General features: G+C 37.1%; 8 protein-coding genes across 10 annotated transcripts; 5 read left to right on the plus strand and 3 right to left on the minus strand.

Annotated features, from left to right (window-relative positions):
• Positions 1-7,701: 7,701 nt before the first annotated feature.
• On the plus strand, positions 7,702-11,660 carry LOC142614592 (putative serine/threonine-protein kinase At1g01540). The gene is made up of 7 exons (XM_075787147.1): positions 7,702-8,585; positions 9,910-10,014; positions 10,100-10,222; positions 10,303-10,473; positions 10,589-10,718; positions 10,824-11,033; positions 11,164-11,660. Exons 1-7 carry the CDS (start codon positions 8,026-8,028, stop codon positions 11,323-11,325), a joined length of 1,461 nt encoding a protein of 486 aa, XP_075643262.1. The 5' UTR covers positions 7,702-8,025; the 3' UTR covers positions 11,326-11,660.
• Positions 11,661-23,078: 11,418 nt separating this feature from the next.
• LOC142616359 (uncharacterized) lies at positions 23,079-24,300 on the plus strand. Its single transcript, XM_075789232.1, has 2 exons — positions 23,079-23,510; positions 23,593-24,300. Exons 1-2 carry the CDS (start codon positions 23,079-23,081, stop codon positions 24,298-24,300), a joined length of 1,140 nt encoding a protein of 379 aa, XP_075645347.1.
• Positions 24,301-24,713: 413 nt separating this feature from the next.
• LOC142616360 (uncharacterized) lies at positions 24,714-26,544 on the minus strand. Its single transcript, XM_075789233.1, has 3 exons — positions 26,403-26,544; positions 25,393-25,730; positions 24,714-24,734 (listed from the first exon to the last, which is right to left on the minus strand). The coding sequence occupies exons 1-3, from the start codon at positions 26,542-26,544 to the stop codon at positions 24,714-24,716; spliced, it is 501 nt and encodes a 166-aa protein (XP_075645348.1).
• Positions 26,545-39,555: 13,011 nt separating this feature from the next.
• LOC142616362 (uncharacterized) lies at positions 39,556-40,251 on the plus strand. Its single transcript, XM_075789234.1, has 2 exons — positions 39,556-39,898; positions 40,007-40,251. The coding sequence occupies exons 1-2, from the start codon at positions 39,556-39,558 to the stop codon at positions 40,249-40,251; spliced, it is 588 nt and encodes a 195-aa protein (XP_075645349.1).
• A 12,811-nt stretch (positions 40,252-53,062) lies between these two features.
• Positions 53,063-55,652, plus strand: LOC142615612 (protein BPS1, chloroplastic). 3 transcript variants are annotated; one of them, XM_075788349.1, is made up of 3 exons: positions 53,063-53,245; positions 53,311-53,483; positions 54,363-55,652. In XM_075788349.1, exon 3 carries the CDS (start codon positions 54,376-54,378, stop codon positions 55,432-55,434), a length of 1,059 nt encoding a protein of 352 aa, XP_075644464.1. In that variant the 5' UTR covers positions 53,063-53,245; positions 53,311-53,483; positions 54,363-54,375; the 3' UTR covers positions 55,435-55,652. The 3 variants fall into 3 exon arrangements, with proteins under 3 accessions (XP_075644464.1, XP_075644463.1, XP_075644465.1); XM_075788348.1 differs by having other exon boundaries at positions 53,068-53,245; positions 53,311-53,464; XM_075788350.1 differs by lacking the exon at positions 53,311-53,483 and having other exon boundaries at positions 53,068-53,245.
• Positions 55,653-75,129: 19,477 nt separating this feature from the next.
• Positions 75,130-85,074, plus strand: LOC142615528 (mitogen-activated protein kinase homolog MMK2). Its single transcript, XM_075788264.1, has 6 exons — positions 75,130-75,665; positions 79,382-79,511; positions 81,138-81,275; positions 82,255-82,587; positions 83,521-83,704; positions 84,276-85,074. Exons 1-6 carry the CDS (start codon positions 75,505-75,507, stop codon positions 84,446-84,448), a joined length of 1,119 nt encoding a protein of 372 aa, XP_075644379.1. The 5' UTR covers positions 75,130-75,504; the 3' UTR covers positions 84,449-85,074.
• A 7,214-nt stretch (positions 85,075-92,288) lies between these two features.
• On the minus strand, positions 92,289-93,963 carry LOC142615257 (putative UDP-rhamnose:rhamnosyltransferase 1). The gene has a single exon (XM_075787991.1). The coding sequence runs from the start codon at positions 93,886-93,888 to the stop codon at positions 92,467-92,469; it is 1,422 nt and encodes a 473-aa protein (XP_075644106.1). The 5' UTR covers positions 93,889-93,963; the 3' UTR covers positions 92,289-92,466.
• A 31,341-nt stretch (positions 93,964-125,304) lies between these two features.
• On the minus strand, positions 125,305-131,271 carry LOC142615730 (putative polygalacturonase). Its single transcript, XM_075788523.1, has 6 exons — positions 131,166-131,271; positions 130,414-130,752; positions 127,965-128,085; positions 127,662-127,836; positions 126,915-126,985; positions 125,305-126,219 (listed from the first exon to the last, which is right to left on the minus strand). Exons 1-6 carry the CDS (start codon positions 131,196-131,198, stop codon positions 125,510-125,512), a joined length of 1,449 nt encoding a protein of 482 aa, XP_075644638.1. The 5' UTR covers positions 131,199-131,271; the 3' UTR covers positions 125,305-125,509.
• Between the last annotated feature and the right edge of the window lie 12,908 nt (positions 131,272-144,179).

A 144,179-nucleotide genomic window follows, 5' to 3' on the forward strand; every position in this document is an offset into this window, starting at 1 on the left:
TGTCATATTCATAACAGTACCAAGAAAGACTGTTAGATAGAATATTTTTAAGTGACTCAAATAGCACATATCTTAATAGACTTATTGTTTATGAGTATGGAAAGTCATACTCATAACAAGGTATTGCGTCAATTTCATAAGAACTTATTTTGATAGTGTTGTTGACTGAACGTAGAAGTGATATTTTTTGTTAACTAATAAAATATCTAGACCTCGTACATAGATACAAATAAAATACAAATCATAAATTTACACGATTTAAAGGCAATTACCATAAGGTCATCCTTATGTGGGTACTGTAAAAATATAGACTAAAATTTAGATACAATTCTTTTTAAGTATTGTATTTTAAAATTTTTAATTAAATTTAAAATACATGATTATAGATGATTTTTTATTACTATGTCAATATATTAATTAGTTTTTAGTGTAGATGGTGACAAACTTTGCCTAAATATTAGTACAAATAGATCTAGGCTAGAAAACCATTTTATAAAAAGAGAGGTTTTTTTTTTTTTTTTTGAGAATCAATATGAAACAATTTCATTAAGCCGAAACCAAACCAGAAACAACAAACTCATAGATATCCGGAGGAACATGCTCCATCTAGACTAACAAAGGTAAAGACCCTCTTGTTCTCTTAGCTAAGGTATGAGCTACACTATTACCCTGCCGCATTGTATGAGAAAAAGAGAAAGTTCTAAGCGAACTCACAATAGACAAAAAGTCTTTAACAAACTGACCAATAGACGGGTGGCCACCATCAGCTGCCTTCAACGCGTTGCACACCACCTCCGAGTCACCTTCAAACACAGATGACATATACCCACCACTGCAAATTGAGCTGCCCTTCTTGCAGCCAGGGCCTCCAAGACCTCCACAGAATTTGGGTAAGGAATTTTCTCAGATAACGCCGCAACCACCTCGCCATTTGAATTCCGAATAACAACTCCAATTCCTGCCTCTCTAGACTCTGCAAAGACTGCCCCATCAAAGTTTGTCTTGTAAATCTCCCCCCATCGGAGGTCTCCATTTGGTTTTTCCAGGTATAGTTTTCGGTTTGATCATCGGAAATTTCTTCTGATACTCAGCGAGATAGTTGCTGGCTGTGTCGAACACCTTCTCAATAGGCAAACACTCTTCCTTAAGTCTGATCTTGTTCCTACGGTGCCAGATAAACCAAGCCACAGTAGCAAATAATTCCAATCTTCTTGGTTGCTACCCCACTAGCTGGATTAGCTCACAGACATCACGTATTCATGGGAAGTCAGCACTGATCCAACTAAATACAGGTGCCCAAATATACCACAGCCTATCACATCCCCAAATGGCATGAAAGGTCAACTCTTGCCCCGCTATACAGAGGCTTCACTTTGCACTATCTATAATTTTCCTTTTCCTCAGATTCTCCTTGGAAGGTAGCGCTTCAGAACATACCCTCTAGAGAAAAGTTTTGATTTTATTAGGTACTCGAAGCTTCCATATGCGATTCCAGAAAGTCTTTTGGTTCGAGGTGTCTGAACTTGCTGCATCCATACTTCTTTCATCCTCACACAGCAATTTGTACCCGGTTATAACTGATTACTCACCACTTCGACAGTGTGGCCAGATTATACTATCTGCTTGACTTGACCAACAGAGAGGGATAGCTTTTATTCTTTGTGCTTCAAACCATAGGAAATGCTGGTCAATTAAACCATGGTCCCATGTTCTTGTGTCAAGCCTAATCAAACAGTCCACAGTGGCTCCTTCTAAGACAGGTATACGCGAAGATAACACCTTGGCTGACTCCTTACCTGGCAACCAACTATCATCATAAATTTTTATGCTTCTTCCTTTTCCCAACCACCACCTCATTCCCAAGGAAACCACCTTTCTAGCCTTTAAGATACTCTGCCATGCAAAAGAACCAGTAGCTGCCGACCCTACAAAAACTGACCTTCTAGGAAAATATTTCGCTTTGAAAACTTGGTAAAACAAAGAGTTTTGGTCCTTCAATAACCTCCATACCTGCCTTGCTAGCATTGTATCATTGAATTTTGCCAATTCCTTGAAGCCCATCCCGCCTTCCGTTTTAGGCTTACAAAGAACATCCCATCTCTTCCAATGGACTTTCCTTTGTTCGCCTTTCTGCTCCCAGTAAAATTTCCAGATCAGTGCCTCAATCTCATCACACAACCCCACTGGCAGCTTGAAGCAACTTAGAGCGAAGGTGGGAATTGCTTGTACCATGGCCTTAAGAAAAATCTCCCTACCTGCTTGGGACAATAACTTCTCCTTCCACCCCTGAAGTTTACTCCAAACCCTCTCCTTGATGTAATTGAAGCTTGCTTTCTTGTTCTTCCCCATTACCGCTGGTAAGCCAAGGTACTTCTCATATTCTTTAACTTCTTGCACCCCAAGGAAAGTTGAAAGATTAGCTTTTGTTTCTTCACTTACAGCCTTGCTGAAAAAAATGGAGGTCTTTTCCCGATTAAGTTTTTGGCTTGAAGCTTGTTCATAAAACACTAAAAGGTTCTGAATCACCTGCAGATCAGACCTGGATGCTCTACAGAAAAGCAAGCTATCGTTCGCAAGAAATAAATGAGAGATCCTAGGACCCCGTTTACATAAGGAAAAGCCCCTTATTTGATCATTAGCCGCTGCCTGTTGTAACATCCTATTTAGGCCTTCCGAGCATAGAAGAAAAAGATAAGGTGACAATGGATCACCCTGTCTACTCCCTCTAGAATGCTTGATATCTCCCTTAGGCTCCCCATTCACCAAGATTGAGTACGACACTGTGCTAATACACTCCAATACTAAGGCGACCCATTTTTCACAAAATCCCATTTTCTCCATAATCCTCGCCAAATACTCCCACTCCACACGATCATAAGCCTTACTCATATCCAACTTCATGGCCATGAACCCTATCTTCTTAGACTTTTGAGCCTTCATGTGGTGTAATGTCTCGAAAGCAACTAAGATATTATCTGTAATAGCTTTAATGGACTGAAATGCACTTTGAGATTCAGATATCACATAATGTAAAATTTTCTTAAGTCTATTTGCTAGATAGAGAATATTACAAAGTGCAATAGGACGATAGTTTGAAACTCTCACTGGGATTTTTACCTTAGGAATGAGGGTGATAAAAGTCTGGTTAATGGAGGGTGGGATTGAACTTGTGTTGAGACAAAACAACACTGCCTCTGCCACTTCCTCCCCAATAGTCGGCCAAATTTTTTGAAAAAACAATGGGGGCATTCCATCAGGCCTCGGCGCTTTCAAAGGGTCCATTTGATGCAAAGCCATATCAACTTCATCCCTCCTAAAAGGTGCAATCAGTTCCTGGTTCATCTCATGTGTGACAGCCACGTTGGTGGCTTCAAGTGCTGCTTCAATCAAGTTTGGCGAAGAAGAGGTGAACAAGGATTGGTAGTGCTCCACCAATATGTTGATAATCTCACTCTCATCCACACACTTTTCACCCAAAGAGTTTTCCAATGCATCTATTTTGTTTCGTTGAAACCTGTGTGTAGCTCTGCTATGGAAGTAATGGGTGTTGCTGTCACCTTCATGCAGCTATAGTTCTCGGGACTGTTGCTTCCACATTTTTTCCTTTTTAGATAATAAGTCATTGATCTCCCTTTTCAGCCTCAAAACCCGATTCATAGACCCTCCTGTCGTGGCAGCATCTTCAGCCTTTTGCAATAGACATTTCTTCTCCTTCAATAGCCGTGTAATATTCCCAATAGCTACGCAGCTCCATCACCTGAGATGAGTCTGGCAATTAGTAATCTTCCCTTCAACCCGAGCCATTGCATGACCAATTTCATTGTGACGCCAAGCTGACTCTACAGTGTCCATACACCCATCCTCTTCCAACCACATGTATTCAAACCGCCACGGTTTTTGTCGACGTGAAGGTATTCCATTGAGGTAGATGAAAATCGGCTTGTTATCCGAAGAACTACACTTTAAGTGAACTACCTTGGTTGCAGGAAACTTGTCAAGCCAATCCATAGTGGCAACCGCTCTATCCAACTTTCCCATATGGTAAATCCATCGGGTGTCCATTACACCATGTGAACTTTCCTCCCTCAAAACCAAGGTCTCTAAAGCCACACTCATCCAACACGACTCTAAACTCTTGCTTCTGTCCACTCGATCTTAATCGTCCCCCGAGTTTCTCATGGCTTCTAACAATCTCATTAAAATCCCCAACACAAAGCCAGGGTATGGAATTTCGAGTTTTTAACCTGCGTAGACATGACCACGAAAGATGATGGTTGCTTGTATTCGGCTCCCCATAAAACCTCGTAAACCTCCATTTATCTTCCTTGCCTTTGTTTAAAATACCATCTATGTGATTTGGAGAAAAGATGCCCAAGGAGAAGTCGACATCCTTTCTCTAAAAAATAGCAATACCTCCCCCTCTTGTTTCTTGACCAACCTCTATCATACCACCAAAATTCAATCTAATCCGAATATCTTCTAGCCTTGCCTTATCCAGCCATGTTTCGGTTAAAAACACAACTGAGGGATCTTGTGCCCAGATTAAATCCCCAAGCTCCTGTTGTGTCGGAAGGTTCCCAAGCTCCCAATAGTTCTAACATAGGACATTCATTGATTATGGCGGGGCTGGGAACCAGCCTCCACCATTTGACCCTCTTCCTTCCTGTCATGAAAAATCTGTCTTTTTTTAGTTGGTAATTCATAGCAGTCCACATCCATGTGAGATCGTTTAGAGGAATAACAGACCTCATCCGAAGAACCCCCTGATTTCTTGTTAACAATTCTATCAGTCTGCTTCCAAGGTTTTGGAGCAAAGCCCCCCTTGCCTTTTTTGCTAGGTTTTTTAATTAGGAAGTCAGATAACAATTCATCTTTAGCCTCAGTGTGAGGGGCACATGGTTTATTAAGCTCCCTATTAATCTTCAAAAACTAGCTGTCAAATAACACTCCCAGATTTTTCGGGTTTATAACATTTGAAAAGGAAGGAGTTGATGTGGGGGTGTGTTGCTGTGGAGTTGAGATAAAATTATGAGTATGGGCTAGGCTTGGATAAGTAGTTGGGTCTGTGTTTGAGGTTGGGCTAGTTGAAGAGTTCGGTTTTGATGTTGGGCCTAATAAAGAGTTTGGTTCTAACTGAGATGTCATACCTGATGGAGATGACCTGTGAGCTCGTTAGGCCTGCTTGGCCTTAGAGTAGTAATCATATGATGTTGGTTGGTCATGTAGATGTAACACTATGCCAATAGTATTGATAGTAGGAGCCCACAGCTCCACTACACTCTGATCTTGACAGGGAGTACTAATAGCAGGGGCGCACAGCTCCACTACACTCTAATCTAGACAGAGAGGTTCCACTACTCCTTGTCCTTGGGTAGAGGGGTGTGAGGGGGGATGAGGTTGAGCATGTGTCAGACAAGGTGGGCCGGGGTTTGTCTTGGGTCGTCAGATGCTAGGTTGGACATCGAGGTAGGTGGAAACCCAAAATTTGCCTCTGATTTCGATGAGGGACGATCTAGTTTCTCATAAACTCCGGTCAGGTTATGGTCATTCTCTGGTCTAAGCCATGATCCAGATGCCTTAAAGTTAGAGCCAAAGGGGTTTGGTAGGAAAAAGGTATTTCTCTTACAATCTTTTTCCTCGTGCCCAATAATCCCACAATTGTAACAAATCTCTGGTAGTTTCTCATACTTTAGGCTGATCCATAAGTCATTCAGATTTGGGCGAGGGAGGAAGACCCCGAGTAGGAGGGGTTGGGCGATGTCAATGTCGATCCTCAATCTGGAGGAGCGTTTCCATTTAGGGCCCCCATCTCCAGTGAAATCTACCTCAATAACTTCACCAGCCAAAGCTCCAATGTTTATCAGGTTAACTTTAGAAAGCCATAGCGCAGGAAGACCATGTACTTAGAGCCAGAATGAGGATTAGGAGAAATCTACTTCTTGCCACGATAGACTGGGACTCCATTTTTTAAGAATAAGATGCCCTCCTCTTATAGACCAGGGGCATCTGTTGTAGGCTTTATGAGTATCTGACTTGTGTTGGAAATGAAATAGGAAGATGTCACAATGCAGCTTTTTAACTTCCAATGGGTAGACTGGTCTCCAGGCTTTGGTGACTATGTCTTTGATGATACTTAAACTAAGGGTTTTGGATGAAATGATCTTTCCCAAGAGGGTTGACTCGGCTTGGATGTCACTGGTTTGGTTTGGAGGGAGCTCAAGTCTAATGTCTTGAAAGGAACAGAGCTTTGTACGATTGGCAAGATCTGAGACATCCATGAAGGGGTAGGGGTTAGATGTGATGTGGATGGCAGAATGGGATTTGGGTTAGGGATGAGGAGTTGCTGGGTGTTGAAGGGGACATGTAGCAAAAAAGGAAGGGTTACTAGGATAGGTAGGTATCAGGAGGTAATGAGTAGGGGATAGGTGTGATGGGGGGTGGGTTGTGGGGCAAGTGGGAGTCGGAGGAGAGGCTAGGTGGACGACAGAGACTAGCTTTGGGTTAGGGGTGCTACAGAGAGCACATAGAGAGGTGAACGCATACTAAAAGGAAGGGAAGGCCTGAGATAGGGAGAACACCAAGTATACGAGGGATCAAGCTAGAGCTTGATAATATCTATACAGAAAACCATAGAATTGAAGGCCAACAATAGGAAGCAAAAAGACTATCCAACAAAATTCAAATATATGGATGCTAATGATTATTCTTTATTATTAAACAATGACATCAATTGATTTTTTTGTTATAAGTGAGATTTAAGCTTAAGGTGACATTTGGTTTGGGGAATCTATATTACCCATTGGCATCAAGATTCTTGGAAATGTAATGCTTGAGAATCTAAAAGCTTGTAAATGTAATTATTCTTATGTTTAGTTTGGTTAGGGATTTAATAAGATTTCAGTGATATGAAATTTTCATATTTGATTTATTCTTAGGAATCTTATAGGAGTTATTTATTATCTGAAAATACCATTAGATTTATAAACCCAAATATCAAATTATTTTATTGGTATCTTTGTATAAATAAATATGAGTTATGTTAACAGGTACTCTTAGAACAATGATTAATAATTTATTTTAGAGAAGTTTTGATACCACTTTTATAGGAAATATAAAAAATCGGCAAAACATTAAAATGGTTTGTTAAACAAGTCAAACCATTAATTATATTGGCAAAACATTTCCCAATAATTATTTTTTTTCTTTTCTCATAAAAACTTTTTAAAAATAGTATTAACAATTACCTTAAGGACATTCGTTAACATTTTCTAATAAATATTAAAAAAATAACATTAACTATAAATCAAGTGAAATCTAATAAAACAATGGTCTAACATTTTGTATAATACAAAATTAATAATTTAAAAATCCTGTTCTTCATTGTATATAATATCACGATATCATGCCTTATCAATAAAATAATTTATTTTTTATAAAAAAAAAATTCAATCCCAAATTAAAAATATAACTAAAGTAAATATCATATATATATATATATAAATATGAATGTGGATATCTACCTTTTTAAAAAGAAGTACATCTTCCTACCAAAGTAGGTTGAGCTCTGTAATTTGCTATCAAACAGGTTTATGTCTAGATATCTTTTAACATTCCCGATAATCTTAAAGTCTACAATATATTAATTATTATACTATATAATTCTTTATTTAATGCTAAAAACTTTATAAATTGTGTGGGGCCAGAAGGTATTTTTCAATAAACAAACAGAAGTAGCAGCAGCATCTTTTACAGCTACTACAGCAAGATACAGACAGATAATTTATTATACACTCTCTACCACCAAACTCAAGTATCACTTCCATTTCATACCCTTCCCTCTCTCTCTCTCTCTCTCTCTCTCTCTCTCTCTTCTTATCTTCAGACCATACCACACCAATGTCTCCAAACCCATAACCTTTTCAGTCATTCTCTTCAGATTCATTCACACATACATTAAAAAACACACACACACACACACACACATAAACAGAAAACAAACCAAAGAAAGAGAGAGAGAAAGAAAAAATGTCTGTATACGATGCAGCATTTGTGGACACAGAACTATCAAAACCGACCTCAATCTTCGGCCTGAGACTATGGGTAGTCATAGGAATCTTAGTCGGTGTACTCATCGTCTTAGCTCTCTTCATGCTCTCTCTCTGCATCACCTCTCGCCGCCACCGCCACCGCCGCCGCCGCCACCAACACACCAAACCCACTTCCACCGTCGACCCAACCGCCACAACAACTCCGCCAATCTCCAAAGAAATCCAGGAAATCGTGGCCCACCCAGCTCCGCCATCCGAGATCCAAATCGAGATCGGGAAGCAGGAGCACCGGGTCGTCGTGGTGTCGAGCGGCGAGACTGAAACGACGGCGTCTTCGTTGGGGAACAGTGGGAGCATGGTGGGGCCCGAGGTTTCGCACTTGGGTTGGGGAAGATGGTACACACTGAGAGAGCTTGAGGCTGCAACCAATGGGTTGCGTGAAGAGAACGTTATTGGTGAAGGTGGCTATGGGATTGTGTATTCTGGACTTTTGAATGACGGTACTAGAATCGCCGTTAAAAACCTCTTGAATAACAGGTACCAGAGTCGCCGTTAATATCTACTCTGCAATACATATTGATTGCTCTCTCTCTCTCTCTCTCCCCCTCTTTTTTAATCTCTTATTTTAAAAGTTGAACTAATTAGATCCCAACTGTCAAAACTGTCTTAATACACATTTGATAGAGTTTCATCTATATTAACTTACTTGTTGTAATACATATTTCCATATATAGAGTGACAAAATTTAGTTGTTGTAATTATTTTATTTTGAATGATGACACCAGAGTGGCCGTTAAATGAATACAGGTCCACTTTTTTTTTTCCCTATGATGTGTTTATGTTTTTGTATTCATTATTACTAATATGATTACAATAATAGAAGATACGTGTTACTGTAATATGTGTTTTTTTTTTTAAAATTTTTTTTATCTGTTATAGTTTGTATTTACTGTTTTGGATTCTTGAAATGAAGAAACTTTATTTAGGTGAAAATAATAGTTGTGTTAGGTGCAGTTAAGGCTTCTAACTTCAGAGGGTGTTTGTAGATCATAATTTTCTTCGCCCCTAATTGCTAGGGGTAAAAAAGGGAAAGATGAATTCACTTAACTCCATCTGAAAATTGCGTTGGTAAGAGTTTAGTGCCAGACTGCCAGTTTTATTTTTGGATTTTTTTTTTTCTCTACTTTCTCTTTGGTCTTTTATAATTGAAAATTGTGTATTGAATTTTAATTCCTTTTCTTGTGTTCTCTCAACAACCAAAAAAATTTATTTTCTGTTGGTTGGGGTTATGTGGTAGTCCATTGTTTTCTTGTCTTCCGGTTTTATTCTTCTTTTTATTTTTGGGTCATTCTATAGTACACTTTTTTTTTGTTTTTTTTTTATTTTTTTATGTATCTCCTAATCTTAACAGTTCATCTATTATTATAAAATATATATTAAATAAGGCAACATCCTAATTGCTATGTTAAGTTTTATACCAAGTTAACTATTGTATATATGCTACATTTAAAAAAAAAAAAAAAGTGTGTACTATAGATTTCTCCTTTTATTTTTACTTATTTTGGGGTGCAATATTCTTTTCTTGAGTGAGTGAGAATTCGGCTTTAAAGAGGCATGCTTTGGAGAAATAAAGTGTAGTCTTCCTTTATAATCCCTTGTGCACATGGTCAAGCATGAATAACTGATGTTGGCATGAAAGTCTCTACCTTTATTAAGTAAAATTGGACCTTTTCTCCTGATTCCTCCTTGCTTTAAAGCATCTTATGATTGGCTACGAGCGTACTCAATTATCTTTCATGTTGTTCCTTGCCTTTTACATGTATGTATAATGCATTAGCTTATTAAACTGGTTGATAATCAGGGGTCAAGCTGAGAAGGAATTTAAAGTGGAGGTGGAAGCAATTGGGCGGGTGCGACACAAAAATCTTGTCAGATTACTTGGATACTGTGCTGAGGGTGCATACAGGTATTGCTAATTGTCTGCCTAATTAACCTCAACATTGTACTTTCTGAATGAGAGCTTAAAGGTGTAATCTCATTTTGTTTCTTAGGATGCTTGTGTACGAGTATGTTGACAATGGCAATCTGGACCAATGGCTGCATGGGGATGTTGGGGAAGTCAGCCCTCTAACATGGGAGATCCGTTTGAACATTATATTAGGAACAGCAAAAGGGTACAGTGCAATCTTTTACATTAATTTGTTTTCGTTTGAGGTGGCCAATTAAACTCATGCAGTAATTTTTACTTTTGCAGATTGGCCTATCTTCATGAGGGTCTTGAACCAAAGGTTGTCCATCGAGATGTAAAAGCTAGCAACATACTAATCGATCGCCAGTGGAACCCTAAGGTATCTGATTTTGGGCTTGCTAAGCTCTTGTGTTCTGAGAGGAGTTATGTGACAACTCGCGTGATGGGGACTTTTGGGTAAGTTCATTTCTTTGTTTTAATACAATACATGTATTTCTTTTTGTCAGTTGGTAATTGTTCATTGGATTTGTTTTTAAGTTGTAAAATAACTCTTATTTGTTGGTTTCTGTAGTTACGTTGCACCCGAGTATGCTTGCACGGGAATGCTGAACGAGAAGAGTGACGTTTACAGCTTTGGAATACTTATCATGGAGATAATTTCTGGGAGAAGCCCTGTTGATTATAGTCGACCACAAGGAGAGGTTAGTCTTGTATTGTTATTTGGAGGATATTTCTTTGCAGCCTTCCTTTCTTATCTTACCTTCTATTTCTGAGTGTAACAAGTTGAAAATGACTAAAAATGGCAGGTACATTTGGTAGAATGGTTGAAAACCATGGTTGGAAACCGAAAATCTGAGGAAGTAGTTGATCCCAAGCTGCCAGAGATGCCTGCTTCAAAGGCACTTAAACGTGTTCTGCTGGTTGCTCTTCGATGTGTTGACCCCGATGCAACAAAGCGGCCAAAAATTGGACATGTGATCCACATGCTTGAAGCAGATGACTTACTATTTAGAGAAGTATAGGTTTTTTTTGTTTTCTTTTGTTTTTGTTTTTTGTTTTCTTTTGTTTTCTTTTGTGTGTGTTGTGTTGTGGTTTTTCTATTATTGATCCAATTTATAAATCTACATTTCTATCAATACTATGCAGGAACGCAAGATTGGGACAGATTCTTCCCGTTCACATCATGATTTTCAACCAGAGAATAATGCCGTTTCAAAATTAGACCATAGACAATTGGGTGAAGGGACTTCTGATACAAGTGAAGGTGATAGTGATAGGAATCATCATCAGCCAACTAGGTGGAGATAACACCATTTGAGGGTTGTGAGTAACAATTAAGAGTTCTAGTTTTTGAAGCTTCTTCTTCTTTTCTTATTAGTTCCCCAATTTTTTTTTATCTGTGCCTTCAATTCCAAGTTAACAATAATCTGCATATATTTAATGAGTGGTTACATATTTTTCTGCCCTGCCTCAAATTGGGATGCATTTGTATCATACAAATTAAAAAGCATTTATTTATCATTCTTATAGGAAATATAATTCATTGATATTTCTGTCTGTAAAACAAGATATGGCTAGCCATTACATCAAATATGTATTCTTTTAGTGTTAACATTATAAAAATCAGTTATGTTTATCTCCAACTTTCAGTTTTCGTTGGATATTGCCGAAAACAAACATTGTAACAAAATAATTTTTAAATGTGTGAATAGTACCGTAGGACTCATTTTTAATGAAAAAGTTGTTGAAATCAGAGATTTGTGAGTTTCGTGAACAGTGCATGGGATCCATTGAACAACACTAAAACGCGTTCTCAATGGGAAAAAAAAAAAAAAAAACTGAAACGCAGGTGGACTGTGTTTCAGCAGTATCCAAATGGATACCAACTCTGCCAAGACATGTTTGGGTTTCCCGGCTTGTCATCATTGCTGCCAGCCCAAATCAATTGAGATGGTTTTGGATGGTAGACCCACTTACCAGCTAGATCACATCACATCAGTGCCAACTTCAGAATCGGATGGTTCTGTGAAATGGACCCAATACCAGCTAATTCGGTTGAAGCTACTATGATTTGCAGCTTCTTATTCACATGGCTTTTTTTGTCCTGGTTCGACCAGCAAGCTGGGCAGCAAAGGTCTAGACTAGGACTGGGGTCATGGTTTTGCTTTTGTTTTTAGCTGATTCAAAGATGAAACCAGTACAACTGTCAGTTCTCAAGGTTTTCACAACCACAAACAAACAAAGCAGGGAAGTGACACAAAAAGACGCTACCATAAAAACAGTTACGTAAAGCCCATTTGCTTATGTTTACGGGTTTGGGTAAATCTTTGGGTAATTTTTGGCATTTTTGGCATTTTTTCAATTTTTGGCAATTTTTTTTTTATACTTTTTTTGACATTTTTTTTCCTTTTTTTAAGTGAAAAAAAAAAAAAAACTTAAGAAGGTGGTGCTTGTTAACATTTTCCTTTTACATGAACTCCCATCTTAAATGATCAATACAGACAGTCAAGCATATTGACAAAAAATATAAACTGAGTTTTTAACATTTTATTAGAATATTGTTCTGAGCTCCCAATTCAACCATGGGTTATTCTTGTTCAGAGCGTACATACAAATTTGAGTCTCTCTCAAGTCTCAACCACCAGTCCCAACTTCCAACTATTTTGTCTTCAAAATTGCCCAGGAAAAAAATATTCTGCAACGTCAGGACTGCATCATCTGACCTGTCCTTTACAAATTGAACTGTGCTAGGTTGAGTTCGGTTTAGGTTTTTGAAATTGGGTTATTTAAAAAAAGTATAGTTTTTGGTAAAAACTGTTAAAAAGTGCTTGTTGAAAAAATTGAGTGTTTGACTAGCACTTATAAAAGTGACAGTTTGAGAGGTAAATTACCAAAAAAGACAATGTATATATAAGAGAGTTTATTTCATATTTAAACCAGTTACTTTATATACTTACTAAAAAAAAAACTAAATAATAATAATAATAATAATAATATATTATTGGTATTATTTTAATAATGTTTGTGTTTAGTTCTTTTTAATGTCATAATTATTTGTTATTACCATTAATGACTTCTTATCAATATTAATTAAATCTAAATAATTTTCATCATCATGAAGCTCAAAATGAAAATGTAAAAAGATGATAAATTACATACCAATAATTCAAGTTTAAATTGCACTACATAAAAATGTAAAAAATTGTACTACATGACATTATAAAAAGAAGAAGACAAATACTAATTATTATCCCCCAAATGGAATTAGAAATGGAATCACGAAAAACCACAATCTCATGGTCTATTAAAGATCATGAGTTTTGCTCTAGTTGCTGCAACATCCCTAAACATTCTATCAAGTTGTTGTAGATTTTGTAGACCTTTATGTTGAAATTTTGAAGCTTCAGGTACTTCCTACAAAATGTAGTTGTTATTTCACTCATATTACAATAATATACATAACTATCTTCAACTAACTACATATTAATAAAATACTTAACTCACCTCCAACTTCATGTCCCACCAATCATCACTAGCATCAATCGTTCCCTACACTGCATCTCAACCTAAACCTATGTCAAGACCCTTCAATTTTTCCCACACTCTCCAATTTTTCCCATAATGCTCTTGCTTTTTTTTGCTTCAGAGTTGGAAGTGGTGTTTTTACCCTTCTATAGAGTTAAGCAACCATAAAAAAATGCAAAAAATAGAATCCATAATAATAAACTCTTCTGCCACAAAGGACAAGCATTTTACAAACCATGACAACGAATCAAACACTGAATAATTGACACAATTACTCCAGAAGCACCAACCCACCATAGCATGAGATTGATTCCAAAAAAAAAAAAATTGATGATTTGGTGTGAAACAATTGGTTTAAGGCTGAAGCATTAAAATAGAAAGGTCAGTTTCTTTTGAAGAGACAAAGGTCAGTTTCAATGATGATACCCACTGGACCAAAAAGGTCAGTTTCAATGTTTGATGAAAGAATTTTGTTTTACTATAGTTTGATGAAAGAATTTTGCTAAACTATAGTATTGGGGATGTAAAACGCAATATCAGTTTTTGCAAAGAGCCGATTATCTGAGAGTCTGCATAAAAATGGGTGATAATATTACAGACATTAGTAAACTCAGGTGATTAGAATCCAGCCATTCACTTAAGTACACTCCAATGGAAACAATAATCAAAAGTATGCCCTAAGAGCTCTTATAGGGGAACCTAGCCACCCAAGACAAAAATAATAAATAAAAAATGTATAAGGCACAACAAAGATAAGCCTTCCTAGAAAATATAGTATGCCCTTTACAATCAATCACATAAATAGTTCCCACTTTTTTTTAGCAAAAAGGAATGGGGCCACAAATGGTAACTAACATGCACAAACAAATCAAATTAGAGGCAATATTTAAGGCATGTAAACAAGTCAAGCAGAAACATGAAGCTATTTCTGGTTGAACTTGGTTCCAGTTTGACCAATCCCAACTTCATGAGCAAACCAATTTCTTTATTAGTCACAACAATTTCAAGAACTTAGAGAAATCATTACAACATTATGAGGTACCATGGCTCTAATAACTGGCTTCTCTTTATCATAAGCAATCGTGCATCAACATTCTGATTTACCTCCAACTTCTCCCACTCTAAGGCAGTATGTCAAACTACATGATCTTACCAGGTTTCCTTACATTTATGAATGTAAATATATATGATAATAAGTATGAACTTGGAAGCAACCATGAAGAAGAAAACTTCTGAATGGACACAAGAATGTTTTCTAATGAATGTTCAGAAAACATAGGAACTATTTCTCTTCACAAAACTCTCTCTTTCTCTTTCTCATGCTATTGCTATTGCTATTGCTATGTCTTTTTTTAGTGTTTCTACACAACCATACGGCTTCAATAATAAACTCTCCTGCCAAACAACAAGCATTTTACAAACCATGACAATGAATCAAACACATACAAGACAACAAAATTGCTTTAAAAAGTCAAACCTGAAACAAAAACTAAAATACCCAATTCCAAAGAAGACCCAAATCATGCTTAAACTTAAAAAATCAAATCTCAATCCAAAGTGACTTGAACAGAGAAAGGGGGGTTGGACGATATTTTTTGTCATAAATTAAAAGGTGACTTGAACATGGAAATATATAGAGCATGTAAAGATAGAGCATATATCCACAAAAGAAAAAAAAAAATACAAAGCACGTACCCACAAATTTTTTTAGTACCCAAAAGAGAACAAATAGATCATTAGCAAGAACAAATAAAGCATGCACAAATCTGAAATTTTTTCAACAAATATTTCAGAATCTTTGGTGGTACTTGGTGGTTTTTGGTAGTAGATCAGTGGTTCTTGGTGTTTTGTTGATCAAAAACTCTACCTTCAAAATGTTTTTCTCAGATCAGATATAGACATAAATAAATTTTTTTAAATATACAGAGGAGGAGGAGAAGAAGAAGAAGAAGAAGAAGAAGAAGAAGAAGAAGAAGAAAGAAGAAGAAGAGGAAGAAGATCGTTGACGGATGAGGCAAGAGAGACTTTTACCTGCAGTAGCACAGAGAGGATTGTAGCAACACGAATAGGCTTGTTTTGTAGCAGAGCAGAGAGATGAGAGGAATCTAGTGTGAGGTGAGCTCTAGAGAGGTGTTATCCTTTGATTTATCAAAGGGTAAAATTGGGTTTTCAATAAAATGTTTGGGCAATTTGGTAATTGAACACAGCCTCCAACGGTAATATTTATGAAATGCGCACTGGCTTTTGCCAAAGGCTCTGAAAAGCTATCTTGTGTTAAAGTGGACTTCCTTCACATTTCGAAATATAGCTTTGTAGAAAAAACAGCTTTTAATACCTAACCAAACACATATATTATTTTTTTGGTTTCAAAAAGCGCTTTTTGCTAGAGGAAAGTGCAAACAAACCGGCAGCTAATTTTTAGTTTAGCACTGCAGGCATGCATGCTCACTTGATAATGTCTCAAAAAAAAAAAAAAAAAAAAGGGTTCCATATTCACCATCTATGATACTTTCTCAATCGACGGAAAGGTGCATTTTTCATGAAATTTATGTGTAAAATAAAAACAGAATGCTTTACAACACTCTACATAAAACCCAGCTTTTATTGATTGATTACAATGAACTGAGATAATAGATACAAACTCTGTAAACCAAAATATATACAATCACAAAGACACTAAAATAGGTGTTAATGAACTAAACTGATACGGTGCTGTTTCGATGAAGTAACTATTAAATGAATAGTGAAACGGTGTCGTATTTAGGAGGTTGGTGAGTTCTTCATTCTTTTTCAGCAATATGTATTAAGAGAGAGGATTTTGTATATAAATTAATTACTTCTTAATTCTTTTTGATATGCTCATTTTACCATTCAACTAAACTCTGGCCAAGAATAGTTATTTTACGATGCTTCTCAAATTTTTTGAGACATAATGATTCAGCCTCTATAGCTTTTAAACGCATTAGGTCTTGTTGAGGCTCAACCTTCTTGCAAAATTTAAAAGCTTTATGAACACATTCTCCAAAGATATATATGGGCATTTGAATCTTTGACTTCTTCCCTTCATGCCTCAGCTTACATGCTTCAACCCTTTTTTCAAGGCAAGTAGATAAGCTTTTCACTCACGGCATCAAGTTTGAAAGGCTTAGAAAGCATAATTGGAAGTAAAGATGTAGGGCTCGTTTAGTTTAGAAATAGCTCATTTTCATATCCCAATTTTAACTCAAATCCAAAACTAATAACTCTTAACTCAAATCTAACCTTCACTCAAAAGCTACAAAACACTTTTTTGGTTTAAACACTCAGTCATATATCTCATTCTAATAACTCAGCTTTTTGCCAAAACTGTGGAGCCCACCCACTGACACTACCCAGTGGGTCTACCGTTGCTACCCGCGTTCGATTGGTTCTGTAATTTTCTTTAAAATTTGTGTTTGGCTGAGTGCAAGTAATACTGGATCCAGTTTGGGTTAGGTAGGCAGCTTCCTAGGACTCTTTTGCCAGTTGCATCAATCTCTACTCTTATGATACCATATGTCTCTCTCTCTCCGTGTTTTTTATTATTATTTTTTCATTCTTGACACGTAACATAAAATTTCTAGTAGCATTTGTTGATTTATTTATAAACAATAGCAGATTCAGTTCCCTTTTTCTTTGCTCTCTTGTTCTTTATGTAAGACCGGTGTTGGCATTTGGGATATGATGAGTTCCCATTTGAGGTGGGAAACAATATGAAGGAAGGAGTTCTAAATATTTCAATGTGTGACATGACTTGATTTTGCAATTGCCAAACATTTACCATTATTTACCGATGGGTTAGGAATTGAATGTGAGACTCTGGTTGTTAACCAAGAAAAAGAGTTACAACAGTATGCTGAGATGGTTTTTTTGTTTTTGTTCTAGGAGGCTAGCAGCCTCTGTTTTGAAGTTATCAAGCTCTGATTTAGGAGGCTAGCAGCCTCTGTTTTGGTGGATTTGGATTGCTTTATTAATGTTGACTTGACTTTCTCCTGTGCTAATTGGGCTCCACTTTTGTTCACCTGCCATTAATTTTTTCTATCGTGTCCATTGCTTATTCATGCTGAGTCTCAAGCTGCAATGCAGCCCGTTCGGTATGATTGTATAGAATGTTTCAAGTATTCTTGTATTGATGATTGATATAGAGGCAGGTTCCTACCAATGTTAGAAACAAGTAATTATTACTCCAGTACCAGTGGGCATTTGTGTGACTTAGACCATTGCACCCTTAGGATGTCCCTAAAACTTTATACTTTTGGTAGGAGGTTTTATGGCTGTTGCTATTGATCACTAGTAAGTACCATATCCAGTATTAGTAAAAAATTTATTATGTGCATTAAGTCACCAATTTGTTGAAATGCTATTTAAGTGCTTTATTTGATTGTACAGGGTGATGATAGTTATTCAAATACCAACACTTGTATGCGTGGCACAACAACAACACCTATTGTTATAGGGAAATGAGAGAGAGGTAGCAACATGTTTTATAATAAATAAATAAATAAGCAACGTGTATTATTAAAAAAAAAATGCTACAACATAGAGCAATCTAATTCTTCTCAAATTCTTCATCTAATTTATCTAATCCTAATATATATAAAAATTAGCAACGTGTATTATAAATAAATAAAAATAAATTTGAATTCAGTTCTTTTTTCATACATATACACAAACATGTAGCATGATTTTTACTTTCAATTTACTTTTGATTATATAATTGCAATTTATTTAGCTATAATTTTTTTAATAAAATTATACGTTTTATGAGTTTATACTCACGAGACTTAAACTTCAAGTTTTAGTGTCTTCTCTCATGCTTTCAAAGACAAAAATTAAGTTCTCATATGAGTCTCTCTACTTCAAAATTTTAAATATTTAGTAATTTAGTTTGTTCTTAATTATTGAATTGAGGTTTCCACTTAAATATTATTTCAATTGTTACTTTCGATAGTTTTTAATTATTAAATTCAAGTTTTACTCTTTTTTTTTTTTTTTTTTTTTGAGAAGGAAGACATCAAACTTTATTAATAAAAATTTGCCATGGTCGGTGAGAAAAACAGAACTCAGGTGTGGAGGAACATTCTCAATCCACACTGAAAAACCTTTAACATGTCTAGCATGTTTAGCTAGGTATTTATACCATCTTCCATTCAATATATATATATATATATATATATATATATATATATATATTATGATACCTTAAGTCTCACACAATATATATCCATTAAATAACTTAAAAGTATAATATTTATTTATTTATTTATTTATTTATTTTTTTAAATTAATAAAAAATTATTTACATATGAATTTTGATTAAACCGTACATGTCACGGGCATAATGCTAGTATTAAATAATTTTAATTAACATAAAAAATTGTCAAATTAGCATTAAAAAAATAAAAATTAGAAAAAAAACTAAGACAAAATTAATTCCTCATTTAAAACAAAAACAAAAACAAGCACTCTTTAATTCATTTTCTTTTCTTCCATTTTCCGGGTAACCAAACTCAATACACCCTCCTTGTAAAACCACAAACAACTTAGAAAAACAAAACTACGTCCAAATTTGTGTATTGAAAGTTGAAACTCAAAACTAAACATCACCAACATGAAACTGGTCAGTGGCGGCTTTGGGAATGTTTCTCAGGGTGTTCCTAGGTGGGCTTGCTCTGTTACATTTTTTTTTAAAAAGATTTTAGTTCAATTTTTTTTAGCTTTTTCTTTTTGCTTGAAAGCAATGTTATGAATACCGTTTTGGACCCTGTTTTGGTTTGTTTAGTAGAACGGAATATTTTGGTACTGATCTATTATGACATACTGTTTCAGGGTTTCTAAAAAAAAAATTAAAAATAATATATATTTATATTTTCTTATGCAACATAAAATTATTGATCCAAATAAGTAAACCTTAAATAAAACAAATCATTTAGTTTTTTTTTAATACTCAAATCATTTAGTTATTACATGACAATTACTGTTTTAGAATATTAAAACATAAATATGTAATTAAATAATGAAAAACAACAACCAAAAATAGTATTGTATATATGTATATCATATTGGGAAGAGGCAAGACTCAATAAATAAGTTTGAAATCAAACTCTTTTGTCAGTTTTTTGAGTTTTGTCATTTCCAAAGCTTTGTCATGTGGGTGGGGTCAGCAAACTAAAAGTCTAAAAGGCAAGCTTAAAAAAAAACTTGACAAAGTAAAAACTAGAGTAAAAAACGAAAGAAAAGGCAGACTAGCAGAGCGTCTGAGACGAAGCAAAGAAGAAGAAAAGGAATAAGAAGAAGAAGGAGCGACCTCGACGATGGCTGGATTTGTTTTTTAGGCGTTTGATGCAGGTAATGACATGCTGTGCTGACGAATTTGTCAGTTTAGAGATTTTTTTTTCTTCTAAAAACTGGTATTGATTTCGGCCAAAATTGACCAAAATTTGTCGGAATGGCTGAAATGATCTGAAACTAGCCGAAATTGGACCCGAGGTGGAACGAGTGGTATTAGCATTCCGATTTGCATCTTGGTACGAGATATTCTAGCCGTTCCGGCTGGAACGGAACAGATTTAATAACAAATTAACAATGCTTGAAAGTAGAACAAATAATCCACCAAAATTTAATTTTATTTGCATAACAAATTTTTGAGGGTGTTCCTAATTTTTTTTAAGGGTAAATAAATAAAAAATTTAAATTATTATATATATAAATTTTTTTTTTTAGGTCAAGGTGGTCCGCCACTAAAACTGGCCTGAACGTGGCGCTGCCACTGAAATTGATCTCTTTTGTCTTCACTAACCCTAACAGTACTACTGCACTAGCAGTGGCAATGGACTCCAACCCCAATAGCAGCACATCTATGTCGACTTAATGAGACTCCTCAATGGCAATGACTTTTGCAGTTCTTGTTGGGTGTTTGGGTCATGTAATGGCTGATCGGTGGCAAATGGGGCTGCATTATGACAAAGGTTTGGGTTTCTACAGTGGTTAGGTTGCAGCGGTGGCAAGGTAGAGAGGGACAGTACAGGTGGTTGAAGCTTGCCCTACCGTTTGGTTTCCAAAAAATTGTGAGAAAATGAAAAAAGAAAAAGAAAAAATGGCCCTAACTAATACAAATCGCTAGTCCCAGTGGGAATTTCTGTTGAACTTTGTACTCATGATTATGTAGCATAGAGGAGTGAGTTATTATTATTATTATTTTTTGGCTATTTCTGATCTGAACATTTACTTGATTTGTGGTCAATATGATTTAAGGTTTTTTGGGACCTGCTTTTGGGTTCCTCTCTTTTAGTTTGGTTTTCTGTATTTCCAAGAGAGAGAGAGAAGAAAAGATGTTTCCAGTTGTATTGATGTTTCTTTTCAATGTTTGTATGGTGTTTGGCTGCCGAGAAAAGAAAAGAAGTATGATTCTTATAGATTTTTTTTATTCATTTTGTAAGGACCTAAAAACTCACAAACCCGCTAAGTATCCTACTGCTGGTTCCTTGATCAAAGGTCCGAATACAATATATTTGGTAGAGAGGGTCCAACAACAAAAGTCCCCCTTCCATATCTTCCAGCCCCTATTTATATCATTCGTTCCTATTATCTCAGCCTTACACCTTGCCATCTATCAAGCTTTTCCCCCCGACACCTGTCTGTCGGTAACAGAACAAAGCTCTAACTCTGCGTTACACACTGTTCAGGTCATATCTACATTAATGCAACGGACAAAGCTGGTATTTTCTAATTAATGCGGCCAGAAAGGTTGGTGCCAGACACTTAATGCAATCTTCTAGGTTATCCTGCCACATTCAGATATTTGCAATATGTCCCTTATGTCATCAGTGTCCATGCCACCTCATCTTCGGGTATTGTCAGGTGAAGTTCCTTATTCCTTTATATTCTCTTGCTTGCTACGTGTCAGCCTTCCCTTCCTCGGGTCCTCGGCACTTCACAACAGCCCCTTTAACACTTGAGTTATTAACCATAAATTAATAACCAAGTTTTAACTTCGCATACACGCTTCTTACCTGTCCCTTTGTTTTCACACGTACAGACGTCTTTTCACTGCCCCATGACCCGCGTCTGGCGCCTCGTATCCCACGATGGAGCATTTATGGAGTCTGGCGTTTCTTTTCCCGCGCACGTTCTACGGCTGGATGGGTAATGTACGGCTCAGATTTCGCTTTCAGTTATGAGCGGGAAAGTTACCGCCCTTATTTTTACCCCATTACTTCTACTTTCTCACCCCTATAAAAGCAACCCTTCAAGCTGGATGCAGTTCATTTTGGCATTTTGAAGTATTAAAAGAAGAGTGAGCTCCCGATGACCAATTTTAAGCGATCTTCAGAGGTGTGTTCATTTTCCTTTTGCTTCTTTCTACTTGCTTGCTTTTCTCCTTTTGTCACGGGGATTAATGGGTAGGTACGCTAAGCTAGTTAACACAGACGAGGCAAAGGCTGCCTTTAAAAACCGATATAGGATCCCCGATGACGTAGACATCATGTATTGTGAGGAAGAAGAGATTCCACTCGTATCTCGCCCACCTGAATCCGTTTTGATTCCCATGATTGCGTTTATCGAAGGGGGCATGGAAATTCCTATGGGTAGAGTAATCAGGGATTTTTTAATAAACTATAGGCTTACCCCCTCACAGTGTTCCCCAAACGTCCTTAGAATTTTAGGATGCGTAGACGCACTTAACCGAAGGATGGGGACCAATTTGACATGGCAAGATGTAAATTGGGTGTACAACTGCCAAAAAGGGGATAGGACTAAATATTATATGAAATGTAGATTCCCCTCCGTTAGGCTGATCTCTTGCTTACCCGATTCAAGTAAAGGGATGGATAAAGATTACCTTATCATCTCGGGCAATTGGCATGACGGCTTACACTGCCCTACCCGAGAAGGGATGCCAGGTAGTGTTCCCGAGGACTGACCTAGTACTTAGGAATGACCAAATTCTTTTTATGTGTTTTGTTCTGCTTAACTTATTCATTCTAACAATTTCATTCCTTATTGCAAACGATTTCCATACCGCTCCGAACTTATCTGCTATAAACCGTGCTGATCTAAACAGGATTCTTTGGTCAGAAATATTTGTACACCGGGACGGACAACTCCGAGCAGCCCACATCATCCTCGGGTACACACCATCCACCAAACGTTTCCAAAGCCCGAAGAACGTAATCAGAGCAAGGGATCTACGATTAGCTCAAATTGACGTTGCGGCTTCTGGATTCCTATTGCCCGCTCCTCCACCTGCAGGAACTCAAGACGCACAGCTTCCTGCCCCACTTGCCGCCCAATTACTTTATCCTCCTTTGGACCAAGCTGCTAACCTTGTCGCCGAGGAAAAAGCTGCCACGCCCAAGCCACATCCTCCCGAGGTGACAGAGAAGGATTTTGAAGTGTTCTACCGCCCAGACTCTCCTTCCAGTTCCAACCCGTCAACCAGCGTAATGGGTTTTCAAGAGAAAGAGCCCGACCTGTTGGCCTTACTGTAAGCGCACGCAGGCGACTCTTCACTGGCGATGCCGATCCCTCCTTGTCCAGTTACCCCGGCTGTTACTCGTGCACCTTCCTCGGAGGTGGCGGACAAAAAACGAAAAAGAGGCCAAAGTAGCAAAAATGTGATAGAAATCGAAGAAGGGGAGAGTCTTGACCCTTCTGCTAAAGATACAAGGGCTGGGAAAGCCCTTTCCAAAAAAGCTGCTCCTACTGGTTCGTCGAAGGACCCCAGTAGTGAGTCTACAAGGAAGGCGTCAGCCTGGCGACCCAACTTCACCCTCAGCTCGGGTAACCCTGTTTTGGATGATGCCAACTTGAGGGATCCGAAGAAGGGAAGTTCGAGCCTGGTGGCCGAATGTTTAGAGAAGGCTCTATGCCTTCCTGAAGACATGGCTGAGTTGCGGTCATTCTGCAAGAGAGAAGTCTTCCCGTCTTTGAAACAGGATTTAGCCAAGGTATTTCCTAAATCTTTGCACATTCTGTTTATGAGCTTAACTGTTTGTTATGACTAACTCTGTTAGTTCAAATATATCATAGGCGGTTCAGGCTTCTTTTATGGCTGAAGAGTGGGTAGACCATTCGCTGGATCTAGCCCGAAAAGCTGAGCATAATGCCGAGGCGGCAGTGAGGGCACAAAAAGAAGCCGAGTTAAATTTAAAAGAAACCCTCACTCACTTGTCTGAGGTAGAAAAAGCCCAAAAAAACGCTAAGGCTGCCCTGCAAAGCTATGAATCGCAAGCAAAACTTGCTCTTGAGGCCCAAAAGCAGGCTCAAAGTAGGCTTGCTCTCACTGTTGTTGAGCTTAAGCAAGTGCAAGGGTTGCTTGCCACCAAGGAACAGGAGCAGGCCACAGCTGAACAAGTAGCATACGATGCTGGAATGAAAAAGGTCTCGGATAGCTTGACCGCCCAACTCAAAGGGGTTGCTAGGGCGTTTTGTTTGGAGGTATGGGGTCATGCTTTGGACGCTGCCGGGGTAGCTGCCGATGAGGAACTCCGGGCTCCAGACAGTGTTTACTACCCCGCGGCATTGCGACTAGCTCCTACTCCCCTCATGCCACCAAGTGAACCAGCTGTGCCCATTCCTGCTCCTGACCCCTCTGATGCGCCCACCACGAAAAACCCTTCTCCCACAGCTCAGCCTGTGGAAGAAGTAATTGAGGGTGATTTGGTTGAAGAGCCAACAAAAAAGAAGAAAAAAGATAAAGAACCAGAGAAAAGAAAAGACAAGCAGCCTGTTGCTTAGTCATTTTATTGTTGTTGTCTTCTTCTTTTTTTTTTTTTTTTTTTTACGGGTGTAAGGGGCTATATGATTGCTCCATTTTTGTAACGAATATTTTCTAAGAAACTAATATTAGCCTTTCTCTCTTTTTTTTATTTTTTATTTTTTTTTATATGCAACTCTTATTTCCATGTGTTGCCATTCAACTGTCACTTTGTACGCATTCAGATAGAAGCTTACACGAATTAAACATCATAATATCACTTCAAAGTTGTTCATTATTATACTTGTGATTTTAAGAAACACAAAAGGTTTAACCTGGGCACCATAATTTCACGACTTAACCTTTTATGACGTTTGAGAGACAAGGCATGAAACAAGATTAACTTTACACACCTAAGGTTTGTTTATATACATTAGCCTTTATCTTGTTAGATTTATGATTCTTGAGTTATGGTCTGAGGAACCAGAGAAGAACCAAAATCAGTTTAACACTTATATTTTTGCAAGTGGTTAACTTTTCTTAGACTTGTGGCCCGAGGAGCCGAACAAGAGCTAAAGTCAGTTTAACACTTGTATTTCTGTAAGTGATTAATTTCTCTTAGACTTGTGGCCCGAGGAGCCCAACAAGGGCTAAGGTCAGTTTAACACTTGTGTTTTTTGCAAGTGATTACCTTTTCTTAGACTTGTGGCCCGAGGAGCCGAACAAGAATTAAGGTCAGTTTAACACTTGTGTTTTTGCAAGTGATTACTTTCTCTTAGACTTGTGGCCCGAGGAGCCGAACAAGAGCTAAGGTCAGTTTAACATTTGTATTTCTGTAAGTGATTAATTTCTCTTAGACTTGTGGCCCGAGGAGCCGAACAAGAGCTAAGATCAGTTTAACACTTGTGTTTTTGCAAGTGATTACTTTCTCTTAGACTTGTGGCCCGAGGAGCTGAACAAGAGCTAAGGTCAGTTTAACACTTGTGTTTTTGCAAGTGATTATTTTCTCTTAGACTTGTGGCCCGAGGAGCCGAACAAGAGCTAAGATTGATACGAATGGAAACCAAGCACCCACATCTTTAGCACAAAAGGAGGTTCTTTTCTTAATAATAATAACGTCGTAAGTTATTTACATTCCAAGGGCGAGGAATCACCCTCCCATCCAGATCTTCTAAACGATAAGCCCCTATACCTGCTAATGAGGTAATTTTATATGGCCCCTCCCAATTAGGACCCAACTTTCCCCAAGCAGGATTTCTTGCTACCCCAACTACTTTTCTCAGTACCAAATCACCTGGTACCAAGGGCCTGGACCTAACTCCCTTGTCGTATGTCTGCTTGAGCTTCTGCTGATAGCTGCCCATCTTCACACTGACTATTTCTCTTCTTTCCTCAATAGTATTCAAACAATCATACATCCTATCATGATTGCTCGATTCGTCATACTGGTCGGACTTCAGGGTGGGAAAACCTGATTCTAATGGTATTATAGCTTCCATTCCATACGTCATTGAAAAGGGAGTCTCGCCTGTCGATCTTCGGGGTGTAGTGCGATAAGCCCATAATACATGAGGCAATTCCTCTACCCAGCATCCTTTAGCGTCATCCAATCGTTTCTTCAACCCCGCCAAGATAACTTTGTTCGTCGCTTCAGCCTGACCATTTCCTTGGGGGTAAGCCGGTGTTGAATATCCATTTCTTATTCCCATTCTTGCACAATACCGTCGGTAAGCTTTGCTATCAAATTGAAGCCCATTATCAAAAATCAAGGTATGAGGGATTCCGAAGCGAGTTATGATATTTTTCCAGATGAATTTCCTTGCATCCACATCCCTAATGTTGGCTAATGGCTCGGCTTCAACCCATTTCGTGAAGTAATCCATGCCGACAATGAGCCATCTCCTATTACCTACTGCCTGAGGAAAAGGTCCGACGATATCTAAACCCCACTTAGCGAAGGGCCATGGGCTGGACAACGGATTTAAGTTACCTCCTGGTTTATGTATGTTTGGCGCAAATCTTGGACATTGATCACATTTCTTGGCATACTCTTGAGAGGTTCTCTGCATGCTCGGCCACCAATACCCTTAGGTCATGGCTCTATGAGCTAATGATCTTCCTCCAGTATGGCTCCCACACACACCTTCATGCAATTCTTCCAGCAAAGGTTCCACGGCTTCAGGATGTACGCAAAGCAGATACGGCCCTACATAGGAACGCCTATAAAGCTTCTGCTCCTCTGACAGCCAGTAACGGGGAGCACTTCTTCGTACCTTCTCGGCCATTGTTCTATCTTTAGGCAATACACCTTGCTGCAAGAAAGCTATGATTGGGTCCATCCAGCTTGGGCCCACATGAATATTGTGAACCCGTACCGTCGAGCTGCTTGTCAAGGTTGAGGTCAATAAATCCTCCACTATGACCATACATGGCAGTTTTGAGCCCAGTGACGTGGCTAACATGGCTAACGAATCAGCATAAGCGTTCTGTCCCCTTGGGACTTATTGAACTTGAAAAATCTCAAACAAACTTAACACCCCTTTAACTCTTTTGAGATAGCCCTTCATTCACTCATCTTTTGCCTCGAACGCTCCGTTAACTTGCCCTACCACTAGTCTGGAATCACAATATAATTTTACTATCCTTCCTCCCAAGTGTTTAGCCATTTGGGCGCCTATCAAGAGAGCTTCATACTCAGCCTTATTATTTGTGGCTGAGAATCCCAGTCTTAATGATTTTTCAATGACTAATTTTTCGGGAGAAATTAACACGATCCCAACCCCGGCTCCCTTTCGATTTGACACCCCATCCGTATAAACGTCCCAAGGAGTGACATGTTCCAGTGTAATGGTTGTCACTATCACCATGGTATCCCCTTGCTTAATCAGACCTTCTATGAATTCGGCCACAAAATCGACAAGAATTTGCCCTTTAATTGCAGTCCGAGGCATGTATTTGACATCATAAGCGCCAAGCTTGGTTCCCTATTTGGCTATACGCCCCGTGTAGTCTGACTTCCTCATAATGGCCTGCAAGGGCAACTGGGTGAGTATTATTACAGTGTGAGCTTGAAAATAATGGGGCAACTTCCTTGTTGCATGCACCACAGCCAGAAGCGCTTTTTCTAAAAGTAGGTATCGTTGTTCCACTTCCTGTAAGGACTTGCTGACGTAGTATATTGGCTTTTGGACCCCATCATCATTTTGTATCAAGACAAGACTTACAGCGTGATTTGTGACGGCTAAATAAGCATACAACACTTCTTCCTTTTCTGGTCTTGATAATATTGGTGGTTTAGCCAAGTATTGCTTTAAATCCTCAAAAGCCACATTACATTCATCAGTCCACCGGAAATCTTTCCACCTATGCAAAAAACGATAAAAGGGGCGGCACCTATCTGCGGACCGGGATATGAACCTATTCAAGGCAGCAACCATACCGGCTAGCTTCTGCACTTCTTTTGGATTCCGAGGAGGATGCAAACCCAAGATGACCTTGATTTGATCGGGATTAACCTCAATCCCCTGATGAGTTATCATGTACCCCAGAAACTTTCCCGAGCCCACTCCAAAAGAACACTTCGATGCATTCAAGCGTAACTTATGCTTTCTTAACACCGAGAAGGTCTCATGCAAATCCTTCAAATGGTCTTCCGTCCTTTTACTTTTAATTATCATGTCATCGATATAAGCTTCCATATTTCATCCCAGCTGCGCATCAAACATTCTGGTCACCATTCGTTGGTAAGTGGATCCTGCATTCTTTAGACCAAAGGGCATCACTCGGTAGTGGTAGTTGCCATTAGGGGCACGAAAATCCGTCTTCTCCTGATCATTCAATGACAAAGGGATCTGATGATACCCTTGGAATGCATCCAAGAAGCTCATTCGGGGGTGCCCCACAGTTGCATCCACCAATTGATCGATTCTGGGTATAGGGAAGGGGTCCTTGGGGCATGCCTTATTCAAATCTATAAAATCGATACAAACTCTCCATTTGCCATTTTTCTTTTTTACCACGACAGTATTGGCCAACCATTCCGGATAAAAAATCTCCTTGATCGCCCCAGCTTGCTTTAGCTTACTAACCTCCTCTTTAACTACCTTCACATGTTCTTGAGATGTACGCCGAGGAGGCTGCTTTCGGGGTGTAACATGGGGATTAACATTCAAATGGTGGCAAATAACTTCTGGATTAATTCCCGGTACGTCATAGGTCGTCCATGCAAAAACATCAATGTTATCTTGTAAAAATTGAACCAGCTCCTCCCTTTCCGGTTTCAACAACTTAGATCCTACTTGAAAATATTTTTCTTCATCTTCCCCTATAAACACTTTGTCTATCTGCTCGGCAGTGCCTCCCTCCTCGGCTTCACCGACTTCCCGAGCAATCTCCTTTGATTGCTATGAGGTCTCCAACACCTCCCCCGCCACTGAACCTTGACCTGTTCGAATAGTGGCAGACGTGAGACATTGCCTAGCTACCATTTGGCTGCCACGTAGTACTCCCACACTTCCTCGTATAGGGTATTTCACCATTACGTGTAAAGTAAATGAAACAACCTCCATTGCATGAAGCCAAGGCCTGGCCAAAATGGCTGTGTACGGGGAGTATGCCATAACAACTATGAAGTTCACCTGTACTTCGGAACCCTCCACCTGCACAAGTAACTTAATCATTCCTCGTGGGATTACTTGCTTCCCATTAAAACCGACCAACGGATGATCATACTTTTCCAAATCTTCATCTTTCAACTTCAAACCAATAAACAGATCAGGATACATGATTTCTGCACCACTTCCATCATCCACCAAGACTCGCCTTACATCATATCCCCCAATACGAACCGTTACCACCAAAGCGTCATCGTGGGGTTGATATGTGCCCTCTTTGTCCTTATCGGAAAACCCCAATACCGGCGTCGCCGAGAACTTCATTCTTTTATCGGCTTGATTACTTTCCTCCATGACCTCATTCCCACAGCTGTTTTGAACAGTCATGACCCGAGAAAATTTCCCAAACTCTCCTTTCGGCTGCGCCAAGATGACGTTAATAGTGCCTAGCGATGGCTGAGGGGCCGGACCCCAATATTTCCGAGTGCCTTGCTGTCCCCCTTTCCCGTCCGGTTTAACCAATAAATGATTGATCTTTCCGGCCTTAATCAGTTGATTCAGATGGTCGCGCAATGTCCAGCAATCCTCCGTGGTGTGTCCCTTATCCTGGTGGTAATGGCAGTGGAGGTTTTGATTTCTCGTGGATGCATCTCCACTCATTTTGTTGGGTGGCCTAAAATATGGTTCGTGCCGAATTTTCTCCAGTATGTGATGCACGGGTTCCTTAAATAATGAATTAATTAGAGGAGTCTCGGCAGTCCTCGGGTGGCTTGGAAAGTCTCGTTTAGGCCGAATACCTTGAAACCCCCTTACCCGAGGATCCTTCCTCTCCAGATACCCTTTCATTTTTCCTTTGCTTTGCACCTGATCTTCTTCTACCCGCTTATACTTATCTATCCGGTCCATGAGCTGACGTATATCTATCGCGGCCTTCATTGTCAAGGACTTCCTTAACCCATGCTCCGTGGGAAGGCCCACCTTGAAAGTTCTCACGACTACATTCTCCACATCCCCATCAATTTCATTATACATTTCCCAATATCGGTCGGAATAGGTTTTGAGTGTTTCGCCTTCCCTCATAGACATAGACAGTAGAGCATCCAAGGGTTTAGGAATCCTAGTACAAGTTATGAACCTTGCTCCAAATGCCCTAGTCAATTCCTCAAAAGACCTCATAGAACCTTCTTCCAAAGCATCAAACCACCTCATAGCCACGGGCCCCAAACTGGAGGGAAAAACTCTGCACATCAGTGCCTCATTATTCGAGTAAACGGCCATCTTCTGACTAAAATGACTAACGTGCTCTACAGGGTCAGTCCTCCCGTTATACATAGTAAAGATGGGTTGAGAGAACCTACGAGGTAGCTTTGCCCTATTTATCCTTGCCATAAAAGGAGATTTGGCGATTTGCCTCAGGACTTTACCCATTGCATCACTCCCGTCATCATGATATATCCCATCAGTATCAGGCATCCTTATCTCCTTCTGTTGCTTTGCCCTAACGCCCAAAGATACACTGACACGGGTCACACTTCGAGTAGGCTCAAATACTGGGGGATCAGTTCCTCCAAGGTTTGCTTCCGAACTATCACTGGAAGAGCTAGCATTACCCCTACGTCTCCGTTTCCTACTATCCACGCGCTTGCGTAAGTAAGCTATCTCAGATTGCATCTGTTGCAATACATCGTCGCGAGACATATGCCCCTCAGTTGGTGATCGTCGCTCAGCCCCCTGACCGCCATCATGTGCTTCCACCACCCCTGACGTATGTCTCTTCCCTTTGTCACGCTGGAGACTTACAGCTACGTCCTTGCTTCGTGAACTTACTGATTCCTCCCCTTCTAGGTACGCCTCAGCCATCTATTTCTATATTACGTTGTTGTTCCCACAGACGGCGCCAATTGTAAGGACCTAAAAACTCACAAACCCGCTAAGTATCCTACTGCTGGTTCCTTGATCAAAGGTCTGAATACAATATATTTGGTAGAGAGGGTCCAACAACAAAAGTCCCTCTTCCATATCTTCCAGCCCCTATTTATATCATTCGTTCTTATTATCTCAGTTTTACACCTTGCCATCTATCAAGCTTTTCCCCCCGACACCTGTCTGTCGGTAACAGAACAAATCTCTAACTCTGCGTTACACACTGTTCAGGTCATATCTACATTAATGCAACGGACAAAGCTGGTATTTTCTAATTAATGCGGCCAGAAAGGTTGGTGCCAGACATTTAATGCAATCTTCTAGGTTATCCTACCACATTCAGATATTTGTAATATGTCCCTTATGTCATCAGTGTCCATGCTACCTCATTTTCGGGTATTGTCAGGTGAAGTTCCTTATTCCTTTATATTCTCTTGCTTGCTACGTGTCAGCCTTCCCTTCCTCGGGTCCTCGGCACCTCACACATTTCATTTATTATTATTTTTCCTTCAAAAATTGTAATTTAATATAAATGTTGATGTGATAATTTTTTATATATTAATTGAAATTGTGGTGGGATGGATATTAAGTGTAGTAAAATAGGTATTAGAGCATCCACAGCAGTGGAGCTAAAAATTTAGCAATTTAGCTCCACCAAAAGTGACTTTATCTATTTTACCTACACACATGTTGCAGCAGTGGATCTATTTTAACTTTCAACACAATAAATAATATAAACATCACAATAAAATAATATATCTACCACAATAAAATAATACATCTCACTACAATAAAAATACCACAATAAAAAAGTAATGTGAACGCAAAATAAAAAATTAATTAATTTTTAGCTCTCATGAACAGTGCACATCTATCTATAGATGTGCACTGTAGCAATGAGCTAAAAAAAATAGATTTAGCTCCACTGCTGCATGCTTCTTTTTGGTGTTTTGGTGGAGCTAAAATAGCTATATAGCTATTTAGCTCCACTGCTGCAAGTGCTCTGGCCCATTTAACATCAGCCCAAATAGGGGAAACAAACCCAATGTCATCTGGCCCATCTTGACAATGAGTCCTCCAATGCATATCAAGCCTCATACTATTGACTAGGTTTGGAAACTGTCCAAGTTACTAAGGTAGAATCCCAGGTCCAAATATCGAGGTCACATCCGAAGCCCGTTTGAGCTACCAAGGTAGAATCCCAGAGAAGGAAAACTTATCCGAGAAGCTTCTGAAACTTCTTGATAATTCCATAGTAACCTTCATATTAATGGAGGTCACCTGCTTGGTACCACCGCATTTTATGCAAAAGGAAAAATTTCACAATAAAAGAAAGCTACAAAAGTCTCCATTCATGATGAACAACAAAAAAAAAATAGCTCAATAAGACAAAAAGTTATCTAGGTAGACATCTAAACAGTATGAAAAAGCCGTAAAAGTCTTCATTCATAATGAATAATAAGAAAAAAAGAACCCGATAAGGCCGGAAGTTATCCAGGTGGACAAGTACAAAATACGAAAAAGAATGAGATAGAACATATATAAAGAAGAAAGAAGAGAGGAGAGAAACAACACAAAATATAGAAAAGAAAGAGAGAGTGTATCCAGGTTCTTAGAAAGACCCTTTGTAACACAATCCATAATATTGAAAAAAAAAAAGAGGATTGATTTCCATGTATCTTTTACGTAGTTATTGACGTGTTCTTATCCAAGTTTCCTATTGTGGATTAATATTAGCCCAAAATATAAATTAATTGTAACCATTATCTTATCTTATCTACCATAACTAACCACTAAGCAGAGGATCTTCATCATACAGGATTTTTTTAATATTATTTTATAAGCCAGGTAGGCATTAAGTGTGTCAACAGTACAACGTAGGGACAAATTGGTTATAAGTTAAAAATAATAAGAACTAAATTGATTGCTATAAGAATATAAGGACAAATTGATCACAACTCTAAAATGTAGGGAATAAAATGATATTTTTTTCATTATTTAATTGAGTAGTTTATATTATTTAAAATGAGTTGTATTTTAAAATAAAAACTGGAATAGTTTTCAAAAAAAAAAAAACTAGAATGTTGACTGAGCTATAAAATTGTATGGTAAAATAAATAATAGTTATTAAAATAAAAAAACTTTTTTAGAGGGTAAGTAGCAAATTTTGTAAGAACTCAGATATGAATACTCTTTAAGATTTTTTTGGTGCTAAGTGACAAAATTAAAGTGGCTGTAGGCTGTAGCGTATGGTTTCTCCTACCACGATGTGTCGATATCGCACCTTAGAATTCGTGTGAAGTCCCCCTAAAAAAAGAGAAGAACAGAGAATTCGTGTGAAGCGGAAAATTAACAAGAACCGTTTGATTCATTGTACTATAAAAGTAACATGCAGCTCAGGAATAACGATGGTGACCGCTTACCTATTTATTTATCACCATGGTCACAATACGTGTTTTACCAAACTAACCCAAGCATTGACAAATAGAACTTTTCAAGCCATCAAAACCATAAATGATACACTCCCATTTAGCAAAAATATATATATGATACTCCCATTTAGCAAATATATATATATATGATACTCCCATAAAAAATTAAATTAAAAAAAAAACATATATGATACCATCTAAAGATTATAATTTATAACCATGGCCTGGAGACGAAATCTACTCATTCCGGATTTCTTAAAAATTATTTAGAATTAAAAATTAAAAAAAAAAACTACTTATACTGTAGGAAAACTAAGGATCTAATTAATTGTTGGTAACCAAAAAAAAAAAGAAAAGTTAAATAGTCCAAAAAAAAAACCCAAAAAATTATAGTAGATGTCAAAAGCTTTATAGTTTAACTAGTTGGTACTTTTTGATATTTTTAATAGAGATATTAAGAGTTTAAATTTCATCTTTTTTGTTGTAAGTATCAAATTATAAAAAACAATTATGGTATATGGATTGGCTTTCCTTCCTTGGTGAGGGTTTTCCAATATCCCTAATTCAATTATAAAAATATAAATAAATACTATTTTTTTAAGAGAGTACTTTATTCCAAATTTAGTAGTATATTGATAAGATGTAAATGTAAAAAATCACTCAAACCATTAAATGAACAAAAACCTAATTCCCAACAAAATCAAAACTCTTAACAACCAAAACAATACATTTACTATTTGATAGAAAGTGAAGTACTATATATCAAGCTCATTCATGTCAAGAAATGCCAGACTTTGTACATATTGGTTGGAGATCTAGATGAAACATGGCTAAATTACAAGTTACATTCTCTAACTTTACTTAAATTCAATTCAATCATCTAATTTTTTATTTTTTCATTTTAGTCCGATAATTTTTACTTTTTTTTTTCAATGTATTCCTTATGTCTACCACTATTAGTGGGTTGCCATTGGGTGTATAAAAAAAGGATATAGTTTTGAATTTTCTTGAATATTTACTGTACGGGGAAAGGCCCCGGGTCCATTAGGCCTTGAACCCCAGCCTTGTGATAATGTATGAGACGGGACCCTAGGTCCATTGGGCCATGGACCCCCCATCTTGAATTACAACACCTGACTCAATCTCCATTGTATCAACGACCTTGGTCTGAACATACCTCGGCGCTCGGCAAACCCTTTCTCCGAGGATGTTACTTCTCAGGGATACAAGGCCCCAACGGTGCGATATTGCCTTGGGGATTATCGCCGTCGAACAACCTTCTAGAAGCAAGAACCAGTTTTGATGCCATTACCATGGTCCCTAACAGAGCCTCCACTAGGACCACTTTGAAGTGATAGAATTGAAACCCCATTCCCACTAATAGTCAAGAATAATCATGACATCTACACTTGTCTCAGGCTATAAATAGGAGGAAAGAATGGGAAAAGGGGGTTGGCAGTTTGAGAAAGAAACACAGAGAAGAGAGAGACTACCACAAGAAGAGGGAGAGGGACTTAGAGAAATAAAGGGGCTTGCAAGATCTTAAGTGATTACCTGGGTCTTAAAGCGAAGGATTACCCATAGTAAGAAACTTAAAACCCACAAAACAAATAGATTGTGAGCCCAAAAATAGGTCGAGCCTGTTAACTACATATTTTTGGCCTGCATAATTTGCGTCGTCTATGGGAATCTCCTATGAAACTGTGGTTTTGCTGAGATCAGGATGAGAAAATGTCCAAAGGTCAGTCAGGGAGTTACGTTGAAAATGGCTTCGGGAGGTCTTCTTGGGGATCTACCTGGCGAGAAAGAAGGTAAAAGAGACGTGAAGATAGGGAGCATGAGCGGGAAGAAGAGCAGTCTGGCATTGGAGATGGGTTGTATCAGACTCACCGGACAATGTCAGGCGCTTCGGAGCGTCGACGTGTCGATGAAAGAGGCGAGGACCTTGAGCAACTACGTAGGTTGGTGAGAGATTTGGAATTGGAAGCGAGAGGGAGGCATCGGAGAAGAGGTTGTGGGGAACGTGAAGTAGGGTTGGCCAGTGTGGGAGGTCGATACGGAACCGGGTCTCATCAGTCAGGTTCCCATCGTCACCGGGATCGCTCACGTTCACAGGAATATGCAGATATAGGTTCAACTTCCCTCGAAGAGCGACGACCTTAGAATGCCGCTATGGAAGCTATGAGCCGGGCGTTGCGCCAAACTGCTCGATCACCATTCTCGGAAGACATTGAGCAAGCCCCTATGTCGAGCAGATTTATGCGGCCGCCATTTAACTCTTATGATGGGAAGACGGATCCAATGGAGCACGTAAGCCATTATATATAGATGATGTCTTTGCACGCCCATAATGATGCGCTGATGTGTAAGGTCTTTCCTTCGAGTCTCGGGCCCACTGCATTGAGGTGGTTCAATGGGTTAAGGAAGGGCTCGATTTGTAGTTTCGCCAAGTTGATCCAGGAGTTCGGTGTCCGGTTCATGACTTGCAGCCAGGTACCTCAGCCAGTAGACGCGCTGCTATCAATGAAAATAGGGGTCGGGGAAACCCTTCGCGGCTACACTAGCTGGTACTGAGAGCTTTACAATGAAATTGGTAGGGGCAACTAGAAAATCACCACAATCACCTTCCGGCGGGGATCGCTCGAGGATTTCGATCTCCGAAAGTCATTAACAAGGAGGCCTCCCGAGGATATGAGGCAATTGATGAGGCGTATCAAAGAATATAAACGGTTAGAAGATGACCGACTCCAAAATAAAGGTAAGGCCCTAGTTGTAAGCAATCCTTGACAAGGCGGTTTTTAGCCCAGGCCCCGGAAGGATTTGAGGATTCAAGAACTGGGGGCACGAGCAGGGGAAGTGAATGTAGTGTTCAAGGAGCCGATGCATAGGATCGTGGATCGAATTAAGAATGAGCCATACTTCCAATGGCTAATAAGATGGTGGGTGACCCGCTGAGAAGAAATCAGAACCTGTATTATACTTACCACAAAGACAAGGGGCACACCACCGAGCAATTCAGGGTGTTAAAAGATCATTTGGGGAAGTTGGTGAAGGCAGGACATTTGAAAGAATTAGTGGTGGGCCCTAGGAATCAAGAGGCAAGGCAGGATGCTCGGCTGTAGGGTAATCCTCTTCCCCCTCCACTAGGAGTGATAGAAGTCATTCATGCAGCCCCAAGGGGCATGTTGGTGCCCAGAACAAGGAGTGTGCTGACTGTGGTGCTGGTGGGAAGTTGCATGGATGAGCAACCCCCTAAAAAGAGGCTGAAATACACTTGGGAGACCATAGCCTTTGACGACGATGATCTAGAGGGCACAATTCAACCACACGATGATGCTTTGGTGGTTACGGCTTGGATAAATAGTTTCATAGTAAAGAGAGTAATGATAGATCAGGGGAGTAGTGCCGATGTGATGTATCTCGACCTGTTTAGGGGGCTTGGACTAAAGAATGCAGATCTCTCTAAGTATGATACGCCCTTAGTGGGGTTTGATGGCCAGATAGTGATTCCAGAAGGGTAGATTTCCCTTCCCGTGAATATGAAAGGTAAGGAGGTGATGGTAACATTTATAGTGGTAGCTTCGTTTTCTCCGTAGACGGTGATCCTTGGCAGGCCATGGATTCATGCAATGGGAGCGGTCTCATCTACACTGCATGTGAAGGTCAAATTCCGCACCGAGTAAGGTATTGCTATAGTGTGGGGTAATCAGAAAGTGGCCAAATAGTCCTTAGTAGCCGCAGTTAGCTGGGAAATCAAGCAGAAAGGATCAACCGAGGAGACCCCTTTATAGCAATCATAGGAACCCTAACTGGAAGTGGGGGCTAGTGGTACTGAGGATTTAGTAAAAGTAAAGATACTACTGGATGATTACAAGAGTTTTTTTATAGGAGCGAGTATGAAGGATGAAGCGAGGACGGAGATACTGTTGTTTCTTATGCAGAATGTTGATGTGTTTGCTTGGAGCTCGTATGAAGTGCCCGGGGTAAACCCCGAGTTTATAGTTTACAAGCTTAACATGGACCCACTGTACCCATCGAAGAAGCAAAGGCCAAGGAGATCGGCAAAGGAGCACGTTGAAGCTATCAGACAAGAGATCACTAGATTGAGGGAAACAGGGGCTATAAAGGAGACGTTCTTCCCAGAGTGGCTTGCGAATACCGTGGTAGTGAAGAAGAAAAATGGTAGGTGGAGGATTTGTGTCGACTTTACTGATTTTAATCGAGCATGCCCGAAGGATCCGTTTCCTATGCCAAAGATTGATTAGCTGGTAGATGCCACTTATGGGCACCCCAGAATGAGCTTTTTGGATGTTTTTCAAGGTTATCATCAGATCACCCTAGTTGTCAAGGATCAAGAGAGGACGACTTTCATTTCCCCTAATGCTAACTACCATTATACGGTAATGCCATTTGGATTAAAAAATGTCGGGGCCACATATCAGCAAATGATGACAAGGATGTTTAGAGATAAGATTGGGCGTACAGTTAAGGTATACATTGATGACATGGTGGTAAAAAGCAAACAGGAAACGCAGTATATTGACAATCTCAAAGAGGTGTTCAACATACTTCGATGGCATAAGCTGCACCTCAATGCTGATAAGTGTGTTTTTGGAGTAGGGGTTGGAAAGTTTCTGTGGTATTTGATCACTAACCGAGGAATAGAAGTCAACTCCGATCAGATTGAAGCTGTGAAACACCTCAAACCACCGACTAGTTCGAAGGAGGTCCAAAAACAGACCAATATGTTAGCTGCCCTTAACCGATTTCTCTCCAAATTCGCTGATATGTGCCGTCCATTTTACCAACTCTTGAAGAAGTGGAAGGGATTTCAATGGGATGAGAAGTGTGAGAAAGCTTTTCAGGATTTGAATGAATATTTGCTACAAGTGAAGGAAAAATTCTAGTTTTGTATCTCATACAAAACACATAGCGGAAGCAACAAACAATGATCTATTTCATTCATGATTGATAAGATGCACTATGTAAATTTCAGAATTTAAGAACAAGATAGTGTACCTTGGTGTGGTGAAATTCAAAATCAAAGATTGAAGTACTCGGGAATACTTTTAATCTTCACTCCAATTCCACTTTACGCCCAAGATGTGTGGTCTCTCAATTAATTTTTCAAAGGGAGAATGAAAGTATGTCTCACACTCTCTCATACACCGTTTCTTATTTTTTTCACTAATAAAAATTCTGTATGTTTCTTCCTTTATAACTTATTGATTATCTAATTGGGCTGGCCTATTGGGCCTTTCCAATTGGGCTTTAGTGTGTGGCTTGGAGTGGGACCAAAAGGGACCAATAAGACACTAGCTCCAATGGGCCTTGGACTTTTCCGTCAACTCTTGACAAGTCCAAAGTTACCATTAATTATATTTAATACCACTATATAAATATAATTGCACTCTAGGCCTTATTAATAAATTATATCCCAAGACTTTATTATACAGGCAACCCCTTCATAAAATATTCGTAGTAATACAAAGTCATAAATGTAGACTACCACTTTGTAAATTACTACATCTTATCCTCGAGTACACTGTTTAATTCTTTAAAGTTATTCATTATATATTTATGAAATCCAATTTCATAAATATATACTTTAGTAATTTCTTACTAAAGTGGTTAGGCCTAACTCTCTGAATAACTGAACTCATTAAACTTATCTCAAGGGAATATTTTATATCTCCATCAAGAGACTATGAATTCCATCTTGAGAATATATGTTCCATCAACACTAAATGTGGCTGCCCAATATACTGAGGTTTTGATCGTCATTTCAGATCTCACTCCTGATATATCAAAGCAACCTACACCTCATGATTAAGTCCATTATTCTCTCAGGATTAAGAGTTCATACAAATAGAAGTCGTGAGATTTATTATTCATTTGACAGTCGTTAGGAGAATAATAAATCTCACAATGGTCCTGTTCAATATGTCTTAACTCTTAAAACATATCAACATATCAACTAGAAGTCTCCACTTCCATGATCAAGACAAATCATCTTAGTTGATACGTTATAGTTTTCGCAGATGAAATGCCTAATTTCATCACCGACTACGAACTATAAATTCTGAGTTTACAAAGAACTTGTGATTTACATCTTCTGTGACTTTTCACATAAATCACATACAATGCATCTTATGGACTATATGATAATGTCCCATATTCATGTTACCATTATTTTAGATAATAATAAAATAACTTTATCAATCACAATATTAAGTCATACATCATGTCATACATAATGTCATACATAATATCATACATAGCATCATACAATAGGATTTAAAGGCACTAATCCTAACAACAAGCACCTATGTTAACACCCCCGGAGCCTTCAGAGGATTTGTTCATGTATCTCTCGGTTTCTGAACATGCCGTGAGCGTCGTGCTTCTTAGGGATATAGGAGTGCAACAACCAGTATATTATGTTAGTAAAACCTTGGTTGATGTCGAGACGACGTACTTGCCCCTAGAGAAGCTGGTGTTGGCACTAGTGCATGCCACAAGAAAGTTGCCACACTATTTCCAAGCTCATACCGTCTATGTCCTAACCGAATATCCCTTGCAGTCATTATTAAAGAGATCTGATTTCATGGGCCGAATAGCTAAATTGGGGATCTGGCTTGGCTCCTTCGACATTAGATACAGACCAAGAAGTTCAGTGAAGGGCTAGGTCCTTGCCGACTTCGTTGTAGAATTTTCCCTGAGGAAAGAGCTGATGGTGATTTGTCATGTCGACATTTGCCCTTGGAGGGTATATGTAGACGGTGCTTCCAACGTAACGAGGGCTGGGGCCAAAATTGTCATCATCACTTCGGAGGGGAAAAGATTGGAACATTCTCTTAGGTTGGGCTTTAGAGCTTCTAACAACGAAGCCAAGTATGAAGCTTTGATTGCCAGGTTGAAAGCTGTCCGCTATATGGGTGCTCAGGAAGTTGAGATTTACTTGGACTCTAGGTTGGTTGTTAGTCAAGTACAAGGCAGTTTCAAAGCTTGGGACCTCGAATGAAGGAATAATTACGAGTGGCAAGGCAAGTCATGGGCCACTTTCTTAAAGCAAAGGTGACCTAAGTGACCAGGGGGCAGAATCGACTTGCGAACTCTCTGGCCACCCTAGCTTCATCAATAACTGAAGAGGTACCTCGGCTAATTAAAGTGGAGCTTGTTGTAGAACCAAGCATTAACATGGCAATAGGCATTTCAGTGGTGGCATTATCTGAGCCATGTTGGATGGACCCAATCATTGATTTTTTGGTCGAAGATCAGTTGCCAGACGATGAAAAGGAAGCTGGCAGGGTACGCCAGGTAGCCGCTCGGTATTGGTTATCGACAGACCGGAAGTTGTACCGAAGGTTTTTTGGGGGGCCATATCTTTTATGTTTGCGCCCTGAGAAAGTTAGCGAACTTTTGACAAAACTCCATGAGGGGGTGTGCAGCAGCCATGTCGGAGGATGCATGTTGGCACACCGAGCGATGACCTAGAGATTTTGGTGGCCATAAATGAAAAAAGACACTGCCGAATACGTATAGAAGTGCAAATAGTGCCAAAAGAACGCCCTGTTGATCCATCAACCAGCAGGATCCTTGAATCCCGTCACCAAAATGGGGGCTAGACATTGTTGGTCCGTTTCCTAGGGCCACGAGCAATTGTAGGTTTGTTTTGGTGGCTGTGGACTACTTCACCAAATGGACGGAGGCTGAGGCATTGGCTAATATTCCGGGATGTAGATGTTAAAAAGTTTGTGTAGAAAAACATAGTTACGAGATTTGGAGTTTCAGAGTCCTTCGTGTCTGACAACGGGTTGCAGTTCGATAGCAGAGCCTTTCGCAAGTTCTGCAGCTATCTCGACATCAAGAATAGATATTCCAACCTAGCCTATCTACAAAGCCATGGCTAAGCCAAAGCTGTCAACAAGGTGATCGTGAATGGGTTTAAGAAAATATTGGAGGGTGCGAAAGGTAGATGGGCTGAGGAGCTTCTAAGCATTTTATAGGCATATCGCACAACCCCCAGAAGGTCCATGGGAGATACCCATTTTTCCCTAACATATGGAGCAGAAGTCGTCATTCCGATTGAGGTAATCCTCTGCAGTGCGTGGGTTATAGGGTTTGCTCCCACCCATAATGATGAATTGATGGCAAAGCAGTTGGATTTGTTAGAGGAATGCCAAGAATCAAAGACAATACGTCTAGTCGAGTATTAACAAAAGCTTGTCCGCCGTTATAACCAGGGCGTAAAGACAAGGGGATTCAGCGCTGGAAACTTAATACTGCGGAAGGTGGTAGGAAATATGCGAGACACCAACGAGGGAAAGTTAGCCCCGACCTGGGAAGGACCTTATAAAGTGACCACCATCGCTGGTGCAGGGGCATACTACTTGGAGAACTTAGATAAACAACCATTTCCTCGGCCATGGAATGCCCACAATTTGAAGAAATTTTACCACTGACTATCAGTTCGCGGGGGCGCAGATTTAGTATAATGTTGTATATGCACATAATTAATTAATACAAAGATGATGTTTATCTATTTCAGGTGTATTTGTACATATAATACCATCATTTGATTAATTCATTAGCTTGGTCTACGAACGTGAGGGGAAGTGAGGCCAATTACCGTAAGGACAAGAACCTGCTTCTTGGTTCGATCCTAATCACCGGGCAAGTGAAACTTATGTTAAATTATCATAAAGACAGGAACCTGCTTCTCGGTTCAATCTTAATCATAGAGTAGGTGAAAACCTTACGTCAAATTATCGTAAGGATAGAAACCTGCTTCTCGGTTCGATCCTAATCACCGAGCAGGTAAAAGCCTTACGTCAAATCATCCTGAGGACAGAAACCCGCTTCTCGGTTCGATCCTAATCACCGAGTAGGTGAAAGCCTTACATCAAATTATCCTAAGGATAGAAACCTATCCCCAGTCCGATCTTAATCACCGGGCAGGTGGAAACCTAAGCTCTAAGGACAGAAACCTAACCGCGGTCCGATCTTCATCTCCGGGTGGGTGGAAATGTTGATCGTAGGTTTATGAAAGGACAAAAACCTGTCCCCGATTCAATTTTATCTAGCAGGAATCCATTCCCGGCTCTGTTCCGATCACCAAACGCAGGATGTTTACTCACACTAAACTTTCCCAAATAAGTCGATGTACATCGAATCCGGTTCTTATTGCTGATGAGCCAATTCTTTCGAAAAATAAGCAACCCTTTCAAACCGACCACGGTCACTATGCATGCACAGGTATAATCTTCCTTTATGAAAATTGAAGTTTAGGCTACCCAGACATTAGAATCATATACACATACAGAAACCAAAAACAAGCAAGCTGAACATGGCAGAAAGAATAACTTAGTAACAGTTCAATAAATGTTCATAAATTGAACCAAGTATTCGTCAAACCATGTCTAGATGATTGATAAAAGCAAAGTAAACAGGAAAGAAAATCAAATTATTGTTCTGTCATCACAAACTAGTGACCTTGGGTAATCCAAACAAATAAAAATAGCAAGCTGAACATGGTAGAAAGAATAACTTAGTAAGAGTTCGATAAACGTTCATAAATTGAACCAAGTATTTGTCAACCATGTCTAGATGATTGATAAAAGCAAAGCGAATGGGAAAGAAAATCAAATCATTGTTCTGTGCAACACGGTGACCCTGGGCAATCCAAACAAATAAAAGCAAAAACTAAAACATGAGCGGAAAATAAAAGTTAAAAATGCATCAAACTGTAGGATCAGTGGATGAGACATGAACTACATCACCGGCCTACTTGCTTGAGATATCCTCGATTGGCTGATTGGCGGGTGGTTGCTGGATTGGCATATCTTCGGCAACATTAAGGTTGCTAGTAACTTCGAGATCAACACTCTCCACGTGAATATCAATCGCTCGCACTAGCTCCCTCATGCTGGGAGTATCCTCTTTGTCAATGGTAGCAACCTGGCTCTGAACGGGCTGGGGAGGGGCCGGGTATGGGATTTGTTCTGGATTCGTCATTGGAGAATCTTCGACGACCCCCATTGCTTGAAGGGCTGCCATCCACCCCTCTCTGAACCCGTGAGACCGGGCTCTTTGAACGACAAGCTCCATAGAGTTCTCAGCATCCGCAAAACCTTCATTGTATGACTTGTCCTCATAGGCTTCGAGGGCTGCCGTCAGGTCAGCTATTTTGTCAGCATTAGCCAAGTTTAGGTTTTCTGCCTTCGCTAGTTTAAGTTCCACGCGCCTAAGCTTGGCCTCTAGCCCGGCCAACTTCTTTTCTGCCACCTCTCGAGCCTTCTCAGAGGTCTGAGCCTTCTTTTCAGCAGCCTGACCCTTCTCCTTTGTCGTGGCAGCCACTACATCCTTGAAGGCCTTCTCCCATTCGGCATCCTCGGTAAGCTCTTTCAGCCTCTCATCAAGAACGTAAGTAAGTTGTGTAGCCTGATATTGCAATAGTGATTAGTATGGAAGCAAAAGAGTGCACACGTCAAAATAAATGCGAAGGTGAGAGAGTTACCGCTATAGTGTGCCATTGTAAACGTCTGGTCAGCAACTCCTCGTCCCCCTCCTAAAAGAAATGAACATCCTCGGGTAGGAGAAGGCCGTGCACCAGACTCTGAGCCACTCGCCCCCTATGACCTAGGGCCTAGGTCCTCAAGTTGGCAGATGTTGGCAGAATCCCGTCGCTGAACTTGAAGGTAGGCTGCCAACCCACCTTAGGCCGGGATGAGGATGCGATGCCAATGCCAACCTGGCTGACCTGGGGAGTTGGCTGGGAAGCACCCTCCGGCTCCCGGGTCGTGATCCTGCCCCGAGGAGGGGTCTTCAAAGGAGCGCCACCTGGATCCTTAGGCGGTTGATCGGCAACACACTGTCTCTTTTTGCCGCGGCCAACGGGGGGAGAAGAAGGGGTGCGGTCTTGGCCTTGAGGCTGGGGTTGGGCCGTGGGGTGAGTGTAGGACAAAAATTGGTCTGTTGTCATTTTTTTCCTAATAACCATCTTTGTGTCTTGATTGACTTCGATTGCTTCTGGCTTAGTTGCTTGGACTTGGGCTTCAAACTCTTCAACGGCTATGTGGACTTTGCGGCTTTGAGACACACGTTCGGTAGATTCGTCCCTCACTGGTGCAAGATCCTCCGCAGTAGTGTAACGGGGGCCAAGATCTCGAGCTTCATCAGTGGTCAACGTAGGCGGGAGGAGGTTTGTGTGCCGAACATCTATATACGATAGAAGTGGGCTGCCTACTAACAATGTCTGGCTGAATGATTGCCAGGTAGTATACACCTAGTTAATGCCAAGTATCAAATAGGATGCTCGGAGTTGTCTGTCCTTGTGTACAAAAATTTCTGACTTAAGTACGAAGTTAAGATCTCTCACGTGCACAACTTTGAAATTTGGTTGAAATCTTTTTGATTCCGTAACAAATCAACAAACGGACCGGTTAGCGCACACTTAAATAACTAAGTAAAGATTCAAATTTAGAGCAAATAAAGGTTCTTTGTACCGACCAACATCGCGCGGCGAAAATGGGCAAGGGAGCTCATTGGCAAACTAGTTAAGGCTTACCCGGACGAATTCCCCTGCCGAGTTTCTGTTGGAGTCGGGAAGGCATGATATCAGCCGTACTCGCATATCCCTAGTTTTTAGGTAGTAATCGGTCTTAATGTTTCTGTACAGACTGTACATGAAGTTAATGTCATGGTAGTTTAATTGTAGACCAAATATTTGGTTTAACCTAATAACACAACTCACCACTAGGTAAAAATTGAGGGGGGGGGGAGTTGGTCGGGACACAAGCCGTAAAATCTAAGGGTGCTTATAATAAGAGGGTCCATGGGGAACCTAACCCCACCCTCGAGGATAGCCATTAAGGGGAAAAACACTGTGTTTGGGCCAATACGCCTATGGAGGTTGATATCGCCCTCATGACAGTAGGCGATATCAACATTTCTAGGAACATTATAGGCTGCTCTAAAGCTAGCCAAGGATGCTTCAGAAGAGAGGAGCTAAGAATAGCCCATTCCTAAACTTGAAGATCTAGGGGAGACTAAAAAAGAGAAGATAGAGTAAAAAGGAAAGATGAACTTACTTTGGGTTCTAGGGAACAATGTTCTGGGCTGGAGAATGTGTACACGAGAGGAGTGTGCTCGGCAATGAGGAAACTGAGGAAAAAAGGATGTAAAAAGTGAAATGGGGAGTCAGGAGAAGCTATATATAGGGGCTAAAACATTTAATGAGGCAGGAGACGGGAAAAACCCCTCCTATCCCTTTTTGGTAACCCCCCCACATGTGTGGGCGCGGTTCACGAACTATTAGACGGTTCATGAACCGTTAGGTTATAATTACTGACATGTGTGACAGCCTGGCACAACGCTACTTTCAAGAAGGCTTTGATGATCATCCTATCTGCTCAACAGATAATGCTTATGATTCTCGGGGGACCATTAATGCCGCTATTATTATCATTGATTTGTTCCTAGTAATCTGTCATGAATCAAGGGAGGCTATTGTACGGGGAAAGGCCCCGGGCCCATTGGGCCTTGGACCTTAGCCTTGTGATAACGTACAAGACAGGACCCCAGGCCCATTGGGCCATGGGCCCCTCATCTTGAATTACAACACCCAACTCAATCCCCATTGTATTGACGGCCTCGGTTCCAACATACCTCAGCGCTCGACGAACCCCCTCTCCGAGGATGTTACTTCTCGGGGATACAAGGCCCCAGTAGTGCGATATTGCCTTGGAGAGTATCGCCATCGAACAACCTTTTGGAAGCAGGAACGAGTTCCAATGCCATTACCACGGTCCCCAACGGAGCCTCCACTAGGACCACTTTGAAGCGATAGAATTGGACCCCCATTCCCACTAATAGTCAAGAATAATCATGGCATCTCCACTTGTCTCAGGCTATAAATAGGAGGAAAGAATGGGAAAAGGGGGTTGGCAGTTTGAGAAAGAAACACAGAGAGGAGAATGACTACCACAAGAAGAGGGAGAGGGACTTAGAGAAATAGAGGGGCTTGCAAGATCTTAAGTAATTACCTGGGTCTCAAAGTGAAGGATCACCCATAGTAGGAAACCCAAAACCCACAAAACAAATAGATTGTGAGCCTAAAAATAGGTCGAGCCCGTTAACGACATATTTTTGGCCCGCACATTTACAATTATAAAAATCTATAAAATAATAAAAATTTTGGGAAAAAATGATATTTATTTGATTTTGTTAAGGACATATTTTGTTAGGATTAGTGCCCTTAAATCCTATTGTATGATGCTATGTATGATATTATGTATAACATTATGTATGACATGATGTATGACTTAATATTGTGATTGATAAAGTTATTTTATTATTATCTAAAATAATGGTAACATGAATATGGGACATTATCATATAGTCCATGAGATGCATTGTATGTGATTTATGTGAAAAGTCACAGAAGATGTAAATCACAAGTTCTTTGTAAACTCAGAATTTATAGTTCGTAGTCAGTGATGAAATCGGTCATTTCATCTGCGAAGACTATAACATATCAACTAAGATGATTTGTCTTGATCATGGAAGTGGAGACTTCTAGTTGATGTGTTGATATGTTTTAAGAGTTAAGACATATTGAACAGGACCGCTGTGAGATTTATTATTCTCCTAACGACTGTCAAATGAATAATAAATCTTACGACTTCTATTTGCATGAACTCTTAATCCTGAGAGAATAATGGATCTGATCATGAGGTGTAGGTTGCTTTGATATACTAGGAGTGAGATCTAAAGTGACGATCAAAATCTCAGTATGTTGAGCAGCCACATTTAGTGTTGATGGAACATATATTCTCAAGATGGAATTCATAGTCTCTTGATGGAGATATAAAATATTCCCTTGAGATAAGTTTAATGGGTTCAGTTATTCAGAGAGTTAGACCTAACCACTTTAGTAAGAAATTACTAAAGTATATATTTATGAAATTGGATTTCATAAATATATAATGAATAACTTTAAAGGATTAAATTGGGTACTCAATGATAAGATGTAGTAATTTACAAAGTGGCAGTTTACATTTATGACGTTGTGTTACTATGAATATTTTATGAAGGGTTTGCATATATAATAAAGTCTTGGGATATAATTTATTAATAAGGCCTAGAGTGCAATTATATTTATATAGTGGTATCAAATATAATTAATAGTAACTTTGGACTTGTCAAGAGTTGACGGAAAAGGTCAAGACCCATTAGAGCTAGTGTCTTATTAGTCCTTTTTGGTCCCACTCCAAGCCACACACTAAAACCTAATTGGAAAGGTCCAATAGATCAGCCCAATTAGATAATCAGTTAGTTATAAAGGGAGAAGCATACATAATTTTTTATTAGAAAAAAAAAAACGGTGCGTGAGAGAATGTGAGACACACTTTCATTCTCCCTTGAAATCTGATTGAGAGACCACACATCTTGGGCGTAAAGTGGAATTGGAGTGAAGATTAAAAGTGTTCCCAAGTGCTTCTAATCTTTGTTTTGAATTTCTCCACACTAAGGTACACCATCTTGTTCTTAAATTCTGAAATTTACATGGTGCACATTATCAATCATGAATGAAATAGATCCTTATTTGTTGCTTCTGCTATGTGTTTTGTATGAGATACAAAACCAGAATTTTTTTTTTCATATTTTATGTAATTGACTAATTTTTTGACAAAATGCACTTTACTTGTAATTGGGTAGATCTAAGATGCCTTTAATGCTTTAAGCAACAGGGTTTTAAATTCAAGTGTGTTGAGGTCTAAAATGTATATAGAAAGCATGGTAAAAGGCCCAAGGAGGTGGTTCATTGGGCCAATTCGTGGGAAATAAAAAAATTGGAAAGGAAGAGAAAGATTGGGGCTACAAAGGAGAGAGGGATGATGAACCTGAGGCACAAAAGGGAGCAAGGAGCCCATAGGAAAACAGAAAGGGGAAAGAAAAGAATTCAGCCCGCCAAGACCAGAGAAAGAAAAGGAGCTGGGGAAGGACAACGGGGGGATTGCCTGGGACCTTTGGATGTACAACACGGCTAAAGGAGGATTAAGACAGTTTAGAAGGTCCAAGGAACAAGAAACAGATAGGTCTTCTTCTCGAAGTGATCAGTAATACAGCACAAGGCTTGAAGATTTGGAAAGCAACGGCTTAGGGGTAGGAAGTCGGTGTCTCGGGAACCCAAAATAAGAAACCCATGAAAGGAAATGGCTAGGGAAACCTTCGATTTTCCCAGAAGAAGACTTCACTTATTGGGAAAAATGACAAAAGGAAGGGGCGACTAAAAGGGGTTGAGCTCGAAAAGAGAAGACAGACAAAAAGGGGACTTAGAAGGCAAAAGTGTCTCAGAGTAGAAAGTCAGCAAGACACTTTCAAAGAAAAAAAAACATCAAAAGAAGGAAGTTATGGAAAATAAGAAATGGAGCAGTCGTCAGAAGAGCTGAGATGAACAGGGGGAGCTCTAGTACCCAGGGGGCCAAGGGGAAGAATCAATGGTACCCCGAAACCCTAATGTGACACTATAAAAGAGGGAGAGCAGTCAACGTTAAGGGGCATTCAACAGTAAGGAAATCATATAGAATCATTGAGAGAAAACTCTGTAAAACTCAAGAAAAATAGGTAAATATCTCTCGGTATCCTAGAAACAACCACTATAGTACATACTTGGATTCAAAAGGATTCAAATTTTGCAAGTCTTAGAGGCTTAAATAGTCATCTAAGTCTGTAATTTTTGAGCTTATTTGGACCTTGTATTATGTCTTAGTGATCGCATTTGTAATCCATAACTAAGAAAAATTAATGGATCAGTTCTTATTGATTTGAGGATCCCGAACAATTACTCTGCGTTTTATTGTTATAATTTTGTCTTCCTTTTCTGCTTCTTGTTGCTCAACACATATTCTCGCTTGTTAGTGTGTACGTATTGCAGGAGTCTTGCCCTATTCACCACTTGGTTTTGTAAACAGCCCATTTCGCTACGGTGAACCAAGCCCAGTCTCTTCAAACTACAACAAGAGGGATCGGTGTCCTTGCTTAAACTTGGGCTTGGACACCGTCCAAGAAATTGACTCTTACAAAGTGTTAAAACCATGCAAATCTGTCCAAAAAACAAGTGAAGAAATGTTGATTCATTAAAGCTCAACAAATAGTTATCTGTCAAGCAGATAGTTATCTATCAAGACTTGACAGATATCTATCTAGACTCGACAGATACTATCTATTGAGGTATCTATCGAGAATTATGAAATTTAGATTTCCAGATCTGATTTTCTGCCCATGCTTATGTATTTGTATAGACTTTCTTTTTTCACAGCCCTAGACATATATAATACTTATTTTAAAGGCCGTCACATAAGAGAATATAAGGAGAACATATGTAAAAGGTTACCAATGCCTTATTCTCTCTGAAAGAAGCTACTGCGTGTTTGTGCCTTAGAGTTTTGTAATCAAGTGCTTCTTGATCTTCATTGTTGATGAAATGAAGAACTTTGCAGCCAACATTCTTCTTCTTCAAGTTGGTGAGTAAGTCACGTATTGGGATCCGTGCGTCAAAATGATGGCGTTTATATATTGAAGAGTTCAGAGATTCTGAAGCAGTAGAAGGTTTCTACTGTAAGTTCATTTACGGAGATTATAGAGTTTAGAGACAAAAGTTTTGTACTAGATTTGAAACTTCTCTTTATTATAGTCGATTGCTTTTTGGGAAGGTTTTCCCCTAGGTTTTTTACTGCGAAACTAGTTTGTTTTATTGGTTTCTTAGGTTATCATATCTTGTCTTATTTACTTTTTCGCTGCATATGATTTTGACATGATATTGATGTTTGTTTGTTATAACAAGTTTTTATTCATAATAAATCTAATTAACAACTTTGGTTTAAAACTGGTTAATTCTATCAACCGGGGTCTAAATTTCCCAACAGATTTGATTATTAAGAATACAGATAATAGAAAAAAAAATCTAGTATTTAATCTAAACAACCTAGATATAGAATTTGTAGCAAAATTAAGTCAAATTTGGCATTTGATCTACAATTTTCTATTTGATTACTTCATAAAGATTGATCCACAAAAATCCAAATTCAACGACTTTCAAATCAACCTAAAAAATCAAAAGCACCAATAGGATCATCACCACACAACTAAAAAAAATTTGGGTCATTGGAGAGAGAGAGAGAGAGCTCATTGCCATTTTGAGTCGACCCATCTTTGTTCTAATCAACATCTCAAAAGATATTGAACAACAATTAGTCATACCCAATTAAAACCAACACATTAAATTATCATGATTTAACTCTCATTTTCCAAAGCCTCCAACTGAAACCCATTTAGAATAAATCATCAGGTTAATCTTCAAGTTGAAATGCTTGGTCTCGTATGTTGGTGGTGGATGTTTAAATTCAAGCCTTGAGTTAACTTATTTCGTAGAGTTAGTTGATACTTTAGTGGGTCTTGACACGTTTCCTTTCTCATATTGGATTAGATTGATAGAACAAAAATCCTAACCATGATCGTGACCCAATGCAACCCAACTAGCGACTTACGATGACTAGCTCACAATCAAACCACCTAATTCATCACCACAACCATCAAGCCAAACCTTTTTATCTCCTAGAAATATGAATTTGTTTGATTGGAATTTGGGGTTGGTGAGGAAAGATCTCTCTCTCTCTCTCTCTCCCTCTCTCTCTCTCTCTCTCTCACATATTTATAATTAAAAAATAAATAAATAAAATGATGTTGTTTTTGGCTATTTAATGGAACCGACTTAACAGATTTGGATACAAGGACCATATTGAATAAAAGTAAAAATGATAGGACTAAAATGAATAAATCAAAAGTTACGTGATTGGATTTAATTTAGAGCAAAGTTAGAGGTATAATTTGTAATTTTGCATTGAAATATTTTGACATGTCGGTGGTGGGTGTTTAAATTCAAGCCTTGAGTTAACTTATTTCGTAGAGTTAGTTGATACTTTAGTGGGTCTTGACACGTTTCCTTTCTCATATTGGATTAGATTGATAGAAGGAAAATCCTAACCATGATCATGATCGAATGCGACCTAGCTATTGACTTATGATGACTAGCTCACAATCAAACCACCTAATTCATCACCACAACCATCAAGCCAAACCTTTTCATCTCCTAGAAATATGAATTTGTTTGATTGGAATTTGGGGTTGGTGAGGAAAGATCTCTCTCTCTCATATTTAAAATTAAAAAATAAATAAATAAAATGATGTTGTTTTTGGCTATTTAATGGAACCAACTTAACAAATTTGGTTACAAGGACCATATTGAATAAAAGTAAAAATGATAGGACTAAAATGAATAAATCAAAAGTTATGTAATTGGATTTAATTAAGAGCAAAGTTAAAGGTATAATTTGTAATTTTGCATTGAAATATTTTGACATGTTGAACTCTTTGTATTTATGAAGAACTTTACCTATTTTGACTATGTAGGTTTTTTTTTTGGGGGGATGGGGGGGTTAGTTCTCTAACTTTACTTTCACTCAATTCTTTTTTAAAAAAATACTTTCGCTAAATTAAATTTTCTAAGTTTTAAATTTATTCAATTTAGGCATTTTTTTTTCAATTTTTTTAATTTGCCATTAAAAAAATATTATATTTCACATGAAAAAAATCTGTAATATTAATAAAAGTATTTTATTGATTTTTTATGTGAATTTTTTTAATTAGTTAATTGCATACTTAAGTACAATTTTTTTATGGATTTGGATGAAATGTCTGAATTGAATAAATTTTAAATTTTTTTTGAGAAGAATAAATTTTAAATTTAGATGACTCAATTAAACAAAAGTAAAATTAGAGTACTAAATGAATTTTAGTCAAAGTTAACGGATTTAATTTATATTTTAACAGTTTTTTTTATAAAATTTTTAACTTGGTGTACCTATTTGAAAAATTGGCATGTTGAACTATTTTGAATAGATACAATTACTCTTTTTTATGGAGAAGTATACCTGATTTTTGTAGCCTATTTATTAATGTTTGTGGACTATTTCCTGTTGATTTTGTAATTGGCTTGGTGGATATATCATATACATGTTATAAGAGTTCTTCGTCATATAATTGCCTTGAATTACAATAATATAACTGATTTCCGTGGCTTACCAAACACTTCGCATCAAACACCATCCCTTCCTTTATGTGTTTGGTTCTACAACCAACAACAAAAAAAAATAAAAAATAAAAAATCAAGGGGCTATTTTTTTTTTTTTGAGAAGAAAATTGAGGGGCTATTTGGTATAAGAATTTAAATACATATTTTCAGTTTTTAAACAATATTACATACATTTTCATACACATTTTCATCACACGTATTTAAAAAAAATACAAACAACTTTACTAGAACAACAATACCAAAAAATCTCTCCTAGAGCCAAAAATCAAAAATCAAAAGAGGTCATCATTTTCTATACAAAAACGAGTTATTTTCCACATCACGTACTACCTTTTATATCCATTGGATTGATCTCACCTAGATTCGTGCTTAACTTTTCAGGCTCGCTATAGGAAAGAAAATTCCACCCTCATTCATTCAACCACACTTTTCTCCTAACTTTCTCTAAAGATCGAGAGAGCTCCAGCCCTCAGTATGCATCCCTACATTAACACTATCAAATATTCATATAAAAAAAAACCCCACTTGCCTTAGCTAGGCGCCGACCTTAATTAAAAAAAAAAAAGAAAAAAAAAAAGGAATATCTATCCGTTTCTTCCAACCTCCGAACCATAACCTCACACGTGTCCCACCCTGACTCACCCTCACCTATATCCCCCGGTCATCCTATCAAACCCCCCTCTTTCTTTTTTTCAGCTTCACAAGCACAACCCCACCTAACCTTTCACATTTTCTAGTACACGAAAATTTCAATCAAAGCAAAATAAAAAAAGAAAAGAAAAGAAAAAGAAAACCTAGTAGACGCCGACGACGCGGAAGCCTTCCTCGAAATATCCGATCTACTCTGCGCGTACCATAACAGGTACCAGTTTTGAACCTTTCTCTCTCCTTCTCATATGTATACTAACTTTGTCTCTTTTTTTTCAGAACTTGATGTCAAGAAAGATGATTACTTTTGTTTAGAAATAAACAGCACCTAAGTTTGTTTGCTGTTTCTTTTTTTCTTTTTTGGAACACCCAGAGGAATTTTTTGGGTCAGATTGGCCTAATCTGGGTTCTGATTCATAGATCTAACCGTTTGGTGAGTTTTTACTTTCTGGGTATGTGTTTATTCTTAATTTTGATTTTCTGTCTCTTTGTTTTGGATGATTTTATAGATTCTGTTTAAATTTTTGATGGTATATGTTTGGATGCAAGCGATTTATGGTTGAAAGTTGAAACCTTTTGCTGTTGATGTATAATTTTGTTTTGCAAGAAGTGGGTTTGGGTCTTGGATCTTGATTTTCTTAAAAAATATATATATATTTGCTGTAAATTTGTAACGAAAGTAGGAGAAGAGAAGGGTAGCCTTCTCTTTCAATTTTTTTTTGGTTTTGGTTTTGGTTTTTGCTCTTGAAAGCTGGGTTCATGAGACTACCCCTGTGAAAATGGAAATTATGGGATCTAGATCTGTTGTATGAATATGATTTGAAGGAAGTCAAGTGATTATTTCTTTTGGGTTAGTCTCTATCTTGATTTTATTGCTGAGAAGAAAGAAGAAATGAGAAAGATCTAAATTTTCATATTAAATGATTACATGTGGCGGATCTTGGCTAGTTTGTTTAGGCTTCATAGTCGACCCAGAAATTTTGAGATGGCATGTTGTTGTTGTTGTTTCTTGATGGTGGGTTATTAAAATCTGAAAAATAAAATCTCTACTTAGTTAAGAATGATAATTGCACTAGTATCCACGAAATGGAAATGGAATTCATTGAGTATTTTGTTTGGTTCTATTTATTATCCATAGATAGGTTGGTGTTTTGGTGGAAACATCTTTGCTGAAATGATTACTTTCCTGCTGTTGTCTGAAGGATTTGGTTATGCTGCATGCAAAAATTCTGAATTGTATTAATTATTTTCATATGGTGCAGGAAATTGGTGCTTTGTGTTATGTTTTTCTGATGCTTTTTTTCCCTGCTCGTTTTAACTTTCTTGTGCAGTTAATTCATTGAAATGAGTCGTCCACATGACTTACCCCATCCCTTCTTCCATTTTGGAAATCCTTTCCGGATGATATCACCCAAGGGTTCCAATTTGTCTAAAAGGCTTCTTTTACTGTTGAACAATTTTGAGGAAACCTTGGCAGGGAGGCTGAAAAAGCTTAACCCGAAGGACAAGGATGGAGTCCTCAGCTTGTCATGGATGAAATTAGCAATGGTCTCGCTTTGTGAAACTCATAACGACATAAAAACCCTCATAACTGACCTTGAACACCCAGTGTGCGACTGGGATGAGAAATGGATAGATGCATACTTGGACATCAGTGTGAATTTGCTTGATATATGCAATGCTTTTAGCTCTGAAATCTCAAGGTTGAAGCAGGGCCATCTCTTGCTTCAGTGTGTGCTGCACAATTTGGATTCCAGCTCTTCAAAGCAGTTTATCAAGGCTCGATCTTCACTTGATGCATGGAGACAGCATATTAGTTCAAAGAACCCTAGGGTTGAAAACTGTTCCACCATTTTGAACAAGCTTGGGGAATCACTGGATCTTCCCAAGGTTAAGAACTCAGCCAAAGGGAAGGTTTTAATGCGAGCTATGTATGGGGTTAAGGTGGGGACGGTATTTATCTGCAGTGTCTTCACATCAGCCTTCTCTGGTTCTGCAAGAAAGTTGTTTGATTTGAATGTTGATGACAAATATATGTGGGCTCAAGCCTTTACCGGTTTGCAAACTAGCATTAATAGCGAAATTACTAATTTATATTCAAGTGGAAGATTTACAGCTTTGAAAGAGCTCGAAGCAGTTGATACAAGTGTAAAGAAATTGTATCCCATGATTCAAGATGGTGTGGACCCTATTGAAGTGGAAGCATTCCAGAATTCCGTTTCAGATTTGGCAAGGAGAGCAGAGGGACTTTCACAGGGACTAGATCTTCTTACAAAGGAAGTTGATGGCTTTTTTCATGTAGTTTTAAGTGGGCGTGATGCTTTGCTCTGTAATCTTAGAGAGAGTGGTACTGTCTCTGACCCAAAGCTAGGTTGCAAAGTAGTAGAAATAGTACAATCTTAATTATGTTGAAGCTACTATACTCTCTCCTGAATACAAACGGGTTTAGGCATGGGGTTTTATGTTTTCTTATCAATGAAAGTTCGCCATATTATTTTGCTTGTTGTATCCAGTACGGTGTGAGTTATAGGGTTTGTTGTGTTACTGTTCTAACAATTTGTATATGTATGTTGTACTGTGTGATGTCAATATTATATAAAAGGTTATGTTGTTTGGAGAAATGTTTATTATTTTGGAACTTGACAATGCAGCATAGGTTATAATTATGAAGCGTTTTGCTCTCCAATTAAGCTATTCTGTTAGGATTTGTGCACTGACATTTTTTTGACAGTTACTGGTTCTTTATCTGATTCTCAATATTAATTTTCCGGATCAGTCTTTGATGTTATTGCTTAATTCTAAATTATCTTGTCATAGGTAGGAGCTCATCTCATGTAAATTTGTCATGTAAACTGTTATCCCTCTCTCTTGCATTCAAACCTAAACCCCTAGCTATTTTATACTTCATTAAAGATATGGATTGAGTTAATTACGCATATTTGTATTATGGAAGGAAGATAAAAGAAGATGATGCCTTAAATAGCATACTAATCAGAACAGCTTGAATCAATCTGGACATCTTCGTCTCTTTGTTGATACTCTGCATTTGATTTCATATCTTACTGTCTAGATTATTCTGCAAGACAATTTCTTCGTCTAGTCTAGCAGTGTTTGAGGGGAAGTTTATCATGGTAAGCATCTGTTCCGTGTTTACTCTTTTGTGACTTTTGACTATATTGTAAATTAGAACATGTCCGTCATTATTAAAATAAAAGAAAAGAGCAAGCAATCTGGCTACTACTAGGAAGAAAAAAGATGCATAAAAATGAGATAATGTGTTAAACAGACCTTGAAATGATTTATGCACATTATGGGCATGATCCATGATATTTTGAAGCTTTATTAAACTGGGCCAAGCGTTTATGGATGGGTTTGGAAGATTTTAGGTGACTAAGAGTATCTCATTAAAGGTGCTAAAAATACTAAATGCTATTTTTAGCATTTTTAACACATCAAATGATAAAAACTCACTTTCGTTAAACATGCTAAGTCTTAAAAAGATTTAGCACCAAGCTACAGTGAGCTTGTATCAATACAAGCTCATTGGAGTTGGATTGTAAAAAAAAAAAGGTTTTTTATTTCGCCTAACGGATCAATTTTTTTTTCTCTTTCCTACTCACTGCTCTCTTATCTCTTTGGTGTTTCGTGGTCTGTTGTGGTCCAGCGTTGTCTCTTCTTCCAAAACCCGATCTCTGCTCATCGCCGATCACTCTCGTCGCTAGCTCACCAGTGGATGGACCGGTGGTGGATGGGTATGTTTTGTGGTTTTGGATGGGTATGGTGTGGATTGGTGGTGGTGGATGGGTATGGTTTGTGATTTGGTGGGTATTGGTAGTGCTCGGCAATGGTTTTGATGGGGTTGAGATCGAGGTGGTGGGTTTTGGCTGGGGTTGAGATTGGGGTGATGGGTTTTGGTTGGGGTTGAGAACGGGGTGGGGGGGGGGTGGGGGTTTTGGGTTCGATGATCCGATGTTGTTCTAGGTCACAGTGCGGTGTTATTGGGTCGTGGTTTTGATCTTGATGTTGGGTCATTGACGGTCGTGGGTCGTGTTCCTGGGTTATGGGCGTGGTGGCGTTTGAGATTGGTGTGGTGGTGTTTGAGATTAGCGTGATGGCTTTTGAGATCGTACGTTTGGTTCGGGTTTGATTCTCGCTGTGGCTGTGGCTGTAGTGTTTGGCCATGTGTGTGGTTTTGGTGATGGGTTTTTGGCCATGGATGGTGATGGGTCATGGGTTTGGTTGGGTTAAGTTGGGTATGAGTGGTGGTGGGTTTTGGTTGAGGTTGAGATCATGGTGGGTGTGTGGTGGGTATTGTGGTTGTTGGTATTAGGGTGAGGCTGGGCTGTGGTGGTGGCTGGCAGTGGCTAGCCTTGGGTGTGGGTTGTGTTGTGGGTTGAGAAAGATGGAGAGAGAGAAAGAGGGAGAGTGAAAAATAATAACAAAAAAAATGAATAAAAATATTAAAGAAAGATTATTTAAATGAAGTTGTAAAAAAAATAGAAGGTTTGATGATTGATATTATAAAATGAGGTGTTAAAATTGTAAAAGTAATGTTTTGAGATTATAAATACTAAAATTTTTACAATTGTTGACGATAATGCTCTATATCTCTTAACTGTTAAAATATCATTTGGTTATTTTCCTATGGCTTCTCAATTCTCGTGCCTCAGGCCCTCAGCCCTCAAAGCCTCTTTAGCTCAAAGCTGGGACTGATTCTTTTTGCCTATGCTGTGAGGCTACGTGATTGGAGTTTTCAAGCAAAAGAAGTACGTGATTGGAGTTTTCAAGCAAAAGAAGTACGTGATTGGAGTTTTCAAGCAAAAGAAGAAAACTAAAAATGTCAAGTGCCTGAGGCTGATTAATCCTTCGTTGCTTGCTACATTTGGGCAATTTTTGTGCGAAAGAATGATATTTTGATTTCTACCGGTTGAATTCTGCCGTAGCAAAACCAAAAAAAAAAAAGAAAAAGAAAAAGAAAAAAGAAAAAAGAAAAAGAAAAAAAGAAGAAGATTATGTTTTATGCCGGTTTAGGCAATTCCCGACCATTACAAAAAGCATCTTAGGTATCTTCTCTTTCATTGCAGTGGGTCTTGTAATCATATAGAATTCAAATGCTAGAAGATGAGACACATATCAAAACCATTAAATACTTTGTGTGAGTTTTGTAATAGTATAAGATTCACATGCTAGGAGAGGAGACATATATTGAATATATAAGATACTTGGTCCAGGATTTTGTAATTGTATAAGATTCTATGAGAGAAGAAATTTGTTGCATACATGAGATGCTTTACGTGGACCAAGGAATTGAAGCATATGCTTGTTCATGGACAATGGGGAAGGGGCATATGCTTGTTTTCAGGGTTATAGTCAAAAAGGGTTTGCAACTATGGACTTGGACCTGTCATTATTGGTGCAAATATGAAAAATTGTCCTAATTAGTGGGGCCCATCCTATCGCTGTTAGTGAGAAACACGTTTTTAGTAGATTGCTCTTCCAAGTACATATTATATATTTCTCTATTAGCTAGCTTAGTTTAATAATAATTAAATAGTTTGCAAAATGGATCTTTGTCAGCTCTGGTTGGTTTCATTGTTTTAAAACTTGGATTAGTCTGGTCAGGGAACGGTGCTTATGAATGCGTTTGGATCCAAGTCTGCGTCCCACGTCCACGTTTTGCTTCCCTTTTTTTTTTTTTTTTTTTTTAACCCAGCCGCAGTGTTTGACTATTCAGCCATGAACAGTGCACAAATGCACTGTTCATGGGTCCCACAAATTTAAATTTTTAAAAAATTTTTCATTAAAAATTGCCAGATTATTCACACATTTAAAAATTATTTTGCTACAGTGTTTTCAGTTTTCAGTTTTCAGTTTCAGCAAAATAAGTTCTATCCAAACGGACTCTATATCGACCTGGTCCAAGTTAAAACTTAAAAACCACACTATTTCAATCTTGGTAAGCTACTGGTGAAAACCTTTCAAAACCAGGGGATTGGATCAAGTTGGACTGGTTGTTTCTTTCAAATGTTGACTATTTTGAAAAAATATGCATCATACGCATCGAGTCATCATCTTTATTATATTAAAAAAAAAAGATTAGGTACCGATAAAAAAATAATATAATTAGGTCATTCATTTAACTCAAATTACCTAATATATATTTAGATACCGCTTATTTTTGTTAAAAACTGAAAATTTATTATTGAAAACAATAAAAAAATAATTTATAGATTACTGATTGCTGCTGAATGTACTGTATATTTGCTTTAATGCATTGTTCATGTCTCAGTGCAACAGGTGCACAAAAAAAAAAAAAAAAAAAGAAGACAAAAACGCAGTGTATTTATATATTTTATTATTTATGATACCATTATGGTTCAACTTCCAATTAATTGAATCCTAGCCCGAATTAGAAATGTTGAACTTCTCTGTGTTTTTAGTTCTTATAATGGTTTAGTTCTTAGATCATTCATTTTAAAACGATGGACTATGGCTCCTCTGTGCATAGATGCGATTTGGAAGTGCCATGAGGTTATATTTACATGTAATCTCTAGGAAGTTCTTGTAGAGAGGTTGTAGGATGGTTGGGGCACAAACATTCATTTCGGACTAAATAGTCTTATCTGACGCTAAAACGCTAACCATGGGAAAAGATGAATGAAAGTTTTCAGAGCTCAGTCGCAAGAAAGGTTTTCAAATTTTTTATAAATCATTCGTTGGATGTGGGCAAGCATTTGCTCGATCAGAACGATGGAGAGGTCATTTGTCTGACTACAACTCCATGGAAGATGTATTTTCGATAATTCTAGCCTCTAGTAAGCAAGGTGGTGCGAGAGTAGGTATTGTGCTTTTCTCTTCATGGTTTACTTTCTCATTGTATATATTGTTTTTTTTTTTCCTTTCCCATGCACAAACAATGTAGCTAACTATGAAGCATTGATCATCAGATTAGAACTAGCAGCACCAATGGACATGCGATCCACATTAAAGTTAAGAGTGATTCTCAGCTAGTAGTGAGGCAAGTGATCATTGCTAAGTATCAGATAATAGAAACAAAGCAACAACCATAATGACATACTGCCCACAAAATAAATTTGTTTTGCCACAACGTAATTTCTAGCTTGACATGTGATAATTGTAGGGATGAACAGGAAGATGTGACCTATGCTCTATGTTCTTGCCTAGCGATTGGGGAAACTTGGTGTGGAATTGCTTGAGTGAAACCTACTTAAAGTTTTTCAACATTACCTTCTTTGATGTTAATTCATATGATAGACTACTTGAGCAAGTCGGAATCGTAGATCTTCTGTACTACAAGTTAGCTCTTTTGGAATTATAGAAATGAGACACGAATGGGACTTCAAGCATTTTGTTCATCCCTGGATATTTTGGTTCGGAAAACAAATGATTTCGCGATCCGTTTCTTGGAACTTAATGATAGAATCAAGATTGAGAGGATATCCTTTGTTTAATAAACTATGTGTAAAGCTTAATTTGTAATAAGTCTACTCTTGGGTTAGTACTTTTTGCCATAAGGTTGCATCTTGATTCTTGTCATTTTTAATAAAATATTATGTCTATTTTACTTTTTTTTTTTTTAAATTCTTAGGCTCAACAAAAGTTAGTTGATGCATTTAATATTTTAAAAAAAAAAAAAAACGCGCACACATACAAAAAAGAGAGTGAGATTCTAAAAGGTATGGTTCCTTTGGAGAATACACTACTAATTATGGAGATAATGGTAACAATGACTAGGATCATGGAGATAAGAATGATTAGATAAAACGATAAATGTGATGAAAAAAAAAAAAACTATTTTGAATAATATATTGAGTAGGGAGAACTATGTTTTTAAATACTATACTTTAGGGATTGTTTCAAATTAAACCTTATAGTTTTTGTAGTTTCAAATGAAACACTAGGCTTTTAAATTGTATCACTTTACTATTCAATTCATATAAATTTAAACACCCGTCAAACCTAAAATCAAACCCCCAAATCAAATTTGAAAAGTCCAAGGTTTAAATTGTAATTACCTTAAACTATAGTGTTTAATTTGGAACTAGATTGTTTAATTAATTTGAAACTGACTCTAAGATATGATTAAAAATAAGTAATTTACCTTATCAAATATTATAATTTTTGGTTTTGATCAAGTGTGTCACATTACATAAATATTTTCTTTTCTAGTTGATTTATTTACTTGGAATTTTTAAATATTATTGCATAGATGATAATAAAATAAATTATTACTTGAATAGAGCTAAAAATTGTATATATATATATATATATATATGTGTGTGTGTGTGTGTGTGTGTGTGTGTGAGTGCGTGCGCGCGCGTTTATATTTTTTTCAAAAATATTTATACATATTTACTTATCATATGACCAATGATATACAAAAAAAAAAAGTGATTTGTGATACAAGAGAATGTTGATTAAGAAAGATATAATTAATGATTTGATGACAATAAAGTTTACCAAATTTGTTGAGCAATTAGATTGAGTTCATATACTCGTGACTGTGTAAAGAAAAAGGAGGGAAAAAAATTTCTACATATATATATATATATATTAATAATTCAATAGTTGCAATAGAGGAATGAAGATTTGAATCTTTGATGTTTCCAATGGAAACATATGTTGGTCCAATTGAGCTAATGGCTAATGCTTCTTAAGTAGTTTGATGCTTTGATTTCCTAGAATGGGTTTTGGTTGGATATCTAATAAATTCCAATTTCGATGTCTCTAGCATATTGAATTTTTTTGTTTTCAAATGGTGTGCATTTAGCATTATGACCAGTTTGGATTAAGGAAAAGAGGGGGAGAATAAAGTAAAGTTGGCAAAATTTTAGCCAACTCTACTATACTCATCTCTATTCTCTTGCTCTCTCTCTCTTCCTCTTGATTGTAACTAGCCTTTTGCTTATTTGGCATTTTGATAATCATCTTTTGTTTAAAGCGGACTAAAGTATATTTATACCTCAAAAAGTGAAAAAAACGAGATTTTAAAAAGTCCTTAAAACAAAATAAGCTAAAAAATTACGAAAATGCTTGTGACAAATGTACAATCATCTCGTTTACTTCATGATAGGCCAAGAATGTATTGACCACTTGTGATGGATTAATTGATTAATTAGCCAAGTTTATTAATTAATCAAATTAACATGCAATGTATGTGGCAGCATAAACAAATCATCAACTAAAAATAAGATGTAGCGGAAAATAAAGTTGACAAGGTGATTTGTTTTCAAATGAGAAAAAACTCATATACAAAAACCCCACTGGGTGATTTTAAGGTCACCACTCTCGAGAATTCACTATTATCACAACAAGCGATCACAAGTAAAGGAATCCTAGTACCTTATACCAACCTACAGTAAGGGTTCCCCAATACCCAATTGGACTTGTTCTGTAGTGACAATATCTTCTTTTAATGCATGGCTCCCAGTATGTGACTAACCAATAGATGCATAGATCTCAATACGTGACTTAATCACCAACTTGAGAAGGATGTTGGTTGCAAAGTTCTTTAGTTCATCACACGATGAAGACTACAAAATTGCTTGGTCACAAAACCCTACAGTGTACAAACATAGCAGCTTCTTCAAGAGAAAGAAGAACTAGGGCAAATTATGTTTCCGGTCACAATTTGCATGAACAACACTTTGCTTCACACTCGTGCAACTGTTCAACCTGTGACGGCCCTTAAAATAATCATTATATATGTTTAGGGTTGTAAGAAAAGAAAGCTCAAACACATACTCACAGATTGGAATGAAATTAGAACTAAAAATCTGATTTTCATAATTCTCAATAGATATCCTATCTGTCGAGTAGCTGTCGAGCTTCGAGCTTAAACAACTTTTTTAAACCTCGATAGATACTAGTTATCGAGCTAGCTGTCGAGATTTAAAATCCAGCACTTCATCACTTGATTCTTGGATAGACTTGCATGAATTTAACACTTGAACTTGAAACCTTGTTCCTTGAAGTATTAAACACATCCTAGATCTACCTAATTACAAGTAAAATGCGTTTTGTCAAAGGATTAGCCAATACATGATGACATATGTTCCTAACATGAATCACAAATGTCTTAACACTTCATTTTCCCCTTTAAATGGTCAAAATTGCATTAAGAATTGAACTTGAAGTTGAACCTCTAGAAAGCAATTTTATAATCTCATTTCCTCTCCCTTTTATATCTGTTAATTTGTTAAAAAAAAAGACTTAAAAATTTTAGTATGAAATTTGATCAAATATATAGCAAACATGGGGCACCACCATTGAGCTATCAATTAAATCCCAACTATTTATATTATTAAAAAGTCACAAAAATAATAATGTGATTACCCTTATTAAAAAAAAAAAAGGATTGGTTGGAGTTTAAAGCAAGACTAGCAATTAAACGTGTTGCTGCATTGCAGTTCCTCCGAACCCAACAAAACTTAAATGAAACAAAATAATCAGATAAACTACGAATATTACTAATCAAGAGGACATAGAAGTAAAGAAAAAGGGAGCATGTAGTTTCCTTTCTCTCCCAGGTAGGAGTCCCTCCCTCTCATCCTAAACAGTCGAGCACTCTCTCCCTCACTCCCGCCATTAGGGTTTTTTCTAGGGTATGCCCCTCACTGTCTTCTAACGCCGCCATGGAACAAGCGGTGGTAGAAGGATTACTCAACCTTCATCTCATAAAGGAGGAGGAAGAAGAAATTGCAATTACAACAAGGAGTAAATCAGAACTACTTAAAGAATGCTCTTTGAGCCTCTTCGGTAGGCTGCTATCAGATCGACACCAAAACCAAAGGGCACTGAAGAATACGCTGAGATCGGCATGGAAAATGGGCTTAGACTTGCAGATTGTAGATGTGAGAAACAATATACTACAATTCAAATTCAGCTCTGAGTACCAACTGCAGTGGGTTGAAAAAAATGGGCCTTGGAATTTTGACAATAATCTTCTGTTGCTATGCAGATGGAAAAAAGGTCTCTCAGCTACAAATATTACCTTTACCCATTCCCCTTTCTGGGTCCAGATCTAAGGACTTCCCTTTGAGCACATGTTAGATGAAGTAGGTAGAGAACTTGAAAACAGTTTGGGGAAATTTATTGAGTTAGATTGAGGAGCAAGATAGGCAAATCAGGCAAATTTATGCGAATCAGAGTGGATTTACAACTTGATAAACCCCTTAGGCGTGGGGGTAAGGTAGCCAGTGTAGATGGTGAAAAGTTTTGGGTAAACTTTAAATACAAAAGGCTTCCTAACTTTTGCTTTCATTGTGGTAGACTGGGACAAGATGACAAGCACTGTCCGGAGATCCTGGACCAACAAAGCTTGTCTAGGCAATATGGCAATTAGCTCCGAGCGCAAGGAAACTCTAAATGGGGGATGGAAAAATTAAAATCCACTAGCAGTGGAGGTCGAGATGATGGTAACGAAGACAAAGTAGAAGAATACATACAAACCACGACAAAAAACTCTTACACCTCAGTGACAGATGGTGGTGAAGGCATTTTAGGCAATGGTGGCAATTTGAGAAAGGAAATTTTGAAAAACATGGAGATGTGTGATGTCACAGGTTACGAGGAAAACATGTTAGTGAAAAATTAGAGTGGATGGGATTACTCTACGCAGATGGAACACGACACCATGCAGTTGTTAGCGGCACGTGACAAGGCTGCTGTTCCCCCCACCGGTCCACCAAGTGATTTGAAAAAAGACATAGGGGCAGTAGATGCTCTATCTTTAACAGGCCAGTAAGCCCAAACAGGGAAATAGCCCATGGAAATCTCAAGCCCACTCAAGCCTATTGTTGACCCAACTGAAACTAATGAAAGCAATAAGAAAATAGCTAGCCATACAATAGAGAGGAAAGTAAAAGCAAAAACCCAATGGAAGAAAATAGCAAGGGAAAAAGGAAAAAGTAAAAGCCCAAAGGCTAAAATGCGACCATTAACAACAGGTATTAAAAGAGTGGGAAAGCTAATATTTGAAGAAGGGGAAGAAACATTGCAGAAAAGGAGATGCATAATCTCTAACATAAGACAGTTTGAGATTGAAGAGGGATCGGCGGTGGCTATAAGGCAGCATCGCCGGGAGCCATGGATTCCTTAAGCTGAAACTGTCGGAGACTTGGGAACACCTGGTCAGTCAGAGTGCTGCATGATTTAGTGCGACATTGGGATCCCAAAGTGGTCTTTCTCATGGAGGCCAAATAAAAAACCAGACGTATGGAAAGGATACATAATAGAATTGGTATGGCAAATGGCCTTATTGTACCCCGTGTTGGCCAAAGTGGAGGAATCGCTTTGTTACGGGCAATAGAAGTTGACTTGGAGAGTAAAAGTTATTCAAAGAACCACATAGATGCAACTATCAAAAGCCTGACAATGACTTCAAATGGAGACTAACTGGTTTCTATAGGCATCCGGAGACCCACCGAAGGTATGAATCTTGGCACCTTTTAGGTTTCCTCTATAATCAGTCCCAACTTCCTTGGCTATATTTAGGAGACTTTAATGAAATTCAATCAGTCGAGGAAAAATTGGGAGGAGATCCTAGATCCCAATAGCAGATGGACGGCTTTAGAAAAGTAGTAGATTACTGTGGGTTTCAGGACCTGGACTACAGTGGGCCTGATTTTACATGGTGCAACATGCAAGAGGGGGGGAAAACAAAATATACCTGAGGCTTGACAGAGCATTTGCTACCACATAATGGACAGAAAAATTTGGGGGGAAGAAAGTACACCATATAGTTGACTCCACTTTCGACCATAATGCACTAGTAATCACGGACTCAATATTTAAACGCCACACTCACGTAAAGCATTTCCACTTCGAAGCAATGTGGACAAAAAATGCTGACTGCAAAGCTATTATTGAGGTGTCATAGGGGATGGGGATTGACCTTAGCACCCTGGAAGGAGTAATGGAGAACCTAAAAAATTGTGCATCCAAGCTAACTAAATTGAGCTTAGAGGTTTATGGGCAAATTCCAAAAAACATTCAGGCCAAGCGGAACTGAAGGAAAAATTCTGGTTTTGCATCTCATGCAAAACCCACAGCGGAAGCAACGAACTAGGATCTATTTCATTCATGATTGATAACGTGCACTATGTAAATTTCAGAATTTAAGCACAAGATAGCGTACCTTGGTGTGGAGGAATTCAAAACAAAGATTAGAAGCACTTGGGAACACTTTTAATCTTCACTCCAATTCTACTTTACGCCCAAGATGTGTGGTCTCTCAATCAGTTTTTCAAAGGGAGAATGAAAGTGTGTCTCACACTCTCTCATACACCGTTTTTTTTTCTTTTCTTTTTTTCTTCTAATAAAAATTCTATATGTTTCTCCCTTTATAACTAACTGATTATCTAATTGGGCTGGCCTATTGGGCATTTCCAATTGAGCTTTAGTGTTTGGCTTGGAGTGGGACCAAAATGGACCAATAAGACACTAGCTCCAATAGGCCTTGGGCTTTTCCGTCAACTCTTGACAAGTCCAAAGTTACCATTAATTATATTTAATACCACTATATAAATATAATTGCACTCTAGGCCTTGTTAATAAATTATATCTCAAGACTTTATTATACACGTAACCCCTTCATAAAATATTCGTAGTAACACAAAGTCATAAACGTAGACTGCCACTTTGTAAATTATTACATCTTATCCTTGAGTACCCGGTTTAATTCTTTAAAGTTATTCATTATATATTTATGAAATCCAATTTCATAAATATATACTTTAGCAATTTCTTACTAAAGTGGTTAGGCCTAACTCTCTGAATAACTGAACCCATTAAACTTATCTCAAGGGAATATTTTATATCTCCATTAAGAGACTATGAATTCCATCTTGAGAATATATGTTCCATCAACACTAAATGTGGCTGCCCAACATACTGAGGTTTTGACCGTCACTTCAGATCTCACTTCTGATATATCAAAGCAACCTACACTTCATGATCAGGTCCATTATTCTCTCAGGATTAAGAGTTCATGCAAATAGAAGTCGTGAGATTTATTATTCATTTGACAGTCGTTAGGAGAATAATAAATCTCACAACGGTCCTGTTCAATATGTCTTAACTCTTAAAACATATCAACCTATTAACTAGAAGTCTCCACTTCCATGATCAAGACAAATCATCTTAGTTGACACGTTATAGTCTTCGCAGATGAAATGTCCAATTTCATCACCGACTACGAACTATAAATTTTGAGTTTACAAAGAACTTGTGATTTACATCTTCTGTGACTTTTCACATAAATCACATACAATGCATCTCATGGACTATATGATAATGTCCCATATTCATGTTACCATTATTTTAGATAATAATAAAATAACTTTATCAATCACAATATTAAGTCATACATCATGTCATACATAATATCATACATAGCATCATACAATAGGATTTAAGGGCACAAATCCTAACAGGAACATCCTAAACAACCTAACCCAACATGACAAGGAAAGAGACCTGAGCATAGAGATCAATAACTTAAGGAAAGAAATTAATGATCTTCTTGATAATGAGGAAATCTATTGGGGACAAAGAGCTAAGGCTCACTGGCTTAAAGAGGGGGATAAGAACACCAAGTGTTTCCATGCCCATGCTTCAGAGAGGCGTAAGCAAAACACAATTCTTGGAATCTAGGATGAGCAAGGCAGGTGGTGTGATGAAAGGGAAAGCATTGCTCAGGCAACCATCACCTATTTTGAGAACATCAATAAAACAACCCATCCAACACTGGTTGAAGAGGTAACTGTAGCTATTTCCATTAGAGTGACTAACGAAATGAATGCAAATCTCACTCGAGACTTCACCAGGGAGGAGTTAATCACAGCTTTCAAACAAATCCACCCCACCAAGGCACCAAGCCCCGACGGTATGTCTGCTATATTTTATAAAAAAAATTAGAATATTGTGGGCTGTAGTGTTACTAATATGGTTTTAAATGTTCTCAACAACAACTTGTCCATGGCAGGGTTGGATAAAACAAATATAGCCCTCATCTAAAAAATAAACAATCCCAAGAGAATGACTGAATTTTGCCCCATCAGTCTTTGTAATGCAGTGTTTAAACTCGTTTCTAAAACCCTTGCTAATAGACTCAAAACCCTCATCCCCCACATTATCACGGAAAACCAAAGTGCCTTCACTTCGAACTGTCTCATTACTAATAATGTGCTTGTGGCCTTTGAATTAATGCACTTCTTAAATCACAAAACTGACGGAAATGATGGTTTTATGGTAGCCAAGCTTGACATGAGCAAGGGCAAGGCCTTTGATAGAGTTGAGTGGTGTTTCACCCAAAGGGTTATGGAAAGAATGGGTTTCAACACTAGGTGGATAAATTGGGTAATATAATGCAGCACTATAGTCTCTTAGTCAGTTCTCATGAATGGAGCAGCCTATGGAAATATCACCCCATCTAGAGGACTTCGCCAGGGGGACCCCTTCTCCCCAAGTCTCTTCCTTCTTTGTGCCGAGGGCCTTTTTGCCCTCATACATGAAGCTGCCTGAAATCAACAATGGACGGGGATATCGATTTGTAAAGGATGTCCAAGAATCATACACCTCTTCTTCGCAGATGACAACATCCTCTTTAGCAAAGCAAACGCTAAAGAGTGTCAAGAATTAAAACAAATCCTCCAAAAATATGAAGAAGCCTCAGGCCAAAAAATCAACACAGACAAATCATCGATGTTCTTTAATCCAAACACATCTCAGGCAGTTAAAGAAGAGATTTTTGCCATCCTTGGCCCATGCAAGACTTAAGACATTCCAAATACCTAGGCATCCCATCATTCATTGGAAGATCCAAGAAATAGGTCTTTGCTATCTTGAAAGAAAGGGTGGGGCAGAAATTAGCTGGCTAGAAGGGTAAACTTCTCTCTATGGGAGGAAATGAAATCCTTATTAAGGCAGTCGCTCAAGTGGTTCCAACATATACCATGAGTTGCTTCCAACTATTTCAAAGCCTATGTGAAGATTTAGAAAGCATGATGAGGAATTTTTGGTGGGGTCAGAAGCAACAAGAAACCAAGATATGCTAGATTAGCTGGAAAAAGATGTGCAATTCGAAAGCTAGAGGAAGCATGGGGTTCAAAAACTTGTAGGCTTCCAACCTAACCACGTTAGCTAAGCAAGCCTAGCGAATCCTCTCAAATCTAAGCTCCCTTGTTGCCTTAGTCCTTAGAGCTAAATACTTCCCCATAGGTGATGTACTCAATGCCAAGCTCGGCAATTCCCCATCATACATGTGGAGAAGCATTCATAACAGCCTCGAAGTCATAAGGGAAGGAACTCGATGGAGGGTGGGCAATGGAAAAAGGATCCATATATGGGATGATATATGGATGCCAACTCCATCCACTTATAAAGTCATCTCCCCCCCCCCCCCCCCAAACAACAACCCGAAATTCCCAATGGTCTCCTCACTCATAAATCCTATCACAAAATGGTGGAAAGCTGACTTAATACGTGTGACGTTCCTCCCTTTCGAAGCTGAAACAATCCTAAGAATCCCTTTGAGTCACAATCTACCTGAAGACAAAATAACATGGTTGGGGAATAGCCGTGGTGAGTTTACAGTTAAAAGCACCTACTATATTGCCCACAAGTTAGTAGAAGCAAATGACGAGGGGTAAAGCTCCTCAGGGGACCCCTATAGGCCGCTATGGAAGAAGCTTTGGCACTGAACCTCCCAGCAAAGATGAAGATATTTGCCTGGAGAGCATGTATCATTGGGCTGCCCACAAAGGAAAACATGAACATTAGAGGTATCAATGATAGCCGAGTCTGCCCAACCTATGGCTCTGAACCGGAAAACATCACCCATGCTCTTCTAAGATGTGAGCTCACCCCTCAGGTTTGGAGTTTGTGGCCTGAAAATCCCTTAAGAATCAGACTGGGCAGTTTGAATTTCCAAGACTTAGCCATGCTCATCCTCACTCAAAATTCTATCCAAGACTTGGAAACTTTCTTTGTTGTAGCCTAGGCCATTTGGTATAACAGAAACAAGGTTGTCCATAATGAAAGTAACTTTACCCTACAACAGATTTGGCAAATGGCAAAAAGCACAATAGAAGACTATTCAAGTGCTGCCAAAGTGGACTTTGTTAGGATATGTGCACTTTAAATCCTATTGTATGATAATATGTATGATATTATGTTATGATTAATAAAGTTGTTTTGTTATTATCTAAAATAATGGTAATATGAATATTTGGACATTATCATATAGTCCATGAGATGCATAGTATGTGATTTAGTCACAAAAAATATAAATCACAAGTTCTTTGTAAACTTATAATGTTAGTTCGTAGTCGGTAATAAAATTGGGCATTTCATCTTCGAAGACTATAACATATCAACTAAGATGATCTGTCTTAATCATGGAAGTAGAGACTTCTAGTTGATGTGTTGATATGTTTTAAGAGTTAAGACATATTGAACTAGACCGCTGTGAGATTTATTATTCTCCTAAAGACTGTCAAATGAATAATAAATCTCACGACTTCTATTTACATGAACTCTCAATCCTGAGAGAATAATGAACCTGATCATGAAGTGTAGGTTGTTTTGATATATCAGGAGTGAGATCTAAAGTCATGATCAAAATCTCAGTATGTTGGGCAGTCGCATTTAATGTTGATGGAACATATATTCTCAAGATGTAATTCATAATCTCTTAACAAAGATATAAAATATTCTCTTGAGATAAGTTTAATGGGTTTGGTTATTCAGAACGTTAGGCCAAACTACTATAGTAAGAAGTTACTAAAGTATATATTTATGAAATCCAATTTTATAAATATATGATGAATATCTTAAAGGATTAAACCGGATACTCAAGAATTAGTAATCTTCAAAGTGCCAGTCAACATTCATGACTTTATATTACTACGAATATTTTAATGAAGGGGTTGCATGTACAATAAAGTCTTGTGTTATAATTTATTTATTTATTTATTTTGGTGAACCTTGGGTTATAATTTATTAATAAGGCCTAGAGTGCAATTATATTTATATAGTGGTATTAAATATAATTAATGGTAATTTTGGACTTGTCAAGAGTTGATAGATAAGCCTAAGGCACATTGGAGCTAGAGTCTTATTTGTTCCCTTTTGGTCTCGCTCCAAGCCACATACTAAAGTTCAATTGTAATGACTCAAAAGGCTAGTTCAATTAGATAATTAGTTAGATATAAGGAGAGAAACATACAGAATTTTGTGTGGAATGAAATGGTGTGTATGTGAGTGTAAGCCACTCTCTTATTCACACATACGTGTAAACTGATTGAGAGACCACACTTCTTGGGCATAAGTGGAATTGGAGTGAAGATTAAAAGTGTTCTTGAGTACTTCTAATCTTTGATTTTGAATATCACCGCACCAAGGTACGCTCTCTTATTCTTAAATTCTGAAATTTAGATAGTACATGTTATCTATTGCGAATGAAGTAGATTCGTTGATTTTTCGCTGCGTTGGAGTCATTGTCAGAGATTGCAAGGAATTCTACAATCTTGTTACTCTGCATAACTAGTGGAGATTATGGCCTTGGAGCAAGGAATTCTGCTAGCTTAGGAGTTGCAGCTACGTCGAGTTATTTTCGAATCAGATGCACTCACTGTCATCCAAGCTATCGATGACAAAGCTATAGGGAGTAGTTTTGGCCACTTCATTCAGGAATTTCACCAAGCCCGTGACATGTTTGAATCATGCTCCTTCAAGCATCTAAGCCGGGATCACAATAAAGTTGCTCATGAGTTAGCTCATTCTGCTTCCAGGAATGAATGTTTGCATATCTGGAAGGAGGTACCCCCCTTTGGTTTTTAATTCAATCTGATTTGTGTACTGTTTAGTTGTATTGTCTGGTTTGTACCTGAACTCTATTTGTTTTTACTCTCTGTTTGGTTTTAATGTCATCGCATTTCCCTCTAAAAAAAAAAAAAAAAAAAAAAAAAAAAATTCGTGGAGGACCACAGTTTTTCTTTTTGGCTCAAACGTAGAGCTCTACAGTTGAGTACCAGACAACGCATTCCTTAGACTTGAGAAAGTATATAAGTACAAAAAAGATGGCAAATTTGAAAGGTTAGGCTTAAATAATTAATGATAAGTAAAAAAGTGGTATCTATAATTATTTTATATAGGTGTAAATATTTTATAAATTGTTTTGAGTGTATAGAATTGCTCATTTTTTCCTCTTCTTTTTAAATAATTAATTATATTTTATATGGAAGCATTACTCCTTACTAATGGCTCGGGGCTGTATATGCCTAATGCCGTACATTTATGTGTTAGTGAGTAGGTCCATATAAGAACGAAGTCGATGCTATTGGAATAATATGGCTCACCTACCATATTAGCTAATTTATGATCTAGTAACCACCTTTGTCAATGGTCGACCCCACCTATGACCTATGTGAAATAAAGATGTTTATTCAGCATAAAGAAAAAAAAAGAAAAAAGATGATAAAGAAATGCATGACATCAAGCGGCTTATGTCAATGTTTTGGAAATGCTTTTTTTACTAGGAAGGTTCCGTTCATGAATGGGTTAACTTTTAGACTTTATATATTAGTTATTAGAGAAACTATACATTTTCTTTCATGATCTTTTAACTTTATAAATTATTGATGGGTAAAAAATTACAGAAAAATAAAAAAGTACATATTTATTGTGTTATTCAAATGATTAGTTTCATTATTAAAAATGTTTTGTAACAATAATATAAAATAATAGTAGTTTTAAGCCTTGAATGTAGACAAGAAAACTATCGTGAAGAATAGAAACCACATTTTGTTCAAGAAAACTTCATTGAATAATTGAATGTTGACCAAGAAATTAAACTACATTTAATTATAGAAAACCAACACTGAAATTTCTAAAAGTTGGACGAAATTTCGTCTACCTTTCCCATTGGTCATTGCACGACCTTTTGTTCTTTCAAGCCATTCATATGCCAAGAAAACAGACTTGGAAGTTGGAACAGGCTTACCATTGAATCCTAATCTTAAAAGGAGAAATGTTAACCGATGTCTTAAAGACATTGGTTTAAGATTTATTTTTAAAAATATTTTATTAGGAAAATAATAAAACAATAAATATTATTCATAAATTTTTATATTTTTCATAAAATTAGTGTTAAATTTTTTTTATTATAATTTATTAATAATTGTTCTAAAAACATATGCTAACAGCATTTATCTCCAAGAAATGAAAAAAAAGATGTTAACACGTTTTGATTGATTGAGACACAGTATGCTATTTGCGTTTCAAGTGAGACATACATTAAATATGATTCCATCGCCGTCTATATGTTTTGAATTCCGATGTTATAAAAAGCAATTAGATATTTGCGATGAGATCTGCTAGCAATAGATTCGTCATGGTTCTAACCTCATTTTTTTTTTTGTTGATAAGATGGTTCTAACCTCATTGATTGCTCAGTTTGTTTTTTTTTTTGCTGAATGATTGCTCAGTTTGTTATGCTGTCACAGCACATGATCCACGACGACGACGACGACGATGATAATATCTAACACATATGATTTCCCATAAATTTATTTCATCTTTGGTAATACTTTTCTCTTTTTCCCTTCTACTGTTCTCCACGCAACCTCAAGAAAAAAGTTTTTTTTTTCTTTAAAATTTTTATGAAGTGTAATTCTTATCTCCAACTTAATAAAAATGTTGTTAAGAACCTCATAACTTAGTTGGTTGACATTTTATAATAATTTCAATAGAAACATTTGGGTATCAGCGTGTGTTTGTTGATTGTTCTTTGTTAAAAACATGTTAAAATATACTTGTATTTTGAAAAGGATAAAAAAGAAAAAAGAAAAAAAAAGATTTCAAAAAACTGTACATAAAAGTTAAAATTAAAAAGACTAATCAAATAAGCTAGACACAAGCGGACTCTAAATCTCCTTTATTGCCATTTTATAACCATGGACTTTGATATTTTGATTTTGTGAGAGTAATAAGTATTTTTTTTTTTGAGGAAACAGTAATACTTATTAAAATACACAAATACAAACACCTCATATGTCACTTTTTTTTTATAAATGATTTCTTTAATATATTGCCCCATTTGTATTTTTTATTAGTTTATATTATTTAAAGGATAACTTGAACCTTAGATAAAGATCATGAAGTATCAATTAATTAAGAGTGTTTGTTTGGAGGTGAAATAGAGTGGATGAAAAACTTTGGAGAGAAAATGAGAAGGAAAACTTTTTTAGAGTGTGTTTGGTTGGGTGGGGAGAAAAGAAAATAAATAGTGGGGTTTTAGTATTTTCTCCCTAGGCTCATTAAAAAGTTTTCTCCCCAAAATAGAGAGAAAACTAAAGGGAGAAAATGAGGCTGCTTAATGGATAAAAATGCCTATGTTTAGTTCCTTTCTTTTATTTTCTTTCCTAGACTTTTTTTTTTATCCCCTTTATTTGTTTATTTTTATTTTTTGGACCGTGAGTGTGATAGTTGTTTTGTTTTGTTTAAATAGACATGATTTTTAATTTTTAATAAACGGGGTGATTGCTTTTTTTTTGGGGGGTTGTTTGTCATTTTTTTTATTTTTTTATTTTAGTTGGCTATCATTTTTTAATAAGAGTGTATAAGTAAATTTATATAAACTCACTTTTTCCATCTTTCTGTTTTTCCACTCCTTACTAAACAAAAATGAGAAAAATTAAAATATTTTCTATTATCTCATTTTTCCATACTCTCGCAATTTCTTATCCTTCTACTTTTCCACCTTCTAACTAATCCGAGTGTAAGTCACATAACTACTCGACAATATAATGCTTCATGTTAGATTCTCTAATACCAAAAATAGTAACAATACAATGCTTCATGTTAGATTCTATAGTAACAAAAATAGTGCCACTTGTAGGATAAAAGTTATATATAGGAGTAGACAATAGAACGTATCATTTACCTGATGTCGGTTTTACCAATGAAACCGATATTTTTACCCAAAAAAGAAGTGAAACAAGATAATTATGATGCAGCATGAAAGAATCAAAAACCACTGTAGGAGAGAGAGCATAGCAATCTTGAGAAAAAAAGTCAATTTTTTTCACGGGTCAGCCAAGGCTTCTCCCAGTCAAAAAAAAGAAAAGAAAAAAGTCATCATCTCTCCTCTTCACCTTGAAGCCTCACTACACAGCACACGCACACACTCTTTCTGAGAGAGAGAGAGAGAGGGTCTCTTTTGATTTTTCTTTCTTTCGCTTAAAACCGCAAAAAGAAGAAAACAAAGTTGGAAATGTCAAAAACCTTTACACCTACCGACGCACCCTCCCCAAATACAGCTTCTCCTCCTCCTCCAATTTAGGCTCTCTTCTACTTAGATTTTTGCTTCCAATTTCCAAATCCTTGTTGGGTTTTTTTTCTTTCTTTCTTCTTCTTCTCAACTTTACTCAGAACTCAACAACACTTGCCATGGAGTTGGGGTCTGGTTCAACCGAGCATAACATCAGAGGAGTACCCACTCACGGTGGACGCTACGTTCAGTACAATATCTATGGTAATCTCTTCGAAGTTTCTCGAAAGTACGTCCCTCCAATTCGTCCAGTTGGTAGAGGCGCTTATGGTATCGTTTGGTATGGCTTCTAAAGCTTTTCTGGGTTTCCATTTTTTTCTTTGTTTGTTTATTTATTTTTTTCGCTTTGTACTTTTGGAAGCTAAATTTGACTGGTGGGTCTGGCTGAATTATGAAGATCTTGTTGATTCTTAGTTTTATAGTGGAATTGTTTAGTACGAAGCTTAATTTGTTTTGAGTTAATTTTTCTTTGTTTATTCTGTTTTGTTTAGCTGTTGATTATTGTTTTTGCTATGGGGTGTGGCTGAATTGCACAAATGGTGTGTATGTGTTCATTGAAATGTGTGGTAGGTGAAAAAGATAACAATTTATTTGTTTTGAGTCATTAAAAAACTACCTGTCTAAACTCTGGAACTGACCTGAATCAACGAAGAAAGGAAAATAGATCCTTATTGGGTTCACAAAATTACAAGTTTGATCGTTAATTAATTCTCAAGAATGACTGGAAAGGGAGAGGGGGGATTGTTCTGAACAAGAATACGTTCCTGCTACTCTACTTTTTTTGTTCCTCTTTTTCCCTGGGTGTGTGGAGAAAAGTTGTACTCATAGATTTCTTGAAGGGGGTTCTTTTGGGATGAGTTTGAGTATTTGAAGGCACCAAGAAAAGGGGGAAGTGGGGCAGCCTGACACTGCCCCATCCCTTCTTGTGGCTGAAGGGGTGTATTGTGCCTTTGGTTAGCTGTCACTCTGCATTATATGCATAGTGGATGACAGTGGGTGGATGCATTAAATGCAAGGGAGGCAGTTAGCCCCTCTGGTAAGCTAAACAAACATGATAATGGTGGACTTATCATGGGCCCCACCCCCCCCCTCCAAGACGTGTATTTGTTTACCATAATTATTTGGGGCGAAAATGAAATGGGGTTTTACTTAGCTGAAATGGAGATCGTGGTATCATGGTTATTGTTTGGTATTGTTTAAACTTTACATTGACATATCAAATTTTTTTTTTGGAATCTTATCCTGATGGGGATTTGAAGCTACTGATATGTGTTTTTAGTCTGAAAGTAGGGATGAGCCGATGATTGGCAGTCTGTTTCAGTGGAACCTGAGGTCAAATATGCCTTCATCCCTTCCTGTTGAGAATAAGGACCAACTGGGTTAATAAATCTGTTGTCAAGCAATGAACTTTGAGTGTTTTGGTGGATAAATATTGAAAAGTAGAATAGGAACTTTCTCTTTTTGTTTAGCCTTTTAGTCAGGCAGGGATAACATGATTGCTGTTACGTGCAGTGTTACCTTTTGTATTTTGACTGTGCATTGATAAGTCTTGTGTTTGTTTGTGTGAGAGTGAGACCCAGGTCTAGTTCTCATATATGGGGAACTGTGTCCAGTTTTTTTGTTTGTTTAAAAATAATTTTATTTTCTTTAAAAAATGATGGTGTCTTTAGGCCTGAAGTCCTGAAGAAAGTAAAATTGATAGTTACAATTGAAATGGAAAAGAATCAATAAAATCTACAATGGAACTTATCTCACTGAGACCCAAAACTCGTGAACATTCAAACAAAATTCTGAGGAACTACAATTTTATAGCTGAGGCATCCACACTCTCAAAAGTTCGCTGGTTCCTTTCCTTTAACGAAGTCTGCAAAAGGCATAAAGGTACTAATTTCCACCTGTAAGAAAATAATTCCCAAACTAATTCCTTCATCTAGAAAGTAGTTGATGTAGAAAGTGTAGGTGAATAGCAGGAAATAAAAGAACAAAAAAAAACCCAAGACTTTACCACCTTAGGGTGTTTGGCATCATCGCCAAACATAGAACACAAATTAGACAATATCTTCTTATTTCAAAATACACTACTACAAAATATCTGAGGAGCCTCTTCTTGTAGGCTCCAAATTACAACCATAATAAGTGCCACCGAATTTGAAGATACAGAAGTAAAAAAATGAGGGCTACAGTGATCAATTTGAAGATACTGACACCAAAATTAAGGGGTAGTACATCCCCCTATAGAAAATAACCATCTAAGCTATCTATGACCTGGTGTCCACACCAGTAGTTCAACTACACTCTTGGGAAGTACTTCTTGTAATCCAAAATCTTGAATGGTAGAAGTCCACATTTCATAAGCAACATCACAATCTGACAACTGATGATCAATAATCTCACCATTGCTTCAGTGCATGCAACATCAATTTTTTATTTATTTTTTATATATAAATAACATCGAGTTGCTCGACTAATCCCTCTCAGTAAGATTGTTAGCAGTTGGAATATTTTCTAATGTAGCTGTCCATGCATAACATTTTTGGAGCATTACTGCAAGAAATAATTATCCAAGGATATGTCACTCCCCTGTGCCTATAAAACCTCCAAGTATGAGTTAACATCAAATTGACCATTACTAGACAATGTCCACTTCATTCTGTTAGAACCATTGTTGCCTGAAAAAGTGGAGTATAAATATCAACAAAGAGTTGACTTACTCTAGTTCCCAGTCATAAACGTCTTGAATAAACTGATATTCAACGAGCATGTCCCCCTGTGACCTGATTTTTCAAAAAAGACAACTAAGGCGTCCTTATTAGTTGCAATGGTGTATAATTTTAGAGTACGAGTCCTTTAAAAGTTGACATCCACATGATGCATCATGCCAAAGCCACACCTTGAGTCCATATCCTACCACATACTGGGCATGTCTCATGAATATCCCAACCTGTCCTAATACTTCTTCAAAGACTACAACCATCAGTGCTTTTTACCTCCCTTGAAGACCACCCTCCCCAATCTTGTACGTATTTAAAATCACCCCCAATCCCACCCCCCCGTCCTCCAAATTCTGAGTGGAAAAAAAAGTTTGATTCCTATTCACTATGTGAAATTTGCCTTGTCACCCTGACCACACTACAAAAAGTTCCTCTCTAATTTCTCCAATCTGTTAGCCACAAAAGTAGGGATGGCAAACAGCTAGAGGTAATAAAAGGGTAGGCAAGAAATTGTGCTCTTTAAGAGTTTTGATCCCCCTGGGTGACAAATGTAACTGCTTCCAGCCTGGTAATCTGCCCTTCATTTTCTCCAAAATTGGATTCCAAAGAAATCTAGCCTTGCATGATGAATCCAATGACATGCCCAAGAAATTCATAGGAAAGCTACCTATCTTACAAAAAAGGATATTGGTCAAGACATCAATATATTCTTACTCTCCAACAGGTACCACTTTTTGATTCTTCATCTAACCAAATCTGCCTTAAACCCTAAATTTGGCAATGTACTTAAAATTTGTCTGCATTTTCATGGTCTAGCTCATGGACACACACACACACACACACAGGTATATATATATATATACATATATATTTGTATGTATGTATGTATGTATTTGTATGTATGTATATATGTATGTATGTTGTGGGTGTGACTACTCTGTAATGATTATATTGGAATCATGACTAAAATAATTTTATTTGCCTCTTCCTTGGATAGTTCCCCAATTTCTTTGGTGTCTCGAGGATGAACTTGTCAGTGTTGACTGCTATTGTGGTTTTGTTTAAGTGTCAAGAATTCCAGAATATGTTTATTAATATGTTGATTCACTCATTCTTATATAAAGATTTTTATATTGTACAATTCATCGGGTCATCATGACTCATTAGAGGAATGTCTTGGAATGCTGTGTTTTCATGTGAATGATGTGGTATTTTGAGGTTATAATGGGGTTTCTTTTATTTAACAACAATGTGAAGGAAGAGATATTTTTTCTGTTTCCTCCAGTGCTGCTGTGAATGCGGAGACACGTGAGGAGGTTGCCATTAAGAAGATTGGTAATGCTTTTGACAATAGAATTGATGCCAAAAGGACATTACGAGAAATCAAACTTCTTCGGCACATGGATCATGAAAATGTAATTTTACTTATCTTTGTAATTTTTCATGCTTTTATTCTTGAATCAGCCTTGTCTTTCCTCATGATTTCAGTTGCGCAAAGTTTAAGTATTTATGCGTGCAAAATTATTGTTCTTATTTCTATATCTTTTAGTTTGCATGGTCTTAGTAATACTCTATGTTTATCAACTAGGTTTTGTTGAGATTGAAAGAGTGGGGTATCAAACATGGCTAGCCTGAAAATTGTAAACACAGAGATGGGGAATGAGGTTGTGCCCGATGCCCCCCACCCATTTGCACTTGGAATTAGCGTGTAACACATTACTCCCCTTGGTCTAGAATAAAGAGCTATTGTTGGATTTTCTGTTAAAGTTGTCACTTGTCAGAAAAATCATACTGATTGAAAACATTTAAATTTATTTACACTTTTACAAATTGCATACGTGGGAATCATTATTGGGCAGAGACAATGAAAAAGAAGTGCACACACCCATACAAAAGTAATTCCTTCAAGCATCACTGCAGACCATAATCCTTAATTTCTTCTTATTTATGAAATCCCTAACCTCAGTTCCTTGTTGAATGACTCCTCTGACTTTATCCCTGATCTGGAAGTACATTTTCACATGAGAAATAAACAGCAAACTCATCTCTCTCAAGTCACACATGAACCATCAACCCATAAAATTGTGTCCTAGTTCAAGAAAATTAAGACCATTACAAGTATGAAATGTGATTGATAAAGTAAATTGTTTGGTCTCAGCCATTCCAGCATTCCTATAAACATTTTCTTATCTTTTTCAATCATGAAAATGAGCTGGAATCATGGAAGTCCATGTGAACTTGTTCTTGTGAGTCATTTTATTGCATAAAAGGCGTTCATGGTATAAACCATAACTACATTTTGTGTCTAAGCTCAAAAGAGTGCTATATGCATTTTGTGTCTAAGCTTGTACTCTCCAATCGATTTAGGCTTTGACTTCTCCTCAAGTAAATGGGTTTGGGAAATTTGGTGGGTCCATGCACCAATTTGTTGCTGAAAGTATTTAATAAAGGTCTAGTGATGGCCAAAGTGCCTAAAATTTCTGACTTAGATTCAAAATCTTGGTTATCTGATGTAACTTATTTGATAATAGAAAGTGACTCAATTGCTGCTACAGATAGTACACAAGTTGAAGAAACTGATGTAAACCTTTGTTCTGTTATTGTTGCTCACAATTCTGAAGTTGTTGGTGATGGTAATGTTGAGCTAGAACTAAAGTATGACAGGAAAAATGAAAGGGGTAAGTTTTTTGATAGTGCAAGTTGTAATAGTACATGTGGCAACACAAGCCTTTTCTGTCACTGTTGGCAACAGAATCTAATGGTAGCATTTTGATCAATACCATAATGGGTTTATGTGTTACACTTTGAATTTCAAGGGGGGTTTTGTGATTTACAGGCAAGCCACAATATTGTTTTTGTATTTTTCCCAATATTTTTTTATGGCTTTATGTTTCCCTTTGAGTTGGATGGATGGTGATACTAATATTATTGGTTTTGAAAATTGAGTTTTTACTAGAGTATTTCTTTTTGTTCTGCAAGAATTATAGGCTTACTGCTAACCAGGTTCTCTCCCCCCCCTTCTTTTCTCCCTTACTATGCAGGTCATTGCCATGAAAGACATCATACGACCTCCACAGAAGGAGAACTTCAATGATGTTTACATTGTTTATGAATTAATGGACACTGATCTTCATCAGATTATACGGTCAAACCAACCTTTGACTGATGATCATTGTCGGGTCGGCATAACATTTCTCTCTTGCATCTAAGATATTATGTTAACCATGAAATTTGAAAGTACAAATGTTTTCTTGTCTTTGAGTTATTCTGTTTTTTCCTGTATTCCTTAGTTTGCCTGAAGTGGAAGTTGGGAAACTGTCAACTCCATTTTAGGGCAGTATGTCTTGTAATAAAATTTGATGGGTACTACTGCAAGCTCAACATGCTACACTAACAACAACCATTGAGAAACATGCTATCAAATTTAAATTCTTGGATCGTATCATTCTAGTTAATGCGGATTCTTTAGTTTCTGTTTTTGTTTTGGTTTAATTTTATTCATCCATGCATTAGTGGGTTGTTGTAATAATTCCACATGTTTCTTCAGATATGGATTAGGGAAAGAGTACGAATATCATCAGGGTTCATAATCACACTAAATTGCATGAAAGCAAATTTTGAACAATAATTGTAGACTACAGATGAAATATGACAAAAAAAAGGTCATACTCAATGCACCAAGCTCCTGCTTTTGTGGGGTGGTAGGCTACCTTTCCTCCAGTGAAACTTGACATAAAGTGGTAAAAAACTGTTGCCTTTATTTGAGTGTAAACATGCCATACTCAGGTGCTAGACATTACTTTCTGCCACTCAGCTTTTTCTAGGGTCCTGGTCTACCATCTCCTGGTACAAGTGAGATTCTAAATCTCTGCTTTAATGAATTTAGATGTATGGACTGTCACCATATGTTTTTGGTTGTTGGATTCTCTGTATCCATCCTATTTTTAGTAACTAGAGTAGATTCATATTGCATAATGTGAATTTTTTTTTTGCTACTACACATTTGTATTAAAAATGTGAATGAAAAAAAAGATAAATTCTTTGTAATTAATGTTTGATAATTTTGTATCTTAAAATTCTGTAATCTCATATTTTTTTGGTTGTGATTGCTATCTTTCAAGCTTGTTGTCATAAATACTGAAATTGCTACCTTTTCAGTATTTTCTGTATCAGCTTTTACGAGGGCTCAAATATGTACATTCAGCAAATGTTTTGCATCGTGACTTAAAGCCCAGCAATTTGCTTCTGAATGCAAATTGTGACCTCAAGATTGCAGACTTTGGGCTTGCAAGGACAACATCTGAAACTGATTTCATGACTGAGTATGTTGTTACTCGTTGGTACCGAGCACCAGAACTTCTCCTTAATTGTTCGGAGTACACTGCAGCAATTGATATTTGGTCAGTGGGTTGCATACTTGGAGAAATCATGACAAGACAACCCCTTTTCCCTGGCAAAGATTATGTTCATCAGCTGAGACTTATTACTGAAGTATGCCTCTAAGAAATTTCTTGCTAAAATACACTGGATTACCTGGCTGCTGGTTTCAGCATTAAAAACATGCCCTCGTTGTTTGTGATACAATGCCAGAGATATTACTTCTGCTGCGTTTTGCTCCTTAGTAAATTTGTTGCTTCTTGTGACATTTTTGCTTTAAAAATCTTGATCATTCTGAGTTGCTACTCCCCCATACTATCATTTATTAGTGACACTTACTTAGTCTTGTTCTCACTTGTCACTTCCATCAGATTTTCTGATTACAAGAATTATGGATATCTATTTTTATTATTATTTTTAATTTTTAATCAATGACTATAATCCCTATTGCAAAAAGTAAAAAATTGCATAAACATAATGGAATTTGGGAGAGTAGGAGAAATTTGATAGATTAGTCCTTGTAGTTGTGGGAGACAAAAAGAATGCCTCTTTTCAAAGAGGAACAGTCACTGTCTTAAGCTGTAGAGACCAAGTAGAAGAGAATTGGTTGATGAGTCAAAATACTCTTCCAATAAACCCTATTCATTTCCTTCTATGTAGTTGACTGTCTTAGAATTTGCAAAATGACAAGGACTATGAATTTATATGTGAGCAGAACAACTTCTTAATATTATATGTTTTTCCTTTCTTTATAAAGTTTTATTTTTCCTCCTGGCTCTGGTTAACCTATCTCAGTATTTTTCTTCCGCATCTAAAAAAAAAAAAAAAATTTTTTTGATTGGTAAAGTACACACATTGTGTGGATTTTAAACCCATGACCTCCCTCTCCACTTTGTTCTTATGAAGGGAGGACATATCATTTGAGTTAGAGCTCATGGGCTTTTTCTACAGCATATATAAGGCTTCATTGAAATAAGTTGTTTTGAGCTTCTTGGAAGTAAGATTGACTTTGACAACTGCATTTTTTTCTCCTGTTGTTGTGAAAAGCTCATAGGTTCACCTGATGACAACAGCCTTGGATTCTTAAGAAGTGACAATGCTCGAAGATATGTTAGACAGCTCCCGCAGTTCCCAAAGCAACAATTCTCTGCTAGATTTCCAAATACGTCCGCTGGTGCTGTTGATTTGCTGGAAAAGATGCTTGTATTTGATCCAAACAGGCGCATTACAGGTATAATGCATTGCTTATTATATCTGGGTTTTGGCAGTTTTTGAGTCATAGTATTGAATTGCATTGGAATTTGGGGAAATATTGCAGGAAAATGTTTTAACTTGTCTTTACAGACGACTTGTCTCGCTTTACAGCTATTCTTTGGGGAACAAATGAAAATAATACTTGATATTGGAAACAGAAGTACATGTGCTGTGCCAAATTTTTTTAAATTGTCTTTGTTCTGGAGCCATGGTTGAGGAGTTATACACTAAGCAATGAAATAATTAATATCTATTTAACAAACCAAATGTCTATTTTTCTATCTCATAGAATTTTGCTTTTGGTGGATTTTGTCAATGGGTAAAAACTTAACTCACACACCCACATGGGTTTACATGGGGTTGAGCCCGTGACATTACTCTTCATCACTAATGGAGGGGGAATTCCATTTGGTCTAAGGACTATTGACAATGTAGAAATCACAATTGCGTTTTGCTCATTTGATTTGATGTTTTGCTCATTTGATTTGATGAGTTGTTTTCCCTCATTATTTTCATTGAAGATCACCTTTATATCTGGTTGTTTGCAGTTGATGAGGCATTGTGCCACCCTTACTTGGCACCTCTTCATGATATCAATGAGGAGCCTGTCTGCCCAATGCCTTTCAGCTTTGATTTTGAGCAACCATCATTTACTGAAGAAAATATAAAGGAGCTCATCTGGAGAGAATCTGTGAAGTTCAATCCTGATTCAACTCAGTGAGAATTGTGTAATATTCTGTACTTGGAAAAGTACCTGATGACTTGTTCCACAATACTGAATTAATTGGGTCTTTCAAGGAAAGAGATAAAAAGCTCAATGGAGATATCCCGATTTACTGAAAAGTAGTTGAGATGTTAGTCATTCAAACTTTCATCTCACATCTTTCGATGCTTGTAACATTCAAATGTGTAAATGAATCAGAAGCAGAATCTCTCTGTAGTTTAGATTCCCCATTTGGCTGTAGGTGTAGGAGCTGAGGTTGGTGTGCTGAACTGACGCTGCTGGGAAGTTTCATTGCATTCCTGTCAGCAGTAAGCTTAAATTTCTACATTCATGAAGCAGAGATTATGCATGGTTACAAGATCTAACAGCCATTATGACTTTCTGAGTGTTTTGAAATAGTTGCTATGAACATAACTGCTTGCTTTAATTTGGCTAGGCCAAGCTTATCATCTTTACTTGTGTTTGTCATGAACTCCTAGTTAAATCTGTAATTATTGCCTCTGTTAAGATAGGTTTCCTGCAGGATAAAATTTTATGGCAAGCCTTGGCTACCTTGTCATTACAATTTACGTTTTGTGAACACTTGTCCCAATGAAAATTTTATTAACCATTTTATTCGGAAAGGTACTGTTATACAAAATGGTATTTTCTATGTGATTTTGTCTTCATAATTTTGAAAACAAGAATCCAAGCTGATTTAGTTGGAAAGGACCCTTGGAGTTATTTGAGAGCAGCCTTGGGCTGCTTAGAGTTCGAGGGTCTCAGCTAAACCGTTGCTTCAGGTTGGCTTTCTCATAAATAGTGCCATATTCCTATGTCTTGCTCTATTTGACTCTTCTACAATAGATTTATTTATTTGAAGGAAGCTATGCTGCTGAGTGCTGAAGTCTAGCCCAGCTGGGTCCTGTACTGGAGTTTTGCTCATTGTCTTGGTATGGTGGTGAGGTTATTTTCTTGTGGTGGGTTTTTTCTTGGTACCACCCTGGGTTTTGCTGCTGTCGGTTCTGTTGGTGGTGGGTTTTGTGGGTTTTTGGATTCAAACTTTTGTCGTGGTGAGGTTTATTATTGTGGTGGGTAAGAAATTTTTTTTTTTTGGTGAGTTTTGTATTTAGATTGTTGCCGTGGGTCTGTAGGTTCATGGTGGTGGGGGTTTGCCATGGTGGTTGGGGTGGGGTTTATTGTGGGTTTGTAGGTTCATGATGGTTGTGGTGGTGTGGAGGTCATGGGTTGTGGGTTTTGGTGGTTCATGCAATAGTGGGTTTTGGTGTATGGTATGGTGGATTGTGGTGGTGAGATGGTTTGGTGTGGTGGAGAGCTGCGGTGGTGGTATCACAGTGAGTTGTTGCTCTCTCTCTCTCTCTCTGATTTCTGGTATGGGTATTATGTGATGATGGTGGTTGTGGTAATGGTGATTAATTTCTGGTGGGTGGGTGGTGGCGGTATTATGTGGAGGTGGCTAGTTTTGATCGTAGAGGTGGTGTTTGGTTATTTTCGTGGTTGGGGTGTGGTGATTGATTTTATTTGCGGTTGTGGGTGAAGAGAAAAAGAGGTTAGGAAGAAAGAGAAAGAAAAGTAGTTCATATTATTTTATTAGGTAGTATATATTAATTTATTGGGTTGTATATAAAAATAGAAACTGGGATGCTGGGTGTGGTGATACCAAAATCGTCACTCGATGTGATCGTCCAGGAAGATGGTGGCTCAAGATCGTCCAGAGGCCTGCAAGGAAAAGATGGAGAAAAAGGAGTGAAGGTCACAAGTGTGGTTTTAGCCACTAGGCCTTCGATGATAAAGTCAGAACACTAGAAAGAATGACTGTTTGCTGTATCTAGTAATGAATATCAGAGTAGGGGTAAAAATTTTGTACCTTTGTCCAGGTTCTGAGGCACCTATATATATATGATTCTTCTTTCTAGCTGTTGGGGGTGTTTAATGGTGGTATTAATGTGGTTCCTATAACGCCCTTGAGTGGTTTGAATGAGAGGATTCTGTTTCTTCCAACGATTGGACTACTTATTGTTGATATGTAACGCCATTCCATTTATTATGGCTTAATGGCCCTCCCTTCGTCTGGTGCCGATTTCTTTGGACGAGGGATGCACTCGAGGGAAGTATATTGGACTCATCAGTTGCCCCCTTATTTTGAGGTTGTCGAATCAATTGGGGACGATTTTAGGAATATGTAGTCTTTTTTTTTTTGGCGGTTACGGCGCTTGGGGTTCCACCCTTACCGCATTTACTGCGTAGTGGCGGTGTGACATGCATCATGGCCACGTGTCACATTCAGGTTGGCTGATGAGGGTGCTTTTTCAGATGAGACCCTTCATTTTCCCACACTTCCACATTTTTTGAGGCAACTTTTTAAGCATTCTCATCTTTTCCTCTTTCCTCTTTACCTTTCTTCTTTCTGCTACGCATCTCCTCCTTTGAGTTTCAGTTTCCTCCTTTCTCTATGGTACGCCCCTTTTTGCTTCATTTTTCCTTTTTGGAGAAACTTTTTATTTCCTCCTTTTCCTTTTGCTTGATGGTTAATTACTCTGACATTGGGTGTATTTTCCTTGCTGTTGCATTCTTCTTTGCTCCCTTGGGAGCATTCTTAGATTCTTCTAGTGATCACTGTCTGTGAGTTGCGAATTTCACCTTGGGGTGATAGTAGCCTAGGTTTAGTTTTGGGTGACTTTTACCCTTTGTTGCGCTAATCTTTGGATTGGTTTGGGACTGTGTGGAAAACTTTGAGAGGGGAGAGAATGGGTTGTGAGGTTAGGTCGAGTGATTTGGAGATGGGATTGTCGTCTAGTGCTGATGTGGCTGGGGCTAAGATGGATACTACCACCTCTGTACCAATGTCTTCCCAACCTTCAGTTTTGCAACCACCCCGATCATTTCACACCCTCAAGGAGGAGTGTTCCTTGAACGAGGAAACCTTAGTAGATTTAGGGATAGGTTCCAGTTTCTTGAGGAGGCTAAGATTCGTCTTTCCAAGTCAGGTGAGAAATCTTGTGCCTTTGCCCATGGTGAGGTGCGATTCTACGAGGTGCCTTCTTGTGTGGTCTTAGATTCCCCATTCATCCCTTTATAATGGAACTTCTCCATTATTTGAACATTGCTTCTAGGCAGCTTATGTCGAATTCATGGAGAATCGTCATAAGCTGTATGGTGATTTGGACGATCATAGCTGATGGGGACATGATCAAGCTGGATGAATTCGTCCACCTGTATTGTTTGAAAGAATCAAAGTAGTTTGGGTACTATGAGCTTATGCCCTGGGACAGAAGGTTTCGGCTCATCATCGATCTTCCTTCGTCCTTTCGATATTGGAAATCTAGGTATTCTTTCGTTTCGGGTGACGGTTTGGAGACCATTTTTGACGACTTTTAGGGGAATGTCCCTAGGTTGTTGCGTCGGTGGGAGACCCCTTAACTTGGTGCGTTCACCTTTCGTAAGAAAATCTTCCTTTCGTTGCTTGCTTTGGTCGTCCCTTTTTGACCTTGTGGATATTTCCATTTATTTTGTAGTTAATAAGTGTCCCGAACTTGCGAGCAAATTTGAAGGGCATGTTCGGGCGACTGTTGAATATGCAAGCACTATTGACGATTTTGACGAGTTGGTTGATCCTCGAATCTTGGCTCGTCACTATTTGGGTCCGGAGCCTTCTCACTACGTCCTTTGTGCTATACGGAGAGACGAGAAAAGTAAGTTGGTCTAGGATAAGATAGCAAACTGCCTTCCTTCCTTTTTCTTTCTTTTTGAATTTTTTTTTATTTTTGTTTTTGTGTGTGTGAGTGTGTGTGTGTGTGTGTGTGTAGAGATGACGACCAAGTTCAACCAGGAGTTGTATGCCTGCATCAAGGCGAAGAAGAACGAGCCACTCTCTAGCATTAGGCAGCGGAGGGTTAAGGTCGTCGAGAAGGAGGTGGTCGAGAGGGGTTCATCTACTCTTATCCCATAGTAGGGTCGGGCTACTTCACCGGCTGTCTCCATTAAGAAGGTTACTCCTCGCCTGAAGAAACGCTGGACTGGAGACAAGGGGAAAGAGAAGGTCGAAGCCAGCATGTGGGTTGACGTAGGGACGGCTCTAGCGAGGGCTCATGGGGTCGTCAGGCCCAAGGAGATGAAGGAGATCTCTCGGGTGCCTTCCCATGAGATCGTGAATCATCATGTCCACAAGCTTGTCTAGGTAATCTCCTGTCATGCTTTATTGTTCATTCACGCACTTCATTTACCTTAGTCAATTTTGGTCATAATACGGCTTGGTTACCAGGTGTTAGGGGAGACAATGTATATCACCTCGCAATATTTGCTGAAAGAGGAGAAAGCTGTGGGTGGCAGCTCCACTCTTCTCCGCCACGGTCTACTCGGCCCATAAAACATTTGGTAATTCTTTTGGCTATGGTAATTATTTTGGCTATGGTTCAGTAGGCCTATAAAACATTTGGTAATTCTTCTGGCCATGCACCCTTTGCCCCCTTTGATTGAAGTTTAATGATCTTCAGTAGTGTTTGATTAGTTACTTCAATTTGACTGTTGCCCAGTGGGTGGCTTAGTGAAGGAAATTGGTTCTTGATGTCGAGGTTAAAAAAAAATGATCTGAATCCTTGGCTTGAGGTAGGCGGCCTACAATGTTGATTCCTATTGTGCAAACGACCATGGTGATGCTATGGTCGTCATCTTCTCTCCAGGTACTCGTTTCCATATCTTTAATATTTGCCATACCTTCTGGCGAACTCCTTAGCTTCTTTCTGCATTGTAGGCTAGAAGTATCTAGCCTTAACGATCTTTCCTATCAAAGACCTAGCTCCTGACTGATCTCCACAAATATTTTCACAAACTTCATCATGGATGTATTTAGCTTCATCTTGTTCTTCATACATCAAATTGGGCAATGAGGTGGAGTATGTCATTTAGGATTATGAATCTAGTTGCTCACTTTTTGATCTTTTTTGCATTGTCTAGATATGATGGTAATTGTTCGTCCTTGATGTATGACAGGATTGAGGTCGTCTTGAAGGTGGTAATGTGATCTAATGGATCCTTCAAGCCGTCATACAAATCGAGTTGTGGAAGGTGAAATTTTGGTGGCAAGGGGCACTCGAAGATTTTGGTTGTGAAAGGAGAATTTGCCCTTTTCACCATACTGCCTAGGTTTTTGGTTGTTTTCTCCTTCATAGCGCTTTTTTTTTTCATCCATCGCCTTCCTCATGCTCCTTTCTCATTAGTCCTTTTGGGCTGTTTTGTTCTCCCTGAGCCCTCCCTTCTACAACTAGTCTCTGGGCTCTATACTTCGTCTTCATTCCTATTATGATCAATCCTCCTTGATAAGGGGAAATTTTCTCCTCATTGTAATCACTGCCTCATTTTTTGATTTTGCTTAGTCAATTCCTCCATATTAGCCATGAGCGTTTGGATCTATAGGGTCAATGGCGCTGGATCTTGTTGCACGTTAGATTCCATTTGGATGTAGAGAATTGAATGGTAGAGCTGCGTTTTCAAACTAGAGTTCGGAAGGCATTTCCCATAGACAGCACCAAATTGATGAAGTCAAATTCATCAGTCGATAGGTTCGTCTAGACAAAATCCGACATGAATGAGTTTGAGACTTGCAAAAGAATAACAATGGTATTTCTCTCCTTCTGGTCATCAGTGTGGTGATAGCCAAGGAGCCTCTGATGATAAAGTCAGATGTTGATTAAGAGAGATAATAATAACTAAGAGTGTATTTCAATCTGTATGTGTGTACTTGTCCGCATCAATCTCCCTTTGCTTAGGTTCTGAGGTAGTTTATATAAATCTCTGACTTCTCTAACTGTTGGAGGCCATTAATGGTGGTCTTAATGGCTCTTGTAACGCCTTTAATGACTTTATAAGGTGATTGATTTTCTTGCCAATGGTCATATATACTCGTGCATCCATTGGTAACGGCTCATGCAATAAATGTGTAATTATGGCACTTTGATTATCCAATGACAATCGCTTTGATTGTCCAACCTGCTTGGGTCGTCCAAAGGTGGTTTTGGATGAAGGGAATTTCTTGGTTCATCACCACCTTTTATCAAGGTTCCATTGAAACTCTCAATTATAAAATTTGAATATATGTTTTAGAGGATTCACACCCATATGCTTTAGTAATAGAATCAAACATTATTTTGGCATATTCATATTTTCAAATAGAATTTCAATGCCAAGTTCTATAAATGTTGCAAAATTATCTCTAGCAATTTATCATCCTCTTAGGGTTCGTCCGTTTGGGTTGATAAATAGAGAGGATGGAAAGTAGGGTGAAAATACTGTTTTCCACTGTTTGTTTGGGGGAAGGAAAATAGGAAGGAGAGAAAACCGGGGAGAAATTTTTCTCTCCGGGCCCACATTTTTTTTTCCTACCAAATCGAAAGGAAAATCTGGAGAGAAAAGTGTTATGGTAGCACTTTTACAAAAATACCCTCTTCCCACCTATTTTTTTTCAACGTTCTCTTCTCTCTCTCTCTTTTTCAACGTGACCTAATCTAATTTTTACATTATAATAAAAAAAAAAAAAATTTATATATATAATGTGATAAATTTTATATTATGTAACAAATCAATCTATTTTTTACATATTATGTAACAAGGGTATAATAATCAATTTATATAAATTACATTTTTCATCCTTCCATTTTTCTCTTCAACCGAACAAAAGAGTTTTCCACTCTCCCACTTTTCCACCCCTCCAACCGAACATACAAGAGGGAAAACTAAATATTTTCCATTCTCTCACTTTTCTACTATTCCAATGGAATGGATCCTTAATGTTTCACATACATTCTTCTAGCATTAGCATTAGCATTAGCATTAGCATTTTTTGACTTATGGTACTATTAGCTATGATTAATGCAATAAGAAATAAAAAGATTTAAGTTTAGAAATCTGACCGTGGAGAAATCCCAAAAATAAATAAATTTGAGTGTACCAATACAGAATTCGCACCAACACACTCCACCGTTACTCCAGCACTTATTCTTTAGTCGAGTAGCAGCTCCCACTTCAACAAAAGCATTGGCTGCACAGACTCCGGCTCCCATAGAGAGTTCCAACAAATGAGCCAATTAACTTGGTTAGTCTATCAAGAAACAAATTTCTTGTGGCACTCACCAAAGGACTGTATAATTTCTCCACCAAAGGAATTAAAAGAAATTAACAGAAAACTCCTTTAATTAAGGCATTAGATTAAAATGACCAATCACTATAGTGGCCGAGTAAGTAGTATTCCTAAGCAAGAGATATAATAAAAGTGGAATTGGGGAATTAATTGATTATTTCGTTATGCCTAGTTGCTTCTGCTCTGATACCAATGATACAAATATAAACTACAATTGATATCTTAATTTAAATTGAGATGAATGGGAGAGATAAGCGATTGAAAGTATTTGGGTTGCAGTGGGTTTTTTTCTTATAAAATTTCTGTGTGGTTATTATTTTTCTTTCAAAGAGCTTAAGTGGATTATTAGTCTCACCAACAATTCTTAACGTTCAATTTTGTTCCTACAAATTAGGATATGAATAGTAAACATTCCCAAAGTTTATTTTGTTCTTACAAATTAAGATATGAACTTTAAGATACTCAAGCTCTCTTATCCACCTCACTGCTCACACTCAGTCCTCTATACCTCTTACATATCTCAAGTGCATGTTTGAACAAGTCAAATTCCACATGGTTAATTACGGTCAAACATTCAATTCTCATTATTCATAATTATCTTATTTATAACATACAATATTATGATTTTTCGTATAAAATAATATTTAACCGTTACACACGTTTTGGGTATTTGGCCACATAATCCAACACAATGATATGCACTGCTTGAAGTTGAAGAGAAATGCATTATTTTGAATCTTGAACAAGATAAACAGTTGCTACAAACTTAAATCTAAGAGAATTATTTGAACTCCAAAATCTAAGAGGATTTTGCTTATTCAAGAGTATTGCTACTGGCACATTTAAAAGGTCTGAAACTTCCTCTTTTTGACCCGAATGATAATCACTCCATGATGTGTGACCCATGTTTCAAATACTCAACAAACTGACCAATGTAGTGTTGCTGATGCAGATTCTCATCTCCAAATATAGCAGCGGCCTCCCTTGCACGAACTCTGAATGCCTCTCCTTCATCTGACACCATGGCCAGTCTCAGAGCTTTGGCTATACCATCCCTGTTAAAGGATCCGTCCTTGCCTCTCTCTACTTCCACAGCCAAATGCTTATCCACCAAAAGACTTGCATTCAGAGACTGATCATAAACTAGTGGCAACACAACAAGAGAATGACCAAATTGCAACATCTCAATCACAGATCCCCACCCTGAATGGAACAACGACCCCCCAATAGATGGGTGAGCCAAAATTTCCATTTGCGGTGCCCAGCCAAAACACACCATTCCCATGCTAGATGTTCGATCGCTAAAACCCAAAGGCAAAATGTCACTGTCATCAATAGCCCAAGTGGGTTTTCTCAGTGCCCAGAGAAAAGGCACCTTAGAAAGCTCTAGCCCATAAGCAATCTCATAAACCTGTTCCTTGCTCAGCTTGCACTCACTGCCAAAACCTACATACACGACTGACTTAGGATCTTGTTTATCAAGCCATTCGAAGATCTTCCTCCATGACTCATCATTGATTTTTGATGTTCCATCTGGTCTTTCAGGAGGGAGCAAACCCACTGAAATCACTGGCTTCGCCATCAATTTCTCGTGTAAATTCAAGTACTCACCTTCAAACTCCTTACAACTACGTATGGCGAATGCATTACATGAACGTAGAACCTTTGTAAGCCTAGCAGCATCACTCATGCCAGAAACACCGTCTGCGTATATGCTAGAAAGTACAAAAGGCGCCTCATACTCCCGCCATCCTACAGAAGACGGAAAACTAACCCACTCCGGTGGCTTTGTTAGACTTTCTGGTGACCGCCAAGCTGGTGTTTGGTCAGAGAGAAAAAAAAATCCTGGTGGCTTCCCCAAGAAAACTGAGGTCGCAGCAGACATAACAGTGAAGAACACAAGCCTGATATTATGGTCTTGGGCAATCTCGACTGCCCAATGAGGGAAATAATCTATTATTATCCAATCTGGCAATTGATCTGCAATGAACTGCTGGAAGGGAGTTTGCAGGAGATCATATGCAACCTTTAAGTACTCAACTTTCTCTTGTGGAACGTCAATGGTGGCCTCAGCCCCTTCTGTCAGGACCCTGTTTTGCAATGTGGGTAATGGAAACTCCACCAAATCTATAAAAGTTGCTAAATTTGGAGGAATTTTGGGAAGTCTTTGAATGTTTCTTGGGGTTGACACGTAGGAAACATGGACTCCTGCTTTGGCCAAAGCAATGGAGAGCTGAAAAAAGGGTATCATATGGCCAAAGGCAGAAAATGGAAGCATCACTACATGAAGACGATCCCTCACCATTTCTTTCGGTATGAGATTTCCAAGATCTTATGCTAAGGATGATACATTTATAGGCTTAAGGGTTAGCTTATTTATTGCTTTGGGTAGAACATATTTTTATGTAGCTTTACTTATAATAGCAGAGGCGGAGCTACATTGCTCCTTGGGCCCCCCAATTTTTTTTTTCCCTATAGTCCTCCAAAAAATTTAGAACCGACCCACCTAATTATTTCTAACATTTTTAGTTAATCCAATAGATTTTTTTTTTTGTTGATATAGTCCAATAGATTTTTTAGTTGGCCTCTCAATTGTTCAAAACTTTATTACCTGTCCACTCAATTATTTCTAAGATTTATAGTTAGTCCAAAAGATAATGACTAATAGTTGATCTTCTTAATTGTCCAAAAAATTTATAATTAATCCAATGGATAATAACTCACTCTCTAGCATCATTGACAGCCCATTTTCTGACATAATTTCAATTATTTTTTTTCATCTTTAGGTACCTATGGAGCTTTGTTGTAGTTGCTAGTGCCAACCCATTATCCCATTTTCTTTCTTCTCAACACAAAAAATCCTATCTCAACCAAAATTATTAATCCATTTTTTTTTCTGGTACAACATCATCTTCTTGACTCTTTAAAGAAGTGAATATGCAAGTGCATTTTCTTTTCTCTCTCTTTTATCAATCATCATTGTTATTTTACCATTAGTATTATTTTTGTTTCTTTCTTCTGTCACTATGTGTGTGTTGATATGCATAAGGGTATTTAAGATTTTTTTGTATTACTATCTTTATTCCATTAAAGATTGTTGGGCATAATTTTGATGTGAACTGTTCTTTTATTGGATTTTTTTTTTTTTTTGTATTTGTCTATAATAAACTATATAATTTTTGTATGTTCATTAATATTTAAGAATATAACAATATATCAAAGTTAATAATTTTGTATTCAATATGAACTATGGTTAATATATCAATACTACAATTCGACCCCAAGTAAAATTTTCTAGCTATGCCCCTACTTTTAAACAAAATAAGCTCGTACAAAGTACTACCTAAACAAAAGCTTTGAATTGAGGCAGTTTTTATTAATTGCTATCCCACAACTAAATTTCATACATATAGGCAACCTACCATTAATTCTTGACCGTTAGTTGTGAATTATGATCCGTCATCCCAATTATTCATACCCAATGAAAAACTACTATGAATCAAGGAAGTCAATACCGTACCGAAAGTTGTACCGGTTTGGCCACTGGTACGATATATTTCGGATACTGGTCAATATCAGTGTATCGTTTCGAGTTTTTACCGCTATTTTATATATTTAATACACACACACACACACACACACAAAATCTCTATTTATCATAAAATATTACTCCTTGTTTACCATAAAACATTACTTCAATTGTTCATTGCATATAAAGAAAAAACAAAAAACACAATATAAAAAACAAAAAACTTAATTGTCCATTGCATACAAAGAAAACGGTTAATAATTCATCAGTTAAGTGACTCCACCAATATTCAATATTATGTATTAAGTGACTCCACCATCATAGATTCTAATTGCAAGGAAAGAGATATTTCAAACACTCGGGTAGAAAAATCTCTCAAAAAATAATCTCATTGGACTACAGCTCTTTCAATAATTTATGTAGTCACTTCCAAACCAGCCTTCAACCTCATAGCTTTTGCTGCCATTCCTTACCGTCTGTATTCTCTGCCTCCGCCATCACCCAATCCACAACCCCACACCCATTTACTTCACACACAGTCACATATCCCATAACCAAATTGCACACAAAATAAAATGACCCAATCTCCTTCTTATCTCAATTGTTGGCTTGAACTTTGAAGCACTACTAAAATTTAAAACAATTTGTGGGGGTGTTGTTCTAATACTCAATTTAATAATAATAATAATAATAATAATAATAATAATAATAATAATAATAATAATAATCTACTAAGTGAAGAGCTTGCAATTTGTTACAGCCCCTTCCAACTTCAAGAAGGGCTTTATTACCTATCTTTTGGCAGAACAACAGTGCTAACTCAGTGAGTTGCCTGCAAGTATTCAGTGCTAAGATTAGCATCTTCACAAAAGTATCCACAGACTGTATCAAACAAATGTTACATATTTAGCCAAAAGCCAAGAATATGTAACTAGCTTTGATCAATGTAAAATGCAAGAAATATACTTCAAATTAAGCAGAATGCGAACACAACCTAGCTATAAAATGCAAGGAACATGTGACTAAATTTATCCAAACCCTTAACTGAGAGGAAGCCATGATACTTTTACGCAGATTGGATAACATTTATTTGATGAATTTAATATTTTCCTCATTCACTAAGTTGAGTGGAAAGCATTTTACCAAGGCTGTTACTGCAGAAGACAGATGAGTATTCATCATTCCATCTGTTGGTGCAAACACAATGATAATGGAAATAATATGAAGAGAAACTGAATAATACGTCTTATTTTTTATTAGTTTAAAGAAAGAGATTACACAACACTATTTGGACTGAGGCACGACACTCGCTCTCTTTAAGGAGATTCAGGCCCTTGGTTGGCTAAACTTTGTAGCCGGTGCAGACCGTCTCTGACTTGTCTCCCCCAGGATACAACAGCCCAACAAGTGTTGTATGACTAGAACAACCTTTGTACAAAGTGTTCAAGCCCAAAGCTCCACCAGAAAGAACACCTTTCCTTGCCACCTCCACCCTTCACCTCCCCTTGCGCACGTATCTGACCCAATATTTGAGACAATTCATGTTAGCCCATTAATCACCACAATTAAAAAGAACAAAATAGTCTCTCTCCTTTTCAATGTGGGATTAAACATTTTCACTAACTCCTCATCTTCCACATTCACTTCCACATCTTTACATTTATGTTATCACATTTATTCATTTTAATTATTTAATATTAAAATGCTCCAACACCATCTCATAGAAGAACTTGACACCGTAATGATAAAAAAGAAAGTGCCAGAACATTGAAATCTTTTCCAAAATGTCAATGAAATGATATTAAATAGTTTTAACAGGTTAGTAAAAGCATGTAGCTTAAATGAATACTTGTAGAGCTCAAGAGCAGTGGGGCTAGTAGCTTGTGTGAAATTGTGAACCAAACATGACTTTCAATCAATGTACACGTTATCATAACCACATACCCAAGTCATTAAGATTAGGCTGGGAGAGAAACATGTTGGCAATATTTTCCAATAGATTCCAGTCCCAAAGTTCCGATATTATGGCACCCATTAACTTCGAGATGTGTAAGTTCCTTGCAACCAGTTGCAATTGCTTCCAAACCCTTGTCGCTCAGGAAATAGCAATCACTAAGAGTGAGATTTTTTAACTTCTTACAGCCACTGACACAAGCATCACTACAAGAAAGTTTTCTATTTTCAACGGTTGAAAACGTTGAAAAAAGTATTAGAAGCCGTCGAAAAAAGTATTTTCGACGGTTTAAGTGACCGTTGAGAACCGCCACTAAAAACTATGTCGAAACTTTGTTTCTACGCCCTATGTGACCATCAAAAAATGTGATTCACCTTTATCAACAATTATTAAACGTCGAAATATTATTGAAAACTGTTGAAATATATGTTGTCTTGAGATAAATTTCAATAGTTTGAAACCGTTGAAATAAGTTCAAAAAAAAAAAAAAAAAAAACTAAAGCAATACCCTTTGCTATGAGTGTCTTTCCAGTACCAGGAGGCCCATATATCAAAATTCCCTTGGGGGGCTTCACTCCAATATTTTCAAAAAGCTGTGGCTGCCTTAAAGGCAATTCCACCAACTCACAAATCTGATTTATGTTTAAGAAATCAACATAAATCAGTGAAAGATGGAAGACGATGGCTGTGTAACACCAAAGTACTTAACCCAACTTATTTATCCACCATAAAGCAAAAGTATTAGTATTAGTATTAGTATTAATGACTAACATTAAAGTTTGTGAGAAATACATAAAAAATCAAGCTGTTGTGAAACTCTGAATTGATTGAAGACAGGCTAGCAATCCAAAAGTACAACTACAGAAAGTTCAAAACAAAATTGGGAAATCTAGATAAAACTATGCTTATGCAGCATTCTCCTTTTTCAATTTTGCTAGCTCCTGCTTGACCAGTCTAGCCCTTTGCAAAAACATATTTAAGTGATTTATGAGCATTGATTATTTAAAAAAGAAAATAATTTCAAAGCTAAAATGAAATAGCAAGACAAATAACCAACCAAATGATATTTATCATGACCAATTGAGAGAGATGACCAACCTTAATTTTTGCCAACATAAGCTTGAACCTATCAAAGTTGGTCAGATTTTGCCTTCTCTTCTGGACAATTGAGTTTTCTGCCCCAGGAACTACTCTCCCATTTCTTTTTGACATCTTCCAAAACAAACTCACAATTATTATTAAAAAAAAAAACACACACACACACAGCATTGAATGTAAAAATGATTCATGTTCATTCACAATTAAAAGTCCTTACCAGCTTTCTCCATAGCATCCAGCAATTCCTTCTTCTTAGGAACCCTCTTAATGTCAATTTTAATGTCAGTGAGAGAAAGCCTCTTGAAATTCATTTGGGACCTTTCCACATCAGGAGCATCAACAAGAGCCTATACCCAACAAAAGCCTCTTGAAATGATCTATTTTCTAATATGAAATTATTTATATTTGTGAAATATAAAATAGAACATATGATTTGTATTCAATATTTGTGAAATATAGAGTAGAACCTACTCCCTGAAGAACTTAAACAAGGTATAAATACCTTTTCCTTCAACTTATTTTGTTCAAGACAATATGGTCAAAACACCCTTTGCTTTCCATCTCAAAACAATACTCATTGGAGCTTGTACTCACTCCCTAAGTGGCCTCCATCAACCTTCAAGTCAAGTCCAGTGACAAAACCAGAATCATCAGATGCAAGAAAGAGCAACATTCCATCAAAAGACTGACCAAAATTGCCATGATATAATTTGAGTCCACCTAGACCATGATGGTAGACTCACTACTAGAACAACTTTCTTTGGGCTTTCTACTATGAAACTAAATACCCCAAATTGTAGTTTAACAAATTAATTTATCACACTCCAAAATTTTACACGATGCACTAAAAGATACCTAGAAAATCCACAAATCACAAACTAGCCCAATCAAGAAAAAAATAAAAAGTAAATTCCATTCAAATTTTATTTATAAATTGTTTACCCAACAAAGAACCCATCTATTAAATAAATTAATAATAGAATAATAATTTTTTTTGAAAAAGCATACCAGTACATCAATAAATCTATTAAATCTAATTATATAACCACAACAGCAATAGAACATACAACATAATATTGATCAGACAATAAAACTTATTAAAACCCACAAACATAGACAAGCAAACAAACGAAAAATTTATAAAAACAGAAACCAATTAGATATATATACCTTGGAGTATATAAGCAACGTTGCCCCAGATGCCATTCTTCCCATCCTAGAGGCAAGGATGCTAAGCCGTAATTCTTGACCGGCCCTTGCTATTCTTCGAGCAATGACTTTCCTCCCACCCTTGGTTGCCTTGCTGTTCACGTGAAAAAGTGCATTAGCCAACATGCAAATACTACATAGTTTTGTTCACAATTTTCTCAGCTAAGAAAAATTCATGAAGCCACTTAACAGTTAACACATGCCACAAGGCAGACACTTGACCATAAAGTGGGAGGAAAAGTCCTACCAATCTGTGTCTTTAGTTCTTATATCTAATATAGAAACTCAATGATGTCCCAAGCAGTTAAACTATGACCAACATAATGGTACACAACCTAACAAGAAAAAAAATGAACTATTTTAAATTGATCAAAACCTAAGCAGAACATATTAAAATGTCCAACACAGTTAGAAAAATCAAGTTAAAGAATTAAAAATATCTAACTAATAATAATGACCTATAAAAAAAAAAGGAAACCAGAGAGCAGCATGAGTTGTATGTCACTACTCACTAAAGTTGTCCTCCTTCACGGCCCATTAGTTCCAAGTGCTCCACCTAATTATTATAATCTTAAATGAAGGCTACCTAGACAAACAAGCCCAACTAGATGATGTAGGGCTCATTTTACCTATGGACCTTGGTCATTAGTGATGAAAATATGAAAGTCCAAATTAAATTGTACATTGGACTATCAGTGAGCATCTAGAACGCACAGTTTATATAAATCCATAACTTGGTGACCTCTGCAATGATCGTAGATAAACATGATGGCTTGTACCATTTGAAAATTACAAAAAGCCATGTACAAATAGTGGCTAATCTTAAATACAGTTATACTCCTCACAATGATATATTTAATGCCCTATACATATGATTATTGCACTCAAAAAAATAAGTTTCAGCTATTAGAGGTTTCCAATCATATGCCAAATCAACTATATGAGATCTCAATTTTGATGAATGAAAAGAAGTATCACAGAATGTGACTGCAAAAATAGAAGCATTTAATAGATTCACATAGTAACCCCATATGCATAAGAAACTCACCTTATTTGGATCTTGCAATTCTTTAAAAGATTTATTTAATTTGATAAATGTTTGATGAGCTTGAGGATGAGGGCATTTATCTAGGTGCACTAAAAGAGACAATTTCCAGTACCTAATTCATGACCATGGCAACCATTAGATAAAAAGAAAAAATTACATAATGCACAAGCTTAGAAGTTTACAACCATATAAGATAAATGAAAATTCAAACAAAGGTAATGTTAACTAGTTCTGCCTACCTTTAAAATGATGATGAATTATGAAAAATAAGATGGTGGATGATGAAGAATTCAAAGACTGACATGCATTTCCTAACATAAATAAGGGAATGCAACCACATTTTAGCTTTAAGTCTACACAGTTAAGTGCTATAATTTCTGCTCTTAAATAATCTGAACATTGTGTGAGGCTTTTTTTACTGAGCAGTGCCATGTTTGAGATACTTACAAAGGCTTTTAGATATAGTTCCTAGTCTTGATATTCTACAAATTGCTTATTGAATACACAAAATCACAAATTGCAAACGTATAACATTCAAAGTCTCACTTCAAACATACAATTTTCCTATTACTTAAATTAATGCAGTCCACTTCTACCCCAACAACAGCTAAACCACATTACTTCATAATTTCCTTATAAACCCATGTCCCCTTTTACCAATCAAAAATCCAACTTCAGCAGCACATAAATGATAACCATCATTACAAAGCCATAAAACAACAAAAAAACACAACCTCATCTCTTATTTCTTATAAGATGCCAAGATTAAACCCACCTTCTCTTTTTTATTGGCTATGCACATAAAAATAATTGCTCTAGCCCACAAAACATAACATATGACAAGCACTCCAAAAAAAAGAAAAAAGAATAAAAACAAGCCCATGTTAAAAAATCAACCAAATTATTAGTTTCATGTTCCAAAATGAACCAAATTATCACAATCCCATTCTCTACAGTTACCTCTTCTTGTGTTCTTGGGTGTGCTTCATCTAAGCCTTGCAATGGCTCTCTATATATGAAATTGTTGCTTAAAAGTGAACCTCAAAAAGTGAAACAAAAGAAGCGGCAATCATAGCAAAAGCTTCTCCGGTATGAAATGTGGGGCTTTCCCATTGAAACGGGTAAGGAATATATAGCCTCCATCAGCATGTGATGACACAGTGGCATAATGTCACATAATGTAGTCAAAATTTGTTGTAAGAATGTGAAAAACATAGGCTAAGTTATTTGTGGCCTTCCCATTGGCCTCTGTGGTTTCAAAAATTGAGGAAAATACTGCAAATGTAACACGTTGATGGACTCTAATTTTCACATTAACCAAACAGAGCATTAATGAGAGCTTTGAAATTCCAATGCACTATCAAAAATAAAAGGAAATAAACTCAAATTCCATTATAGGAGAACTATTTACTAAAGCCATAAAATCAAACATGCAAACAATAACTTAGAATCAAATACCAAAGAAATTGAAAAAACTCACAAGTGCGAGCTTTGGTGCCCTAACTCCAATCCTTAGCTTCGATCGCAACGAATCAAGATCACTGCTTCTCGAAATCCTAGGCGGCAAGAACTTCAAAAGCTTTAGATCCTCAATCTTTCCCTATTCAATCTCTGGCCTCGCTCGCTTCCTTGCCTTGACACCGCTGTTTTATGTTGATTTTAGCTCTGCAACACCATCGACGACATTGCGTAGAGGAACACAGCAAGAAGCACCAAGAAGTAGAATGCCAACCTCTAGGGGAAACTCTTGCGATTGAAGCGGGTCGGGTGAGATCGACTGCGGGGAAGAACCGGACAATCTGAGTCGAACTTGAGTCGGTTCCGCTTCAGAGGAAAACGATTGCGGATTGAGCGAAAGCATCACCGCCTTCTTCGTCGCCACCACTCTCGCCAGTGCCAGGCGGAGACAAGCTTCGTCCTATGGAATTTTTTTTTTCTCGAGAAAGTGATAGAAAAAAAAAGATATTGAAAAGTTTAGTTATGTAAATTGGAAGAGAAATTTTGAGATGTGAATAGTGATTGCCAGAACTTTGAAATTTGTAGGTTTTGTGAGAGAGAGATTTGAGCTATTTGTGAGAGAGATTTGAGCTAAGAGAGAACGTGAGAGAGATTTGAGCTAAGAGAGAACCTGTGAGACTATGTTCTATAAAACTTTGATTTGAACGGTAACTCTATATAAGTTCAGTGTTACTGATTTTCAACATTTATTACGACCGTTGATAAAAGATGTAATTTATTTTCCACATTCATGAAGCTGTGGATAAAAGTATTTTTCCCTATTAAATTTTTTTAACACTTGTTTCAACAGTTGTGCCAACCATAGAAATGAGAATACACTTTTGTTTCAACAGTTGTGCCAACTGTAGAAATAAGTATACACTTGTTTCACATTTTGATCAACGGTTGAGCACAACCGTAAAAATTTAAGGTTTTATTAACACTTTTTAGTGACCGTGGATTAAAATATGTTGAAAAAGGTTAAGTTTGTTGTAGTGAATGTAGACCCCTGAAACGTGTTAAGTGGAAGAAAATAAGCAATGAGAATCTAAGTGGGAATAAATGAAATAAATACCCTAACTACTTAGCACAGCGACATTAATCAAAACCAGTGACACAATAAAGACTGACTCAACTTCATCAATAATTCCAACCACTTTGAAAGATTAGTGTGTCTAAGAATAATAGAAAACACATCAAATTCTTATCACAACACAGATAAAGGGAAAAAAAATGAAAGAAAGAAGCAAATAACAATTGGCAAATGGACAGCAACTGACTTATCAGTAAATTTCTGCAAACTGTATGGAGCTAGAAACTCGAGTGACAAATAACAAGTGCCCACAACTGCCAAAGCCTCATTAGTAACATTGACACATTGTATCTTTAGAACTTTTAAAAGAGGACATCCTTTGGCTATAGCAAGCATCCCTTTGTCACTCACGTACTCCGAATCCAATGACAAGGTCTCAAGCCTACAAGTGGAGAAGGACTTTTGCAAGCTGAAGGGCAAGCAAATTGGTGACCTGGAGCTGAAGCTACAAAATGTTGGGGCCACGGCGGTACAGGATTTTAAAGACTCTGACCAGTACTCTGATGAATTATGCAAGTACTACGTGGAGGGCTTTGGTCTTCTTGTGAAGTGGATGGCAAAACATCACCTTGGTTTGGACCTTTCTGGCTTAGCTGTTGAGGACGTTGAAAAAGAGCTTATGTCTGATTGTCCTTCTGAGGCTACAGCAGAGAATGTGACGGAGGAAGTCACAGAAGTTGTTGAAGGAATGAAGGAGGCCACTGTTGTAGCCCTTGCAAACCCTGTCCCTAATGAGCAGTAATCTTTTATTTTTTCTACTTTCTCTTTTATTTTATTTTTTCCTTGCAAGGCAAGAACAATATTTCTCTTTGGGGCCTGTTGTTTTGGGCAACTAAACAATTCCTTTGATGATGATAGATAGGTTTATGGATATCCTGCTTTTAGTTGTAGTCAACAACTCTTTTATGCTTGGACAACCCTTTATGACGATGTTAGTTGCGTTGAGACAACTTTCGTGTTTAGCCTGCATTTGGGCAGCTTTTTACCTTCAGTCACGGTGGGATGATTTTATTTATTTATTGAGTCATGTTTGAATGACAACCTTCGTTGTATTGAGTCATGTTTGAATGACAATCTTGTGTTTGAACAACTTAGTATTTTTAGCTGTGTTTGAACAACTTTTTATTGAGTCATGTTTGAATGATGATGTTAGTTGTGTTTGAACAACTTAGTATTTTTGGTTGTATTTGAACAGCTTTTTATTGAGTTGCGTTTGAATGACGATGTTAGTTGTGTTTGTTGTGTTTGAACAACTCAGTATTTTTTGCTATGTTTGAACAGTTTTTTATTGAGTCATGTTTGAATGATGATGTTAGTTGTGTTTGAACAACTTAGTATTTTTAGCTGTATTTGAACAGCTTTTTATTGAGTCATGTTTGAATGACGATGTTAGTTGTGTTTGAACAACTTAGTATTTTTAGCTGTGTTTGAACAGCTTTTCATTGAGTCATATTTGAATGATGATATTGCGCTCTACTCGTGACTTAGGGTCTTTTAGGTTAACCATTTTTTAGCAGGAGCATCTTTTAGGTTCCTTGTCATTCTAAGCTTCAGCAGCAAGGATGACAACCTTATTCTTGAATGCCTCATTCTCAAAAGATAAAGACTTGATCAAAGGCTCGGATGTAGCCACATTCTTTTCCAAGTCCAAGAACTTCCCTGAGACGAACAGAGACTTCCCCAAAGCCTACAAAGAACCTCCCTTAGCAGAAATAAAGCAAAGGAAAAGAAGAAGTAAAGGCGGCCTATAACACTTACCTGCACAAGTTTCTAAATGTGAGATGGCATCAGCTCGCTGGATGACTTTGCCATTAGAGGACTCAGATCGTCCACAAAAAGTGCCTCGTGGGCCTTCAAAGCTGACACTACCGCATCAGCATCGTCCCAAAAGGTAGGAATGAAAAATTTACCACCAGATTTCTTCTTCTTCCTCTCCACTAGAGGACTCTAATCTCCTCTCCACCAGAGGCAATCATCTCCAGTAATGAAGTGGGAGAGGCAGGGCGCTTGGCAGAAGGAGGCGTTTTCATGTGGTTTTTCTTAACGACGTCACCAGCTTTCTTCTTGGATAAAAGGGCACTGACGATTCCACCCTTGGCCTTCTTCTCTTGATCTTTGGTGAATTTCTGCTTACTAAACCTAGTCATCATTCTTGAAAGGACAAAGAAAAGGTTAAAAAAAAAAGAAATAGAAAAAGAAAGAGAGATAAGAAGAAGACAAAAGGAAAAGGAGCACTTACTCTTTTTCACAACTTCAAAGTCTTTCCGAACCTTAGTAGACGGTTCTGGGCCCAAGAAATGAAGAAATAAAGATTGAGGAGAGACGGGCTCGTCAAAATCCTTGACAGTTACCAAATATTCCCTTACTTTTTCAACACGAAGCTAGTGCCTATTCTTCAGACGAGGACGCTGGGCAACTGCAAAACAAGAATATGAGTAAGTCACCTATCACCGTCACTCCTAGAAAAAAGGAAAACAAATAAAAAGATGAGGAAGACACACCAGACATGGGAAATCCCCAACTACAAAAAAAACTTGGGGGCTTTGTCCAAGTCCTCACCAGGGACAAAGTCCCAACCACTTCCGGAGATAAAAAAGAAATTTGGCTTCTAGTTTCAGAAAGACGAGGGGTAATCAAGGATTAACCTAGAAGCCTTATCCCACGACTTAAACTTATAATAGCCGGGGTCCTTAGACTTCCTCAGACGATAAAAATGGAGGAATTCATCCCTTCTAATGAAATCACCCTTATTGGCAGACATCTACACCACCATGCAAGAAACAAGGATTCGCCAAGAGTTAGGCATCAATTACGCCAGAGCAAGATGCAAATAGGAGAAAAGTTCCCTAACAAAGGGATGAACAGGGAAACGAAGGCCACTGGTAAAATCAGCCTTGTAGAAACAAACCTCATTAGCATACGAGTGATAAGCTCTTTCTTTGTCACTCGGGATCCTAATTTTTACAGAATCAAGAAACTGAAATCTATCCTTGATCCGTTTCTCATCCTTCTCGAAGAGAGAACATGAGATGTTCTAGTTATAGGGGGTAGAAACAGAAGTGGCCTCCGAGACCACACAATCATTAGACAAGGATAACCCCATCTCCAAGTCACTTGACCTTACCTTAGACATCCTCAACAACCTAGCTACCTCAGCAGAATGGGAAACTAAAGGAAATAAGGAAGAAAGGATATAAGTATACGGATAGTCCTTCCCTAGGAAGGAACTGGTCCCCTCAAGACACTCGCCCTCTACAGACTCAAGTAAACTACCAAAATAAGCAAAAAAGAAGGCTATGGAAGGACAATCCGCTCTAACAACAGAATAATCTACCATGGAAGAATCAAAAAAGAAGAAGAAGCACGAAGGACTTACCAGGAAGCGCAGAACAAAGAAAGGAAGCTCGGAGGAGAAATAAACCCTAGAATGGAGAACAGAATAAGGAAACATACAAAAGAAAGGAAAGAGGAGGGAAAAACGCAAAATAAGTGGCCAAAACTCACGCCGGAAAACTGAGACATGTTTGCACGTCGAACACATCCTAGCCGTACATGTGGCACCCAACCACCCAGACATTAAACCGTCATAAATGCGCAGCACATAGAATACGAAGGTCAGGTGGATTCTTCTTATCTCGTCTAAAAGACGATATAACGAATAAGGGGTAGCTGATGAACCAGAAATTTATGGTCGTCATTATACAAAGATCATCATTCACCCAGAGAAGACGTTACGCATTTATTACGATCATTGATGACAAAACGTGATTGACGGACCAACATTCACAGAATGAGCTGTGGCCTCCAAACAAAGATTCTATAATGCACTAGCTGTTGAGCATAAATGCAGCACATCATTACCCATTAATGAGGCATACAACTATAAAAGAGAAGATAACAAAAGCTAAAGGTACACACAAATACTCTACGAAATCATTATCTACTCATTTTCTCTCTAGAATCTTTCTCCCTTACTGACTTAAGCATCGGATATAGTTTGTTTGACGCTACACCAGCATGTTACTCTTCCATCTAGTTCATTTTGCAGCTTTCTCATCTACAAAGACGACCCCATTCATAGCATTGTCCATCCGCTACACGAGGACCTCAACTATTGATTTTTTGACATTATCAGGCCCTATGAGATCAAGCTCTCAAGTGTGGAAGGGCCATGGGGTAGTCATATCTTGTAATGCATTTGGATGAGTGTGTATAGTATCCCTTAGTACTTGAAACTCATGACATGTTTTAACCAGCTCCTCAGAATCTTTCTTCATTGTGGGCCAATAATACCCCAATTGCAGCAGCTGTTTATGGAGCCTCCTCTTTCTCGGGTGACACTCTCCTAAATGAACTTCCTTTACTGTCTCCCTGGCCTCCTTAGGCCCTAGGCATCTCAGGGGGTCCCTGTTGTACCTTCTTTTGAACAAGATCCCATTTTGTAGAAAATATCAAACATTTAGTTTTTTAAGTTGGTGGGCCAACTTCCTGTCAGCTGGTAGGATCCCTTGAGTTAAGTATTCGACTAACGGGGTCCTCCAATCTTCTGCAACAAACACTACGTAACTTTCCTCTTTGTCTACTGAGAGCTGGCAACTTTGACACTTTTCTTGTACAATGGCAACGTCTTTGTTCATGTTGAGCCAATAGTACCCCATGCGCTTGATGGAAATATGCATTTTTGTATCACTTTGATGGAAACATGCATGTACGCAATGGAAAAAAAAAGGATGTACTTCATTCATAAAAGTTAACATGTACTTTATAAGTTTCAAAATTTGAGAACAAGAGAGTGTACCTTGGAGTGGTGAATTTCAAAATTTTCCAGATTAGAAGCACTTGGGATCACTTTCAATCTTCACTCCAATTCTACTAACGCCCAAGATGTGTGGTCTCTCAATCAGTTCCAAAGGGAGAATGTCAAAAAGTGTCTAACACTTTTTACACCACTTCGCAATAGTGTTCTTACAATTCTCTACAAAAAATTCTTTATGTTTCTCCCTTTGTATCTAACTAATTATCTAATTAGGTTGGCCTTTTGGGCCTTTCCAATTGGGCTTAAGTGTGTGGCTTGGAGTGGGACCAAAAGGGACCAATAAGACACTAGCTCCAATGGACCTTGAGCTTTTCTGTCAACTCTTGACAAGTCCAAAGTTACTATTAATTATATTTGATACCACTATATAAATATAATTGCACTCTAGGCCTTATCTACAAATTATATCCCAAGACTTTATTGTACATGCAACCCCTTCATAAAATATTTGTAGTAACACAAAGTCATAAATGTGACTGCAACTTTGTAAATTACTACATCTTATCCTTGAGTACCTGGTTTAATCCTTTAAAGTTATTCATTATATATTTATGAAATCCAATTCCATAAATATATACTTTAGTAACTCCTTACTAAAGTGGTTAGGCCTAACTCTCAGAATAACAAACCTATTAAACTTATCTCAAGGGAATATTTTGTATCTCCGTTAAGAGACTATGAATTCCATCTTGAGAATATATGTTCCATCAACACTAAATGTGGTTGCCCAACATACTGAGGTTTTGATCGTAACTTTAGATCTCAATCCTGATATATCAAAGCAACCTATACCTCATGATCAAGTTCATTATTCTCTCAGGATTAAGAGTTCATGCAAATATAAGTCGTGAGTTTATTATTCATTTAACAATCGTTAGGAGAATAATAAATCTCATAGCAGTCCAGTTCAATATGTTTTAACTCTTAAAACATATCAACATACCAACTAGAAATCTTCATTTCCATGATCAAGACAAATTATCTTAGTTGATATGTTATAGTCTTCGCAGATGAAATGCTCAATTTCATCACCGACTACGAACTACATTTTGAGTTTACAAGGAACTTGTGATTTATATTTTCTGTGACTAAATCACATACAATTCATCTCATGGACTATATGATAATGTCCCAATATTCATGTCACCATTATATTAGATAATAATAAAACAACTTTAGTAAACACAACATTAAGTCATACATAATGTCATACATAATGTCATACATAATAACATACATAGCATCATATAATAAGATTTAAGGGCACACATCCTAACAGCACTGCATCCTTCTGTATAAACTAACCTTCTTTATGACCCCATAGGTCTAGTTGAGCAATTCCTCTAATTTCAGCTTTCCTTCCTTTTTATTGATACATCTGGACGGGATTCCTCCCGGCAGCCTCTTGTACAGCCGTCCTTCTATTAAGGTGTAATCCTTTAACTCTTTGATACTTCCTCCATGTTCTAACTTCCCCATTTCTTTCTTTATCGCGCTCCTCCAATCTTCTTCACATGGTTCCTCTAGGAACATCCTTTCGAGAGTTTTTATAATGGAGCTTTGCTGCTTTCTTACCTTTATCAGGGTACTTTCTTCCTTGAAAGGTACCTAGGATCCCAGGGTGGCTAGAGCATCAGTGAACCGGTTCTCACTTCTTTGGGTGTATTCTAAACTAAAGGTTTGGAATCTTCCTACTACCTTTTGTGCTCAAGTCTGATAGGATGCCAAGTTTGGCTCACTTAATGCAAAGTCCCCTTTGACTTGAGAGACCATAAGGTTGGAATCTCCTAGCACTTTCATATGTTTAATACTCATACCAAGTGCTATAGTTAGCCCAATTAGGTACGCCTCATATTCAGCAGCATTGTTTGAGTAAGGGAACTCAAGTTTGAAGGAGAATGGCTCGGTGTTCCCATCTTTACAGCTCAACATAACTCCTATGCCATTGGAAGCTATTGTTGTTGACCCATCAAACCTCAAAGTCCACTTTCTTCTTAGGAGCTCTACCACTGCCACTTCTCCCAAGATCTCCTCACTCAGTGGGTACTTTTCTTCCCCGAGGAACTAGGCTAGCAGATCTGCTATAGCCTGACTCTTGATAGCCTTGGGGGTCCTTAGGCCTATATCATATTGGGAGAGCAGAACTAGCCATTGGAGTGAGAATGAGGACTTTTATGGGGTGAGACTTTGTCACTAGGGGCTGACAAGTAGCATTTCAACCTTTGAGATGCATAAATAACCACCAGACATGCTCTTTCTATTTTAGGATACCTTGTTTCCATGTCCTTTAAAGCCTTACTCACATAATAATGGGATGTTCATTTCCTTCGTCATCTTCCTAAGCCAGCAGTGCTCTAATTTCTTGAGAATTGGATGCCAAATACAATAACAGAGGTCTCCCACATACTGGTGCTTGTAAGGCGGGCAAATGGTTCATGATCTGTTGGATCTTTTGGAAGGTTTCTTGTTGTTTAGTTCCCCATGTGAACTCAGCTCCCTTTTTTAACAGTTTGGATAATCCACTAGTGACCGAAGCTAGGCTCGGTATAAACCGCCTGATGTAAGAGACCCTTCCTAGGAAACTTTTAAGCTCTTTGACCATTGTGGGCCTCTTCATGGTTTCTATTGCAGGGGCCTTGGCTGGATCCACACTTATGCCTCTATGATGTACCAAGAATCTAAGGAACTTTCCAATGGGTACCCTAAAGGCATACTTCAGGGGGTTCATGCGTAGCTTGTACATCCTGCATCTTTCAAAAACTCGTTCAAGGACTTGGAAGTAAACTGCCATGGCCTTTGATTTTACCACAATATGATTTATATGATCTTCCATCTCTTGATGCATCATATCATGGAAGATGGCTGTCATGGTGCGTTTTTATGTGGCTCCTCCATGTTTAAGGCCAAAAGGCATCAGAGTATAATAGAAGTTCCCAATCGGGTCCTGAATGTTGTTTTCTCGATGCCCTTGGCAGCCATCTGAATTTGATTGTACCCACTATACCCATCCATGAAGGAGAACATGGAATTTCCTACAGCTGAGTCTACGAGGAGATCGATGTTAGGTAAAGAGAATTCATCCTTTAGACATGCTTTTTTAGGTTGCAAAAATCCACGTAACACTAGATTTGGCCATTCCTTTTCTTCACGAGAACTATGTTGGAAAGCCATTTAGGGTGTTGGATAGGCTTGATGAATCCTATTGCCAATAACTTCTTGACTTCTTGAGTGATTTGAGCCTCTACCTCAGTATGGAAAACCCTAACTGGTTGGATTATTGGCTTAGTTCCCAAATCTACATTTAGAGAATGGACCACCAGTCCGGGATCCAAGCCAAGCATCTCATCATATGTCCATGAAAATACGTCTACATATTTTTTCAGTAATTCCACTAACTGCTCATTTTCCTTTATCGATAACTAGCTACTACACACTCCTGGGATCCTGAGGAACTGGCCTCCTTTTTTTGCCTCATCCTGTCTAAGAGATCCCTCAGATCCTAGGCACTACCCCCTTCTTCTTCTTCTAAGATAGGTGCCCCCAGGATCCCTAGTGTGGGACATTCGTCATCTGGCGCTAACTTATCATAAAACACAGTTTCTATGAAGTTCACTTCTCCTTGATTTAAGGGATTTGGGTTGGCAGGGATCCTTATGGGCCTCCCATTTAGCCTCCTTTTCACACATTGGTGGTACGTTGATGGAATTAGGCGGTGCTTGTGGAGCCAAGGTCACTCCAACAAGATGTGGTATGAAACCTTTGAGTTGACAACAAGGAACCGAGTCAAGGCTACTATTGGGCCTACCTTTAAGGCCAACTGTACTTATCCTTTAGTGGATTCTGCAACTACTCCAAACTCTGTTATCTCCACAAGAGCCCCTAGGATCTTCTTGTCAGCCATGCCAATATCCTTTAGGGTACTTAGGGCAATGAGGTTGATTGAAGCTCCTGTATCTATCAATGCTCTTTTGACCTGAACACCGTTTAGGGTGGCTGTCAAATAGAGGGGATCTTCAATGGTCTGGGTACTCAACCTCCATATCTTTGTCCATGAAGGTTATTGCAGTTGTTTCCAAGAAAGCTTTACTTGCATGGGATTCCACTGTGAAGCATTCTACCCCTGAGTCTACTGCTATGCTCATGAGGGATTTTGTTGCGATCCTTTTTGCCTCTGGTCCAAATCCCAACTAGTTGAATATGGACCTAAACTTGGGGTTCTTCTAGAGGGTCCTGACTGTGTTTAAATGGAAGGATCCTTTTGACTATTTTGCCTCTGCATTAGTCAGGTTCCCATGAATCACATAGCCACTTCCCCTTTTCCTTTGTGATTGGGCGAAGGGTTCCTTTGTACCTCAGGTTCTTGTTGGGTAAGCTCTAGAGTCCCTTAGGTGGTCTTGACATAGTGAATGGCCTAAAAAATCCATCTCCAATCCACTTATCTAGGATGCGATTCAGCTCTTCTGCAGTACATGGGATCACAGGTGCTTCCTAAGTCATTTTTCCTTCAGGTCTCTTCCTTTTTTCCTCTACTGAGGCTGTCATGGCCTAGGAGACTGGTACCCTCTTTGTTTTCATAGTTAATGTTGTCCTTCTAGTTCTTTGTAGTAAATCAGTGAACTGGGTTATGCATAGGTTCTCCAGATTAAGTCTGTAATCAAAGAGCATGTTAGATATACACATCTCCACAAGCTCCTTTTCTTCATGGTCTCCATAACAATCTAAGGAGACATCTTTAAATCTTTTGATGAACTGGACAGGATCCTCCCTAGGCCTTTGCTTTACCATTTGAAGGCTTTGAAAAGTGACTTTTTCTTCCTGGGTAGTACTTTGCATAGAACCTCTCCATCATCTGATCCCAAGTCTTGATGGTCTTGGGCCTCAAGGTGGTGCATCACGCATATCCTCTGTCTACTAGGGATTTAACAAACTCCCTTAAACATAATTCTTTGTCCTTAGCATAGGGACCCATAGTGTGAACAAATCTGCTCACGTGTTCTATAGCACTCCTATTCCTCCCATCAAATGGATGGAATTTTAGGGGTTTATACCCTTTGGGATATGGCTTGCCGAGGAGCTCTGCTGGGAAGGGGGGATCCTGAGAGAATTGCTTAGGGATCCTTGAGAGCTTCTCCCTTTCTTGTTCAAGAACACATCTGCTACGGTAAGATATTAGGGATTACCTCCCCCTTCTATTGCTGACCCTCCCTTTGGTAGGGCCTTCTCTTGGTAGACTAGTGGAGGGGCGTTGTCTCTAATCTCTTGGGTTCTTCCTTCTTTGAGGAGATGGATCTCTCGCTGGAGGTCCATCATCTCTACCATTCGGACCAAAGGGTCTGGTTCTTGCATCTCATGCCTTGGCCTTGAGGCAACTTCGTGTTCTGCTAAAGGTAGCTCATTCCTTTGCCTAAAAGCCAATTCATTTTCTCCCATGGGCTCTGATGCCATGGGTGGTAGGTTAGTACCCTAGCTATTCCTTAGCCTTGGAGCCATGCTTTGTGAAGGGACTGCTTCTTCCCTCTTCTTTTCCCAGTCCCTAGTGGAGTCGCCTAAAAATGTGGGTTCCTGTTTTGGTCAATACCTAAGCCCAAGTGATAACGAGGATCATGGGCCTCCAAAAAAAATTTTATATTTTTTTGTTGATGGATTGGGGTTGGTTCATCGCAGCTATATTGGGTTGATTACGAACCAATTTGTGCACAAAACATGGGCCTTACAAAACATACATATTCATGCAATCAAACATATACATATTGTAAATTAAGCGGTTAACGAACAGTAAATAATTATTTAAAAGGTGCAAATAAGGACGCCTAAGATCCTCAGAAAATAAAGTCATATGTCATTATATTGAATTTTTTTAGTACATTGGGTCCTATTTCTCACTGGAATATGTCACATTGTTCAAATAAGTTTAAAAGTCATAGAGATAGCTCTTTGTTGGTTTTCAAGACTTGTGAGGTTTGAATCCCCTTGAATCCAAGTGTATCATCAAACACTTATCACAGGATCACTCACACTATTTCTCTCTTTTCTTTATTTTTCTAAGGTTTAATGACTCTCTCTAATACTTCTTTTTTGCTCTGATTAACTGTTTCTCAATGCCTTTTACTGATGGCTTGATCCCCTTTTTATATTACCTTCCTAGGGTTTTTGGTGTGCCATTGATTCCCTCTATTTACTATCCTAGGTACCAAAATCAATGTTGTGTCAGCAATATTGGTGGCTGGTCATTTCCTTATTTTCTCAATATATTCTTCTTTTGAGGTTTTCCCCCAAAAAGTCCCCAGCTAACCTTCCTCTTTTGAGGGGTCCTAGGGGCTGACTTTTAATTCCTTTTTACAAGGCTTCTAGAGAGACATTTTCAGAACTCCTTTTTGGCTGCCTCACCCTTTGTCTTTTTCTTCAGATAGGCGGATTACCAGGCTTCCCTTCACCAGGTGTTGGTACCCAAGTCATCATCTGTTTCCAAAGCCTTTTCTTCTGAGTTGTAGGCGGCTAATGAGACATGTCTTTCTTCGTTCCTTGTGTTCATGAGCATGCTTCCCTGAGCTGTCCACCTCTCAGCTGATTTTGTCTTGCACTTCCCAAGGATCATCTCCCTAGTTTTGGCAGCTCCAAGGTATCCTGGTCTAGTCTATGTCTAAGCTCCTTGGGAGCTTTTCTCACAAAGGTTGGGCTAAGCTTTCTCTGCTTTTTTCTTCTTTCTCCAAGGCCCAAGGCTCACCCATTCATGAGCTTGGGCTTCCATTTACCCATTTTAAATGGGCCTTGGCTCACAGATTGGGCCTTTCTTATCTTTGAGGGCCCATTAGTTTTGGATTTTAAGACTTGTAATATTTTCGACCTCAACAATGGTTATATTCTTTTTTTTTTCTTTTTTCTTTTTGAGCAGAAAAATGGTTATAGTCTTATATGTGCAAATACATGTAAAACCATGCATTTCACTTTTGGTATTCTCTAAATATACATTTTAATGTTCTTTGAATAGCTTGTTCATATGATTTTGAATTTATACACATGATGATTATGTATTAAATTAATCTTTTGCTCTTTAGGTTTGGCATGTGTTATGGTGATTTGCTTGGAATATGTGACAACATGATTATAGAATTAAGGGGTGTGAGATATTTGACAACATGGTTATATCTTTTCTCAGATGAACACTTGCTTGATTCTTGTATCCATAAATTTAAATGCATGTATAATGGTATATACCTTAATGTACACACTTGCATATTAGGGTATTCATGGTATGTGGTGAATGATAATGGTTGTGGCTAGAGATATATTTGTTTATCTAAAAACTTTTTTACGTTGAAAGTTTTAACCTATGGTATCCGCTCTTAATGATAACTTTTTATCATCAGACCAAGACACCAATCGGTATTTGTTGTAGGCGAGGATTAAATCCTAGATCTCTTATTCAATTATCAGAGACTTTACCAGTTGAGCTAAGGCCAAACTGTTGGATACATTGGTGAAGAGTTAATCAATGTGTAGATCTTTGCTTGTTTAAATAAAATTTTTCCATATTGATTTATGTATGATTAGGTTATATATATCTCTGGTCAATGTATATAAGATCCTTGAACTTGATATTGAGATATGTAGTCACATGTATGACCATATGGATATTAAACTAGTTGTGAATAGTAAATATATATGTGGCTTATTTTTTAATCCATATATGTTTGATTGAGTTTTCGTAATCCTTGTGTAGGTTATTATGTATGTGGAGGTGTTTAGATGCTAACTTTCTAGTTAGCATCATAAACACATTTTATCAAGAATAAAAAAGGGGGGGGGGGGGGCTTGAGCTCGAACTCTCTATATTATTATTATTTGAAATGAGCTCAAACTTTACTTTCAAAAATGGATCTTCCCAGTAGACGCCCAAAAATTGGTTTAAAAGAAATCTTTTATCCATTGTGCTTATAAAAATCACTTTTGATGATGCAAAAAATCAACAGTTGAGCTCCTCGTCGTAGCGGATGGACGATGTTATGGATGGGGTCGTCTCTGTAGATGAGAAACCTGCAAAATGAACTGGGTAGAAGAGTAACACGTTGGTGTGGTGTCAGCCAAACCGCATCCAATGTTTAAGTCAGTAAAGGAGACAGATTATAGAGAGAAAAATGAGTAGGGAGTAATTTCGTAGAGTATTTGTGTGTACCTTTACCTTCTGTTATCTTTTCTTTTATAGTTGTATGCCTTATTAATGGGCAATGATATGCTGCATTTATGCTTAACGGCTAGTGCATTATAGAATCTTTGTCTGGAGGGCATAGCTCATTCTATAACCGTTGGTCCGTCAATTATGTTTTGTCATCAATGATTGTAATAAATGCGTAACGTCTTCTCTTGGTGAATGACAACCTTTGTCTAATGACAACTATAAATTTCTGGTTCATCAACTTTCCAAAAGGAATTTTAGACCTAGTACTAGCATTTGGGGATGCCAAAAAAAAAAAAAAAGAGTGTTTTTTACATTCTCAAAATCTACTTTATCTATTTTACCATTTTATTTTACAACTCACCCAATATCTCAGTTTCTATTTTTACATATGACTCATTAAAATAATATAAACCATACCAACAAATAATATAAAAAATTTGATTTCTCTCTCTTCTCTTTTTCCTCTCTACCTTTTGTCTCTCTTTCCTCGTCAAAATAATATATATATATATATATATTTTTTTTTTTCAGTCTTGTGAGCAATTAGTAAAAAGAAAGTTAAAACCCACTCTAAATATGGGTGAGTTTTGGCTTATTAGTTGCAAAAATAGCAACTTGGGGATTTTTACACCCCAATGTGATTTATGATTTTTTTTTTTGAAAAAACAAGTAAGAAAGACTTACTCTTTTATTAAAAAAATTAGGATTATATTAAGTTACTATTGATAAGTAACGATATACTGATAGGGATGAGAAAATATACTATGTTACTATTAAGTTACTATTAAGTTACTAGTTTTTAGATTATTTTATTCTTTGTTTATAGTTTTATACTGATAGGGATGAGAAAATATACTATGTTACGGGTGTATGTTTCTCTCCAACTTGTGAGAGGGAGGAAGCATACACCCGTAACAGGGTATACTTCCTTGATAGGGACAAGGGTGGGATAGGCAGGGGTTGGTGGGTACTTTGTTTAGAAGGTTGAAGGTGGTCTTCAGGGTCAGATGGTGTTGGACCAAAATTCTACAGAAAGAATCGCTGCAAACTTTAACTGAGCTGTTGGCAATTTAACAAGGAATAACTTTTTTATTTTTATTTTTTGAGTGCAATTTAACAGGGGATAACTTAGGTCATGGAGGTGTAGGACTCAAATGCCAGGGAATGTTTTTCATAACTTTGATTTATTAACTTGAGGAAAGTGGTTGAACAATGTTTGCTTCACCATGTGGATAGTAGGGAGATTAATGATCTGGCTTTTAAGGGGCCAAAATACAGGAGCAAAAACCCCCTCAAAAAATAAAAATAAATAAAGGAGCAAAAAGTCTTTATGTTATAAATTTCTCAACTGATAGCATATTTTCTTGTACATCATTTGTAGCTATTGGCTTGTTATGGTTTTGCTACGGTACATTTGAAATTTTTGACTTTTTGTGTTTCAAGTTGGACTGTGGTCAATTATGAAATTTTACATAACAATTAATGGTTTAAAACAAGTGTCAATTTATTTTTCATATTTCTAAGTTGATCAATTATTAACCCTAAAGCATTATGTTTGTAACAAAGAACATTTTGCTAAAATGATCTTGGTAGAGTTAAATCATATCATATGCACATGATTTGGTCACATTATCCATGATTCGTAACTAATATTATAATACATTCATTTGATCAATTCCTTAAAAAAAAAGGGTGATGTGTGCCCTTAAATCCTATTGTATGATACTATGTATGACATTATGTACGACATTAATGTTGTGATTAATAAAGTTGTTTTATTATTATCTAAAAATAATGGTAACATGAATATTGAGACATTATCATATAGTCCATGAGATGCATAGTATGTGATTTATGTGAAAAGTCACAGAAGATATAAATCACAAATTCTTTGTAAACTCAGAATTATTAGTTCGTAGTTGGGGATGAAATTGAGCATTTCATTTGCGAAGACTATAACATATCAACTAAGATGATTTGTCTTGATCATGGAAATAGAGATTTCTAGTTGGTATGTTGATATGTTTTAATAGTTAAAACATATTGAACTAGACCGCTGTGAGATTTATTATTCTCCTAACGACTGTTAAATGAATAATAAATCTCACGACTTCTATTTACATGAACTCTTAATCCTAAGAGAATAATAGACTTGATCATGAAGTGTAGGTTGCTTTGATATATCAGGAGTGAGATTTAAAGTAACAATAAAAATCTCATTATGTTGGACAACCACATTTAGTATTGATGGAACATATATTCTCAAGATGGAATTTATAATCTCTTAACGGAGATATAAAATATTCTCTTGAGATAAGTTTAATAGGTTTGGTTATTTAGAGTGTTAGGCATAACTTAAAGGATTATTTATGGAATTGAATTTCATAAATATATGATGAATAACTTAAAGGATTAAATTGGGTACTCAAGGAATTAAGATGTAGTAATCTTCAAAGTGACAGTCTACTTTCATGAATATTTTATGAAGTAGTTGCATGTACAATAAAGTCTTGGGATATAATTTATAAATAAGGCCTAGAGTGAAACTATATTTATATAGTGGTATTAAATATAGTTAATGGTAATTTTAGACTTGTCAAGATTTGACAAAAAAGCCCAAGGCCCATTGGAGCTAGTGTCTTATTGGTCCCTTTTAATCTCACTTCAAGCCACATACTAAAGTCCAATTGGAAAGGTCCAAAAGGCCAGCTTAATTAGATAATCAGTAAGATATAAAGGGAAAAACATGTAGAATTTGGACGCTGTGTGAGACACTATTTTAAGAGGGTGTATAAGTCAGGAAAAACCACTCTCTTATTCTCCCTTGAACTGATTGAGAGACCACACTTCTTGGGCGTCAGTGGAATTGGAGTGAAGATTAAAAGTGTTTCCAAGTTCTTCTAATCTTTTTTTTTTGTTTTTTTTTTTTTGAAATTCACCGTTTCAAGGTACACTCTCTTGTTCTTAAATTCTGAAATTCACATGGTGCATGTTATCAATTGTGAATGAAGTAGATCCATTAATTTTCCGCCGCGTATATTTTGTATAAGATACAAATATGTATTTTTCCAACAGGAGTTCCAAGAATGGTGCACCATTGGGATTTTACTTTGTATAGACTACAGATGGCCAGGGTCTTTTTGGCTCCCAAGTTCTTCATATGGGGAGAAGCATATAATTCCACTAATATATAATCTTGAAATGGTATTTGAGGGAGAATTCAGAATGTGTTCATCAATGTTTGTTTAATGCTATTGATAATTTGATATGGTAGAACTTTGGTGCTTAGAGACAGACCTTAGCACTATACTTAAGGATAATCAGGATCTTTGCATAATATCATAGAGTTTTTTTTTCTTGGTCAGGTATATATATTGCGAACTTTGAAAATTTTTGCACTATGAGCTTGCATATGATAGAATTGGTTGGTTTTTAGAGATGACTTAAGGTATTATAGCTAGGTTATAAAGAGACGAATTTGATATAGATATTGTAGTATGGCGTCCCAGAGGAGAAATTATTAAGTTCTCTTGGGTGGATAGATGAGGTGGTTCTCCATCAAACACCTAATAAATTCATGCCACCTATTAAAAAAATAGGGTAAAATAAACTTTCACAAAAGTTCGTTTTTCGTCCCTAAACTTTCAAAAGTTCTTTTTCATCCCTAAACTTTACAAAACCTTCTACTTTTCATCCTTCCATTTATATCTGTTAGTTTATTACCTATGTGGCCTAACGGAATGCTGACTTGGTATGTAACTTGGACTAAATTATTTTACTTTTAAAAAAATTGACACGTGGCTAGCAATGATTCGCGCATATGACAACCATTTTTAAAAGTACAAAAATACCCCCCACTCCATCTCTTTGACACAACCTAATAGGAACAAAAACACACCCATCGGCGACCCCAACATTCAAACCCACCAGTGACCATACTTATCAAACCCACCAGCAACCCAATCGCACCACCACTCTCCATAACCAAACCACGCTCACAAACCCACCATCCTACCAAAAAACCTAAACCCATAAATCAAAACACAACAAAACCACCCAAATCAAACTCATTCCTCTCAATCTCACCCAATCAAAGTTCTCTCTACCCCTTACTTCCTAATCAGCCAAAACATCCACGGGAAACAAACACAACAAACCCACGGGCCCAATCATTCAATGATAGACTTCTTTCGATTGATACCTAGCTTCACAAACCTTGGGTCAAGGCCGAGAACACATCCTAGATTTCATTAATAAAAATACCCACATTGAGAAAACATCGTCGTATTGAAGGTGGCTTAGGGAGATGATTTGGGAGTGAACAACGCCAAAGTACTGAAGAGGCCTGGTTTAGGGTCGCCTGTAGGTTTGTTTCCGTAGAAAGGTTTGGTCGTTGTTTGGATTAATGGGTGTAGACATAAAAATTTTTGATGCATTCACAACCGTCCGATTGTTCATGATAAAATATTTGTGATCAAATTAATCTTCAATTGATGATGTGGATGATCAGCGAATGAAATTAGGCCATGTGGCAACATCAAATGAAGAAAGCCATATGGCAACGTTAGAAGAAAAGACCTATATGGAAAGTTCTTATTAAATGAAATACCAAATTAAATTCATAATTCAACTCTCAATAAATGCTGAGAGAAAATTCCAAATTAAATACTATTGAGTTGCCTATAAATAGAGGCTTCTCATATGAGAAAAAGGGGAGACATTTAGAGAGAAAACCCTACTGACACTCTGCCAAAATAGAGAGTCATCTCTAAGTTCAAAAGAATTCCATTGTTCATCAAGGCTTATCCCTACTTCTTCAAATCACAGTGGGGATTTTCCTTTAATCCAATCTGAGATTAAGCCAAAGGCCCTCGCATCAAATCAAGCACGTTCAAATATTCATTCTATTGGAAAAAACATAGTTTGTATCGCATACAAAACATACGTAGCGGAAAATTAACGGATATACTTCATTCGCAATTGATAACATGTACTATGTAAATTTCAGAATTCAAGAACAAGAGTAGTACGGTGAAATTCGAAACCAAAGATCAAAAGTACTTGGGAACACTTTTAATCTTCACTCCAATTCCACTAACGCCCAAGAAGTGTGGTCTCTCAATTAATTCAAGGGAGAATAAAAGAGTGGCTTACACTCACATACACACCATTTTACAATAATGTCATTACTTACAAAATTTTGTATGTTTCTCCCTTAATATTTAACTGATTAACTAATTAGGCTAGCATTTTGGGTCATTCTAATTGGGCTTAAGTGTGTGGCTTGAAGTAGGACCAAAAGGGACCAATAAGGCCCTAGCTCCAATGAGTCTTGGGCTTTTCTGTCAATTATTGACAAGTACAAAGTTACAATTAATTATATTTAATACCACTATATAAATATAATTGCACTCTAGGCCTTATTAATAAATTATATCTCAAGACTTTATTGTACATGCAACCCCATCATAAAATATTCATAGTGATACAAAGACACGAATGTAGACTGCCACTTTGAAGATTACTACATCTTAATACTTGAGTACCTGGTTTAATCCTTTATGTTATTCATCATATATTTATGAAATCCAATTTCATAAATATATACTTTAGTAACTCCTTACTAAAGTGGTTATGCCTAACACTCTAAATAAACAAACCCATTAAACTTATTTCAAGGGAATATTTTATATCTCCGTTAAGAGATTATGAATTTCATCTTGAGAATATATGTTCCATCAACACTAAATGTGGCTGCTTAACAAGGGTTTGTTTGTGACTTTAGATCTCACTCCTGATATATCAAAGAAACCTACACCTCATGATTAGATCCATTATTCTCTCAAACTTAAGAGTTCATGTAAATAGAAGTCGTGAGATTTATTATTCATTTGACAATTGTTAGGAGAATAATAAATCTCAAAGCGGCCCAATTCAATATGTCTTAACTCTTAAAACATATCAACACATCAACTAGAGGTCTCTACTTCCATGATTAAGACAAATCATCTTAGTTGATATGTTATAGTCTTCACAGATGAAATGCCCAATTTCATCACTGACTACGAACTAAAATTCTGAGTTTACAAAGAACTTGTGATCTATATATTCTATGACTAAATCACATACTATGCATCTCATGGAATATATGATAATGTCAAAATATTCTTGTTACCATTATTATATATAATAATAAAACAACTTTATTAATCACAACATTAAGTCATACATAGTTTCATATAATAGGATTTAAGAGCACTAATCCTAACACATTCAATTTGGAGATATCAAAGCACGATTCAAGATTAAGCTTCATAGCCCCTTCGGATCGTAAAGTTTCTTAGAGATCGAATTAGAGGAATTTATTTTACTCTTTCATTGTAAAGATTCATACAAAGGATTGTACTTAGATATATACAAATCAATACAAGTTGATAATTTGTTACACTATTTCGTGATCATGTGATTTATCTTTTACGGTAATTGTGTGTACAATGGGTTTGGATTTTTTTTGTGGGCTAGTGAGTCTGTGAACATGGTTTGGTTGTGGAGACTGGAGAGTGGTGGTGCGATTAGTTTGCTGGTGGGTTTGATAATTAGGGTCGCCGGTGGGTTGTGTTTGTGTTCCTATCAGGTTGTGTCAAAGAGATGGAGCGAGGGGGTATTTCTGTACTTTTCAAAAATGGTTGTCATGCAGGAAAATCATTGCTTGCCACGTGTCAATTTTTTAAAAAGTAAAATAATTTAGTCCAAGTCACATACCATGTCAGCATTCCATTAGGCCACATAGGTAATAAACTAACAAATATATACGGAAGGATGAAAAGTGGAAGGTTTTACAAAGTTTAGGGACAAGAAAAGAAAATTTTGAAAGTTTAGGGACAAAAAAAGAACTTTTGTGAAAGTTTAGGACGAAAATGATATTTTACCCTAAAAAATAATGACTCAGCCTATTTAGTCACCAAACCAAACTGGATGAATCAAACCATCTAACCTAAATACATTTTAATTCTAACTTCTAAAATTTTCAACTAGTCCCTTTTTGAAACCCAAAACTCAAATCTATCAATTCCTATTCTCTTAGCTGTCTCTCTCTAAGTAATTTAATTTTCTAAACCATCTTAGCTTTCTCTCTCACCAAATTTTCTAAAATCCAAAATTTTCTTTACCCACTCAATTTCTCTCCCTTCCTTTCTTGCAATACTCACCATCCTCATCACTTTGTTAACAACATTAGACTTGTAGGTGGCAACACATATCATTGACAAGTTTTTTCCTATATGTTTAATTAAAGGGGAAATTTTATTATCAAAAACAAAAAAAGTATTTACAATGACATCCAAACAATAAAACAAAGATCAACCCCTCAAACAAAAATCATTTGCAACTATAGAAACTTCCACAAAATAAAATCCCTATAAACCACACAAGTACATGACATCAGAACCAATGCTTCAAAGCTAACAGCAAACCCACAAACGAATTTAACAATTACAATATTCATTTCAACACATCCGAGTTCTGACACCAACTTTTCTATTAGATGGTTGCTGGTTCCAAAATTTTCACACACGCACATTGGTTAGCAACCATTTCTTCAATACTATTAATTTAAAAATAATTCAAAACAAAGTTAGCCATTAAATAATTCTTTAAAGAAAATATTGATGAAAGAGAAAAAATTGATTTGCATCTTCTTTGATAAATCTTCATCATTGTCTTTATTTTCATTGGAGTGTTGCTCCTCTAAGTCCCTAACATCATCTCGTGTAGCATCTGAGACAGAATGGTAGTTGTGGAGAGGTAGAAGAAAGCTAATCTAGAGTTTTGAGAGAGAAAGACCTCTCTGGATTTTCAATCTAAGAGAGAGAAAAAGCTCAGAGAATAGGAACTGATGGATTTGAGTTTTGGGTTTCTGAAAGGGATTAGTTTAGAAGTTGGAACTAAAATGTATTTGGATTAGATGGTTTGGTTCATCTGGTTTGGTTTGATGACTAAATACGTTAAGTCATTTTTTTTTAACAGGTGGCATGCATTTATTGGTTGTTATTTGAAGGAAGACCACCCCATCTGTCCTCCTGGAAGGACCTAATAATTTTTCGTCCTAGAGAGAATTTAGAGATTGAGTATTTAGGGCTTGTTTGGATCACCATGATTTTGAGTGATATTACTTAGTTTTCATCACTGAGTTTCCAAAACACGCGAGTCTCACAAAAAAAAATATATATATATATCTTGTTTGACTTAATTTTTGGGTGATGTTTCCAACACTCAAAACTAAAAAATTTGAGTGATGAATGATGGAAATTGAAAACAGAATTTTGGTGTTTTCAGTTTTTGAAATATGAGTTATGGTGGCAAAATGTGAGTTATGTGACCAAAAAAGAATTTTGGAGTTTTTGAGATAAAGTGAGGTTTGGATTATAAGTTATGGGTTTTGAGTTTGAATTATGAGTATTGAGTTATGAAAACTGAGTCATGGCCAAACCAAACTAGCCCTTAAACATTGTGCCGTGGTTAAAACTTAGACTTACTATATAAGCTCATTCTATTGCCTTTAAAGCATGTTAGAACTTATTGGAAACCTCAAATTTGAGAGAAACCAAAGTCAACAGGGGACATCCCCTTCTCATCTTACTTATAATTTACGAATGAAAAGAAATCGTCTGTCTACAAACATTATTAATTATTTGATAATATTATATACTTCCAGCATATACAATAACAACCATTGATTAATTGTATTTTGTACTGGAGAGAGATTAGAACCTGTCGTGCTTAGGTAAAACACAATGTAAGGAATATCTTGTGGAATATGTCAACATTGAAAGGGTGACAGGGACTTTTGAAAACTAATTTTTATCTATATATATGAGTTGAGTTCAAGTTATATTTTGTATAATTTTAAGTAATGTTACACCACCCAATAACTTGATATTTAATTAATATTTTGAAAATCTAACTGTTGAATTATATGATTTATATATTCTTAACATGCATGCCAATTTTCATATCATTCGGATGCTATTTATCATTTGATCCATAAATTCATATTTTATTCATTAGTTTAAACTACAAAAATTTGAATTTTAATAATTAATTGATGACATGAATATTAATTTTTGATTACCTTGAAATTTTGCAAACATAAAGAATATACAAAGATAATGTAATCTAATGGTGAATTTGTCAATATTCGCATTTCAAACTACAAAAACTTGAATTTAAATAATTGATTGATGACATGGCTATTGATCTTTGATCACTTTAAAATTTTGCAAGCATGAAGAATATACGAAGATAATGTAATCTAACGGTGGATTTCTCAAAATTTGCATCCAATTAAAAACTATTGATTAGTGTAACATTACTTAGAGTTACACCATATAACTTGAACTTAACTCTCATATATATATATATATATATATATAATACTTTGATCCCAAGTAAAAATTTCTGACTCCACTCCTTGTTATGCAACTAATTTAGTACACATTAAACAAAGTTCACACATAATCCATTCTATAAGAGCACTCCTTAAACTCTACCATATCTATCGGTAAAGTGTCCTCTGGAAAATCACATGTGGTGATCTTCTCCGGCCCTTGATCAGCTAGTAAATCACACGGCGGGGGAGTCACGCCACTCGTAATTCCGGCAACATCGCTGCACCTCCACGACATCTTCTTCGCCTTAGAAGCCATCCCAATGGTCACATTTGACATACAAATGCCAGTAAAGGGATCACCAGAAATCCCTTCCAATCTACCTGCCACTGTTACATTCTCTGCCACTACATCCCTATAGTTAATCCCTTGTATCACTGGCAGGGCATTGGGGTCATATTTATTATCAGGGTGTGCCTTATAATTGCCAGACATCAAAAATACCCATTTCATTGTGTGCAAGCTCATTTTCTTCACGTATATGTCTTTCACGTATGCTCCTCTCCCTATGGCTGTTTTGATCCGCACCGCTGATTCGGTTTGGATGGCCACGATGTCTTCAGCCCTCACATCCTGGATCCCGCCTGACATCTCGCTTCCCAATGCGATCGCGGCGCTGTATGGGGAAATGCATGTCAGCCGTCTGATTACTAGTTGTTTGGTTGGCCACCCAAATGCTATGCCATACTCATCCCAACCGCTCTTAACGGCTATACAGTCATCCCCAGAGACTATGTAACAGTCTTCTATTCTAATGTTTGTGCAAGAGTCTGTGCTTAGGGAAAAAACAGAGGAAGAAAGAAATTAGAATTAGAAGTATAATAGATCATCTTCTATTAATAAGTTATAATCCTAAGATTTTTAATAAGTTTAACATGGAGCCCATTATTAAGCGAGTTGAATTAATATGGAAAACGTTGTACTTGGCATCCGAGGAAGGGAAAAAAAAAAAAATCTATTTTATATTCTTAAAACTTACTTTATTTATTTTAGCATCTTATCTTACAGCTTACTCAATATCTCAAATTCTATTTTTTTCATACAACTTATTAAAATAATATAAATAAACTAATTATCAGAAGAAAGAGAGACCGTGTGAGAGGACGAGAGTGTGTGAGAGATTAGAATATATCTTTTTTCTTTACTACTTCATGAACAGTAAATTGTATGAATACAAATTTACTGTTCATGGTTGATAAATTTTTGAGTAACCCACATCCGGATAAAGCTCAATTCGTGCTAAAATAGCAACTAGGGAGTTTACACCCAATGCTAATGCTGAAGGATGAGACGTGTCCATTTTAAGATGTGTCAATATGGTTTCCTCTTAGGTGCTCTAAAACCACTAGATCAAAGCCAAACCCCTAAATGAATTTTATTGACCATTAATTGAATGGTAAGAAACATTTATAATCATTAGTCAAAGATTAAAGCACGTATTTTTTTTATGCTTCATAAGACAAACCTGGATTGATACCATCAGTGTTTGGAGATTTAACTGGAGCGATGATCGTGATCCCTTGCACAACTATATTGCTGTATAATTGAAACATTTTAGGGTCTTAAAATGGATTTAAAAGAAAAAAAAATCAGACTAGTTTGTTTTTGAAACAAATAAAATATTTGAAGAAGAATAAAACTTAACTTATTATGGTCAAAATATGAATTTTGTTTCTAAATTATGAGTATAAGTCCAATTTGGTCTTTAAATATAGATTAATTTTGTTTAATCCAGACTTTAGCTTATCATAATTATACAAAATTATTGCTATGATAAGGTGTTTTTGTACAGGTTCTTATAATATTGATGTGACATGTTCAGTTGGTCTCACAAAATCAAAATATATTGAGACATGTCAATTTAATATTTAAAAAATATTGTAAATATATATATATATATATATATATATATATATTTATAAATATGTTGCCCCTATTGTGCTTGTTATTTCAAGTACCATGTTCTAAAAAAAAGAAAAAAAAAAGCCAGAAGTAATGCAGAAGAATCGATAATTTCAATGTTGAATTAAAATTTGAGGTATAAAAATTGGGGGGTGAGGCTATCTGAAACTCCATAAAAATGGGAACATTGTGCACTTGATAAGACGTTTTCAATTAAAATTTGAGATATAATTCGGGGAGAAAAACCAACCTTGGCCCGTTATTAACATAACAAAACATGTAGCAGTGTAGAATTAGTGAGTGGAATTACCTACTGTAAACAGGATGAACATTCCATGAAGGAGAGTTTAGGAGCGTTAGATTTGAAATCTGAACATTGTCTGAGAACATGAGTTCTATCAGGTAAGGACGAGTGTATTTTAGCTTTCCCCTGTGGAAGTTTGTCCACCAGAATGCTCCCTGACCATCAATTGTGCCATTGTCCCCTGATTTCAATACGTATATGATTAAATTGTAAGCTTAACACATTAATTTGTGAATTTTTATTTAATTTATTAGTGCCAAGTGTCAATGAAAGCTCCAAAATCCAAACCTAAAATTGTTTTCTAGTTACCTGTGACAACAACGTCTGTCAGGTTTGTTCCAAAAATGAGACTGGTGTACCTTCCGGCTGCCGCATCCCTTCCTCGACCGTATGATGGCAATGGTTTGAGCACAGGCCATTCGTTCATATCCTAACCCATTTGATTCAGTGAAATCGGTAAGATAAAGCAGAAGAAAGACTAGGATACAACAAAATTTCAAGATATTTCCATAAAATTTTTATTTTGAATTGTGATGGGTTATGATAATTTCTTTATTTCATATATTTTTGTTCTGTGATGGGTTAACATCCCACTTTTTGTGAAATTGTCGTAAGATTTTGTTATGCGCTAAAAAGAACTCAAAGTACACATGCATAAAATGTCACACCAAAAGCAAGCAATTGTTTAACAATAAATGTACAAACAAAATATTTCACTGACTGTCAGTCTAATTTAATATAATTAAAATAATATTATAGAGTAAACCACTTAAGTTAAAATATTATATATATATAAAATAAAGGATAGCCTGGTTTTGAAGTTCAAGCCAAGGAGCCGCTAGTTTTGCAAGACTTTTTACAAAAGCATCATGTCGTGTAGCAGACTAGGCAGGACAGTCTGGTTTTGAAGTTCAAGTCAAGGAGCCGCTAGTTTTGCAAGACATTTTACAAAAGCATCATGTCGTGTAGCAGAATAGGCAGGAAGTGGGATTATTTAATTTTGACTTAAAGCAAGGCTATTTGAAATTCTTAGGATCTTGATAGGATTTATTATTGAAAATTGAAAACTGAAAATACTGTAATAAAATAATTTTTAAATGTGTAAATAATGTTATGGGACCTACTTTTAATATTTTTTTCTGAATAAAGTGTTCGTGGAATTCATGAACAGTGCGTAAACAGTGCATAAACAGTACAATTTGTTTCAATTTGTTTTTGTACAGTGAATTCATGTGCATAAACAGTACCACGACTGTTCATACAAGCTGAAAAAAAAAAAGAAAAAAAAAAAGAAAAAGTGGAAGGAAACGTGAAATAGAAAACGCAAACGCGCAAAAGTCCATCCAAACGCTACCTATGTGCTAGTTTGGATCCAGCTGCGTCCACGTTTTTTTTTTTTTTTTTTCTGCTACAGGGGACAAGCGCTCAGTGCGCGTACTGTGCGTGCACTGTGCGTGCACTGTGCGCACACTATTCATGTACTTTTTTAACTATTTTTTATTAAAAATGGATTCCGCAGTACTATTCACACATTTAAAAATTATTTTGTTACAGTGTTTTCAGTTTTCAGTTTTCAACAATAAGTTCTATCTAAACGGACTCTATGTTTCTATAAAAGTCAGGCGATTTGAAGTTCGTGTGAAATTATTGAAAACAAGTGTGGATCCTATTCGAGGGAGAGAGGTATAGTCCATGGAATAATTTCGTAATGTTTCAGTCACATAGTGCTAACTATACGGCGCTAATTAATTTAGTTCTCTTGACTAATTGAAAATAGGCTGTTTGATGGTCAGTAATACATAAGCTGACCTTTTAAAATTGAAGAGTAATACTAAAAACAAACAAATTATTTTACAATATTTTTACAAAATATTAATGTAGTCAACCTCTTATTGATTTTCAGTTAAGCTCACCATTAATATAATTTTATTTATTTATTAATAATCACTCACCATATCAACAGTTTGTAAAAAAATTTGTAAATTAGTTTGTACTTTTAGCATTATTCTAAAATTGAATTTTGCTTTTTTTAGCTTACCATAAAAATTAAATTGTTTAGATTTTGCTATTATTTTTTATCTGAACTAATAAGCATATTTTTTTTTTTCAATATTTTGTATGCAAAGTTATTGAATGTAACAAACTATCATTGAACTGAACCATCTTACACACCTATCCTTATTCAATTTAGAAGATATTATTTGAGCAATTTATTATTTTATTTTGTTTTGTATTTAGTATAATTTTACAAACAATAATTATGAATTAATATTGTATATATAGTATCTAATAGTAATTTTTTAAAATTATATATGTAATAGTAACGTAATGAGAAATTTGGTGTAACCAATTTCATGAAAATTATAAAGAAAAATTATTTTAATAACTTTAATTGTCCTAGTCAAACTATATCATATATGTTTATTAATCCAAACTAACATTAATAGCTAGGGTTATATATTAGTTTTTCTTAACAGGAGAAGAAGCTTTTCAATCTAGATGGGTTTCTGGTAGTGTTTTGCTGAATATTGAATATTTCCTGTACCTTTCTTTTTTGGGTTAAATGAAATAGGAACTAATTCTTTCCCATTTAAAAAAAAAAAAAAACAGTGTGTGCGTGAGGCAGGGGTCGGATTGAAGGATTTTTTCTACCCTACCGACTAAGTTAAAAATAATCATCACCTAACTCAACCTAACCCATTTAATTGAAACACAGACAGCTACAAACACACACAGCGTAAAGTCCGAGAAATAGGACCTGGGAAGCAAGGAGAACAGCATCCTTATCTAGATAGAGAGTGAAGTGGCTGGTGAGGCTGAAGCTGCCGGTCAACCATTTTCCTGCAGGAATGTATAGCTGAGCGCCGCCATCCGATGCATATTGGCTTAGTTTATCGATTGCAGCCTGAAATGCCTTTGTGTTTGATGTTTTTCCATCAGCAACACCACCAAAATCCGTCAGGGATGCACTGTGAGATCTGCAGTTAATAGCTCTGTACTTCAAGAACCCACCCTGCTGAATCCTGGCTCTTCTGCTTTCAGCTCCTCTTAGACTCAACAAGGCCACAACTACAAGTACTGAAACTGTCTTTAACACCTGTAACATGAAAATGATAGCTAAACTAAGTTCTAATTATCGGAAAGTAAGAGGAAAATTATGATACAAACTGGTTAACATTGTGGAACTGTCCTAAACCAATATCATAGATTGTTTGATAAGAATAGACAAGTTGGGTCTCATTGTGAAGGAAAACAAGGAATGTCATCTTTTTACTTAAAATGCATCAATAAACCGTGGGGCAAAGCAAAATTACATTACAAAAACCAAAATCTGTAAGCACATGACTAAAACAAGTGAACAACCTCTCCCTTTGTTACATAGAATTGTGTACGAAATCAAGAAAGAGGAATCAAAACTCATTACTAGAGACTGTATTATTTTAATTAGAAAACCATAATGATTTTGTTTGTTTGGGGGGAGAAAATGGAGAAAAGGGAGTGGTGGTTTACTTGAGCTCTCACGTGACTTCTCGAGAACTCCATTGGAGGGACGGTAAATTAGATTAGAGTTTGGTGGTAGTGTCAAGACAAGTGAAGTATTTATAATGTAAAGTTCAACCGTGAACATGGGGTTCATATTCTGTAGTAGGCTAATTGCTATTTTAATAAAAAAAAAATTTATAAATTTTTTTTTTTAATTTACTTATTATTAATTTTTGTATAAAAGACTAACGGGGACAATATAAAGAATGAGAGTTATCTACCAAAGTAAGGGGAAAAAAAAAAAACACATAAAAATGAGAGTTTCAAAGAGTGTTTTTCTACCACAAAAGTTGGTGAAATGAATCTCGCGTGACATCATCCATTCTTCAATTTATTTATATTTTCACCAAAGGAAGACCTTTTAGCAAGAACACGTTTGTAGGATGAAGAATTTCCTTTTCTTCCTTTGCTTAAGCTACTTGAGTGTGAATTTTTATACTGATTACACTTTTTTAAAAACTTATATTGATTCTATTTAATTCAACTGATAAAATTTTGTATAAAACAAATACATGAGTTTGAATTTATCAATCATAATAAATTTAAAAGTAATGTCCTCCCTAATAAGAGTGAAAAACCAATTACATAAGCCAATTAGAAGTCTGTTTAAAATCGACTTATTTTATTAAAATTAAATTTTTTTTACTAAAAGTTAGTTAAAAACGCATGCTAGACTACAAGATGGGACTGCTATCAGTGAACAAGATGCTGGTGAGCGAAGGCATTGGATTTCCAACGTTGCTTAGTACAACAGATGTTTTTGGATTCCAACGAACACCATCCACACCAAATTGTGTTCAGCACTACGTCTTAAATATGATAAATTGCCGCTATGATTATTTAGATTGAAAACTAGATTTTATTAACAAATTTTTGTCATTTAAAAAGAAATGTCATGTTTGGTGAATTAAAAACCAAAATCTGAGAAATTTTACAAAGATTGTTTAGAGAGGAGAATGGTTTCAAAAAAAAAAAGTTTAGAAGGGAGAATTATCACTTAAAAAAAATGGATTAAGAAAATATCATAGTGGTTATGATGACATATAAGCCTCTCTGTAGGGTTTGACACAAGATCTATTATGCAACGACATTTTGATTTTTGTCTTTGGATGTTGTGAGCTTCTCGTGACTTTTGGAAGAAGGTGGTTGTCGTTGTTGGATTTTGGACACTAGTCGTCTAATCTGTTGGAAAGTAGTTAGTAGGACCCACGTCACTTCACTTTCTTGGGATTCGCATATTTATCCAATCTCGTGAACCTCCCTCACTCATGTACCCTCCCCCACCACCGCCGAGTGCCGCCGACCCACTTCACGGAATCACGGGTGAATTATTGGTCGGACCCACTCACACCCAAGGCTGTTTTGTGATAACTTTTGTTAGCTTTCTCGTACATTAAAAATATAGAAAAAGGTCGGGCCCATCTCAATTGTATTTATAGTTACTAGTTAGCCACTAAAGTGCATAGTTCGGTTGGTTAAGGACGATGAACTACCCAGATTATTTTTGGGGCCGTTACCATCACGATTCATGAGTTACATAATACTAATTGTCCGTTCAGAACGAAGAACAATTATATACATATAGCATGCTTCATTATGAATATATGACCGTCCATTTCATCGTTGAGAGTTACTACGTTCACAACATTTTTACAACAAATCATAGGTAATTAGTTTTTATTGATTCAAATTTGAACCTAATATTAAGATTACTTTTTTGCCCCAACAATAATAACCAGTAACAACTCGTCACTTAAGATTTATTGTAAAAATATTGTGAAATTATTGTGGACATATCATTTCTCGATCTTTAACCCAGGGTACAAATGATTTTACGCTTTGAGTTGTTAGAACCCTTTCTTTGTATTAATGAGACAAATAATAGTGTTCATTACTATATGTTCAATTTTTTATATATATAAAAGGCAAAATTTTATTGCAACAAAAGAAAGAACAACTAAAACGCAACCTCCCTTAAAATAATTTCGGCTAAACACGGGAAGGAATAGTATCCTAAAAAAAAAAAAAAAAAAAAGAAGAAGAAGAAGAAGAAGAAAGAAACTAGATGCAGAGTTTTTGAGAGCCCATAGCCTTGTTACAATCATGATTAACCCAACTAATATCTAAGAAATTGATTGCACACTAAGAGAATAAACTTCATATGCAAAATTAAACAATTTCTAAGGGATTTGCTGCTTGGGATCTTTGACTGCATCAATGCAGGTTTTGGAATCACTCTTCACTTTAACATTTTGTATATTCAAGTGACTTGTCAAGATAATTGTCCAGTTGCTTCTGCCTCAGCCTGGACATGGATGTTGGTGTTGACCTTTTTTACATTGGCAAACACCATAGCCGCTCTCCAATCTCTAGCAACTATGTCAATATATATCGAGTTGTCACTTAGAGTCTGTCTGGTTGAAGGGGTGAAAAAGTGTGAAGATAAAAAAAATTTTAATTTTCCTTTTTTTTGTTTGGTTGAGAGTACAAGAGCGAAAAAATGAAAAAAGTGAGTTTATATAAATTTACTAATATACCCTTGTTAAAAAAATGTGCCTAATTTGTTAAGTATACACGTGTAAGTGAAGTCTCAAATTAAATAATGATGAGAAAAATGAGTGGTTAATATAGTGTAATTAAGCACATACACATTATGCATAAGTCTTTTTTAAGGCTTAGGCTTTTGAGTTAAAGTGTGTCTTTATATGTTATATTAATTACTCAAAGAAGCTCTCCTAGGTGTTTATCTCCCTAACAATTGGTATCAAAGCTCATGGTAGTGTGAAGCAAAAGAGGCAAGGTTAACGAGGTTTCTTTCACAATTTCAGTGGCAACGAGATGTGTGTACTTGAAGCCCTTTTGTAAATGAAGCAAGGTGGGTCCTTTTCGCAATTGGAGCGGAGATGGTATATTGTACCAAGCAAGCCCATAAATGATGTACTAGTGAAGGGAAATGCTTTTTAGGCAAGGGGGAGTCAGTAGGACTTGTTTATAGTCCACAGAGAGGTAGAGACTCACGTGTTAGAGGGAGATTGCTAGGTATATACGTGTGAGAGAAGTCCCATATTGAAAAATGATGAGAAAAATGAGTGGTTAATATAACATAATTGAGCATATATCCATTGGGCTTAGGCCTTTTAGGTTAAAGTGTGTTTCTATATGTTATATCAATTATTCAAGGAAGATCCCCAAGGTGTTTATCTCTCCAACAAGTGGTATCAAAACCCATGGTAGTGTGGGGACAAAAGAGGCAAGGTTAACATGGTTCCTTTTGCAGTTGGAGCGGGAACGAGGTGTGTACATTTGAAGCCCTTTCAAAAATGGCGTAGGGAAGGTCTCTTTCGCAGTTGGAGTAAGAATAGTATATTGCACCAAGCAAGCCCATAAAGCCTACACAAACAACCTTGGAAATGGCCCAACAAAGGAGTATTATTACCAATGTTGCTAGACAACGATGAGGTGTGAGGTTCCCATGGAAGAAAAAAGACGTGCGAGATTGACATGTGGCCCATGGATGATGCACTAGTGAAGGGAAATGTCCATTAGGCAAAGGAGATTGAGTATGACTTGTTTATGACTCACATGTGAAGGGGGAGATTGTTAGATATACACGTTTAAGTAAAATTTCACATTAAATAATGATGAGTAGAATGAGTAGTAAATATAACATAATTGAACACATACCCATTCAACTTAGGCCTTTTAGGCTAAAGTGTATTTCTATATATTATATTAATTACTCAAGGAAGCTCCTTAAATTTGGTTGCGTGAAATTTCAATAAAAAAAAGAGGTAATTATAAGGTCTCAATGCTCATGTAATACTATTTTTTTTTCTTTTATACAATTTCATGTGACCAAATTTTCCGTCAATAATTTTTAAAAATGTAGAAAAAATAAGGAGTCAATTACACCTTTTATCGTTTTACTATAATATTTTCCTACCATTAGCATTAAAAAAAAATAGGGTTCATAATGTGGTTCAACCAGACTCGTTAATTTTGCATCGTGTGATAGTGAGGAGTACAAAACAATTACTATGCTAATTTTAAGGATTCTTACCAAATATTGACTTGGACTTTGAACGAATTTTGCCACATTAACAAAGAAATTATCATTAGCATAAAATTTAGGTATAATTTCTAAAATATATAACATTAGTTTCCTAATTAAATTCAAATACGTTGTTGCATTAAATTTAATTGTTATTAGAAAGACAACATAATTTTTATTTCACTGATCAAATACAATTATGTGTTTGAATTCAATGGAAATACCTAATATATATAACCATACCTAAATTTTACTCTTAATATTAGTTTTTTTTAATGTTAATTTTAGCCTTATTATTATGTGTTTATCTTTTTTTTTAGAAAGTTATTGTGTATATCTTGTTATTAATTGAGGTAGGTTTTAGTGGGGGTAAAATAAATAAAATATATATTTGGGTCTTGGGCCTAATTTGGTGGTGTAAGTTTGTTCAAGCAGAGTCTTTGAGGTCCACAGGCTAGTTCACGCTACAAGGGGTGGGGGAGTTGTCCGAGGAAGAATATCTCCTCGGATTGGTCAAGTAAAGGTCATGGGACATGCCAAGGGGTTTAGAAACAGAATTCTAGAAGATCTATTGGGTAAAGGCGTGATTCACACAATTGTTGGAAGGAATAACGTGTGAGAAATATCAGAGGAGAAAAAGCTGTTACCACCGCATTAAAGACCCTGCACCTACCTCCCTGGCCGCATTAATGAAGAAATGACCTCTGAATAGTAAGGTTCAGCTTTCCAGCTAGTATTTGAAGATTTAAGAAGGTGCTGGATGGGACAAGTATCTAAATTGATGATTTGTGATACACGTGAAAGGTGAAGGGAAGAGGAAAAGTGATATAAAAGGAAAGGGAATACTAAAGAGAAAGGGGATCTTCTTCTTCTTAAAAATAGAATTTATCATTAAAAGAGAGAAAGTCAATACAAATCATTCTCGGCATATGTCCGAGGAGAATTTCTGTCGTTCTCATCCATTGATTGTGTAGTTGTGGCAATCTAGCCCGTTTATTTGTTATTCAATATCCATAAAACCTAGGTTTCAAGCCCACGCTCTATAAATTTTATTGTATAAGGCTCTTTGGGCTTGAGTCCGTCTAGGGATTAGACCGGGTACAAATTGTGCACTTACAGTTTTCCTTCCAAAAAAAAAAAAAAAAAAACAAAAAATCAGGTAGGTTTTAATAAAAATAGTAATAATATAATATTTTGAATTTTCACGAACTTAATATTCAATGATTTTTTTGGGGGTAGAAATATTCAATGATTTATTCAAAAGTGTAAACTTTCGGTTTTCAGATAACAATAACATATCTTGGTTTTTAAGTTTTACAAATAGTATGGATCAACAAATCTTACATGATTGATATCAGAATCCTAATTGCAATTTCATTACGTGCGGCCTCACTACTCGCTCACACAAGAAAGGAAACTCTGCATAGGACCTTCTCGCAAAGCAAGAGTACCCTATGATGATGTTTATTTTACTATTTTTTTATGAACTGCCCTTGCCCTTTTTTTTTTTACTAAAGATACAGAGAACCAAAACAAGCAAAACAAAAAAAGAAAAGATCAACCCAGAGAGATATCCTCCTTTAGAGCGCGAATTACTCTATTAACCCAATTAAATTGAAACTGAGCATGCCTCTTGGCCAACTTCAAAGTGTTTTCAACTAACATTTGACATTGTTTGCAAGAAATTCTTATGCAAAGCTATCTCCATGGCCCATCTTACAACTAACATTTCTGCCCTTGTCTATTATGATGGGAAAAAGTATATTATGCATACACTCGTTGCATAATATACTATCAAATTGATGTTTAATCTGATGTTTATTTATTTATTTATTTTTATTCAATGATTCATTTCAACCAAGGAAAAAAAAAGAAAGAAAAAACCTTCCTTAATTATCAAGTGTAGTTTGGCTTCATTGCATTGGATGGGATCTATACGTCTGATTGAACATGGGTGTGTATAAGATTATGCATAGAGAAGATACTGTATGCACCAAAAGAATTGGTACAATAATCGCTTTTGAATTGCAGTTTCTATGGGCTGCAGATGCCTAACTTTTAAAACCCTCACAAGTCACAAGTTTATTAAGTCACCCACGAGATAGGATTCCAATTCCATTAACAAGCAAATGTCCAAAGATAATTCTAACTAGTGGGGCTTTGGGGTTGAAAAAGAACCCGTGTCTCTCTCAATGTGGTCCTCACGTGAGTGTCATTCATTTCTAAAGTTGCTTGTCTCATTCAAGGAACAATTTCTTGGTGTTTTTCCACTTTAATCGGTAATTAATTTCTTGGTGTGGTTCAATTCAAAAAGAGAGGTGCTACGTCCACAACATTTTTACAACAAATCATAGGTGGTTAGTTGTTATTGGTTCAAATTTGAACCTAACACTAAGATTACTTTTTTGCCCCAACAGTAACAACTAGTAACATCCTGCCACTTAAGATTTGTTGTAAAAATGTTGTAAAAATGTTGTGGACATATCATTTCTCATTCAAAAAACTTGTTGGTGGACAAGGAATGATTCCTTATCAATTATTAGGCCACGTTTAGGATTCTGACTTGCCGCCCCAATCGCATGCGCAGGATGCGCTTGGGTTTGGGTTTTCTCTGCTATGCCAATGCTAGCACAGAAGTTTTTTTTTTGGAATAAATATATGAACTTTATTCAAGAGCCGAAGGCAAGCTTCTACCACTCTCCAACCCGGGCCTTAATAATCAAAAATAAAAGACTTGGACCTATGATCGGCGCTTTCTAAAGCTCGAGAAGAAGAGATGGATATTGGCCCAGATACTGGTTGGTCACATCCCGGATTTAGTGAAAAATTATAGTTGCTATGTGTTGGTTTTTTTTCTTTTTTCTTTTTCACCGTTACACTCTTTTTTTTCATGTCACGCATCATTATATCATGATTTGTTTTTGTTAGGATAAGTCCAGAACTAATTATATATATATATATATATATATATATATATATATGAAATAGAAATTGATGATGCACAAGAATCAATAGCCTCTTTGGGCGATGATGACTTAATAACCTAAATAGGAAAAAAAAAACTACCAATTGTGATTGGGGAGAACTAGCCAAAAATCTTTCGATGGTTAAGTCAGTTTTCTCTCTAGAACACAAGAATAGTGAATTAGTGAATAATAAAATATACCTTGGGCTGATGGGGTCAAATCTTTTTTATAGAGAGTTGTTAGTAGGTCTACTTGTTCGGATCCACTACCATCATGAGATATGTGTGCAATTAATGGAGAAAATGGAGCGGATTTCGAGGAATCCTCCTCACATTCTTAAATGATATATCGTGGTCTGATTGCTTGGTGTTTGTAGAAAAATCCTCCAAAATTTGTTAAGTGTTATTTGGTCATCCATGCCCCTATATGACATGGATGACTAGGTTGCTTTGGATGTCCATGATATTCATGGATGGATCCTATTCATATTTGTGACGCTTTTGTTGGGTTTTATTTCTTGTGAACTAGTTTGGACATAACTTGGTCATGGGCGATCATCATGGATGAACTAAACTTAATTCAAACCACCATCAATTGCCCCTTTGTCCTTGTGTATTCTATACCACTGTTGAAATTATAATTGCTATTATTATTACTTTACACGTCGCAATTTTTTGTTGGTTGATGAGTCTTCCATGTGGCATTTTCGGGGTGGCTTGAGATTAGACGTCCTGGATGTTGACTCGTGGCTTAATCCTCTTGGTCTGCTTGTCGCGTCGTTTTGTTCTTCAAAAAATTGCCACGTGGCACTTCCCGGTTGGTTCATGTCGCTTCAGTGTCCCTCCTGGCCGCCTATAAATAGGCCAATACCTCTCTTACCCTCTCATTTTCTCATATTTTCTTTTCTGACATCAGTCATCCATCGCGCCTCATCTAGAAGTATACTTTCGTCCAAAATTTTCTTTGTCTAGAATCAGGTATCCTCTTTTCTTTGTCTGTAGGTTTTCATCTTTAGAATTCTTTTAAAAATTGTTGAGATTGTAGTGTCCTTGTCTAGTGATAAGGATGAGAGAGAAATAGACGAGTATCATGACGAGAGTAACAGTAGTGATAGTAGTAGCGAGAGTAGTAGTAGTGGTAGTGATTCTTCAGAGAAGCAGTACTCGTCTGGAGTCCCTAGAGTTCCCTTAGAGGTCCTCCAAGAGGAGATGAGGAAGAGAGTAGCTTCTAGGTAGTCTGCTGGTCTATCCATCAGTGCTCAACCATCCACCCATTCCCTTAATGTGGAGGACATTTTGTATTGTTGTGCCATGGAAATTCTGTCCAAAATAGATGAGAAGAGGCTTTACACACTTAGGGGTAAATACCAAATCCCGGACGAGATTAATCCCCATCTTGCTGCTTTTGGTGAATGGTGTTGTACCCCGAATTTTGGGGTTGCCATATATGAGGCCTACTTATTAGGGGGTCTTAGGCTGCCTTTGAATGCCTATGTTTGGGAGCTCCTCCATAGGTTAGGTACAGGGCTAAACCAACTTAATCCTAATGCATGGAAAATCATTGTGTCCATGCAAGTGCTGTGAATAAAGGTTTTCGACAAGAATCGTCCTCCTACCGTGGACAAGTTTTGTACTGTTATAAACCCTTTGAAATAAGCCAATCTTTAGGTTTCTATCAATTTTCGGTTAGGGGTTCTAGTTGTAGGCTAATAAGGTCCATTCCCTCGTTTGGTAGGACGTGGAAGATATAGTTCTTCTTCGATTCTAAGTATTGGGCAGGGAACCCTGTTGAGGTAGGCAGAGACCTATTTCCTCACACTAGTGAGATGGGTCATCTACGTTTTGAGGGTGTGTTACTTTCTTTAGCCCAACTTACTAATTCTATCATATTTATCTAACTCCATTTTCCTTTTATTTTCAGCTGTAAGTTATACTTCCCTAACCAACTTCCTCCAAAATCGCGTCCAACAAGCATGTTCCTTTACTGACAAAACCTTTTATTCCTTAGTGACGCTTCGCTGTTTAGCTACTTAAGGGGCTTGGACCTAAACCTACAGAGGAGGCTTTAGCTCACGAACTTAATACCTGTCGTCATAAGTTATATACACACATTTTCTCTTCCATTTTTTTACTCGTCTCAAATTTTGACTATCATTTTTCTCTTTCTTGTAGGAATGGCCACCATGAAGGAGAATAAGGGGAAAGGCCTTGCTACTAGTGATGAGGTTGTCCAATCGGGGGACAATGTCCCTATTTAGACTTGTCCACTTGCTCCGTCCATATTGAAACTTGTGCCTTCGACACAAGTAACCTCCCTAGCCATCGAGGTAACAAGAGGCTAAGAGTAGACTCCTCGACGATGTCCAAGACCTTTGTTGTCATTCTTGACCCTGCTGCTCCTCCTGTGGTCTCTAAGGCGGACACTTCCTTCCCTCTTCCTGATGTAGAGCCGTTTAACTCCTCTCCCAAAGCCCCTCCTCTTATAGACGGTCCCACGACCCTTTTAAGAAGTGAGAAATTGGATTGTAATAGGTTCAAGCAAGTGGTAAGGAATGAGGATGTCTCTATATGCTACGACATATTTGTCAAGGAATTTGAACCTTCCACTGTCCTGATCTTTTCAAGGTAACTTGTCTTCGTCCATAACAAATCACATACTTCATCTTCAAGCCACCCTTTTAAAGATTTTTTTAATGCTACAAGTTATGACCAAGTTCATGGCAATGTCCACAGAGCTGGATAAGCAAAGGATTAGGATGGAGATGAAGATCAGAGAAATGGAGAAGGAGGCGAGTTGTAAGGCTGGGGAGAGAGTGAAGCTGGAAGACATGGTGAAGGTCTTGAAGAACCTCATTGAGTTAAAAGTGGACATTGTCAAGAAGGAGACTCGTTTGGATCATCTCCAAAAGCAAAATGATGAGTTTAGCTCCTTTTTGAGTAAGGCTAGGGATGAGGGCATTAAAGAGTTCAAAACATCCAGTGAGTTTACTGATCTCTTGGACAAGAACTATGCTGTAGACTTTGAGGATTTTTGTCTGGACGCCACCGATGCTTTCCCTAGGGTGGACTTTGATTCCATTAAGCTCCCTATTGCAGCTGAGAGTTCTTTGCTCTAGACCAATTTAAAGGACGTGAACATTGAGGACTATGCCTCCACTCCTCTTCCAATGAAGGATGTCTCAAAGTCTGGGGATATTGCCCCCCGTGGTTTATCTAAGTAGTTTTAATTGTTAGCCAAAATTTATTTCTATTTTCACTTGTATTGTTGGCGGTCCATTTTTTTGGACCATTTTTAGATTTATCCAAGTACATTCACTTTGTCCATGTTTAAGGATAGAATTTTCATACACTTGCCTTTTTAGGCTTATTACTTTTAAAGGTTTTTGGACGGTGGTTGTATATCCTTTTGAAATTTATTTCTAAATACATTTTCGTCCTTGTTTGGATGTTCACTTTCATCCCATTTTGTTGCTTGCTTTCATGTTAAGTGTTTTCTCGTCCATGATTTAGACCACTTATTTAGGGATTTTGAAGAAAAAAAATTTCTTGTCCATGGTTTGGACTCTACTTAGGGACTTTGGATGTTGCCATCCATAGATATCGTCCATTCATTGCATGCATGCATTTCTTTGTCTATTATTTATCAACGAGTGTACGAGGAGGTTTTTGTTCCTTCCATTTATACTTTTTGTGTTTACCTTAAGGTTTTATTTCACCATGTGATAATTTTCCTTTCCTCTTCTAAGGATGGCTTGGGATGATGTGTCTCTGCGTTTAGAGATTTTAAGCATCTATAGCTTATAAAGTTTTCATGGACTTTAATTTTATAGAAAATCATCAACACTTAAGTTAAAAAATTCGAATTTCTTCATATACAACGAAGAACTTTGTACATAACATCGTCCATAGACATTGCTCATGCTAGTAACTAGTTCTCTTTCGGGAATTCAAACTACTTTATATACACACGGACTTTGTTCATGACATCGTCCATAGACATTGCACATGCTAGTAGCTAGTGCATTTTAGGGATTCAAATGCTAGAAAATATAAAATACTATTAGAAAACATAAGTGCTGAAAGATAACATATATAGACTACTAGTGGGAACCAATAGTCTATAGGTTTAAGGTCATCCATGCTAACCTTCTCGACGAGTTTTCACTGATAGTACTTCCTCAACTGCTCCACGTTCCATGGATACTCCAGCCGTCGTCCATCTAAGGCTTTTGGATAATACAATCCTCATCTTTTGTAGTCGATGACTCTATATGGTCCTTTCCAATTAGGTCCCAACTTTCTATGAGTAGGGTCCTTAGTAGCTAGGGATACCCATTTTAGGACGAGGTCTTCGATGTTAAACTACTTGGGTTTGACCAACGCATCATAGTGCTTGATCATCAAATTCTTGTAGCGTGCCACTCTTTGTTCTACATCCATCCTTACCTCATCAATGAGATTGAGGAATAGACAGAGCTGTTTCTTGTTTTCCTCATCTTTATAGTAGGCCACTTTATAGCTAGTTAGGCTAATCTTCGCAGGTATCACTACATCACTTCTATATGCTAGCTTAAAAGTAGTCTCTCTAGTAGGAGTCCTCACTATCATCCTATATGCCCAAAGAACGTTGGGTAGTTCATTCAGCTATATCCCCTTTGCCCTTTCAAGCCGAGTCTTAAAGATCTTTAATAAGGATCGGTTTTTAACTTCTGTCTATCCATTGGCCTGTGGATGGTAGGGCGAGAAGTAGTGATTCCTGATTCCCAGCTGCTCACAAAACTCTCTAAGGGGTATATTATTGAACTGGCGTTCATTGTTTAAGACGTGCACCCTGAGAATTCCAAAACAGCAGATGATATTCTTCCAGATGAAGTTTCTAACGTTCTGTTTGGTGATCTTCACTAATGGCTTTACTTCCACTTATTTAGTGAAATAATTGATTCCCAACACCAAAAATTTCATTTGCCTTGTCCCCATGGGAAAGGTACCAAAGATGTCAAGTCCCTACTAGACAAATGGCTAAGGGGCCACCATCGAAGTAAGCTACTCTGATGGTCGTCTAGGCACATTGCTGAAGCACAAACACTTGTCACATGCTTTAACATATGCTTCAGCATTTGCTTGCATGGATGGCCAGTAGTATCCTGCACGGACAATCTTGTGGATGAGAGACCTTGCTCCTGAATGATTTCCAAATGATCCTTCATGAACCTCCCTCATAATGTTGTTTGACTTGTCCGAGGTCAAACATCTTAGCTAGGGCTGAGAAAAACCCCTCTTGTATAATACTTCATCCATAAGGATGAATTTAGCTGCTCTAACCCTTAGTCTTCGAGCTTCTTCCTTCTCCTCAAGGAGTATGTTGTCCTTGAGGTAAGATACAATCGGTGTAGTCCAGTTGACTTTTTCGTCTATCTATTGTACTTTAGGGACATCAATGCTTGTTATATACTAGACCCTAATCTACTCATTTATGGCGCCGTCAATAAAGGCGGCTTTGGCCATGTTATCTGCTTCCATGTTCTCTTCTCTTGGGATCTATTGAAACTTGGCTGATGTGAAAATTTTGACGCAAAGCCTGACTTTGCTCAAATATCTCTTCATTCTTTCTTCCTTGGCTTTACACATTTCATTCACTTGGCCTATAATTAGTTATGAGTCTATCTAAACGAGAACTAACTTTGCTCTAAGTGACGTAGCCAACTCTAAGCTTGGAGGAGGGCTTCATACTCAACTTCGTTGCTGGTCATGTGGAACTGTAGACGTATCGCATAATCTAGACAATCTACTTTAAGTGATTTCAAGATTACACTGACTCCTCTCACATACTAAGTAGACGACCCATCCACATGGACGATCCACCGTTTTGCCCCCTCTCCTCCATTCTGCTGGTCATTGGCTAGAGTAAATTCTACGATAAAGTCCACAAGTACTTAGGCTTTTATTACTTTTTTGGGGTGGTATA

Source organism: Castanea sativa, chromosome 11 (assembly GCF_040712315.1).
Source record: "Castanea sativa cultivar Marrone di Chiusa Pesio chromosome 11, ASM4071231v1".
In the NCBI taxonomy this organism is placed as follows: domain Eukaryota; kingdom Viridiplantae; phylum Streptophyta; class Magnoliopsida; order Fagales; family Fagaceae; genus Castanea; species Castanea sativa.

What these genes read in the sequence shown, in the direction of transcription:
- LOC142616360 (XM_075789233.1), bottom strand. Translation starts at nt 26,544, where the DNA reads ATGGCCGAGAAGGTACGAAGAAGTGCTCCCCGTTACTGGCTGTCAGAG. An exon ending in GCTGGAAGAATTGCATGAAG is followed by an intron (nt 25,731 to 26,402) that starts GTGTGTGTGGGA and finishes CATTAGAATCAG; the next exon opens with GTTTTCCCACCCTGAAGTCC. An exon ending in TGATTCCTCGCCCTTGGAAT is followed by an intron (nt 24,735 to 25,392) that starts GTAAATAACTTA and finishes CTGGTTCCTCAG; the next exon opens with ACCATAACTCAAGAATCATA.
- LOC142615730 (XM_075788523.1), bottom strand. Translation starts at nt 131,198, where the DNA reads ATGGAGTTCTCGAGAAGTCACGTGAGAGCTCAA. An exon ending in CTGTTCTCCTTGCTTCCCAG is followed by an intron (nt 128,086 to 130,413) that starts GTCCTATTTCTC and finishes CAAATGGGTTAG; the next exon opens with GATATGAACGAATGGCCTGT. An exon ending in GTTCATCCTGTTTACAGTAG is followed by an intron (nt 126,986 to 127,661) that starts GTAATTCCACTC and finishes TCAATTATACAG; the next exon opens with CAATATAGTTGTGCAAGGGA.
- LOC142614592 (XM_075787147.1), top strand. Translation starts at nt 8,026, where the DNA reads ATGTCTGTATACGATGCAGCATTTGTGGACACAGAACTATCAAAACCG. An exon ending in ATAGTCGACCACAAGGAGAG is followed by an intron (nt 10,719 to 10,823) that starts GTTAGTCTTGTA and finishes TAAAAATGGCAG; the next exon opens with GTACATTTGGTAGAATGGTT. An exon ending in ATGACTTACTATTTAGAGAA is followed by an intron (nt 11,034 to 11,163) that starts GTATAGGTTTTT and finishes AATACTATGCAG; the next exon opens with GAACGCAAGATTGGGACAGA.
- LOC142616362 (XM_075789234.1), top strand. Translation starts at nt 39,556, where the DNA reads ATGTTAACACCCCCGGAGCCTTCAGAGGATTTGTTCATGTATCTCTCG. An exon ending in CATTAGATACAGACCAAGAA is followed by an intron (nt 39,899 to 40,006) that starts GTTCAGTGAAGG and finishes GGGTATATGTAG; the next exon opens with ACGGTGCTTCCAACGTAACG.
- LOC142615612 (XM_075788349.1), top strand. Translation starts at nt 54,376, where the DNA reads ATGAGTCGTCCACATGACTTACCCCATCCCTTCTTCCATTTTGGAAAT.
- LOC142615528 (XM_075788264.1), top strand. Translation starts at nt 75,505, where the DNA reads ATGGAGTTGGGGTCTGGTTCAACCGAGCATAACATCAGAGGAGTACCC. An exon ending in GGCACATGGATCATGAAAAT is followed by an intron (nt 79,512 to 81,137) that starts GTAATTTTACTT and finishes CTTACTATGCAG; the next exon opens with GTCATTGCCATGAAAGACAT. An exon ending in TGACTGATGATCATTGTCGG is followed by an intron (nt 81,276 to 82,254) that starts GTCGGCATAACA and finishes CTACCTTTTCAG; the next exon opens with TATTTTCTGTATCAGCTTTT.
- LOC142616359 (XM_075789232.1), top strand. Translation starts at nt 23,079, where the DNA reads ATGCCGATCCCTCCTTGTCCAGTTACCCCGGCTGTTACTCGTGCACCT. An exon ending in TGAAACAGGATTTAGCCAAG is followed by an intron (nt 23,511 to 23,592) that starts GTATTTCCTAAA and finishes AATATATCATAG; the next exon opens with GCGGTTCAGGCTTCTTTTAT.
- LOC142615257 (XM_075787991.1), bottom strand. Translation starts at nt 93,888, where the DNA reads ATGGTGAGGGATCGTCTTCATGTAGTGATGCTTCCATTTTCTGCCTTT.